Source organism: Amaranthus tricolor, chromosome 3 (assembly GCF_026212465.1).
Source record: "Amaranthus tricolor cultivar Red isolate AtriRed21 chromosome 3, ASM2621246v1, whole genome shotgun sequence".
NCBI lineage: Eukaryota > Viridiplantae > Streptophyta > Magnoliopsida > Caryophyllales > Amaranthaceae > Amaranthus > Amaranthus tricolor.
The window spans coordinates 85,041-229,219 of record NC_080049.1 but is presented as its reverse complement, the minus strand read 5'-3'; the positions used below and the strand labels follow the sequence as shown (position 1 = coordinate 229,219).

At 34.2% G+C, this 144,179-nt stretch overlaps 9 protein-coding genes across 13 annotated transcripts; 5 read left to right on the top strand and 4 right to left on the bottom strand.

Annotated features, from left to right (window-relative positions):
- Window positions 1–11,426: 11,426 nt before the first annotated feature.
- LOC130807414 (uncharacterized mitochondrial protein AtMg00810-like) lies at window positions 11,427–12,536 on the top strand. Its single transcript, XM_057672616.1, has 2 exons — window positions 11,427–11,797; window positions 11,900–12,536. Exons 1-2 carry the CDS (start codon window positions 11,427–11,429, stop codon window positions 12,534–12,536), a joined length of 1,008 nt encoding a protein of 335 aa, XP_057528599.1.
- Window positions 12,537–17,204: 4,668 nt separating this feature from the next.
- On the top strand, window positions 17,205–18,703 carry LOC130807994 (uncharacterized). The gene is made up of 2 exons (XM_057673427.1): window positions 17,205–17,867; window positions 17,941–18,703. The coding sequence occupies exons 1-2, from the start codon at window positions 17,848–17,850 to the stop codon at window positions 18,698–18,700; spliced, it is 780 nt and encodes a 259-aa protein (XP_057529410.1). The 5' UTR covers window positions 17,205–17,847; the 3' UTR covers window positions 18,701–18,703.
- A 2,755-nt stretch (window positions 18,704–21,458) lies between these two features.
- LOC130807972 (protein DNA-DAMAGE INDUCIBLE 1-like) lies at window positions 21,459–45,535 on the bottom strand. Of its 4 annotated transcripts, none has more exons than XM_057673392.1 (17): window positions 45,126–45,528; window positions 44,984–45,016; window positions 44,777–44,910; window positions 42,589–42,700; window positions 42,036–42,152; window positions 35,939–36,004; window positions 34,604–34,666; window positions 34,480–34,524; window positions 33,488–33,549; window positions 31,400–31,493; window positions 30,958–31,050; window positions 30,638–30,707; window positions 30,492–30,562; window positions 29,455–29,509; window positions 28,846–28,871; window positions 21,696–21,841; window positions 21,459–21,584 (listed from the first exon to the last, which is right to left on the bottom strand). In XM_057673392.1, the coding sequence occupies exons 1-16, from the start codon at window positions 45,189–45,191 to the stop codon at window positions 21,716–21,718; spliced, it is 1,233 nt and encodes a 410-aa protein (XP_057529375.1). In that variant the 5' UTR covers window positions 45,192–45,528; the 3' UTR covers window positions 21,459–21,584; window positions 21,696–21,715. The 4 variants fall into 4 exon arrangements, with proteins under 4 accessions (XP_057529375.1, XP_057529376.1, XP_057529377.1 ...); XM_057673393.1 differs by having other exon boundaries at window positions 21,459–21,841; window positions 45,126–45,191; window positions 45,275–45,528; XM_057673394.1 differs by having other exon boundaries at window positions 21,459–21,841; window positions 42,589–42,697; window positions 45,126–45,535.
- On the top strand, window positions 21,768–27,773 carry LOC130807951 (uncharacterized). The gene is made up of 2 exons (XM_057673360.1): window positions 21,768–22,111; window positions 23,642–27,773. The coding sequence occupies exon 2, from the start codon at window positions 25,178–25,180 to the stop codon at window positions 27,578–27,580; it is 2,403 nt and encodes an 800-aa protein (XP_057529343.1). The 5' UTR covers window positions 21,768–22,111; window positions 23,642–25,177; the 3' UTR covers window positions 27,581–27,773.
- Window positions 45,536–46,103: 568 nt separating the features above from the next.
- LOC130807413 (uncharacterized) lies at window positions 46,104–46,523 on the top strand. The gene has a single exon (XM_057672615.1). The coding sequence runs from the start codon at window positions 46,104–46,106 to the stop codon at window positions 46,521–46,523; it is 420 nt and encodes a 139-aa protein (XP_057528598.1).
- Window positions 46,524–70,168: 23,645 nt separating this feature from the next.
- LOC130807409 (uncharacterized) lies at window positions 70,169–74,465 on the bottom strand. Its single transcript, XM_057672610.1, has 5 exons — window positions 74,343–74,465; window positions 74,013–74,249; window positions 73,756–73,958; window positions 72,896–73,035; window positions 70,169–70,245 (listed from the first exon to the last, which is right to left on the bottom strand). Exons 1-5 carry the CDS (start codon window positions 74,463–74,465, stop codon window positions 70,169–70,171), a joined length of 780 nt encoding a protein of 259 aa, XP_057528593.1.
- A 694-nt stretch (window positions 74,466–75,159) lies between these two features.
- On the bottom strand, window positions 75,160–107,320 carry LOC130808738 (proteasome activator subunit 4-like). Of its 2 annotated transcripts, XM_057674214.1 has the most exons (36): window positions 106,939–107,304; window positions 106,457–106,559; window positions 106,260–106,372; window positions 100,246–100,324; window positions 99,591–99,730; window positions 99,341–99,442; window positions 99,080–99,245; window positions 97,581–97,697; window positions 97,400–97,467; window positions 97,197–97,298; window positions 96,896–97,112; window positions 96,509–96,742; window positions 96,279–96,406; window positions 94,553–94,670; window positions 94,275–94,481; window positions 94,030–94,185; window positions 93,821–93,897; window positions 93,491–93,708; window positions 91,985–92,201; window positions 91,748–91,827; window positions 88,592–88,709; window positions 88,338–88,508; window positions 87,145–87,313; window positions 87,005–87,048; window positions 86,879–86,921; window positions 86,639–86,784; window positions 86,433–86,527; window positions 84,063–84,955; window positions 81,102–81,380; window positions 80,806–80,901; window positions 80,117–80,295; window positions 79,947–80,028; window positions 78,711–78,832; window positions 77,848–77,934; window positions 75,425–75,578; window positions 75,160–75,324 (listed from the first exon to the last, which is right to left on the bottom strand). In XM_057674214.1, exons 1-36 carry the CDS (start codon window positions 107,097–107,099, stop codon window positions 75,283–75,285), a joined length of 5,523 nt encoding a protein of 1,840 aa, XP_057530197.1. In that variant the 5' UTR covers window positions 107,100–107,304; the 3' UTR covers window positions 75,160–75,282. The 2 variants fall into 2 exon arrangements, with proteins under 2 accessions (XP_057530197.1, XP_057530198.1); XM_057674215.1 differs by lacking the exon at window positions 100,246–100,324 and having other exon boundaries at window positions 99,591–99,713; window positions 106,939–107,320.
- Window positions 107,321–129,588: 22,268 nt separating this feature from the next.
- Window positions 129,589–132,712, bottom strand: LOC130807408 (uncharacterized). The gene is made up of 9 exons (XM_057672609.1): window positions 132,404–132,712; window positions 132,087–132,347; window positions 131,577–131,968; window positions 131,244–131,528; window positions 130,695–131,163; window positions 130,322–130,570; window positions 129,977–130,269; window positions 129,847–129,934; window positions 129,589–129,756 (listed from the first exon to the last, which is right to left on the bottom strand). The coding sequence occupies exons 1-9, from the start codon at window positions 132,710–132,712 to the stop codon at window positions 129,589–129,591; spliced, it is 2,514 nt and encodes an 837-aa protein (XP_057528592.1).
- Window positions 132,713–134,788: 2,076 nt separating this feature from the next.
- Window positions 134,789–143,708, top strand: LOC130807909 (WPP domain-interacting protein 3-like). Its single transcript, XM_057673307.1, has 2 exons — window positions 134,789–135,766; window positions 142,774–143,708. Exons 1-2 carry the CDS (start codon window positions 135,007–135,009, stop codon window positions 143,409–143,411), a joined length of 1,398 nt encoding a protein of 465 aa, XP_057529290.1. The 5' UTR covers window positions 134,789–135,006; the 3' UTR covers window positions 143,412–143,708.
- Window positions 143,709–144,179: the final 471 nt, after the last annotated feature.

Below are 144,179 nucleotides of genomic sequence, written 5' to 3'. Positions count from 1 at the left end.
TTGAAATAGACATTTTAATTGTAAATGGTCACATTTTCAAATTTGACTATTAAATAATTACTTTGATTTTACGGTGGAAGCTAAACAACTTAAGTTAGTATTTTAAACAACTAATGAGAGTGTTTTAACATTTAAAATGATGTTTTAAATATTGAAAAACTTAAAGTAAATAGTTTAAAGAATATTTTGACAACTACAACTTTTAAGTTCAGTCGAAGTTTTTTTTTTCGAACTACAACCTCCAAGTTACGAAAGTCGACATTGATACAACCAAGTAACGAGAATATAATATCTTGTGCTCAAAATATCCTTTTTGACCTAATCTTTTATCTTTGACCTTAACCAAAATTACTCAAACTAACCCACATTTCAAGCCATACCACTTCATAACCTTCTTACCCCTCTCTCTAGTCTCTATCACTACCATTAGCACCCCCCATCATAACTCCCCTTTCTCTCCATCATTTTCTCTCTTCTCCTTTCTCTTATTTAGTCTTTCCTTTCATAGAAGCCTTCAGTCACCATAAATATACATCTTTCATTTTCAATTGCCTTTTATCTTCTCTTCTTGTTTTTCTTCATATTTTTCTTTCTTTATTATTAGATTCGTTTCTTTTGGGTGTTCTTTTTATTTGAATCCACATGTTACCAACTTTAAAAACCTATTTTTTCAATAAAGTTTTAATATTTAGTTCATGAGTTGTAATTATTTTATTTATTCACTGTATTAATATCACATTTTGATTTTGGATTTCTCTAAATTTTGAGTCCCTCACCTAAACTTCATTTAGGTCTGTGAAAACTAAAATTTTAAGTTTATAATACCTGAATGAATTGAGTTTTCTAATTTTAGTACTTGTGTATGCTCAATCAATCTGGAAAATTTGTGGGTACCTAATTGAAATAGATTTTTTAGTTTTAAGACTTGTGTATATTCATTCAATTTGAGAAATCTATGGGTACCTATTTGAATTGAGTTTTCTAATTTTAGGACTATTTTATGCTTAACTTTTATCCTAATTTCCTATGATTATGGTTTGATTATGGGTAATATATGCATCTCAAAATTATATACTTGAATTGGGTTTTTAACATAGAAATTAATTAAATTATGTAACATAAATAAAATAACTAATAACTTAAAGTACAAGAATGCTCAAATATCAAACGCACATGCACCATTTTTTTTGGCCAAAACGATCTTAATTTCTTGCTCAGTTGTCCGAATAAAACATATAATTTATCGTTAGAAAGCTCTTATAATCTAATTTCCAACGCCACCAGTCTTGCCTCAATATATCTTCCTATAAAAAATTATGGTCAAAAGAGTGAACATATACCAAATTTCAACTCAAAACTTTTGAATTATGAACACTTAACTACTCTTTTGCTCAACTAAGTCAAAATCACCTTAGTACCTTAGTAAACTCTCCATCATCATTAAAACTATAATAATTATGCGTAAAAAATCAAAACCAGCCAAAATTAACATACATAGCAAAAATAAGTTAGATGGCATAAATCTTCCAAAATAAGCATGAAATTACTAACACCGATCATTATGAGGAGTATAAATCATTTGAATAAGTGCAAATGCTTAAACTTATCAGCCATACCCCATAGATTCTATTCGAGCCCCTTTTAACGTTGTTACTTTTGCAAAAGTGGTCATGGAAGTGGTTTTAACGCCTATAAAGCTAGATAGCAAAGACAAGCGTTTTAACCACCAAATTCACACTCGGCCTAACTTAGTATTAAGCAAGCTTAGAGCTAATAATTGTATTCAGTCCTTGACAGAAATAATTGTAATTAAATATCTATACTTATTGATATATAATATTTTATTTATTTAATTGTTTTTTAAATCTTGAGAACAAGAATATTTATTTTTAGTTGTAAATGCTTTTATAAAACAAGAGAATTTTAAATTAGTTTAATAGTTGTAGATTTTGACTTTCACCTTTGTGATAGAGATATAATATAAATCTCAATACCTACAAAAGGGATCAATTCATTCCCCGCATTTCACTAAAAGGGCATTACATATTTACGTTTTTAATCCTCAAAATTTACTAAATTATTTCATAGGAATGGTATTATTCTCCTCTTCATAATTCATTCCACTTTTTTACCAAACCCTTTTACTCCATTTTATTTGTAATTTCAAGCTACAATAATCATTATTTTTTAAAATAAACTTATCCTCATTTTCATTCTTTTTGATTCATCCCCATATCTTAAATGTGAAGAAATAAAATTAGTAAAAATGAGCTGATGATAAACTATCTATGGTAACTTTATGGTTTTGGTTGGAGATATTTATTCGAATTATCGAGTGGATTTCGGATCTGATTTTTTGAATTGTTGAAAATTGAATTTTATTTCATTGATTTTTAAATAATTGCAAATCCATTTTGAAGTCGATTCCAATCGAGTTCGATTACAATATCAAACCGTTGAGTCTTTTTTAAACACTTTTAGTTTTGGTTTATAAGTCATTTACCAAAAAACTTTTTCATTATTTAACCAACCAATAAGCTTAAGCTAAAAACCAACCAAAGAACACCCAAGCTTCCTTCTTTTTGTCTATTCATAAGAAAATCAAGCTTGTATTGAAATAAAACTACTCTTGTAAGAGATCGTCCCTCGGTGAGACGAGCTCAAAACAGAGAGCTCATCATACCTTATATCATATCATATAATATCATCATTATTATACAATCTAATAAAAAAAAAATAGTAATATTCCACATGTCATTCTCATAGTGATTTGTCATATGAATTATATATATTGGTCGAATTTAAATACATGACAAGAAATATTTTTTAATAATATATTATTGCAAAATATGTTCTAAATAACTACTACTAACATCAATATATTCCTTAATATATGAGTAGTATATCACAATAATATATCTTCTTTTGAATTTTTTTGAATATACTATTTTTCTATTTAAAAGCTACATAAGATTTCAAATTAAAGTTTCTTAGAATATACATTTGCTTCTTTATGTTGAAGTAGTTGCTAAATATAAAGTTTCTTCATCAATATTTTAATTTTTAAAATATTTCATCAATAAAAACATATACATGATAAAGAAAATTATTTTGACAATGACAAAAGAATCATTATGATAACGTTTAAAGATCACTCTGATTTGTCTTAAAAAGTATGAGAACTTTAGTTAATACTTATATTAACAATCTAATTTTTTTCATTAAAAGTATAATATATTCTCAAATTCTCTATTTATTTATAAGAAACTAGTATAGAAATTCGTGTAACGCACGGAGTTATTAGTATTGAAATATAGAAGTATATGATTTTTAAACAATAATATAATTTTATATATTGTTATCAAGTTGAAATTTTCACGTTAAAATTTTATAATCAATATAATTATATAATAATAATTTGATAATAGTCATAATTTTTCACTTTCTTTTAAATTATGTTACTCCATCCCTATACATTAGTGGTAAAGAGAAATTGAATGTTTTTTTAAATATGAATATTTGATAATAAATAAAGAGAAAATAAATTGTGTGGAAGAAATTAAAAAAGATTTAACATGTATAGATGAGACAAAAAGAAGTGGTGGTTCATTGTCAAAAAAATAGAAATAATACAAAAGGGGCAAGATAGAAAATGATTCTGAAATAGGTGGGATGAAGAGAGTTTTTTTTACTGTTTTTATTATGACACACGGAATACTTTATAATACACGATCAAAAAATTTTAAAAATAATATATAATAAAAAAAATACAAATATTAATACAACCAAAAACTTAAAAATTTAAAACTTAATGATGATGATGATGATAATAATAATAATAATAATAATAGTAAGACCTTTTTGCTTATGTTGGCCACATAAGTAGTTTTATTCTTTGTAAAGCCGTTTGTGGTGCTATTTGTTGAGATATCCCGGAGTCTCTTCTGCATAGGAAGAGTGAGGTAGGGAAACCCTTTCTGGGCTCCACTTCCACATTAATGCAACTCATGGAGAGAAATCTAAAAATCTGAATTTATACCTTGTGTGTAAATTATTTTGTTTTGTGTTTAATTGAAAACCGTTTGACAAAATAATAATAATATAGTAAGGTATATTCTATATGGTAGCAACATACTTTTATAAAATGCCAGTAATAGCAATTCTTAAAAAAAATCAACAGAATAGCATTGTGATGGGCTAAAAATGTTTAATTGACTATTAAGTTGTAAAATATCTTATTTGCCATTGTTTTCTTTCCTTAAAGCTGCAATAGATTTAATAGTTAAGATTTGCTACTACTGGCTTTTTATAAAAGTATGTTGCTACCATATAAAATATTCCTAAGATATTTCACTACTTAACAGTCAATTAAACGTTTTTATCCCATTAATGTTATTGTAGCTTTAAGTACAACATTACAATGTTATTCTGTGAATTTTTTTAAAAGTTTTGCTACCACTGGTGTTTCATAAAAGTATGTTACAACCATATAGAATATCCCTACTACTACTACTGCTGCTGCTACTGCTCCTACTCCTACTCCTACTACTCCTACTGCTACTACTCCTACTACTACTACTCCTGCTACTGCTACTGCTACTGCTACTGCTATAGAATATCCCTACTACTACTACTACTACTACTGTTGCTGCTGCTGCTGCTGCTCCTCCTACTCCTACTCCTACTGCTCCTACTGCTACTGCTGCTGCTGCTGCTGCTGCTGCTCCTCCTACTACTACTCCTACTGCTACTGCTACTGCTACTGCTACTAATAATAATAATAATAATAATAATAATAATAATAATAATAATAATAATAATAATAATAATAATAATAATAACATTTGCTGATTATAGTAACACTAAACCTGGCTACAATTGGTAGGAAAAGTGACTTCTAGAATTAGAGGATGGTAGGTGAAAAATCTCTCTTATGCTGCTAGGCTAAAATTGGTCAATGTGTTCTCATGAGTATAACAACTTATTGGTGTCTGATCTTTATACTACCTAAAATGGTGATTAAATAGGTTAATGTTGTATGTCGAGCCTACTTGTGGAATGCTGATCATAGTAATAACACTAAACCTGGTTTAGTGAATTGGGAACACATATGTAAACCTAAGAAGGAGGGAGGTTTGGGTATAAGGAACCTAGAAGCTTGGAATGTGGTAGCTATTGGGAAAATAGCTTGGCACATCAATAGATTGAGTGAATCTCTTTGGGTAAGGTGTATTCATGGTGTGTACACTAAAGATGGTGATTGGCGGCTGTTTAATCCTCCTCGAACAACTAGCTGGGCACTTAAGAAACTGTGTAAGGTAAAAGAACAGCTGCATTTGTTCCGTAACAAAGACAACTATGTGATAAAGGATGTGTATAAGGAATTTGTTGGTTCAGCTCAATTTGTTCGATGGTGCAGATTAGTCTGGTTGCGTGCTTCTATTCCTAAGCATAGGTACATATTTTCGCTAGCTATGCTTGATAAGCTGAAGACCCGAGATAAATTGAAGTTAACGGGTGTTATTGATGATGAGTCTTGTCCCATGTGATATGCTAGTAAAGAATCCATTGAGCACTTATTCTTTGAATGTAAGTTTAGCTCCTCTTGTTATTCTCTTCTTTCGATCTGGTTGGGAATCAGATTTCATATGAGGAAACTTTCTACCATTTCCCTTGGCACATGGAAAGTTTTTAAACTGATGAAGCAGCTAGCTATTGCTCTATTTGTAGTTTAATTTATCTGATTTGGAAGGCTAGGAATACTTGTGTTTGACAAATGCACATTACTACGCCTGTAGCTGTCATGAAAGATCTCAAGCTTAGTGTTAGCTCTCGTTTCAAAGGTCTCTACCCTGAGGCTACTAGATTATATCAAAACTTGTTAGAAGTAGTTTAATTTCTTCTTGAGGCTTTTCTTTGCCTTTTTCTATTTTGTATTGTCTTCGTTTGGAATTAATGAAAATTTTCTCCCATAAATAATAATAACAACGACAATGACAACAACAACAACAACAACAATAATAATAATAATAAATAAATAAATAAATAAATAAATTGCAACAATACTAAAATACCCTAACAAAAACTCTATGTTTCTCTCAATTTGTATTACTTTTATTTTAGTATGTCTCACTAATTTTACACCTAACAATTTAATTCATAAATTTATTTAATTAGTTGAATATAATTATATTGTTTTATTTCAATCAATCAATCAATACAGTAGAAATATAATATATAATGTCATATAATGGAATAAAATCAAACCTTAATTAGTTTAATAAATATAGTAATCAACCAATTTGATTATTTCATGTGGCAAATTTTTACGAGGATGCCACAAAAATTTTCCAATTTTTTAGTTAATTGTATGATTACACTGCTCTAGTTTTCTGTTAAAATTTTTTTCTTAGCAAATATTAGGGAGTTGCGGTTTATTTTTGACCTTATTTAGTTGAACAAAATTTTACTATTTTATTTCAATCAATCAACCAATGCAGTTTAAATATAATAAGATATGGTGTCATGTAATAGAATAAAATATATTTTACTTTATTTAGTTCAACAAATATAGTAATTAACCCATTTGATTATTCTATGTGGCAAATCATTGTGAGGATGACACATAGAATTTTCCAATCATTTTAGTTAATTGTATATTTATTTCAATTAATCAACCAATGCAGTAGAAATATAATAAAAACTAGTATAGAATTCGTGCAATGCACGAATTTATGAGTATGAAATATATGAACATATAACCTTAAAGAATAATGCGAGTATATACTATTATCGTGATTAAACTTATCGAATATAGGACTTTTTTAAAGCAAAAATTAAATAATGATTTAATTAAAATTATTTATCAAATACATTACTTTTTCATTCAATTAAATATATCAAATTCTAAGTTAAATATATAGAACTGTTTAAATAAATTATATATATACTCTATCTAATTTAGCTCTAATTTAAAAGATAATAAAATTTAATATTAAGTAGATATTGTCATGTAATCAACTATCATCCACTAAAATAATTCTAGGCTCCCTAAGGATGACATCTGTCATTTTTCAATATTTTTATTAGTATGTATGATATGATATCATGTCATGTAATAGAATAAAATCAATTTTACCTTATTTAGTTTAATAAATATAGCAATTAACCAATTTAATTATTCTATGTGACAACTAATTCTTTTATGCTATCTTTGGGAATGATGATTTCATTTTCAAATCTTGTATTGGATCAAATTTAGTATTTAGCAAATAGAAAAACTTTAAATCTGGATTTGAGTTAATTTTATGTTTGTTTTCAAAGTAGTTAAGGTTAAGAACTTGAGAATGACTTGCTAAACCTTGTTATTCTTAAATTCTTAATTTATGATTCCATAATTGACATTAAGATTTTAAAATGAAATACATGTTCTCAAACACAACCTTAGTTAATTGTATGATATTATAATTTTATAATGATAACATGTTATTGCATCTCTGTTTAAAATTTATATTTATATATACTTTTATACTTTACAACTTTGTGCATTGCACGAATTTCTACACTAGTATGCAAATATTTGTATTAGTGTAGCTATTTAACTCATGTATAAGATGTTTCTCTCGATGAGAACATCTCATACAAGAATTTGTGTTGAAATAAAGGTTTTTTGTCTTTATACAAGAGCAAATGTTTAGAACGATGTTGTAAGTGCATGTTAACCCAGTTCCGTGAAGAGAATTGGTTTGAAATTAAGTTTAATGAGCATGGATAGCAATAAGGTTGTTTAATTATGCTAAACGGCTACATCTAGCATTTGTGTCTTTGAGATGAGGTACGACTTGACGGTGGTCTGTCTTGGATAGACGGTATTGCTTTTATCGACATTTCTTAATGTAATTAGCCTTAACTTTTCCCTCAAAAAATTCAATTTTAATAAGTACAGATAAAGGTTAGATGAATTCACATCAACTCGGTAAGGAGTAAGAACTAAGAACACGTTCTCTTCAACTTATTTTTTGAACCTATTACTTATTCTTATAGAAATCAGATCAGATCAAATCAAAACTGTTCAGATCAGATCAGATCAGATTAAATAGTTTCAGACCAGATCAAATCATTATTACTATTATTAGGGATATTCTATGTGGTAGCAATGTAGTTTTAAGAAATGTCAGTGGTAGCAAATCTTAAAAAAAAGTCCACAACGTAACATTGTACTGTTAAACTTAAAGCTGCCGTAAATTACTAATCAATATTATACATTTTTCCATTAAGCTGTAAAATTACTTATTTGTCTTTTTCTTCTTTCTTTAAATCAACACTCATCATCTTCACAAGGAGACTTAGAAGAATCAATACTTGGTTTTCCAGATGGTTCTTGAGGAAAAAAGACATCAAAATATTTTTCTACATGAAGTCCCTCAATCCTTGAACAAATGATTTTTCTACTGTGCTTTGTATAGAGAGTAAATATGATACATTAATTATGCAAAACCTAAGGAAGAAGAATGAGAAATTAGATGGAATATGGGGTTTGATTGTGATTTATGATGAATAAAGTCATAAACTAATAGCACCATTTGTGTTTCTTGTGGAAATTTTGGCACAATTATTGTTATTTTTACGCTAGTGATCTATTCTTTGAAGTTAAAATGAGCTTCTACTCTTATGTTGCAGTTTTTTAATGTGTTGTTGGACTTTTATACTAGCATCCCAGTTGACATGTTATGTGAAAATTATTTTTTCATGTGATGTGTAACACTCAGTTTCTGAAAGTTGATTTGTGATGAAAAGGACTGTTGATTGCATGTTGATCATGTTACTTTCTACTCTGACAAGCAAATCTTAATCATTGTTGTATTTGCAAAGCTTGAGATATGGTCATGTTGCCATATTTAGGTCTTAAAAGACTTTCCAGTTCTTGCTACTTTCTCTATAAACTAAGAGAATAGAATATTGTGAATATTTTGTAAATCTTTATATTTTGGTAATTATTTTGTAATTAGCTAGATTCCTTACTCTCTAAGATTACTCTTGTAGCTAGTTTCCTTTTTCTCCAAGATTACTCTTGTATTATTCTCTCATTTTGAAATGAAATGACAACCAATCATTCTACCAATTCTATCATGGTATCAAGAGCTTAGGTTCTTTTTCCTCTCTTCAACCCTTTTTACTTTCTTCCTTACTCCCTAAGAAAACTGTTCCCCACCCTTACCGCCGCCCCCCCTCTCTTGCTTCTTCCATGGTTTCTCCTAAAATTCATCCCACCACCAACTCCTCTCCCGGTATCCTTGGGCCTTGTCCAGCCTATAATTTCTTTACTGGATCATCTTCCTCGCTGGACTACTTTTTGAAGAATATCAATCAAGCTATGCATACTCTCCCTTTGTCCTCTCCAGATGAACATTTCTACATGGATACCGGTGCTACTTCCCACATGACTCACTCTCAAGGTAATTTTCTTAAGTATTTTCCATCGAAGCATCATCATAATAATCACATAATTGTTGATGATGGTAATATGATTTCGATTCAAGGTCACGGTGATTACCCATTTCTCCCTCTAATCCTTCCCTTACTCTTAAAAATGTCTTACATGCCCCTAAACTCATTAAAAATCTTATCTCTGTTTGTAAGTTTACTCATGATAACAAAATTCTATTGAATTTGATCTTTTTGGTTTTTCTGTGAAACAATTGGGCACGTGGAATATCCTCTTACGGTCTAATAGCACTGGTAATCTTTATCCTTTCCATTCGACACATGAAGCTACCATCTCATCCTCTCCACATTCGGCCTTTTTATCTTCTAGTATTTGGCATTCCCATTTAGGCCACCCGGGAAATGACATTTTGCATTCCTTATATTCTTCTAATTCTATCCAATGTAATAAAACTCCATCTTTGGTGTGTCATTCTTGTCCTTTGGGTAAACATGATAGATTACCTTTTGTTAATTCTCAATTTGTGACTACTAAACCTTTTGATATTATTCATAGTGATGTATGGTCTTCTCCCGTTTCAAGCCCTTCGGGATACAAATACTATGTCCTATTTCTTGATCATTATACAAATTCTATATGGACTTTTCAGTTATTTCGCAAGTCTTAAATGTATGATATTTTTGTGCAATTTAACACCTTTGTCAATACTCAATTTGAGCTTAATATCAAATCTTTTCAATGTGATCATTGGGGTGAATTTGATAATAAAAATTTTCACCATTTTTGTGCTACTCGGGGTATCTCTCTACATTTCTCTTGCCCCCAAACTTCATCACAAAATGGAAAATCCAAAAGAAAAATTCGCACAATAAATAATATCATTCGTACATTATTGTGTCGTGCATCCCTTCCCTCTTATTTTTGGCCTCACGCCTTGAATACCGCTACTTATCTCCTAAACATTCTCCCCTCCAAGTTACTTGGTCGTTTAACTCCTAGTCACTTGCTTTACCATAAATCTGCCACCTATACGCATCTTTGGGTTTTTGAGTGTTTATATTTTCCTCTCATCTCTTTCAGAAAAATTCATAAATTAATTAAAACCTTGCTCATCTCCATGTGTCTTATTGGGATATCCATCTTTGCATCGTGGTTACAGGTGTTATGATCTCTCCCCTCATAAGATTATTCTCTCCTGCCATGTCCTTTTTTACGAAGCCTCCTTTCCTTTTTCTCGGTCCTCACAATCCTCTCCTAGAGAATATGATTTATTAGATAATCCAAATCCTTATTTTTTTGCTCCACCAATTCAGCCCAACAGCAGCAGCCCATCTCTTAACTCCCTCCCCTCATCTCCTAGGCCTCGTCTCCATAGTGGCCCAACAACAGCTTCCCAGAATACAAACCCTCCCCCACCAACTCAGAACACTGGGCCCAGCCCAGTTAGCCACCCTCCAGCTCCTATTTCCCTTCCTCTTGGGCCTGCCTCACGCAGCCCATCACACACCCCATCCTCTAGCCCACTTTCTTCCTTAAATCGCCCCTCATCTGTAACACCCCGGCCCCTCGGACCGCTGGTGACTACTCTTGGAGACTGTAGACTAGCCCCACAAACCAACACAAGTCTTTCCAGCGCACTTTGGCCTCACTCGTGCGCACCCGGGAAAACTTCCCAGGAGGTCACCCATTCTAAGATTGCTCCCCACCAAGCACGCTTAACTGTGGAGTTCTTAGCAAATGAGCTCCCATGAAAAGAAGATGCACCTTGTTGATATGAGTAGTTTATCAATCCTTTTTCAAGCTAAATCTGGGGTATTACATCATCACCAAATCTTCCTTTTCCACCCGGCATGACTACGAGTAGTAAGCATGGCATTTTCAAACCCAATCCTAAATACACTTCTCACGCCCTTTCCGTCTCCTTCTCTCCTATTCCCAAAATCCTATCCATGCTCTCCGTGACCCTAATTGGAAACAAGCTATGAAGGATGAATTTGATGCTTTAATTGAGAATAAAACTTTGGATCTTGTGTCGCGGCCTCCGAATGCTAAAGTTATTCGTTCCTTGTGGATTTTTCGAGTGAAAACTAAGTCTGATGGTTCTTTTGAGCGCTATAAGGCGCGTCTTGTTGGTGATGGCAAGTCTCAAAGAGAGGGCATTGACTGTGATGAGACTTTTAGCCTTGTGGTCAAACTTGCTTCTATTCGCATTGTTTTGAGTATTGCTCTGTCTAAATCTTGGTCCATTCATCAGTTGGATGTTAAAAATGCTTTCCTCCATGGTCACTTGGATGAAACAGTATGTGTACATGCATCAACCTTTGAATTTCCGATCCCACTCAACCTGATCATGTGTGTCTTCTTTGAAAGTCTCTTTATGGTCTAAAGCAGGCCCCTCGAGCTTGGTATCAACGGTTTGCTGATTTTGTGACTAAACTATTGGTTTCGTAATAGCAATTCTGATAACTCTTTGTTTGTTTATTGTCATGGGTCCAATATTGCTTATCTTCTTTTGTATGTGGATGATATTATACTCACTGCTTCTTCTACTCTTCTCCGTCAGTCTATTATGCCTAAATTAAGTTCGGAATTCGCTATGAAGAACTTGGGTCCTCTCAGTTACTTCTTTGGTATTGCTATTTCTCGTACTCCTGCAGGTCTATTTCTCTCTCAAACCAAATATGTTGCTGAAATTCTGGATAAAGTTGGCATGTCTCAATGCAAACCTGCCCATACTCCTATTACTACATCCAGCAAACTTTGTGCTGATGCTGGGTCTCCATATGATAATCCTACCTTGTATCACAACTTAGTTGGGGCCTTACAGTATCTTACTTTCACCCTTCTAGATATTTCTTATGCTGTTCAACAAGTGTGCTTATTTATGCATGATCCTCGAGTTGAACATATGGCTGCTCTTTATAGAATTCTTCGGTACATTCAAGGGACTCTTGACCATGGACTACAGCTATATAAGTCCCCTGTTTCTTCTCTCTTATCCTATACTGATACTGATTGGGGTAGTTGTCTTGACACCCGCCATTCCACTCCCGGTTACTGTGTTTTTCTAGGTGACAATTTGATCTCTTAGTCTGCTAAGGGCTAACCTACGGTCTCTATGTCTAGTGCTGAAGCTGAGTATCGTTGTGTTGCTAATGTTGTTTTTGAAACTTGTTGGATTCGTAACTTGCTTCTTGAGCTTCATTGTTCTATTCCTACGGCCACTCTTGTTTATTGTGACAATGTTAGTACTGTTTATTTGTCGGGCAATCCTATTCATCTTCAACGCTCTAAGCATATCAAAATGGACATTCATTTTGTTCGTGAAAAGGTTCAACGTGGTGATGTTCGGGTTGTTCATGTTCCATCTTGATATCAAATTGTCGATATCTTTACCAAGAGTCTGCCTCAAGTTCTTTTTGATGATTTTCGATCCAGTCTCAGCGTTCGCAAACCTCCCGATTCGACTGGGAGGATGTAATAGAATAGAATATTGTGCATATCTTGTAAATCTTTTTATTTTGGTAATTATGTTGTAATTAGCTAGTTTCCTTACTCTCTAAGATTACTCTTATATTTATTCTCTCATTTTGAAATGAAATCGCAACTAATCATTCTATCAATTTTATCATAAACATCATGACAAAGAAATTAAGTAATTTAAAGAAAGAAGATAAGGGCAAATAAGTAATTTCAAAGCTTAATGAAAAAACATATAATTTTGAGTATTAATATTACGGTAATTTTAAATACAACAATACAATGTTACGTTGTCAATTTTTTTTAAGATTTGCTACCACTAGAATTTTTATAAAACTATGTTGCTAAATAGAATATCCCTTATTATTATTATTATTATTATTATTATTATTATTATTATTATTATTATTATTATTATTATCAAAAACGACGACGACGACAACAACACCAACAACAAAAACAACAAGACCAATAAGAACAAGAACAAGAACAAGAACAAGAACAAGAACAAGAACAACAACAACAACAACAACAACAACAATAATAATAATAATAATAAGAGAAAATTCTAACAAACTACCTATTCTATACATGAATTTGCAAAAAACTACCTTTTCTAATTTTTTTTTGCAAAAAACTACCTTATGTAATGCTTTTGTTTGCAAAAGACTACCTCTTAACGGATATGAGAGTTTGACCGTTCAAATTAACGTTTAACTCTCACGTGTGACGCACGTGACCCATTAATATTTGAACCTTCTTCATTGCTGCTTTTCAATTCAGTACTGTTCTTCTTCCGATTTCATTCCTCTTCTTCGAAAAACCCTAATTTTCTCTCCTTCCTCTTCGAAAAACCCTAAATTAATCAGTAATGTCTTCTTCTTCTTCAACGCAAAACTCGATACCTGAAAGATGTGGGTGTGGAGTTCCCTTTGCAAGGAGGGTTTCATGGACCAAGAAAAATCCAGGAAGAAGGTTTAAGACTTGCGTTTTTTATGATCCTGATACAAATTGGAGGGGATGCAAAAAGTTTAAATGGGTTGATCATCCTGAAATGGCTGTTTGGCAAAGAGAAGTGACGAACAAGCTTGTGGAGGAGAAGCGACAATTGGCAACCGAAATCAAGATTTTGACATCAAAGGTTTGTTGCTTGGAACATGAAAAGGAACAAGCAATTTCAGAAATTAAAAAGATTAAGAAGAAATGGATGAATGAGAGGAAGCATGGAAATCAGTTTACAAGCTTTGTATTAGGGTTTTTCGTTTGTTTTTTGTTACTGTTTCTTGTATTAATCAAGGCTAGTATTTGAAGTTTAGGACCTATTTAAGATTAATTGTAACAGTGATTTGGGTATTGTAAATTGATCATGATGATTCAATGAATTAAGCTTTTATTTTTTCAATTTAATTTCTTTTGCAGGAACTGTAAATACACTTGTGTTTATGTAATGTGTATTGTGTTTTCTGTTTGCTATTTGTTGTTTTTGGCTATTTGGTGTGTTTGCTCTTTGCTGTGTTTGATAAGGCTAGTAGCTGTATGTTTGGTGTTTGCTGGGTTGTTTTTCTGTTTTCTGTGGTTGCTGTTTGTTTTGGTTTTGGAATGTTGTTTGTTTTGGAATGTTTGATAAGCTAATGAATGTTTGATAAGGCTAGTAGCTGCATCTAAGCATTCAGCAAGTTGCTGTCATACTCAACACAATGCACTTTGCACTTTGCACTTTGCTGTTTGTTCATGCTGAATGTTTTCATTCAACACTTTGCTTACATTGATACATGCTGGTTTTCATTACATGCTTACATTGATACAGCTGGTTTTCATTACATGCTTAACACAACCAGACTTCTTTAAACAAAATGATCTTAAACATACAGCAGCAACATTGATACAACTATTATACTTGATCAGACATACAGACATTCATCAACATACAGCATCAACATTGAGCATGAACAATGATGTTAAACAAAATGATCTTAATCATTTAGCAACTTAACCTTTTGTTGCTTTGATACAGACATACAGCACAACACATACAGCATGTAATGAGTCAACTATTATACAGCATATACTGATTCAACTCATTCATTAGCCATTTGAATCAACTCATTCTTACTGAATCAACTCTGATCTGAACATCCTTCTACAGCTATTTGAAGAATGATAGGCTACTTCTCAAAACACAGTGAAGTACATGCTTGTTGATCCATTTTGGAGATAGCTGGCATCAACACACCTCTAAAGTTACCCAACCCTTCTCTTTTGGCTGCACTCCTTTGCCATCCGCTGGGATTACCATCAACACATATAATAGGCCTACAGCCAGCAACAAAACCCTCCTTACATGCTGGCAAACATATGTACATCCTTTGAAACAAGGGTGGAGGTGTGTCTATTCCGATGCATTTCACGATTGCAGTGCTTCCAGGGTTAAACCTCCTTATTGCTTCCGCATAATCCCACACCCTGCTATACTCTTCACTAGCATCACCAACTAACATTTTCTTTGCAATTCTTTTAGCCATGTAACACTTAGAGTACTTCACTTCACAACCTAACTTCCTGTTTACCCGTTTCTTAAATGCCTTTAATTCCCAATTTGGATTTTCCCTCCAATCCTGAATGTATTTCTCAGCTAAATACAAAGCAGTTACTTTGTTATTTTGGTGTTGGTGACCACAAGTGTGCTCGGGAAAATAACTCCTTATTTGAAGTGTCTCCTCATCTTTCAACTTCACAGCATGAACCTTAAAACAACACTTCTTATCCTTCCCACCAACGCAGTTCACAATTCTAGCTTTCGATTTCACGCAATCGCATCTATTGTAGCAATACACAGTTATCCTATTTCTACCATTATGCAGGTAATAATAATTGTAACCACATTCAATAGCATGGTACCTTAACGCTTTTCTAAAGACATATGTAGAAGGAAACTTAAGGTCTAAAGACAAATTGATCTTACCCTTAAAATCAACCTCAGGATTGAATGTAGGATAGCTTGCTATACCTTCATCATCAACATTCAATGCACCCAAATCAACATCATCATACTCCAGTTCATCATCATTAACGTATATGTCTCTATTGTTTTCCTCATCAACCTCCTTATCTACTAACAATCTAATTTCATCATCACCTATAAACACATCATCGAGACCATAAACTACATTTTCTGCAAACAAATCAGAATCATGCTCATATTCATCCTCATGACCGCAACTGTAATCATCATCACTACTATCCTCAAAATCAGAAAGTTGTTGCTGTAGGGTTAAACCTCTCTCAATTGGTGTAAGGTTTAGGGTTGAAATAGCATCTGAGTTATTTGTTTTAGATCTAGGGTTAGCACTTAAACATTCTTTATAACCCGTATATGTGTTTGGTGGTCCCATTTCCCCAACATCAACAACTATATTTGCTCTTTCCAGGTCATCCACAACCTCATGTGCCACATCATTTCTTTCAAGCTCCACCTCATCTGTCCTAACATTGACCAACTCATTTGCCAACTCAGAATGCTGCATTTTCGAAGAACTTCCTTTTTTCCAGATTTTCAATTTCTTCATTTTACTGATTTATCTAATTTTAGGAACCATTATACATTATTCTCACACAACAATAATCAATTAACAAATTACAAGATAAAAAGAGGAAATTAAATCCGAAAATAACAGTAGCCAAAGGAAGAAGTGAGCGGAATTAAAGACAAAATAAAATACAACAATGAAGAACAAAAACTTAATTGAGTAGTACTACATACCTCTAAAGGTTAGATGCTTCAGCTGGAAGATGTTTCAAGGAAGAAGGGAGGGAATTCAAGAACTTTGAGAACCGGTTTTTTGGAAGAAGAAGAGGACATGTATGGATCTTTCGAAGAGCAGCAGCGAAGAACAACGAAGAACAGTACTGAATTGAAAAGCAGCAATGAAGAAGGTTCAAATATTAATGGGTCACGTGCGTCACACGTGAGAGTCAAACGTTAATTTGAACGGTCAAACTCTCATATCCGTTAAGAGGTAGTCTTTTGCAAACAAAAGCATTACATAAGGTAGTTTTTTGCAAAAAAAATTAGAAAAGGTAGTTTTTTGCAAATTCATGTATAGAATAGGTAGTTTGTTAGAATTTTCTCTAATAATAATAATAATAATAATAATAATAATAATAATAATAATAATAATAATAATAACATCAACAACAACAATAAGAATAAGAATAAGAATAAGAATAACGATAACGATAAGAATGATGACGACGACGACGAGAAGGAGGAGGAGGATGATGATGATGATGATGATGATAATAATAATAATAATAATAATAATAATAATAATAATAATAATAATAATAAATAACAGCAATAATAATAATAATAATAATAATAATAATAATAATAATAATAATAATGAGAAGAAGAAGAAGCTGAAGGGGAGGCTAACCCTTTCTGAGCGGTCTTCCTCGTGGACGGCCTCTACCTCGTGCCATGGCTGTACAACAAAGAATATTGCACGGCGAGAGAGAAGCTCATAGAGAGAGAAAGAAGAGAGAGAAAGGATTCCAAGACTAAACCTACTCAATCTCAGTCTAAGCCTTCCCAAGCTTCTTCTGAACAATCTGTTTCACCCATTTCTGAAAATGAGCCGTTAATCCCAAATCACTCAATCCTGGCCGATCAAGGGACTTCTCTCTATGCTGGTTGGGTGTCTATGATAATACTTTGTTTTGTGTATTTTTTCATTTCAATTTCGGTTTCATTAAGTAGAATTTTAGATTTAACTATATAACAATTAGAGAAATTACTTTTGTGTATGGTTCTAATGATAAAAATATTAGATTGGAGATGTTTGCGCAGCTCAAGAATGCAGCTAAGACAGTCAACATACTTTGGATTGTGTTAGGGGACTTTGATTGTTTAGCTAACGTTAATGAAAGAAAGGGGCAAGTGGTGCGTTTGTTTGAGATTTCTCCCCTTAGATCTTATATGCATTGCTGTAATATTAATGATATGAAATTCTCAGGGAGATTTTATATGTGGAAAACAAGCAAAGTGATGAAGCTTGGAAGGTGCATTACCCTGGAGTTGAAACTGTTTTCTTTCCTGAGGGAAATTTTGACCATTCTCCTATGATTGTTCAATTTTTCAAGCAAATTCTAAGAACAGCTCATTTCAAGTTCTGTAACTTCTGGGCTACTAAAAACACGTTCCTTAATGTTGTCAAGGGTGTCTGGGCTACTGATCTTACTGGATATAGAAGCTATCAAGTAAATGTTTGTTTATATCTGTTGAGGAAGGCATTGAAGGAAAACTTCCACAAGTTTCCTATCCAAGTTAGGCTTGAGGAGGCTGAAGGAAACTTACAATGGCTCAGAATTTCTTACAAGAGAACCCAAGAGACCCTGCTCTTACAGATGAAGTGCAGGGTGCTCTCACTCTCAAAACAGCAAAGAAGGATTATGCTTCTTATGTTCAGCAGATCTCTAGAATCAAATGGCTCAAGTTTGGAGATGAGAACACCAAAGTCTCAGACACACAACGCATTAGAAATTCAGCAAGCTTTTACTTCCTTTTATTCTGACTTGCTATGTCATCTTAAGAGTGACAGGAAGAAAATCAACATGAATATTATTCATGCTGGCCTTATTTTGTCTAATGCTACGCGATCTCAACTAGATTTATCATTTAGTAAGCAGGATATTAAGAGGGCTATGTGGAGTATACCTGATGACAAGGCCCCTGGCATGGATGGCTATAATAGTCGATTCTATAAAGCGGCTTGACCTGTTATTGGTGATGATGTAACCTCCATAGTTCAAGAATTCTTTGCTACTGGAAAATTGTTGCGCGCTTGGAATACAACTGCTATATCTCTTATTCCCAAAACCAAGTGCCTTACTGTTCCAGGTGACTTTCGGCCAATACCTTGTTGTCACACTATTTACAAATGCATTTTCAAACTCATTTGTTCTAAGCTTAGTCCTATATTGAAGTATGTGATAAGTCAAAATCAGGGGGCTTTTGTTGCAGGGAGAAGAATTATCCATAATATCTTTTTGTGTCAATATATAATCCGTCATTATTCAAGGAAGCATTATTCCCCCAGCTGTCTCATTAAAGTGGATTTGAGGAAGGCATATGATACGATGGATTGGTACTTCATAACGGATATGCTGTTTGCTTTCGGCTTTCCGGATCACTTTTTGAAGATTGTATTTACATGCATCTCCACCTCCACTTTCTCTTTGATTTTGAATGGCAAGCCTTTAGACTGCTTGAAAGCTAAGCATGGTTTACGACAAGAGGATCCAATGTTGCCTATCCTGTTTGTTATTGGCATGGAGTATTTGTCAAGAATGTTGAAGTGCGCTAGCTTTGATCCCTCTTTTAAATTTCACCCCGGATGTGCTTCTTTAAAGCTTATGCATCTAAGCTTTGCGGATGATCTTATGCTTTTCTCAGCAGGTGAAGCTTTTTAAGGTTCGGGAAAATATCAGCGATTGGTTGAGTACTAGAAACTATGTTATTAACATAGTTTATAAAGATTTGTTGGGTTCTAAACCTATTGTGTCGTGGTGTAAAGTAGTCTGGAATAGGTGTTCTATACCTAAAGCACGATTTTTCTTTTGGATGGTTATGCTCAATAGGCTTAAGACGAGGGATAGGCTGAAGGCTGTTGGCGTTCTTGTTGATGATATTTGTCCTATATGTGGTGAGGTCAGTGAATCCATTGATCATATATTTTTTTCGATGCCCATGGAGTTTTCAATGCGTTTGCCGCTTGAATTCATGGCTTCAGATGAATATCAGCTCACTCTCTTCTATGAAACCAAGCAAATGGAAAGTGTCCAAGTTTGAAAAGATGATTACTACTTCTTTATGCAGTCTCATTTATCAGATTTAGAAGGCTCATAATGTTTGTGTTTGGAATTTTTAGTTGGTTCTACCAAGTGTTTTGTTGAAGTCTGTGAAGAGCGATGTCAAGTATAAGATTTCTAGCCTGTATCCTCAACACTTGAATGGTGTTGACCTTTCATTTTGAGCATTTTTTTTGCTTTGTTTTTAGGCTTTGCCTGTTGGTGTTTGTAATTGCTTTGTTTTAAGCCTAAAAAGGAGGGGTGGGCTTGGAATTCAAAACTTGCAACTGTGAAACCTAGCAGCAGTAGGGAAAATAGCGTAGCACATCAGTACAATGCAGGACTCTTTATGGGTAAAATGGGTACGAGGTGTATGTGAAAGGTGGTAGATGAGACCTTTTCAACGCCCCCATCACAACGAGCTGGGTGATCAAAAAACTGTGTGGAGTTAAGGAGACTCTGAGGAACTGGATGAAAACCCCGAAGTACTCCATAGACATCGTCTACAAAGATCTAATGGGGACAACAAATAAAGTATGCTGGAAAATGCAGTCTGGAACCGAGCTAGTATCCCCTGAAGCCGCTTCGTAGTCTGGCTCGCCTACCATAAAAGACTAAAAACAAAGCACAGGCTCAAAAGCATGGGAGTGGTGGATAAAGATATGTGCCCCATTTGTGGAGCTCAAACCGAAACGACTAAGCACCTCTTCTTCAATTGCAACTTCAGCTGTCAATGTGTGGAAGCCCGTAAAAGCTGGTTAGGGATTAATTGGAATGTCAGGAACATGAAAGACATGCTCTGAAAATACCGTATGCCTAAAGTTAAATCGCGACTCATAGCTGCAATATTCAACAACCTTATATACGCTATCTGGAATGTTAGGAATGATGCGGTATGGCACAAGAGGGTATCAACAGTAGGGAGAGTAGTAGACACCATTAAAGTCGATTCCAAAATCAGATTCGCCTCCTTATCCCTAACTCGGCCTATTACACTTTGGCTGAGAAGTCTATAGTGAAGCCTTTTCTTGTTTTTGTACTTGCTGCTTGTTTCTCCATGTGGTGACTGATGCAGCAAGGTCTTCGTGGGACAGCTCGTGCTGGCTTTTTGTTTCTTAGCTTAGCTTTGCTTGTTTAATTTTATCCAGTTTGTTGTAGCTATGCATGCCAAGCTCTTTTACCGTTGTGTGTGACTTTTTTTTTTAAGATATCCCAGGATCTCTCGTGCACATGAAGAGTGAGGTGGGAAAACTTTTCATAGAAGGTGGGCCTCACTTACACACTGATACAACTAATAAGGAGAACCCTGGACATCTGGGTTTATACCTTGATTGTAATTATTTTACTTTGTGTTAATAGAAAATTGTTTGACAAAAAAAATAGTAATGTAGTAGCAATAATGATAATAATAATGATAATAATAATAATAATAATAATAATAATAATAATAATAATAATAATATCTTAACTATTATTATTTATTGTTAATAAAAATATTACAATAACATTAACTATATGAAACCAAATAAGATTAAATTAGACTAGCCAAATCAGATCAGACCGAACCAAATCAGAAAGATTCATATTAGATCAAATTAGACTAAATCAGACCCGATCAGAAAGTTTCATATCAGATCAGATTAGACTTAATTTGACCAAATTAAATCTCATATCAAATTTCAAATAAGACAAAGAGAACATGCCTTAAGATAAGTTCAACCAAAAAAAGAAAAAGAAAAAAATACAGCACCAATCCATTTGCCATTTAAACATGTACTTTTTCTTGGTCCCCATGACTTTTTCCATTTCACTGAATTCATAAAGTAAAATAGAGATTAAAAGTGAAAATAAGTATATTAAGTGCAAAATTTAAAGAAAGTTAAAAATGCAGATTTAAATTTTGAATGCAGAAAACCAATACAGAATAATGGCGATTTGCGGTCATCCAAAGAGAAACCCAGCAGCTTGATCTTCATTGCCATTGAAAAGCTTGAGGGCTTGTATGACATCGTTCCTTTCAAATCCTAGCTCAACAAGCCTTGCAACTTTGGCATCAAAATCAGAACCCTAAAGCGAGAGAACATCGAGTAAATATAGCGAAAATTAGTGCAGCATCCTGGGCCGTGCAAATGGCATATGATCATGGATGAAAGGATGTGTGATCTTTGAGGGTGATGCAAAAATGGTCATTGAAGCTCTCAAATATAAAGATTTCACAAACATGTCCTAGTGGAATTTTGCTTTCATTTTATTTCACAGAAAACAATGGCGTAGCTTATAAATTAGCCCGTTAATGAGGTGTGGTTAGATGGCGGACCTACTTGGATCGCATATATTGTAAGTCGGATTTGGTTTTTGAGCATCAATATATTTGTATATGCTTTACAATCAAAAGTCAAAACATTGAAAATCAATATTACTTGTTAAACTAAATTTCCTCTATGGTAAATTAGCTCAAATTACTAGCTAAACCAAATTCATTCTTTTACTCTTTTAAAAAGTGCATGTAAGTGATAAAAGGCTTATGCCTCAACCTCACATATTTGGAGTATGACTATTTATCTCACCCAATACTAATTTACTACCACCATTTCCTTGAAGTTGCAATTACACCACACTTCTCATTTGGGTAAAATGTCTTACTTCCTCTATATTCACTTTTAATACTTGTAATGATACATTTTTCGAAGCAAAATTTGCCCAGCTTGTCCTTGGAATGTAACATAGTAATTTAATGGGAAATTATCAATGGTAACCCTGTGTTATTGCAATTTATCTTTGGTACCCCTGTGTTTTTTCAATTATCAATGGTACCCCCAGTATATCATGCTAATTACATCCTTGATTCTTTTTAAGTTTTTTTCCGTTATCTTACTGTTAAATCTTTTAAAAAACCAACCATGGTTAGTTTCTTATTTATTTTCTTTGGCTCTTCCTTTTCCCTCCTCACTCATACTTGCTTACTCTGTCTTCATCATCAACTTCCTGGGTTGAGTATGCCATTTCTGAAGCTCCTACAAAGCGTTTTCTTCATCATTGCTGCTTTTCTTCCCATTGGAAAAGTTCCCTAATCCTTCTTCCGTTTTTGTCTGTACATGCAACTCGTTGTGTTGTTTGGGTTCTTGTCCTAAATTTCGTGATTAATGGTGCAATTTTTCTGATTTTTCGCCCTAAATTTTGCGATCATTAGGGTTTTGTTCGTGAATTATGTGTTTTTAAAGTGTTCTGAGTCCTAAATTCAGTCCTAAACCCTAATGATTGCAAAATTTAGGGCGAAAAATTAGAACACTTTAAAAACACATAATTCACGAACAAAACCCTAATGATTGCAAAATTTAGGGCAAACAACCAGAACAATTGCACCATTAATCACAAAATTTAGGGCAAGAACCCAAACAACACAACAAGTTGCAAGTACGGACAACAACGGAAGAAGGATTAGGAAACTTACCAATGGGAAGAAAAGCAGCAATGATGAAGAAAACGCTTTGTAAGAGCTTTAGCAATGGCGTACTCAACCTAGGAAGTTGATGATGAAGACAGAGTAAGCAAGTATGAGTGAGGAGGGAAAAGGAAGAGCCAAAGGAAATAAATAAGAAACTAACCATAGTTGTTTTTTTTAAAGATTTTACGGTAAGATAACTGAAAAAACTTAAAAAGTGTCACAGTCGTAATTAGCATGATATGTTGGGGGTACCATTGATAATCGAAAAAACGCAGGGGTATCAAAAATAAAGTGCAATATCACAAGGGTACCATTGATAATTTCCCTATTTTAATTGAAGCGCAGAGCATCTCACTTAACCACTTAGGATTTTTGACTAATTGAGGCCTAATTTTCACTTTCTTATTATGCATTACATTGAGCTACTCCTATGGTGCAACTATAAAATTTTGGGAGATTCCACGAAGTTATCATGAATTTTTGGAACAAATATACCTTTTGCATATGATCAGCACACTGGGAACAATGAAGACTTAAGCATTGAGGAACAGCATACTGAACCTAGACCAGCTCAAGTTAAGGAAGCTAATGTACAAAGAGCTGAGGATCAGTTACTCAATACTATGAACATACATAATCCAGCCTTGAAGAAAGTATACATAGTCCTGTATCAGAAGATAATGAACAGCTGGGTGTTCCCAAACGCTGACAGAAGATAAGGAACAGCTGGGTGTTCCTAAATCCTGACAGTAGAATTATCACGCTCTATTTTAAGACGTCTAATATGACCGTTAGAAGTTAGGCGCCTTATATTTGATTGTAAGCCGTTAAAGGATGAAAGCCAATTCTATAAATAAGGCTCTCCTCCACTTTGTAACAGACACATATTATTCAGTTTTAATTCATCTACGATTCTAGTAATCATTCAGAGAACAAGTTGTTCGTTTCTGTTTGCCATTTTCTGTTTGAGAGGTTGAGTGTATCAAGCCTTCACAGATTCATACTTCTCCAAGATCACGTTGATCATTGCGAGAATTGTGAGGATTAAGGCCTTGCATTCCTTAGGGGAATCAGTGTCTTCTTCCAGGATAAGTAATCATTAAAGATTACTTAGAATTCATCATAAAATCGGCCAGTTGACCGAGAAATCGGTCCGTCCTTGACTGTCTGGTTATTAAGTGATTGAACAAGTTAATCATAATCGATCTTCCGCTGCAAACTTGTTCCAACTTGGTATCAGAGCCGTGTTCTGAATAGGGACACGAAGTTAGGTTACAAAGGAAGCTAGGTAATTGGTAATTTCGCGTTTTCTGAAAAGGGAAATCGGAAAATCAGGTATTTGTTCGCATTTTGTTTCAATCGGTAATCACAGGTATAAATTCAATTCTTCCTTGATATTAAATTCTGTGTTAAAGATTGTAGAATTCGATTTAATCATCACACGCATTTGATTGAAGGAAAGATTTCTGAAATCTAATTTTATTATCATTGCTTGCATGTAAAATTGTTATCTGGTAATCGAATTTTTGAGTTTTCGCTTAAATTGATTCCTATAATTCCATTTTGACTGTTTGATTGTGGATACCGATAAGAATTTAACAAGCATTTTTTTGCAAATTTCTGAACATTACGTTTCTTTTGAAAATTTTGGTATATACAATCTGATTCTTGAATATCACTCTGTAAAATTAGGGTCGTGTATCTGTGCATTCATTGTTGTTACTGAAAATTTGTTGATTGGGAAAGTTTCTTGCAAAGATTGTGGCTGGTGATTATCTGAATTGTGCTTTTGTTTTGGTCTCTGGAGATATTGTTGTGGAAATCTTCTTGCAGGTTCTGAATATTAGTTGCCTTACCATTGTCTTGTTTGTGAAGAACTTGAAAAACATGGATGTGGATGAGAAAATAGAAACCCTTACCAATTTACTCCAACATTAGCTGTTACAGTAGCCAATAACATGGGGAACCAAGGGGATAGACCTCAACAGCACCCACAATACCATAGGAACAATGAGGATAAAACTTTGAAGATTGACTTACCTAGTTTTGATGGACACTCTCCAGACCCAGAGGTGTACCTGGAGTGGGAAGCCAATATGGAAAGATACTTTGACTTTAAGGACACCACACCTGAACAACAATTTAAGCTAGCTAAGATTAAACTGACCATGCTTGCTGCTACATGGTTAGAAGGAGTGCAGAAGCAAAGAAGGAGGGAGGATAGAGAAAGAATCAGTACATGGGAAAAACTGAGGAAACACTTAAGGAGGAAGTATGTCCCACGCAATTATAGACAGCAGCTATGCATACAATGGGGAACATTAAGACAAGAAAATAGAACTGTGTCTGAGTATATCCAAGAATGGGAACGGTTATCTGTTGTTTGTTACACTAATGAGACTGAGGAGAAGAAGATTGGGAAGTTTATAGGTGGCTTAAGGGAAGACTTGAGGAAAAAATTAGAGTTGACCCCAAACCTTACCTTCAGCCTAGCTTATAGCAATGCCCTCACTTTAGAGAAATATTCTAAGAAGAAACCCAGCACAGACCACCCAAGAAGTGTTACAGCACCAACACATATTGTCACTCAGACTACTGCACCAGATAAGATTCCACCCTTGATCAACACTACCAAAGATAGGGACCCTAGGGACTTGAAGGGGGTAGTTTGTTTCAAATGCCATGGACATGGTCACATAAAGAATCAGTGTCCCAATGCTAGAGCCTTCACTGTGCAGGAGTGGGCAGCAATTAGGGAAGTAGGCAAACCTAGGGCTATGTTAGTCAGTAGGAATTGGGAGGAAGAGGTAGTTTGGCCTTCCACATCTAAGGAGGATCCTGATGGTTCATATTTTGTGAATGATGAAGGAGTTTTAGAGACTTTTGAAGGAACTGAGAGCAGTGAGGAGGAAGAAAACAGAGAGGAAGTCTACCCTGAACCAGATATGCAAAATTTGTTAATTAGAAGGAACTTTCATGCTACACCAAGGATCAAATCCAATGATCAAAGAGAGAAAATCTTCCAAACCAAATGTAAAATTAAGAACAAAGTTTGTGACTTAATCATAGATGGGGGGAGTGAAACTAATTGTGTTAGCAAGGATTTAGTTCAGACCTTGGATTTAGAAACTAAGCCACACCCAAACCCTTATAAGCTGAAATGGTTGGATAGCAAGGCCAGTGGGTTTGTGAAGAAGAGATGCTTAATCCAGTTTGCTATAGGGTCTTTCAAAGATAAAGTGCTTTGTGATGTGTTAAATATGACTGCCTGTCATGTGCTCTTAGGTAGACCCTGGCAGCATGACAAAAGGACCTTACATAATGGCTACACTAATGTTTATACCTTGAGACATGAGGGGAAATTGAAGGCCCTTACGCCCCTGCCACCTCATAGAACTGTGCCTCCACAGAAGACAGCAGGTAGTAAGCCCACTTTGTCTTCACAAGAAGCAACAGGTAGTATGTCTTTGTTCAGCAAGAAGGTCAGACAGAAGAATAATCACTTAGATGTTGGGAATATTGAACAGTCTACTGACAATTCAGACCATGAGTCCATTAGACATACTTGGGAACAGAATAAACTTAATGCCAAACGTACTAAGTGGCTTGAGTTCATGCAAAGTTTTAATCTTGCTGCTAAGCATAAGAATGGTAAACCTAAAGTAGTGACAGACACATTAAGAAAGACAACACACTTACTAGCTCTACCAAATGCTAAGGCTTTGGGGAACAATATGATTGAGGGACAGTATCAAACTGACCCAAATTTCAGAACTGTATACACAGGGGTTGAAGGTGTATATGGAATAAATGCTATATTATCTGTATCACTAATTGCTTTTTCTTTGCATTACAGAACACATGGAGATGCTACACAACACACTGAACAAATGAGGAGCATCAATAAGAAAATGCAAAGGAACACTGAGAAGACTACCACTATATATCAACAGGAGGTCAACAAGCACCCCTCAGCTGCACCAGAGCTCCAGATTAGGGATAATACTTTCAAGACAAATTTGCTAGAGCAAAATGGAGTCCCTCCCATATTCAACATAAGGGATCTGCAACCATACTATGCTGATTCTGAATTGAGGACAATTCGAACTGAAGAAGGAGGGAATGGAACAAATATACCTTTTGCATATGATCAGAACACTGGAAACAATGAAGACTTAAGCATTGAGGAACAGCATACTGAACCTAGACCAGCTCAAGTTAAGGAAGCTAATGTACAAAGAGCTGAGGATCAGTTACTCAATACTATGAACATACATAATCCAGCCTTGAAGAAAGTATACATAGTCCTGTATCAGAAGATAATGAACAGCTGGGTGTTCCCAAACGCTGACAGAAGATAAGGAACAGCTGGGTGTTCCTAAATCCTGACAGTAGAATTATCACGCTCTATTTTAAGACGTCTAATATGACCGTTAGAAGTTAGGCGCCTTATTCTTGATTGTAAGCCGTTAAAGGATGAAAGCCAATTCTATAAATAAGGCTCTTCTCCACTTTGTAACAGACACATATTATTCAGTTTTAATTCATCTACGATTCTAGTAATCATTCAGAGAACAAGTTGTTCGTTTCTGTTTGCCATTTTCTGTTTGAGAGGTTGAGTGTATCAAGCCTTCACAGATTCATACTTCTCCAAGATCACGTTGATCATTGCGAGAATTGTGAGGATTAAGGCCTTGCATTCCTTAGGGGAATCAGTGTCTTCTTCCAGGATAAATAATCATTAAAGATTACTTAGAATTCATCATAAAATCGGCCAGTTGACCGAGAAATCGGTCCGTCCTTGACTGTCTGGTTATTAAGTGATTGAACAAGTTAATCATAATCGATCTTCCGCTGCAAACTTGTTCCAATTTTCGAATTTTTCACGTGGTAGACAAAGATTTTTATAATCCGCGTGGTGATCCTGAGTTTTACACGTTCAGTCCTCTACTACTAGTAGACAAACGTTAGATAACCCATTAAGGGATGAATTTACAGTATCACCCATACTTTAAAACTTGCAAAAACTCTCAACATTACAAGCATCCTCTTCATAAGACTCCAGTGTACCCTCTGCCTTCATTTCTATCATCCGTCATACCTTCCATTTTCTCCCAACTTTATGCTTTCAAAAAAAAAGTTGGTACTTTGAAGAATGAAACAAAATAATTGTGTTCTTACAAATCAAATTTTGAAAGAGGTTGCAGTTGTTTTACTTTTACTTGCTTTGCTATTGATTTTGGTGTTTTCTAATTCAGAATACTAGTTATTACTCCATACTTGTTTGGCACTGATTTTTGCGTTCGGGTGAAGAAGTTATGTCATGTTGGGTTTTTATAGGATGAGTAAGAGTTAGTTTTGGAAGGAGATTTAGAGCTCAACGGAGTTAAATGGGAAAATCTCAAGGAGGTTACGGAGGTCTAATAGTGTAAAACTACACTCAAGACACCACGCAGATTAAAAAAATATTGTCTATCACATTAAAAGTCAGTTAATGTACTTTAGGCGTCAATATAACACGCAATTCAAATAATTGCATAATAAATGATTTAATGCAAACACGGGTCCAATATTATCAAATTGTAAGGCGAAATAAAAAATACAAGAAAACTTCCAGAGCATATACCTGACCAGGGTTCCCGCCAGCACCTCCTGTGATGATATAAAAATCTAATTAGGGTCGTGAACGCATCCTTTTTGACAATAGCAACAGATGGAAACAGATAAGGAAGACAGTGAGAGACTAAAGTTAATGAGGGTGTCATTCAATAGATAGCACAATAGCACTGTCCAAATACAAAGTGACACAACTACAAGCAACCAGATAACTAGCCTAAGCCAGTAAGCCACCAAGAATAAAAAGCGCACAGTTTAACATTTAAGACTTGCTGTTAAGTTTTCAGAAAATCTCCAAGATTTTATAACAATTTAGATTTTAGAGGCCACTTGAATATAGTATGGCCCCTAGATCTAAAGAACGGTTTTCTAGCTCTGGGTAATTGCATTTTCCATCAAAAGGTTCCTCGTCTGGAATCCCCCTTGCAACTTAAAAGGCAATTCAAAGCATAAGAATATAAGATACGGTTAACAAGAATGAGAATCGGGTCTTGTCTCAGTTGGAGCAAGTGACACTTTCTCTGGCAAAGGTCCTAGGTTCGATTATTACTTGGTCCTTTTTCTTTCTCAACCTATCCTATAATTCAAAAAAAAAAAAATAGTAACAAGAGCAGCTCACCGGAAAAATGACTTCCGGTCGGGACATCTATACTGCCTTTGCTTCCAGAAGAAACCTGCAGGAATCCAAGTTAGTTGAAACTCACATAATTCACGAGGCAAATAGAACTCAACAACAACAACGATGTCAAAGACTTAGTAGTCAGCTACATGAACCATAAGGCAATGTGAGAGATCAGCAGTAACAACGAATATATTTATTTGGCCTTATCTAATACTTCCTCTGATTTTTCAATAGTTACTACATTTCTGTTTTTCACGTTATTGAATGCACAATTTATAATCTTTAATATCTTTAATTTCATACGCTAAAAAATTCTAAAAAGTTATATTATGAAAATATGCATTAAGACGAATCAAACAAGATCCCACTTGACTATATTTTACACTATACATAGAGAAGTATATGCCAATTAAGATCAGTTGATGAACAACAGTTGTTACGGTGACCATAGCAACAATTGAAAACCAAAGAAAGTACTAATCAACAACTAACAAAATAATTCCATGATCATCAAAATATTATCCTTCGTTCATATTTGTTTATAGTATATGCTCTAGCAAATTCCAATTTTTCATATCATTCTTCACTCATGTACGTCATCTTTAGCATATTTTAAGCTCTTCAAATTTCCAACTATCCACCTTTATAGCCAGTGGCGGATCTTAGGCTGTAAAGTTAGAGGGGGCCAAAGCTATTATCCAAACAGAAAACTAGGGGGGCCAATATTCGAACTCCCAACCTCTTGTTTAAACATTATATTCTTAACCACTAAATCACATATATTATTATAAATACTAGACAATATCTTGGTTATATAAAATGCCCCAAAAATTTTCAGGGAGACCGAGCCCCTTCGAGGCCATCAAAAGATTCGCTATTGTTTATAGCTAAGGTATTTTTCAGATGCACATGACCAAACCAAGGTAAGCAATTTACTATCACTTTGTCTTCAATATCTCCAATTTTTAAGACCCTTTCATATGTATTTATTACGAAGTCTATACGTTACATGAACTCATAAGGAGAATTATTACCTGAGCTCCTGAACCAGAAGCTTGCTTTGAATACCTCTCTTCATCCAGAAAACGAGAAGGGATGTCCTTTTCTGGAAACAATATATATGTTTTTATAAATAATTTTCGACTGAACTTTTAATTCGAAATGGACAAAGAACACTAACCAGACAAAAATGGCACGGAAACCTCTCCCCCACCAACTCTTAATACACTCTCCTTCAAATCAATTATGCACTGCAAAACGTGGTCAGTTTCCTTATAAGCTTAAAAAGGAACCATTAAAAGGAAAATGATTAATATCCACAAAGCAATGTATAAGGAGCTAAACATGAAAATATAAAGCGCTAATTTTATTGATCCACACGTGATTTGGTTATAAAGTCCCAAATTAAAGCTATATTAGTTAATATAATTAATGCCCTATATATAGCCCTTAGGGCTACATAAAACATAACCCCAATAAAAATACAACAAAGTGTAATACCTGATGTTTACGAAGCATATCCAAACCAAAGAGAAATTCCATGTTGTCTGAATCTAGGACTGTAAAGGAACAAGGGTAAAACACATTCCCAATCTTCCAAAGATCACAGGGAATGATAGTGAAAAATCAAATTAAATTAAGCGACCAGTATGAATATACATGATAAATACAGATTCAAAAGCATAAGTAACAGCAGTTCAAGTAAAATAGTGGACAGGTTTTGTTAGATTCCAATCAACTTTTTTCAACTTCAACGGAAATTGAAGGCAGCAACTTCCAAGAACATTTAGAAAGAGAAAATCCTACATTTCAATGTCTTTTTAAAGTAAAACCAATGCTGAATTCAGAGAAGCAGCAGGGGTTAATGCACAGACATGTTACATGTGTACAGATACATAAAAGAGAAAGGGAAATTTCAAATAAGAGATTTCTCTTTCACTACCTTGATAGGAGCTACATGTATCCGACCCAATATCTCCGTCTGACCAACTCCGTGAGCAATGCCTTTATATCGTTCATCTAACAGCCTCAGCAGTCTGAAGTCAGATAAAGGTACAGAGTGAGCATTAAGTCTTGACACTTGGAATTTTCAAAAATCGATGTAATTTGTAATCCTATGACATGATTGCATCACTCCTTGATAAAACACCAAGAATTATCACATTCTCAATCAAGTCGAATAAGCAGACATGATGATAGAATCTAAACAAGAATATTATGCAAAACCAAGACCTCTAGTCTGCTGCACAGAAATTCAATAGTTGAAAATAACCTAAATTTCTATCATAAGGCCAATATACCTGCCATCCATTCATATGCTGAATCCTTTTTCTGGCTCACAACAGCAACTTAACCTTAACACCACCATCCCCCAGCACCCCAACGCAGTGGCGGACACACAAAAAAGGAAAATACTCCCTAACTCTTACTTTGAAAAGAGAAAGGCGCATTGAAGTACAAAAGAGTCCTAGAGCCTAGGCGCAAGCAAGGCGAAAGTGCAAGCTTTTCGTAGGTGAGGTGCAATGTTTAGCTCAAAAAACATACTACCTCCTATTCATCTAAAATGTCCCATTTACTTTATGCACTCTATCCAATGCACTTATTCGATCCTTAATATATCAAGTTACGTATAATTAAAAATTATAAAAAGTTGATATTAACAATCTTTACATCAAAATGAATCAAATAAGATCTCAAATGGCTATGTTTTAAGAGTGATAGATGAATAGTGTTCCAAAAGTAAATGGGACATTTTAGATGAATAGGAGGTAGTATAAAACAATTCTAAAGCATATTTGATATTCAAACTATATAATATTCATATTACAATTGCATAAAATATCTAAATTGCGCTAAGCCACTAAAATAGCACAAGACTCACATATAAAGCATTATGTCTAATTGTTCTCATTCTAATTGTTCTATTTCTGATTGTTATCACATTGATATAAAAAAAAGTAAGAAGATGAAAAGATTGAGAACACATAAGAAAAAAGAAAAAGAAAAATAAAGAACCAAAAGAAAGAAGGCAAAAAATCAAAAAGGAAAACTAAAAGGAGAAAAATGAGGAAAAGTAAAAATAAAAAAATGGCAGAAAGTAGACATTTAACGAAGAAAAGGAAAGCTGAAAGCAAAAATACCAGAAGAAAGACGACATTATATTGAAGGACGACATTATATTGAAGGAGCTAGAAAAAGAGAAAGAAAAAGATGAAGAATCTAGAAGAAGAAAATAAAAAGACGAATAATTCATAAGAAAGAAGCGAAAAAAAAAATAAATACAAAAAAGGAAAGTACTTAGTGGTGTTTGAGACATTGTGTGAAAAGTCCTGCAATATTTTATGATAACAAACAAACTCTTAAATCCCTTTTCTCTTTTTCTTTTTGAAAACAAGAGTAAATCCGTTTTCCTTTTCTTTCTCTCTTCAAAGAAGACTTGACTCTTTCTATCCAATTATTCTATAACAATTTTTAATTAAGTTGTGTTTGGGAACAAGTAATTCATTTCAAATTATAGATTTTAATTATAAGATCATAAATGAAGAATTTGATAAGGACAAGGTTTGAGTAACCAATCTCAAATTCTCAACTTTAACTACATTTTATATAAAGGTGAATTGACTCAAATCTAAATTTAAAATTTTTGATTTGCCACACATTGAATTTTAGACAAATATAGATTTCTAAATGGAATCGTAGTTCCCAAACACAACATAAAAGTTTTTTCCCAAAAACAAACGCATGTAGCGCAAAAGGAGCATGGTGCACAAAATAGCACGCCTTTCATAATTAGATGAGTCAATACAAAGAAAAGTGATTTTCTAGAGCATACCTTGGAGACGCACCAAGGCACGTCCAAAGCACACTTTTAAAACTAAGTCTAACCCAACTAGCTTATAGTAGGTACTCGTTGTGGTTGGTGCTTGTAGATACATACTTCGGTATGCAGTCAGAGATCTATATATACATGAGTAGTGCAAGTGACACTAGAAGCATAGCAAATAAAGCAAATTTACACAAAGAAACTTACCCACACCGCTCAGCACAACTCTTAGATATAATTGTTGATTGGGCTCCACTATCAACAAATGCCTGATAAACAAAACCAAAAAGTACTTGTGACCATTTAGAAGTCACATGTTTAACTTGTCCAAATAGAAAGCCATAGAGCACAAACCGAGATCGAAGAGACACAGAGCAAGAATGTTGGTGAAAACGAAGGGAAGGAGGGACTAGACTTTAGATATTTTTTTAAAAAAAATAGGCGCTTTGACAACTATATACAAATTTTCCATATTCGCAATCCAAAGAAAACCCTCCTAAATATTCTATTGAAATATGTGTCAAATCACCATCAAATGTATGATACTTCATAAAACTTAAAGCTGAACACAGATTAAGAGAAAAATTTGGAACATAAGGGAATAATCAACCTGAAATATGCATATTAACTTCACATGCAACCATAAGAAATCCGCACTCCTAAATACTTCATTGGAGACTTTACATAACTTAACACATAATGCAGATCAAAAACAAAAAAATTTGGAACACAAGGGAGTTATAATCAAGCCCTAGAATCTCCTTTGTGTGTTTTGTAGTTGTGCCCATAGTGCAAAATGCGGAAACAGTCGCGATCGCGGTAACGACATGGTGATGTTGTGATGGGATAAATCCGGTTATAGTAACGCTGAATATCAACCGACAACATGAGATGCCCTTGACACGGCCCAAACGTAGTCTTTATACACCTTTACAATGCGGGAAATATCAATTCAATTTTTTAAAATCCTTTAGAATGTGGCCGATACGATGTAATGTGGCCTTGTTTTTGCACTATGTTGTGCCATAAGTTTGACTGAGAGCTGAGAAGAAAAAATTACTAATGAACCTCATCAAAAGACTTAATGAACTAAAGTATTTATTGGACATTGGACTTGCCACAACCAAACCAATGAACAAATTGAAGCTAAAGAATTTTAAAGGGAATGGAATCAAGAGGAAGATAGAAGTTGCATCTACCTTCAATGGAACACCATTTACTTCCATATCCACATACAACATAACCTGTGAATTAAATAAAAATATTAGATATTTGAGTATGTCAACATTTAAATAGAAGCATTAGAGAAATGAAAAGGTATACCACTCTAGCAAAAGCTTCAGGGTTATATTCAAGAGCAGTAGCCCAGTTCTCGTCAACTCCTTTCTATAGAAGATAAGTGAGGCAGCAAAGAGTCAAAATAAGAAACCGCCAAAAGGCTTTCATACATATATTATGCATAGCCAAATCTAGAGAAGTTGCAAAATAACACAAGAATAATAAAAATCATTACTAGCAGATTTATCACATGGATCTAATACCATGCACATCTATAGGGTTATCGAAATGACCATGAATATTTTTATGATACCTTTATCTTAAAAAAAAGGACAATCACTATGTTCAAAATCAATATATTCAAATAAATAATATTATCATGTTTCAAATAAACAAATGATATATTCTTAATGGAATTGTTTAAATTCACTTAGAAAACATCATATGATAAGTTTTAATATAAATATATACGTTCATTTAAAATATGGAGCCTGTTCATTTTGATATTATGAAAACCATGTAAACCCACATGAATGCAAGCCCAAGTAATAACTATATTCAGAAGTAGAAAAGTGAAGATAGGAGTCCTTCAGATTGACATACACATCAAGGGTCAAGCCCAAGCAATAACTACATTTAGAAGTAGAAAAGTGATGATAGGAGTCCTTCAAATTGATATACACATCAAGGATCGAAAATGGAGCACTAATATGCTATAGAATAAACAAGAGAACTTCCCAGAAAACTAGCCTAGTAGGTGAGAGAACCCATTCGGTCTATAAACCCACATTAGTTGGCCATACAACCAATGTGGAATAGAGTCCCATAACCTTGTAACGGTCTTAAATCCAGTCCATTATATTCGAACCCTTATAAGTTCCAACGTCCCTTGTTGGTCACGGGCTCAAGGCTGGATTAACCACTTTTGATTTGGATCCTCATTGGTCATGGGCCTCATGGCCACATTGGTCCAGCTAGCTTACCTAGGCTACCACTCTGAGTCGACTCTGATACCATTGTTATAAAATAAACAAGAAAATTCACCCAAAAGACTAGTCTAGTAGGTAAGAGAGTACATTTACTCTATAAGCCCACAATAGTTTCCCATACAACCAATGGGGGACAAAGTCTCATAACCTTATAATGGCCTCAAATCCATTACATTACATAATATTGCTCAACTGTAAAATATATTAGAGCCTAAAGGCAACCAATATACAGTGAAAACTATATTTATAAGATGAATAGTAGTTACTGCGAAAAAATTTCCACATTCATATGGGTAACACTAGTTACTACTTACTACACACACATTGAAATAATAAACAATTTAATGTGAAAAATCAGAGCATAAAGGAACCCTTATCAATAAAAGTCTACCTGACGAATGGCTGCTTCAATTTTCTTTTGTGCTTCAATGTCGAAAGGGTCCGCATAATGCAATGCCTATAAAAATAACAAAAGATCAATTTATCAACATCTTTACACAATAGCTTAACAAGATAAAACTGCAAATGACGGCAGATAATAACCTAGTACTTTAAATTTATTTAGCTCCAGCAATAAGAACATTCCTATGAGAATATCTATGTTTTTTTTTGTATAATTCATACATTAATACTCGGTAGACTATTATAGAGTGGAAACAATACAAAACAACAATATAAATTATCATGCAGTGAAGATTTACTCAATTCTATAGACTCATAACCCTTTACTAATAGCAAACTCCCCAAGCCAGTTGGTAAGTTACTATTAGTTTCCAAAGGTAATCGAAACAGAAATGTACTTAAAGAAATGTAATTGCATAAGCATAATATATTATCAGTCAAAACCTTAAATCATGAGCAATGGATCGAGAAGCACTTCCAAACATAGCTCTATCCAAACAAGTTGACTAACACATAGAGGAAAATAAGCAACCAAAATAAGACAAATTTTATGTGGTAGCAATGAGGTTCAGCAAAACGTGAGTGGTAGTAGGGGTGTTCAAAAATATCCGATTGGTAAACCTAACCCAAATTATCCGCTATCCGGTTTTAAAAACCGGATAATTTACCCGATTAACAAAATCCGGATAATCCGGACCGGGTATTTCGGTTTAAATATCGGGTATTCGAGTCGGATACGGATCTCTCTTTATGAAAATGCGAATACCCAATATCCGGTTTATAATTTTTTTTAATACTTTGGAAGCCCTATTGGGCCATTAATTTTTATCCAGCTATAATTGTAACTCTAATATCTGCGCAGTCGCTACTCGGTGAGTACTCACTCCCCTTCTTCTTCCTCAAGACTTTTGAAACCAGTCTCCAACTCTCCATTCCTCAAAACTTCTTCTTCCTTTAATATTTCACTCCCCTTCTTCTTCAACTGGGTAAGCTTGACAGTCCACGACTCCACGACCATCGACAATCAACAGTCCACGAATTCACGGCCAAAGGTCTTCAACTGGGTATTTTTTTTTTTTTTTCCTCCAAAGTTCACCATTTTTTGTTATTTTTTACAAAGAATTGCTGAAAGTATTTTGAAAATATTTGGATACTTCATTTATGCTCAGTACGATTATGATTGTCTAAAGAATTATTAGTAATACTAATTTTGTCTATCATCACGTGATTATTGTTATTATTGTCTTACTGGTAATCTGATGGAGTTTTGATCTGATATGAACAAATTTCCATTATTTTGTGTACACAAGTCTTGCAACCCTAAGTTTGAAATTAGTAAATTAAGATAAATTCCCATTCTAAATTCTTTCTACTACTTTCTTTCAACAAAATTAATTGATGTTTTTCTTGAATTGGATAACTTGTTCTCACAAACTGTGAACCTGCAAATAACAAATTCATTAGATGTAAACTTGCAAATTCTTTGATGTTTTTAATATATTGGTATGTTTTATTGTTTTGTATAGAAGATGAGGTCATCTTTTGATGATAATGGAATTTCACAATTGCATGAAGGAACTCAATATGAAGAGAGTGTTGATCTCTTGTTCGATGAAGATGAAAGTACAAGAACACCACATAAAAAACAGAAAAATCAACATCGTGCAACTACTAGTTCGAGGAGTAAAAGGAAAAAATGGTGGGATCATTACACAGTTAATGAATTAGATCCAACAATTGCTCATTGAAGTATTGCAAAACTTCTATTGGTTGTCATAGAAAAAATGGAACAACTTCTTCGGCTAATCATACTAAAAGATGCAAAAAATATCCTCCAAATTTGGATATCAAGCAAAAGAAAATTGAATTTGAAATTGCAAGAAGAGTTAATGAGGATGGTAGTGTTGATAGTGTTGGTGTTCCGAAATTGTGAGAATTTGATTATGATTTGTGTAGGAAAAAACTTGCTACAATGCTTATTGTGGATGAATTGCCTTTTGCTTATATTGAACGTGAAGGATTTCGGGAGTATAGTAGGGCTTTGAATCCTTTATTTAAGATTCCTTCTCGTAGCACTACCACTAGAGATTGTTATAATCTTTTCATTGAAAAAAGAAATGAGGTGAAATTGTTTTTTCAGAACTTCAAGTCACAAATTTGTCTAACCACTGACACTTGGACATCGGGGCAAAACTCTAGTTATATGTGTTTGACTTCACATTTTATTGATGGTAACTGGAATTTGCAAAAGAAAATCATAAACTTTTGTCCTATTGTCAGTCACAAGGGAATACTTAATGGCAGAGCTGTTGAAAAATACTTGATTGATTCGGGTTTGAAAAATATCATGGCATTGACCGTAGATAATACAAGTTCAAATGACATAGCGGCCAATTACCTTAAGAAAAGACTTAACATTTGGGATACTGGTTTGTTGGAGGGTCAATACCTACATATGAGATGTGCATCACATATTTTGAATTTGATTGTGAAAGCTGGTTTAAATGAAGTTGATTTGTCCGTTTTGAAACATCGAGCTATTGTGAAGTACGTAAGGTCTTCTCCTGCTAGGCTTAAAAAGTTTAAAGAATGCATAAAAAGGAGAAAAAGGAGAGCAAAAGTCTTGTTGTTTTGGATATTGAAACTAGATGGAATTCAACTTGTCTAATGCTTGAATCTGCTATCAGATTTAAAAAGTCATTTGCTTCTTTATGCATGAAAGATTCTGCTTTAGTTAAGTTACTTAGGAATTTGGTGGTGCTCTTACTGAAGAGGATTGGAAGAAAGTGTCTATATTCTTACCTTTCTTGAGTGTTTTTGGGACTAGATTGTTGCTTGATTACAACATAAGTGCCGACGATGAGGGTATGAGGAAATGGCTACCAATATGATGATGAAATATGACAAATATTATGGAAACACTGATAATATCAATATTTTAGTGTTTGTAGCTGTTCTCCTTAATCCTAGGCATAAGTGGAATTATGTTGATTGGATTGTGTGTGCTTCATATGATGCCACAAAAGCTACTCTCTTGTCACTAAAGATTAAAATGGTTTTTCAAAGTTTGTTTGATTCTTATGCTTCTTCTATTCCTCTCTTCCAAATACAAGTGGAGCTACTTCCTCCACTTCGACCTTTTCAACCTCGTTGATTTTTACTCAAAGTGGGACTCAAGGAATGGGAAAGGTGGACCGTATTGAACTAATGAATTCAAGATATCAAATTGAGACAAGTTGTTCATTAACTAATATAAACAAATGTGAGTTGGATAGGTATTTAGAAGATGCATGTGAACCTCATAATTCTAACTTTGAGATTTTACCATGGTGGAAAGATCAAATAAAAAGGTATCCCTTTCTTCAAAAGATGGCTAAAGATGTGCTTGCTATACCTATTTCTACCGTTGCTTCCGAATCTACTTTCAGTGCTGGTGGTGGTATTCTTGATGATTTCGAACTTCATTAACTCCAAAGATGGTCGACGCCCTTATTTGCACACAAGATTGGTTTTTTATTTCTAGGACTCTAGCAATAAAGGAGAGTTTGCTTGCACTTGAAGAAATGGAGGAAGGTTAGTATAAATTTTAATTATTATTCAATTGAATATTTAATATTTAAGTGTAAAAATATTGTTCCTTTAACCTTATACTGTTCATAACTTAGTTTAGGTAATGCATTGATTTTGGAGCATCCGAAGGTCATAATTGATGAAACCCTTGATGTTTGTTGAAAATGATTAAGGGAGCTTGAAGTTTCAACAATTAAATTTTAAACACTTGCTTTTAGTTTTTAATAGTTTGATGTGTAACTTTATGGTTGTATTTCAATTGACTTATGGTTGTATTTTAATTTCTAACTCTCCCTATCTCTTACCCCATGATTTGTCTTTTATAACTATTACGTTAAGTAATTCTAAAAGAAATAAGGAAAAAAAAATGCATGTTTTAACAAAACCAAATATCCGGTTTCCAACCCGGTTTAAACCGGGTCGAAACTGGGTCACATTTTTAGGTATCGGAAAAAGCGGGTACCCGGATTTCCAGATTCCGATCGACCCGGTATCCAGTTTTGTACACCCGTAAGTGGTAGCACTTTTTTTATGATTTTTCCACATGGTAGCAACATTGTTTAAAGTTTATTAAAACCGTAGCAAACTCCGTTTAAAACTTGAATATTCCATTATCTTTTATTTATTTTTCAGATTTTGCCTTTTTTTGTTTTTGTAATTAAAATTGTTTTTTTTTTAAAAAAAAATCTCCCAAACAACAACCTCACCCTAACTTCACCTACCCACCGACCACCACCACCACAACAACCCCAATCTACTCACTGGAATCCACCAACCCGTGCCCCTCCTTCAGCATCACCCTCACCCTAATTAATCACCACTGATATCATAAGTTGTCACCTCCTGATATTGACGTTTTTCTTGATGATGACTCTTGGGAACAGCGTTTGAAGCCTAATGTATTTCTCTGTGATGATAACAAGACAGATATGCCTTACATTGAAAATCCAAGAGAACAAACAACAGTGCTGCCCTTAAGAGAATGGGTGGGTGGGACAAACATCAAAGAATGAATCAGCATACAGAACAAATGTGTCTTTTAAAATCAGATAACAAATTACTTTGATAACCATATGTACAAGTCTATGGCTCTTACCATCCAATGTAAACGTTTATCATTGACGAACATATTCGTTAGCGCCTTCCAGTTCCAGATGACATCACCTGATTCTGGATCATACAGTTTTTTCGACAGGCCGTGGATTTCCAAAAAATCAGGCTTGAAATTAGCCAACTTGTAAAATGTTTCGTCCCATTGTATTGACATCAAAATTTAGTGAAGCATTTAGTTTTTTCTTAATGAAAGTTCAATGTTTTGCTTGATCTTATTTGATGTAAATACTGCAAAATTCTTTTGCCCTATTGTAACAAACTCAGTTATTATTGGTTTCCCAACTGCGAACTTGGGTTCCAGGAGATAATTTAATTTCAAATAAAAGTAAAAGTAAGGGTAAATATGTCTTTTCAAACAATTTTAACAAATATTTAACAACTTTTGCTACGGTTTTAATAAACTTAAAACCTTGTTGCTATTTTGTGGAAAAATCATGAAAAAGTGTTACCACTAGCGTTTCGCCAAACCTCTTTGCCACCATATAGAATTTCCCCCAAAATAACTCATGTTCGAATTGAATTTATTGGATTTCTAGTAACAGCATAAACTATTGTTAGTTTTTCTCTAATATTAATAAAAATAGAGATCCAATAACATACAAACTTCCAATGTAAAACTGAAGTTACAATTTTCATCCATATAGTCAAAGTAAAATAAGCAAACTGTTATGTGATTATAGGCAAACTAGTATAGCGAAAACATCCACATTAACAACAATTTCAAAGCCTTAATCGGTTAATCTCAATCATGTAAAAAATTGCGATCGTTGATGCCTGATGCGTTTGCAGAAACAGTCACGATGTCACAGAAAACGGCTATAACGGAGCAATAACGCTAATTGCGACCGATTCGGTGTGAATTTTTGAAAACAAATCACATAAGGAGTGAACTAATAATTGCATTTTTGTGATTGTACTATTATTATGCAATAATATACCCCAAGCTATATATGAGGTACTTTTAGTGAATAGTTAATTTACTTTTAGTTTTTTATAGTTAATTAACTTATTAGTCAATTATTTTGTTCAACGACTAAAAACTACGAGTAATCATAATTTTAATGATTTGAAAAAATTAAAGTTAATGAGAACTAATGGGATTTTAACGGGAGACTAATATGTTGTAACGTTGAAATATCGTTGTAACGGTAAAATAATATAACGGGCATTACACATTACTTAACGGACAACACAAAGTTTTGACCATGAAAACTCATGCACTGTTATATAACATGATTTAACATCGTATTCGTAGCAACTCTCAAAGTGGTTACATAACGGGCATTGTGTATGTAACGAAGGTGTTTTCATTCCATTATCCAAAAATGTAGGGAAAATACTATTGAACAGCCATAATGCAATGCAAAAAACCGGAGAAAGAACCATAAACAAAATATACATACCAGCTCCTCCTGTTCCCTTTGTCTCAACTCGGCTCTTTGACGATGGCGTTGCCGCAAAATATCCTGAAGTTTGTTCAGATCATTCCCAGATATTGCATGTGCCAATTCCGGATCACTCTGCAAATATTAAAAACAAATTGAGTTTCAATAAAAAAAAAAAAAAGTCCCACAAAATTCTGCATTATGTGACAATACAACGAGCAACTACAGAAAAATAAAATTCCCCTTAGATTGATGCTTCCTTGAAACTCCAACGCAACAAAAAAAGAAAGGATTAACTTCTTCTAAAGCTTAGATTTAAGCCAACTCCAAAGGGGGTTTCAAACAAAGAAAATGCTAAAAAGTGCCATCAATGCCTTAGATTATGAAACTAGTGTAGAATAATTTGCCAACTAAATGAAACTCGCAATTACACAGCTCGACAAATTGATAGAAGAATATTCAAAGCCACAATTTGACAAATCAATAGAAAAACAATCAAAAGCGTGACTTTTTCTGTCTTCGTGGAGGGATACTCATCAATTAAAGGCTCATGAACTATACAAAATAATACCTGATATAGCTGAGCCATCAGATTAGAATCACGCTGAATGTGCTGTTGAAAAGCAGTAGGGTTAACAGCAGATCCCTCTGGATTGAGGCCCAGGTCATTAGAAGATGGACTGCTGAACCAAACATATGCATTAGAATAAATGTATACAAATGTAATACATACTACGAGCTCTATTTGCACTTCAAAAATATAAAAAGAATATTGGAATTGTGATTAAGGCAGTATTACATATGCATGGTAAAATGACATTAGAGAATACCCAAAGAATTTTAGCCAAAATTAATTTCTCCTAAGAAGAACTTGTCTTTAAGGTAAATTGGTGAACCAAACAGTTATTAAGGAGTAATAATCTAATGCATAACATACATCCTACTAAAGAGGGAGAATCAAGAAAAACGCAAACAAAGTAGGGAGATTAACCGGAAATTCCTTGCTCTATCCTCCATGATTTCTTATATCATATGATTCTTTGTAGTAGGTTTATTAATGGATTTCCCTTGCATGCTAAGTTATTCGTATTCCAAGTCCATAATCTACCTAAAAACTAAGCTTTTATCATCCTCATTAAAAGACAAATAAAGTTATGCTACAATAGTTGACTAAGAAACATAAAATACATCTCATTTCTTTATGTGTCAAGTTATATATCCAACCGGTTGCAATTTAAGAATTTGAACCAATGGAGGCAGCAATAACGTTGATTGTCACGTAACACCCTATAAGGTATAATGACGATGGTATACATCTATGGTGGCAACAAAGAGGAGGATCTCATGCCTTTCACTTATAAAAAATGGCAAGGACCATCTTGACATTCTCTAACTAGAACCTTACCTCTAAAAAGTAAAACCTCGTGCTCCTACCACACTTTTCAATCAAGACATGAATTATCAATTTGCTAGTTACATTTATGTTTCCAATTCCAACAATAGTAATGTTTTCATTCGCAAGGTTCTAAGTTGTTGAAAAAATTTTTGCTATGGTAAAGAAGTGGCATTCCCTCAAAAAGATGGTCTTCCACCAAATTCAATCTGCTTAAGTTCCTCCTGCTTTTACTAACATTGATTGTGAGGACATAATTAAAACAAACACTAGCAAAATGAGTCCTCAAGGCACAATGCACAATTAATTTCGCAACACAATGCATTGGTAGCATAAATGACATTGTCCTTCACCTACTAGAAAAGAACTGGATATGTACTTCGGTTGGAAAAGAAGAAAAAAGTTGCACAATTTCCTAAGTCAAAAATAGATGATATACTTCCATGGCAGTTAGATTCGAAACTGATCCTAATCCTACTCGACTCGCAAAAATAATCCGATTCGAATCGAAGAAAAGAAATCTGACTCCGAATCGAAGTTGGATTGGAGGTGGATCTAAAAAAAAAATCCGACAATCCGACTTGAATCCAACCCTAACCCTACTCTCATTCCGACTTTATCCCAATATTTAGGTGTATAATTTACTTTATACAGATTTTTATATTTTAAAGATTAATAGAGACATATTAATGTGCATATATGTTTTACAAATATTTATATTCCAATATTGTACCAATTCGAATCAATAAATAATAAGTCAGACTTGTAGTTGATCAAGTTCGATCCATCAAGTATCACAAAAATTGATCAATAACAAAGTTAGACTAATCAAGTAAAGCAATTTTAACTAAAGATTGAAAAAATTAACAGCCCAATAACAAAGTAAAGCCTAACTTATCTAGCTCATAAATAATGTTTTGATTGATGACTATTTAAACATTATATTATGTACAATCACATTGACGGGATATTCAGATAACACGTAACTCATAATTGACCTAATCCAAAATATCGTACTCAAAACTCATTCGAACATCTGAAATCCCAAATGCACAAATCTATGTATTTGAGTTATAGTAATCAATTACAAAAGCTAGAATTCACAAATAGCTACTTATTTGAAAGTCGTTGAGTGTTAAAAAATATTTAAAAAATGTCATAATCAGACTCCGCTGGGGGTAAGTGTATAAATTATAAAACGTCATATAGAACCGATCCTGACACTAGTAGTCGGTTTTATCATGCTTTTTTAGCTTCAGTAAAAAAAGTATGTTGGAAAATATGAATTTTAGTTTGGGAGAAATTCTAATACAATTGTGAATATCTAAATTCGAAAAAAGAAATTCCAAAAGGAAAGATTATTGACCTGGAAAGCGAATTGGCATTAGAAAGCATCATAATCAAATCTCCATCGGAAACACCGAGTGCACTCAACTTTTCATGATTCCTCATCTCCTTGCCATTGTACAGCAATTGTTGCTGCTGCAGAGTCACCCCACTCTGTCATCCAAATTAATAAATTAATTCCAAATCAAATTATATAACAAAAAATAAAAAGAGTTTCGTAAATCACCTCGACTTCAAGCAAAGCTTTGACATTTTCGATCTACATAATTGAATATTGAATTGAAGAAGTGAAAATCAGAAGCGCAGCAATTGCAAATGAAAATGTAAAAAATCAAAAGAAAATGAAATTAGGGTTAAAAAAAGATTACAGCTTCATCAGGGTCGACGTCTAAAGTGATGATCTGCTCACCAGAAGTCATAACAGTAATCTTCATCTTTGATATAGTATTACAGAACTTCAGTTTAATCAAAGTACAAATCAAAGAAAATCAAAACAATGATAATGGTGTTAGGTTACTTGTACAAAGGAAAAGCTTCCGCCTTTCACCTCTCCTATCCTTTTCTTTTCTTTTCTTTTCTTTTCTTGTTGGAAGTTTGGAACAACTAACAAGATTAGCTTTGCTTTGGCCTCTCTCCAACTTCAACTCTGCTTCACTGCCTTTTAGGAGTAATAATTTTTTAATTAAAACGGATGCAAAGTAACGGGAGTACTTGTTTCAGTTTCTGCAAACTAATGGGAGTAATCTTCATCTCCTTGCCGTATGTTTGTATTTGGCCTCTTACTTAATTTAATAATTTTTTTGGTATACCACGACTTTGTCAAACGTCATTGTTAACATATTATTATGTGTCAATTAATTAAATAATTAATTGTCTAAATTAATATTTTTTTAAGCGGGTTTAAAAAAGGTTAGTATTTTTAAAGATCTTATGACAATAAAATATTGTACTTATATAATAAATTCTAAAAAATAATGAGAAAATTACATAAAACTACCTTTTCTATACACTCATTTGCAAAAAACTACCTTTTATAATTTTTTTTTCAAAAAACTACCTTTTCTAATACTTTCATTTGCAAAAGACTACCACTTAACGTTTTTTAGGGCATTGACCGTTTATTAAAACGGTTGACCATCACGTGACTTGCACGTGATGATCTAAGCCTTATGAAACCCTTCTTTTTCACTGTATCAATTGAAACCCTAAGTCCTGAAATGCCGTTTTGTTCTTCGAAATCCCATAATCGCTGTTCTTCATCCTCGCTTCTCCCTTCTTTCATTTCTCCTTGATGTTGAATAATTAATTCAGTAAAGCACGCCAATTTATTTTGAAATTAATTTGGAATGTCTTCTTCTTCTTCTAGCCATAATTCGAAATCTGAGAATTGTCGATGTGGAGTTCCATTTGCAAGAAGGGTTTCTTGGACCAAGGAAAATCCAGGAAGAAGGTTTAAGAGTTGCGTTTTCTATGATCCTGATACAAATTGGAGGGGATGCAAAAAGTTTGAATGGGTTGATCAACCTGAAATGGCTGTTTGGCAAAGAGAAGTGACGAACAAGCTTTTGGAGGAGAAGCGACAATTGGCAATGGAAATCAAGATCTTGACTTCAAGGGTTTGTTGCTTGGAACATGAAAAGGATCTAGTGATTTCAGATATATCAAGGATGAAGAAGAAATCGACGAATCAGTGTGCAAGCTTTGCGTTAGGGTTTTTTGTTTCTTTTTTGTTAGTGTTTGTTGTACTTATGAAGATTAGTATTTGAATTTTAGGACCTTAATCACAACAATTGTAACAATGTTTTAGGTATTTGTAACTTGAGAATGTTGAATCAATGAATCAAGGTTGTTTCTTTTCCACTTCTTTTCTTTGCAGGTACTGTGTGTGATTTGTTTGGTGTGTATGAGCTGGTATGTTAGCTGTTAATGTTGTGTATGAATTAGTGTGTGATTTGTTTGCTGGTTTTGTGTTCAAGATTGATTCATTGTATGCTGAAGTGCTTTGGTTTGGTGGTATATTAGCTGGTATCATGTTTGGATTTGCAGGTTTTGATGCACTAAAACACATAAACACTTGATTTGCTGCACTTGAATATTGAATATTGATGTACAATTCAATATGTGCACATGAATACTGATTTGCTGCACTTGAATAGAAACAAAACAAATGATAATAGCAATTGCTGCACATTGTTGATGCACTAAAACACATAAACACTTGATTTGCTGCACTTGAATATTGAATATTGATGTACAATTCAATATGTGCACATGAATACTGATTTGCTGCACTTGAATAGAAACAAAACAAATGATAATAGCAATTGCTGCACATTGTTGATGCACTAAAACACAAAGCTTGATTTGCTGCACTTGAATATTGAATATTGATGTGCAATTCAGTATGTGCACTTGAATACTGATTTGCTGCACTTGAATAGAAACAATAAAAGGAACAATTCAGTATGTGCACATGAATACTGATTTGCTGCACTTGAATAGAAACAAAACAAATGATAATAGCAATTGCTGCACATTGTTGATGCACTAAAACACAAAGCTTGATTTGCTGCACTTGAATATTGAATATTGATGTGCAATTCAGTATGTGCACTCGAATACTGATTTGCTGCACTTGAATAGAAACAATAAAAGGAACAATTCAGTATGTGCACATGAATACTGATTTGCTGCACTTGAATAGAAACAAAACAAATGATAATAGCAATTGCTGCACATTGTTGATGCACTAAAACACAAAGCTTGATTTGCTGCACTTGAATATTGAATATTGATGTGCAATTCAGTATGTGCACATGAATACTGATTTGCTGCACTTGAATAGAAACAAAACAAATGATAATAGCAATTGCTGCACATTGTTGATGCACTAAAACACAAAGCTTGATTTGCTGCACTTGAATATTGAATATTGATGTACAATTCAATATGTGCACATGAATACTGATTTGCTGCACTTGAATAGAAACAAAACAAATGATACAGAATACAGTAGCAACTAGCAAGATCAATCCACTCTTGAATTCATTAAAGATTTCAGTATGTGCATTGTTAATTAATACATTTCTTACACTACATCGACAAATACATTTCTATACTTGACTTTGTTCATCCATTACATATGTAGTACTGGAGCAAGGCATGTCACTTGGTGTGGACAGTTGAGTACTACAAGATCCCAATTTAGGCCTTCCACCCTTTGACCTCATCTTTGTTGGTTGTGCTTTTGTTGGATTCTTGCATTTGTTTTTGTAGTGACCTAACTCACCGCAATTACCACATCTCCGTTGCTTATATTCTCGAGCAGCAGTTGCAGGCTTCTTACCTTCTTTACCTTCATCAGTTTCCCTTTTCCTTTTCCTTAGTTTAGGCCTTCCAGGCATCTTTCGAAATGGTGGAGGAAGAGGTTGGGCTAATGTAGTTGTCGGCCACATTTCGCGTCCAGGCATGCCAAAAAACTTAGGAGCATACGTCTTGGCATACGTTTCTACACGATACGCCTCATGGACAAATTCACTTGCATCCAATTTTCTAATAAGAATACAAGCCATGGCATGTTTGCAAGGGATCCCAATAAGATTCCAACTTCCACAAAGGCATGTCCTATTGGTCAAGTTTACCACGTAACTTTTATCGTCATCATCCACCTCAAATTCAAATACATCTACTGGAATTACCCTCAAACCATATATTTCTTTTGAATTTTTTTCAATCATTTTGGTTATCGCTGGCATCAACACACCTTTAAATTTACCCAACCCCTCTCGTTTGGCTGCACTCCTTTGCATCACGTATCTCCTGATCCACTCCATAAGAGAAATAATCGGCTTCCCCCTAGCTTCTACTAACACGTTGTTGAAGGACTCACAAATATTATTTAACAACATTCCAGACTTACTCCTACTACAAAACGCATGCCTAGACCAATGTTTAGCAGGAATTGCAGCTAGATATGTATGTGCCTCAACAGAAATATTCTTTATTGCATTCATTTCCTGATCAAAATGAAACTGTACACGAAGATTTTACACATATTAGTACAACATTACAGTGAAATATTTGATTTCAAAAAAGAGTCCGTACCTTGTTGTAAGCTCTTGCTGCTCTCCAAAAGTGTTGTTTGTATAACTCTCCATGAAACTTGATCTTGAAGTTAGCCCAAATATGCCTACAACAGAACCTAATTTCAGCTTCAGGAACAACTGAATTCAAAGCTTCAATCAAACCCTGCAATGCCCATGTAGTAACAACATTAATAAAAGTTTTTCAAAGATATTCACATATGAAACAAGATATCTTTTAACAATTAATTACGTTCATACCTTTTGCCTATCGCTCATGAAGGTGAAATCTTCACATCCAACTCGTGCACAACTACTCGATGGACTAACCGACATCAGGTCTTCTACGAGGAGATTTAGAAACCAAGTCCAGGTTTCAACATTTTCGGTTTCAACCACCGCCCATGCAATAGGGAAGATGTTATTGTTCCCATCTTTACCTACTGCAGTCATCAAAATCCCAGGGAATTCTCCCTTCAAATGTGCCCCATCCACACCTAAAATAGGCCGACAACCAGCAACAAAACCCTCCTTACATGCTGGCAAACATATATACATCCTTTGAAACAAGGGTGGAGGTGTGTCTATTCCAATGCATTTCACGATTGCAGTGCTTCCTGGGTTAAACCTCCTTATTGCTTCAGCATAATCCCACACCCTACTATACTCTTCACTAGCATCACCAACAATCATTTTCTTAGCAATTCTTTTAGCCATGTAACACTTAGAATACTTCACTTCACAACCTAACTCTCTGTTAACCCGTTTCTTAAATGCCCTTAAATCCCAATTTGGATTTTCCCTCCAATCCTCTACGTATTTCTCAGCTAAATACAACGCAGTGACTTTGTTATTAATGTGTTGGTGACCACAAGTGTGCTCGGGAATATAACTCCTTATTTGAAATGTCTCCTCATCTTTCAACTTCTTAGCATGAACCTTAAAATAACACCTCTTATCCTTCCCACAAACACAATTCACAATTCTAGCTTTCGATTTCAAACAATCACATCTATTGTAGCAATACACGGTTATCCTACTTCTACCATTATGCAAGTAATAATAATTGTAACCACATTCAATAGCATGGTACCTTAATGCTTTTCTAAACACATATATCGAAGGAAACTTAAGACCTAACGACAAATTGATCTTACCCTTAAAATCAACCTCGGGATTAAATGTGCCACAGCTTACTATACCTTCCTCATCCACATTCAAAGCAGCCAAATCATCATCGGACTCCAGTTCATCATCATTAATGTATATGTCTCTGTTGTTTTCTTCATCAATTTCCTTATCTACTATCAACCCAATTTCATCCTCACCAATAAAAACATCATCGAGACCATATACTACATTTTCTGCAAACAAATCAGAATCATTCGCATATTCATCCTCATCACTACCATTGTAATCATCATCACTGTTATCCTCAACCTCAATATCAGAAATTTGTTGCTCTATTTGGCCTATCTCATTTGGTGTAAGGTTTAGGGCAGAAAGAGAAGCTAAGGTAGTTGTTTCAGATCTAGGGTTAGCACTTACACATTCTTTATATCCCGTATATGTGTTTGGTGGTCCCATTTCCCCAACAACAGCATCTACATATGGTGTTTCCAACTCATCCACTAACTCATGTGCCACATCAGATGTATTGACCTCCAACTCAGCTACCCTAACATTACCCAAATCATTTGCCAACTCAGAATCCATCTTTTTTGAAGAACTTGGTTTTTTCCAGATTTTCAATTTCTTCATGTTAGGTATTTATCAAATATATAGAACCCTAATCAATTAATCATAGACAACAACAATCAATTTACAAATTAAACAATAATTTACACGAAATTCAACATTAAAAAACGCAGTGACCAAAACGCAAATTTGAAGAAAAAATTTATATTTTATCGAAAAAAAAAAACTGAAATATACAACCATTAATGAAGAAGACATACCTTTAAATGATGAAATCTTCAAGAGGAAAATGGAGCAAGGAAATGAGAAGGGAATAGAAGAAAATTGCAGGCAGAGTATCCAGTTCCTCCTGTTCTTCGTGTTTTGGAAAGAAATCAGTGAAGAAGATGGTTTCATAAGGCTTAGATCATCACGTGCAAGTCACGTGATGGTCAACCGTTTCAATAAACGGTCAATGCCCTAAAAAACGTTAAGTGGTAGTCTTTTGCAAATGAAAGTATTAGAAAAGGTAGTTTTTTGAAAAAAAAATTATAAAAGGTAGTTTTTTGCAAATGAGTGTATAGAAAAGGTAGTTTTATGTAATTTTCTCAAAAATAATTGTCAATTTAACATGCATCAATGCTCTAAAAATAGTATGTTAGTTATCAATTAATGCTAATAAGAAGACACAAAGTAACTACTTGGATATTTTTGATTGTATATTTTATTATACTATATACTAAATTATAGCATTAGATCAATATACAAAGTCTTCAGAAGTAAACTAGTAAAATAAGCATTTATGAGGGAACGACAAAGACAACAAGATCTATTAAAAATAATTTATACGTAATTTAATAGAGAATCAATAAATTAATTATATTTAATTTACAAGACAATTTTCATTTTGAGAACTTACAAGACAATTTTATTTTTCATATTTAAGATCATCTATAAACTATTCAAATTTGTTATACAAATAAACAATGTCATATCACCGTATCTTAACTAGTATTATTTTATCTTTAGTTACCATATAGTTCACTGTTTTTGAGCTTTGAACAAAAAATTGCTGAAATTACTCCCATGTATAGAGCACATATAAGTCTGCATTATTTTTTGTTTAATTCTCATAGTAGGAACTTAATAGAAGTATATAGAAGTCTGCATTTGATGAATTTTTTTCGTAATGATAATAATAATTGATTTTGATCTCCAATAGTTCTTTTGTTGTAATTATGTGCAAAAAATCTTTACAGTTTTTGTAATTGGCAGTAGGTGTTAGGTGTGCATTTGCAAATTGCAAGACAGTGTTATTAATACACAATACAAATATATAATACCTTACGGCCCATGACCCGACCCGACCTGATTAAGGCTGCTCGGATACCCAACCCATAACTTGCAATTTTTTTAACTTAATGACACACCATTTAAGATATGAGTCGACGGGTCAACGGATCGAGTCTTGCAGGTCGGGTTTATTTAGCGGGCCTAGTGTTCACTATTATTCATTTTTCTCTGTGTATGTATGAACAGTAATGAGCAGTACGCTGCTTGCCTGCTTATTACCTCCTCAAGTTGGGTTGTAGGGTCACTAATACCCAACTTGCATAGAACCTCTTCAAAGAACTGAGTTCCAACTGCCTTTGTAAGAATGTCTTCTAGCTAATCCTTTGACTTAACATGTGGAAGCTTGATTACTTGGGCTTCTAATTTCTCCTTTATGTAATGTATGTCGACTTCTTCATGTTTTGTGCGATCATGTTGAACTGAATTTTCTGAAATGTTGATAGCCGCTTGATTATCACAGTATAGCTCACAACTCCTTTTAGGAGTGAATCCCAGTTCAGTTAGTAACTTTCTCAGCCATAGAACTTCTGTGATTCCCTTTGCTACACCCCTGAATTCAGCTTCTGCACTGGACATAGCAACCACCTTTTGTTTCTTGCTCCTTCATGTGACTAGATTTCCTCCCACCAGAGTAAAGTAGCCTGAAGTTAACTTCCTGTCATCTCTACCACCTGCCCAGTCTGCATCTGTATATGCCACAAGATTATGATGACCATTCTTCTGATATGAAACTCCCTTTCCAGGGCATCCTTTGAGGTACCTGAGAATCCGATGAACTGCGTCCATATGTTGAACCTGTGGTCTGTGCATGAATCGGCTGACTACTCCTACTGCATATGCAATATCCGGCCTTGTGTGAGCTACGTAGATTAATTTCCCTACCATGCGTTGATATTGCATCCGATCAACTAATTTCCCTCCTTCAATCATCTGTAGTCCATGGTTCATCATCATTGGTGTCTCGATAGGCTTGCAGTCCAACACCCCTATTTCAGTTAACAGGTCTAATACATACTTCCTCTGGCATATGAAAATTCCTTTGGTTGATCTAAGAACTTCAATCCCTAGAAAGTACTTCAGTCTACCCAGGTCTTTCATCTCAAATTCTTGGAATAGTTTTTCCTTCAGATTTGTAATTTCTTCTCTATCATCCTCGGTAATGATCATGTCATCGACATAAATTGTTCAGACATGCTATTCTCCCTCCTCTTCGTTTAAGAAACAAGGTGTGATCCGAATTACTTTCCCTGTAACCAAATCTCTTCATTGCAGAGGTAAATCTTCCGAACCATGCTCTAGGAGACTGTTTCAACCCATACAAAGCCTTCCTCAATCTGCACCCCTCATTTTCTGAGAACCCTGATTTAAACCCTGGTGGAGCTACCATGTAAACTTCCTCCTGTAGCTCTCCATGAATAAAGGCATTGTTTACGTCAAATTGGTGAAGGGGCCAATCTAAGTTTGCTGCAATACTGAACAAAACTCGAATTGTATCAAGTTTAGCAATTGGGGAGAAGGTTTCTGAGTAGTCAACTCCATACGTCTGAGTGTATCCTTTTGCCACGAGTCGAGCTTTGTATCTTTCAATCGTGCCATCTGATTTGTACTTGATCGTGAACACCCATTTACATCCGACGACTTTCTTTTTATTCGGTAAGATACATTTTTCCCATGTACCATTCTTCTTGAGAGCATTAATCTCTTCCTTCATAGCTTTTCTCCAATGTGCGGACGTTAGGGCTTCTTCGACTATGGTTGGGCTTTTGGTTGTATCTAAGGTTGCCTTAAATGCCAAGGCACTCTGTGACAAAGTCCCTGATCCAGACGACTTCTCAATGGGATATCTCGAACGTTTTGCTTCATACTCAGGATCATACCTTCTTGGAGGAACTCCTCGAGTGGAGCGAGGTGGTAACATATATGATGCATCATGACCCCTTGTTTCAATTGTATCTGTGACAACTTCGTATCAACAATCGCATTATCATTGTTAGTGTTGCCTTCTGAAGCGACAATTTCCTCAGTCAAAGTATCAACAATCACATTATCATTGTTAGTGCCTTCTGAAACAACATTATCAAGATTGTATGACTCACCTGATGGTCAGACAGGATTGGTAGCAGTAGAGGAGTGGACAAAACATCTTGGTAAGGTGACTCTGTAGCATTGTCAACTTGATCTTTTGGGTCAAGGTTGGGCAACCACGGACTAACTAGCCAGTTGAGATCGTCATGATACTTCTCCCCCCTGACGGCGAAGGTGGTGATAGTAGTACTCATTCTCGATGAACTCGCAATCCATGGTGGTGTAGACTTTTCTAGTGAAGGGATCATAGCACCAATAACCCTTCTGATTTCTACCGTATCCAATAAAAACACATTTCACTGCTCTCGGTTCAAATTTTTTTCGTACCCTTGCTGGACAATGAACAAATACTGTGCACCCAAATATACGAGGAGGTAGAGTATGCGAAGAGGGTATAGAAAAGTGGGTTTGGAGGGTGGCTAAGGGTGTATGGTATTGGAGGCTCTAAGTGGGTTTGGAGGGTGGCTAAGGGTGTGTGGTATTGGAGGCTCTTTGTGGTAAGTCTATTGGTAAGGTAATTGGCAGTAGCGATGGCTTCCGGCCAAAGATAAGTGGGAACACGATAGTCAAGCATAATAGCACGGGTCATCTCAAGAAGTGTGCGATTTTTCCGTTCTACCACTCCGTTTTGTTGAGGTGTATTAGGACAAGATGTTTGATGTATAAGGCCTTTTTGTTTAAGGAATTGTTCCATGTTAGAATTAATGTATTCTCTACCATTATCAGTTCGGAGCATGCGTGGTTGGGTTTGAAATTAGGTACAGATCATATTATAGAACTCAACAAACACATGAAACACTTCAGATTTCTGTATAAGGAAGTAAATCCAACTCATGCGGGTACAATCATCAATAAATATAGCAAAGTAAAAAAACCGTGTAGTCCTATGACGGGAGTAGGACCCCACACATCAGAATGAATCAGCATAAAGGGCATATCAACTTTATTCAAACTATTAGAATACGAGTGTTTGTGACTCTTCGCAAAAATACATGTTTCACACTTAAACTCAGTTTTTAGCCCTACAAAATTAGGAAAAAGTTTTTCTAGATACCCTACAGATGGATGTTCCAAACGTCGATGTCAAGTCCATAGTTGTCTTTCCTCTGACCTGCGAACAAGTGTCGTTTTTCCTTTTTGAGTCTCCTCTTCCAAGTAGTATAGTCCACCTCTCTCAATACCACGCCTAATAATTTTCCCTGTTTAAGCATCCTACACAATACAACACCCGGGTTTCATGAGAACCGTACAATCAAGATCTCTAGTAAGTTGACTCACTGACAATAATTTATGTGACAGGCCAGGTACAAATAAACAATTTTTTAAAGTGAGATTTTTTGTGAAAAAAATAGTTCCAGCTCCGCTCACTTTAATCCCTTCCCCATTAGTTGTTTTAATGATGTCTTTCCTAGGTTTGTCATGAGTCAAAAATCATTCGGGTCATATGACATTGTATCTGTGGCACCACAATCAAAAATCCAATTCCCTTCGAGATAAGATAAAGCACTAAAAAAAGACGAAAGTTGATTAAAAGGGTATGTGGTATCACGTGAGGCACGTGACCCTCCTCCCTTTATAAGGGACTTGGGCCACTGATCCACACTCCACACTCCCCTTAACCCTACACCTTGTGCGCCGTTTCCATTTCTTCTCTGCTTGTGCTGTTTCCATTTCCTTCTCTAATACTTGTGATTTGCATGGCTACTCCTTGGTTCTCCCCTTCCTCCATGGATGGGGGTTCTTCTGTACTCCATCCTACTGCTGCTTTGCCGGTCCAGTTCTGATCCGAAAATCGTGCCGGTTTTCTTTCCCCTTTTTTCTTTGTGCCTGGCCACCACTCTGGGTACCCTATTAGTTTAAAGCACTTGTTTCTTGTATGCCTTGTACCTCCACAGTGGGTACATTTTAGGTGAGCTTTATCATCTTCCCGCCGGTAAGTCCTTCCTTTAGCCGTACAAACTCCACCGGTGCCTGGTGATTCCAGATCTGATGAGGGCTCCGTCTTCATGATTCCACGCCTCATTATTTCTCTCCTTAGACTCGCATAGGCCTCCTCCACTGTAGGGATTGGGTCTAAGAGTAAGAGGTCTCTTCTATCTTTGTCAAACGTTTGATTGATTCCTGCTAAGAACTGGTACAATCGATTTTGTTGGATTAATTGATTATAGATGATGATATCGCCTGGATCTTTCATAGGGTTTGGTTGCCTCTTGTCAATTTCTTTCCATAGCATGAATAACTTGTTGTAATATGTTTCAATTGTGTCTGTTCCTTGTTGGTTTTGACTATTCGATCGAATATTTGCAGGCCGCCCCTCCCACTATTGTAAAGTGTCTCAATCCCTTGCCACAATGTTTTGGCTGTTGGGAAATCAAGGTACTGGTTCACTAGATCAGAATCTATATTCTCCAAAATTGAGATAATAATCAAGTTACGTCTGGTCCATTGGTTGTACGCTGGGTCGTTTGTGGATGGTGGGTCGTCGATGATGTGACTGAGACGATCTCGTCCACTAATGGCTAAGTGCATCAGCCTTGACCATTTTGTGTAATTCTGGTTTGTTAATTTCTTTGATATTGAGAGAATTTGGGTGCTAGTCGTGTTTTTTGTAGGCAGTGTGTTGGTGTTTAACTGTTTGAACAGTTGCAACAACTGTCCCATTGTGACTGGTTGATCTGGTACTACGACAGTCCTTGATTCATCTTTCATTTTTGGGTTTTTTTTCATTTTAAAGGTAGGTTGATCGATATGTGATGAGGCTGCAAAAACGATTTAGAATCGTTGCCGCTCTGATACCATGTTTTCTAGTTTAACCCTTATTTTGGGTTAATAATTCTGTGTTATCTCATTCAACTGTAATGTTGATTATTTATACAGGAGTTCGGAAAAAAACTACTTGAAAAACTGTTTCTACTAACGCTATAAACTGCTTCTAATAACTGCTATAATAGTTACTATGCTAAATAACTGCCATACATATAATCGCTATATATAAAACTGCTATACATAATCTAACAATAATAATAATAATAATAATAATAATAATAATAATAATAATAATAATAAATAACAGCAATAATAATAATAATAATAATAATAATAATAATAATGTCGTCTTTGAAAATTATAACTAAATGAAATGGATATGGAAATTAGAATGTAAGAAGATAGACATACGAAAAGAATGGTCAAAGTAGGTTCGTTTTCTGATTTCATTGTTCAACAATTTACTCCAATAAATTACATCCATTTCTTCTCTCTAATTAACAAAGCATGGAGTTAGATTATTGTATTTTTAGTAATCATAATCATAATGTAGAAGGAAAAACAATTAGTTAGTTTTGGGAAGAAAAAGGATGGTAGGACGGTTCAATTAAGTGAATGCTAGGAAGTTTCAGTTCGATAAGGTAGTTTTACATTTTAATTGTTAATTGGGGTGTATATTTCTTCTTTCATTGTGTGTTTAATTTGCTGATTATAATTGTGATTATTATGATAATAACTGGGTGCTTTTCAGTATGAAGATAGGATTTGTTAGAAAAAATTGTATAAAATAGTTTTCAGTTACTGTTTTAATATGTTGGTTAATTATATCAATGTCTTAATGTGTAGTTGTTTATTTGTTTGTCCAAGTCTTTTATGCTATTTTAGTGGTAAAGTTTTGAGCTTGATGTTGACTTGTTATACTAGGATTTTTCTATGCTAATTAGTAGTTTTTAACCATTTGAACTTTGGTTGTAATAATTTAAATTTTGCTAATTAGCTAATTGCATCTCAGGTTGATAGTAATTAGGTGGATGAGTATCATTTTGTTGTTAGAAGTTTTAGTGTGAATTCATTTCGTTTGGAGCAGGAAGACAAGTTTGTCTTGGAATGACATTTGGTTTAGATGATGCAGAGCTCATGCTAGCAATTTTTGTGCATCACTTTGATTGGAAGTTACCAGAAGGCGAGGATTTTAATGTTATTGAAAGTTTAGGTATCACTATCCGTAAACGGTATCCTCTTTTTGCTACACCAATTCCTTATAACTTGCAAGGATTCTTTTACGACATGTTCATTAGCTGAGCTCTTTCAATTTGAGAATCCCATATATGGATTATTTTGAATAAAACTTATTCGCACATTGGAACATTAACCCTTAAACGTGACCCGACATTTGACTCTTTGGTCATTTTTTCAACAGTTCTTTTCTTTCAGCCAGGCACATAAAATCGCATAAAACGCACAACTCTTTGCCATCTGGGAAAAGTAATTGGAATTTGTGAAATGTACATATTTGAGCTTCTGGAACCATTTTAGTAACAAATTATTGTAACAAAACAATTGAGAAGAACTTGAATATACATCTATCTAATAAATCCTTGTCTGATCATAAACATGTTAAAGTGAAACTAAATCATGTTCTAAACTAATAGGCCCACCTCTTTCTTGTTAAATTGTTAAGTGTTTGTCTTTGGTGTTTTGCACCATAAACAAATTATGAACCAACACACTTGTTCATCTAAGTACTCTTTGGTTGATTATCATAGTAAATAAGTGCGCATTAGTTATATGCAAATATGTGCTGTGTGTGTATAGATTATGCATCCCTCTCTATCTTGTATTAAATTGGATTTTCTTAATTATACGTCTCTACCTTGTATTAAAGGTGATGTAGAAACTAATTACTCTGTGGGTTCCCAATAATGTAGAAACTACAATGACTCAAAAACCTTCAACAATTGAACTAATTATAAGAGAATTGACCACTTTTGTCTACTCCAATTTACTTGGGTTAGATGTTCTCTTGAAGAATTGAAGCCACTCTTTGTTTTTCAGTTATCTTCACTTTATTTTTGTAGTGTTGGATGTTGGACTTGTAGCGTTGAATGTTAGCTCATAAGAATAGCGGTTTATGTTACGATTGTTTTAACAACTCCACCTTACTCTATTGTATCTCAGGAGAAGTTTCGAATATATCGGGAACTATGAAATCTACAAGTTCATGAAACCTAGGTAATTTATGTACTTGGATCTAGGTATTGCCATAATTTTTAGTGGGAGTCATCATTTTAAGGTTTTTACTTTTGAACTTCAATCAATTACTTGAAGTGTTACATGTAAACTATTTCACTCTAAATTATATTTTAAGGTAAAATAAAATTTCTTGGGGGAACACGTGTTCGCACAGGCTCCACCAACTAGTTACATCTAAAAAAACGGCTAACCTGACACTGTTCATTACTATTCCTTTTGCTCTCTATTTATGAACAGTAATGAACAACAGTGATTCTTTCTTTTGCTCACCTTCTGCCGCGTGTAATTCAGATGCATCTGTTCCTTTTCTTCCTTTCAGTTTCAATAATCTACTATCTTACCCGCATTTCTTCCTCACCTTGTTCTTCAATCTCATTTCTACCTCAGATTTCTACAACTGAAAATGGATCTTGTTCTTGAATCTCCTTTCGGTTATCTTAAAAATTTATCTTCTAAAATTAGTCAAAATTGAAGAATCTCATTTCTACCTCAGTTTTCTACAATTGAAAATGGATCTTGTTCTTCAATCTCTTTTCGGTTATCTTAAATCTATCTAAAATCAAAGTTGAAGAGTTTAATGTAATTTTTTTTTTTCATTCAGGATCAATCAATTCGATTTGAGATGAAGAGTTGTGCAGCCGGTTGAAGATGTGAACTTTTAGGTACGTTTTAAAATTTTTTTTTTCCTGTTTTCTTTTTTTTTTGTTTTTGGGTTCATGGGTTCTGAATTGAAGATTCGGTTTTTAAAATTTTCCGTTCATCAGTTGAATATCTTAGAAAAGTCCATGGGTTCTTGCTTGAAATGATCTTTTTCCAATTGAAGATCTGGTTTTTTTTTTCCCAATTTTTTGGGTTTTCGTTTGCTTTTCATTTTAGTTTTGATTCTCATCAGATTTTCATTATAGTTTTGCTTTTTCATTTGACTAATTTTCAATTTCTGTTCAATTTTGTGGTTCATATGAAATCCAGTAGGTTGCTATGTCATGTGTGTAAACTGCATCTTTTTGATTTTCGTTTGGCTTCTTGTTCATCTTCAAATTGGTTTCAAGTCGTAATAGTCATAATCATAACAATTATACTCTACATCTCAATCAAAACATCAAATTTATTTTAATGGCTTGATTTGCCGTCCGATATGTTTTTGCCATTAGTAGCTGCTCACTTCTTTCCTTCTTCTCTGGCTGAATTCTTTATCCAACAATTTGACAGAAACTTTCAGTTGATCATTGAAATCAAAATTAGACAGAAACTGTGGAACAATGCCATTTAATTGAAATCAAAATTTGAAATATGAAACCTCAAAAAACCTATCTCCTTAAGAAAAATCATGGCTTGAGCACAAGAGAAAAATAACAATATAACTTTTATTCCAAGTATATGAAGGAATATGTCCGTAGACATTTCCGACAATTACTAAATATAAATATATAGGATATTTATGAAGATAATAAAGTTAATTATTATTAGTAATTATATTTGCTTGCTAGAGAATAAATATAATTGGTGGGTCAATAATAATTGGACCACAACTAATATAATTAATCCTATAAGGTCTTACAAAAGAATCAATTGAACGGTAAATGACTCGGGCCCATTAGGAGTATGGGCTTGCGATCCAATTAGGTTAACAAAAGAATCGGTTTCTTTTTGACCTAGGTTACTAGTATTATATAAGGATATAATGCTAGTAGTGGAGAAGTGGGGATAATGGGACGATGGATGTGAGTATTATAAATATGTTTATTTAAAACTCTCACCATACACAATTCTCATATACAGTTATTGAAAAACCAGAAAAAGCAAGAGAAACAATCTCTTCCGTTCTAGCAAACGTTGGTGTTCAATTGATTCCGGTAGACCGAATAGAGGAGCAACGTTTGAGGCTCTCCATATTATCTTATCGCGTTATTTTCGTGGATTTCACGCTACAAAGGTAATATAGACTAATCCTTTTATATGATTCATATGTTTGATTATGTTTATGATCCTGAGATAGATGTTAGGGAAGTGTTTCCTGAAATTCCGCTTTAAGCATCCATCGTATACCAACAGTGGTATCAGTTAAGCCTAATTCATAATATTCATATGATCTATTTTTCTCTGGAACAATATACAATCGGTTTTGTTTTTTTTTTGCATAAAAATCAGTTTTTTTTATGTTAACTGTATGGAAGTTATTCATAATATTCAATTTCAATTAGATTGAAAAACAAATGCAAAAAAAAAAACTTGTTTTTCCTGATATTGCCATTCATGCCAAATATTGTATATCAATTCGAATTTGTTCGAATTCATCACAAAAAAAAAAAAAAAAAAAAAAAAAAAAAAATCAGTTTTTTTATGATAATTCGATATTTTGTGTTAATTGTCTTGGGGCTTTGATTATTCACGAAATCCAAACAATGAAATGAAACACAAAATTTGTTCATTGTTATTGTGTTTCTCGTAATGGTATTAAAGTGTTTTGGATCGAAAATGCTTATACCCTAATTTTTCCCCAATTCAATTTTAATTGTTAAAACACAAAATTTGTACAATTGGATTGAGATTTAAATGCGAAAAACTTGTTTTTCCTGACATTTAAAGCAATTCATGCACAAAAATGGTATATCAATTCGAATTTGTTCGAATACATCATCAAAAAAAAAAAAAAAAAAAAAAAAAAAAAAAAAAAAAAGAACAATAACCAGAGATGAAGCGTAGACCACGGGCTGTCTAGGTGGCTATAATGGCCGGGTTGCTGGCGGCTGCTGGCGGCTGCGTGGCTCCTTTCTGGGCTCTGTATTATTTCTTCCATTAACATGAAGGTTGAAGGTGACCTTTTTTTTTGAAATGATGAAGATGGTTCCAGAAAATATGGGTTGGTCTTATTAATTGTATGCAGCTTCCGAAATTTTTTTTTTTTGGAATTTTTTTTGTTTTTTTTTTATGTGCATATAACTTTTAATAGAGTCTTAATTTTTTTTTCCCTTAAACTAGTTTTACTTAAATTAGTTAAGTTTGACTAAAATTAAAGGATATTTTTTTTTTGCTCTTAAATTGTCTCACTTAAATTAGTTAAGTTTGACTAAACATAAAGGGTATTTTATATGCTAATTGTTATGACCATTTAGTTTGATATATTACATTGTTGTCATTTATAATATTTGATATTATTTTGACATGCTATGACTAGTATGGCCCAAAACAAAATTTATATATAAAATTAGGATAGTATATACGATCTGCGAATCGTTTGTTTTGAATGTAAGTATATACGATCTGCGAATCGTTTGTTTTGAATGTAATGAAATACGATCTGCGCATCGTTATTTTTTTTATTCAAAGTATGTAATCACAAATGAAAGGAGTTTCAAGGAAGGTGATCAATGGAGATTCATGGAAGCTTCATGAATTTTTTTTTAGGGGGCCATACTAGATCATCTTTTATTCATGATTTTATTTGCTTTGAGCGTTTATTTTGGTCTTTTCATGCATAAGTTAATGTATTGGTTAAATATGCTATGTGTTCACTTAATATTAACCATGCTAATTAACTTGAATCCCCATAAATAATATTGAGTTTTATTGTTTTTCCAAACAACACCTATAAGCCTTTGATAATGAATAATACATTCTGCCAAAGCGAGGTATTGCTCATAAATCTTAGGATATGGGGTAAATTTTTTTTTGAAAATTTACAGGTTCATGTTTGGTTTCACTCAACAAAATCATCAAAAACAAAGTTTTGGGTTTTGAAACTAAGAGATAGGATTGAACAAGAATTATCAATCTATCTACTAAGAATTATAATTAGTTATAATTAGTAAAACGTTTACTTACCTTAACTACTATAGTTAAAGGCAGGGCCAAAGTCCGTTTAACTGTAGTGGGAGAGGATCTTAGTTGTTATTTATTCAAAAGGGGATTTTAAAATTTTGAATAAATTATTAAATTGTTTAATTACTGCTTATTGATAGACTATTAATTTTACTTTATTACATTGTTGTAGAAATCATGTCTGGTTCAACTAACAACAACACTCCTGCTTTTAACTTGCGCTGTGTCTTGAAAAAAGACAAATTGAATGCAAACAACTTCCTTGAATGGGAAATGGCTGTGAGAATTGTTCTCAGAGCTGAAGGAAGGGAAAGTGTTCTTGACACTCCACTCCCTGAACCCCTGCCAGAAACTGCAACAGTTGCAGAGAAAAGAGCTAGGCAAAATCTCGAGGCCAATTCTGTGCAAGTAACATGTCTGATGCTTGCTTGCATGGAACATGATTTTCAAAAACGTTTTAACAATCTTGATGCCTACACAATAATCCAGCAACTTAGAACAATGTTCGAAAAGAATGCTCGATTAGAGAGATTTGAAGCTAATTGTAAACTTTTGGAATGCAAACTGGGCAAGGGAAAACCCGTCGGACCCCATGTGTTCGCCTTAATAGGGCATTTTCAAGTCATGGAAAAGTTGGGTTTTCCTTATCCCAAAGAGCTGGCCACTGATATTGTGATCAGATCCTTGCCAGAAACTTTTGATGCTTTCAGATTAAATTTTTACATGCAAGGAGGGGAAGCAACCTTGCCAGAATTGCATGGTATGCTTATTCAGGCTGAAAGGAGCTTACCTTCTGAACCCGCACTGAAAGATGTGCTTATGGTCAGAAAGAATAAAAAGTTCAAGAAGAAAGGGGTTCCTAAATGGAATGGCAATGGTAAGGTAGTTACCACTAATGCCTCTCCCAGACCAAAGGCTACTCCAAAGGCTAAAGTAGCAGCACTACATGAGTGCTACCACTGCCACAAGATTGGCCATTGGAAGAGGAACTGCCCCGTCTATCTAGAAGAAAAGAAGTCTGGTGCTTCATCTTCAGGTATATATGTTATTGAAATTAATTTAGCGACTTCGGCTTCTTGGGTATTTGATACTGCTTGTGGGTCTCACATTACTAGTAATGTGCAGGGTCTAAAAAGAAGTAGAAGCTTGAGCAAAGGTGAGGTGGATCTCCGAGTCGGAAATGGAGCAAGAGTTGCTGCTTTAGCTGTTGGAGTTTATATTTTAACATTACCCTCTGGTTTAATTTTAGAACTAAATAATTGTTATTATGTTCCTGCCATCACCAAGAACATTATTTCAATTCCGGTTTTGGACACGGAAGGTTTTTCATTTACTATTAAGAATAATTGTTGTTCTGCATATTTAAATGATATGTTCTATGTTTCAGCTAAATTATTAAATGGGTTGTATGTGCTAGACTTAGAAACTCACATCTATAACATAGACAGCAAGAAACGTAAAACAAATGATTCAAACCCCACTTACCTATGGCATTGTCGATTAGGCCACATAAGTTCAAAACGAATAGAGAAACTTCATAAAGATGGAATTCTAAAATCATTTGATTTTGAATCATTTGGTATTTGCGAGTTTTGTTTGATGGGAAAAATGACAAAGTCACCTTTCACAGGTACAAGTGAAAGGGCCAATGACCTCTTAGCTCTCATACATACTGATGTATGTGGACCTATGAGTACCGTGGCTCGGGGTGGTTACAGCTACTTTATAACCTTTACTGATGATGTAAGCAGATATGGATATGTTTACCTCATGAGACATAAGTCGGAGTCCTTTGAAAAGTTCAAGGAATTTCAAAATGAAGTAGAGAACCAACTTGGGAAGAAAATAAAAGCATTACGATCCGATCGTGGTGGGGAATACTTGTCTCACGAGTTTGATGATCATTTGAAAAATCGAGGCATACTCTCACAATTGACTCCACCAGGAACACCACAATTAAATGGCGTCTCTGAGAGGAGGAATCGAACTCTATTAGATATGGTTCGATCAGTGATGAGTCTTGCTGATCTTCCTATTTCATTTTGGGGATTTGCATTGGATACAGCTGCATTCACACTTAATAGAGCACCTACCAAAGCAGTGGAAAAGACACCATATGAGATGTGGACGGGAAAAGTTCCGAAGTTGTCTTTTCTAAGGATTTGGGGTTGCGAAGCTTATGTAAAACGTTTAATATCTGATAAACTAGCACCTAAATCTGACAAATGTCTTTTTGTGGGTTACCCAAAAAGGACAAAGGGATACTACTTCTACGACCAAAGCGAAAACAAAGTATTTGTTGCTCGCAATGGTGTTTTTCTAGAACAGGAATTTATTTCTAGAAAAACAAGTGGGAGTAATGTATATCTCGAAGAAGTTCGAGATGAGCAACAAATGAATAAGGTTAACACCTCATCAGAGGCGCCCCAGCATGATAATGCCCAGGAGGAAATGCATTCAACGCACTTACCTCCTACCGCCCCAAGTGGAGAAAATCCACACGAAGTCACTCTACCTAATGAGGCAGAAACTTCTCTTGTTGTTCCCCTACGTAAGTCTAGTAGGACAATAATTCCGTCAAGAAGATATATTGATTTCCTTTTGACAGAAAACTCTGAAATAACCATGTTAGAATCAGAAGAGCCTACTAGTTACAAAGATGCTTTGGAGAGTCCTGACTCCGAAAAATGGCTTGAAGCCATGAAATCTGAAATGGATTCCATGTCTGAAAACCAAGTTTGGGACTTGGTTGATTTGCCTGATGGGGTAAAACCCATTGGATGCAAATGGATTTTCAAACTGAAAACAGACAAGGATGGAAACATTAGTGTTTTCAAAGCAAGGTTGGTAGCAAAAGGTTTCAAACAAATTCATGGTATAGACTATGATGAAACTTTTTCTCCAGTAGCCATGCTAAAATCCATTAGGATAATCCTTGCAATAGCTGCCTTTCATGACTTTGAAATATGGCAAATGGACGTCAAAACTGCCTTTTTGAATGGGTTCTTAAAGGAGGATGTGTACATGACACAACCACAAGGTTTTGAAGATCCGAAAAATCCAAGGAAAGTATGCAAGCTTAAGAGATCCATTTATGGATTGAAGCAAGCATCAAGGAGTTGGAACCTCAGATTTGATGAGGCAGTCAAAGAGTTTGGTTTTCTTAGAAATGAAGAGGAATCTTGTGTATACAAGAAGTTAAGTGGGAATAATATCACCTTTCTGGTCTTGTATGTAGATGACATACTCCTCATTGGGAATGACAAAAATATGCTTGAGTCGGTCAAGCAATGGCTTAAAAGTCATTTCTCTATGAAAGACCTGGGAGAGGCTGAGTACATACTGGGAATAAAGATCTATAGGGATAGATCGAGGAGACTTATTGGACTAAATCAAGAGACTTACATAGATAAGATTCTCACAAAGTTCAAAATGGAAAGCTCCAAAAGAGGGTTTATTCCTATGCAACATGGCATTAAACTTTGCAAGACTATGTGCCCATCGAGTTCAGAAGAGTTCAAGCGTATGAATAATGTTCCTTATGCTTCTGCAATAGGATCAATCATGTATGCTATGATATGTACTCGACCAGATGTTGCATTTGCTTTGAGTATGTGCAGCAGATACCAGTCCAATCCAGGAGATGCACACTGGATAGCAGCGAAAAATATCCTCAAGTACTTAAGAAGGACAAAGGATAAATTTCTGGTATATGGCGGAGCTAATGAGTTGTTTGTCACTGGATACACTGATGCAAGCTTCCAAACTGACAAAGATGACTTCCGATCCCAATCTGGTTTCATATTTTGTCTGAATGGAGGAGCTGTGAGCTGGAAGAGCTCCAAGCAGAGTTCAGTTGCAGATTCTACAACAGAGGCTGAGTACATAGCAGCAGCTGAAGCAGCAAAAGAGGCTGTTTGGATTAAAAAGTTCGTTAGTGAACTGGGTGTAGTTCCTAGCATTGAGAATGGCATCAAGTTGTATTGTGACAATGAAGGTGCTATTGCTCAATCCAAGGAACCTAGATCTCACCAAAAATCTAAACATGTTGAAAGAAAATTCCATCTTATTCGAGATATTGTTGGAAGACAGGATGTAATAATAAGTAGAGTTGATACCACGGATAACATAGCAGATCCGTTGACTAAACCACTCCCTCAGCCGAAGCATGAGAGTCATACTAGGTCTATGGGGCTTAAGCATATAGGAGAATGTCTTTAGGTTGTTTACTTCATGTTTACAATTATAAAGAATTTTGTTTACCATATGTTTGGAATGTTTATCAATAATATAAATGGTTTGTTTCTTATTTAATTGCTTGGTTTAGTATTAAATAAAATGTTCATATAATTTGTGTTTTCAATAGGACTATTGGAAACGTTTCGATAATGGAACCCTATAAGTGAACTGAAATCACAATTTATATAATGTCCCTAATCTAAATCACTAAATTGGACATAAGTGGTTTATTAAAGATTAGCATGTAATTAATTGATAGCTCGGTTCCATGGGCTATGGAAACATAGAGATGTTTAATCGATTACATGGATGCATACCTGATGCATTGAGACTTGACCTAATCTGATTCGAAAGGGCAGAATCGAATCCTTATATTTAGTGGATTCCTTAGACATGAGTATGTCTTAATCACTACGAAATAATTAGTTTAACCTTGACGCTGTTAAACGTCGTGCTGTAAAAGGAGGCTATAAAGGCAGTGATCAGGTGGGCTAAGAATTGAGTGGGAGTTATGGTCATACAAGAATGAATAAGTCCTCCTATGTGATAGGATTGGTGTGTAGGCCTCTTGATGAGCGAGAATTGAAAATTGCATGGCCATGCGGAATAAGATTAAATGGTTAATCCTTAGTTGAACAATTCGAACTCAGAGATCAAGAAACATAATTTGAGAAATAACACTGTGTTGTCAAATTTCACATTAAGTGGCTTAAGGAATTTATAATTGTGCAATTGTCTTCGGACAAGTGGGAGATTGAAGGAATATGTCCGTAGACATTTCCGACAATTACTAAATATAAATATATAGGATATTTATGAAGATAATAAAGTTAATTATTATTAGTAATTATATTTGCTTGCTAGAGAATAAATATAATTGGTGGGTCAATAATAATTGGACCACAACTAATATAATTAATCCTATAAGGTCTTACAAAAGAATCAATTGAACGGTAAATGACTCGGGCCCATTAGGAGTATGGGCTTGCGATCCAATTAGGTTAACAAAAGAATCGGTTTCTTTTTGACCTAGGTTACTAGTATTATATGAGGATATAATGCTAGTAGTGGAGAAGTGGGGATAATGGGACGATGGATGTGAGTATTATAAATATGTTTATTTAAAACTCTCACCATACACAATTCTCATATACAGTTATTGAAAAACCAGAAAAAGCAAGAGAAACAATCTCTTCCGTTCTAGCAAACGTTGGTGTTCAATTGATTCCGGTAGACCGAATAGAGGAGCAACGTTTGAGGCTCTCCATATTATCTTATCGCGTTATTTTCGTGGATTTCACGCTACAAAGGTAATATAGACTAATCCTTTTATATGATTCATATGTTTGATTATGTTTATGATCCTGAGATAGATGTTAGGGAAGTGTTTCCTGAAATTCCGCTTTAAGCATCCATCGTATACCAACAGTATATATGATATAATAAATCTAACATTAATAAGTATTTTATTTGTTCTATAGAGACTTGTTATAATTTATTGGTTTTTCTTTGAAAACTGAAAATAATGCTCTATAATTGTTTGAAGTCATTGAGGTATAATTTCATTAAAATCTTGGATAAAATTATTTTTGATGTTGTAATTTACTTTGCCGGACTTAAGGCTGTGGGTGAAACTGTTGTTCATCCATTTCGTTATTTTGATAATAATTTGATAGGATTAATCAATTTGTACCAAACAATGGCCAAATATAATTGTAAAAAGGTCAGATTTCTGGTCAATGTTACGCACAATTGTCTAATTTATTATTACTTTTTACAATTGTCTTCGACCATGAACTTAAGTTTAAAAGCCCACGTATGAAAAAAGTCGCGAATTCGAATCTCACTTAAATATTAAACAACAGGTATAAAGAGGGTCTACATACCCATTTCTTGCCCCAAATCTTGTAAAAGGTCTTAGAGTCTTGAAGACTCTTTTGAGTTTCAACCATGAGTTTTTCCTTCGACATTTTATACATGAAGTATTTGTCATCCAATTTGTGGTTTTCCGCTGTCACTTTGTTGATTGAATTACTGGTTCAAATTTTTAATTTGGAAATTTGATGTTGGGCTATTTAATTTTCTTATTGATTATTGACCAAGTTCAATTGCTTTATTTATTTTTTATCAAAAGAATATATTGATGAATATTTCTCTTGGACTTGATAGATGATTTATTTGATTATTAGCTTCAGGAAATCAAGTAAATCTACATCTTGAAAGAGGATTTTAAATCGGTGTAACATAATTCGCCAGTTAATTTGCTTTATGAATTTAAAATATTACCCTAAAATATTCTAAAACCAACCATAATTCCTTTTTTGGATTTGCGACTCACAAGATTAGTGTATCATGTGACATTGTTCTGAACAATAATTAGATTTTGAAGATTATATGATGCAATCATCCAAATTGTGAAGATTATAATTGTTAATAAACTCATGATTTTTAATTCTATGAAGCTGTACGATTAGCTTCTGTCAAGATTTTAGTTGTATGTCCAATTTTCTTTTGACATTATTTGAGCTTTGATTTGCATAATCTAATTTTTTGAATCTTTTTGGTGGAAAATTAGTTTATTGTCTCCTTTTGTTTTAGAAATATTCTAATGAAATTTATTCATTTTTGTTGATGCAAATCCACTATCAGAAACAAATGCTGCTTTTGTGGATCATTAATTGGTGCACTTTCTGTTTTTTGAACACTTCTGTGTATATTGATTTGCCTAATGCTTCTGGTTAATGTTTGTTTTCCAGATTATGCATTAGTTTCTTCTATGTAATATAATTACACATGAGAATGTAAATTTGATTAAAACCAAATTCTTGGCGTTGATTTGTTCATCAGTGGTGTTTTAAAGGAAATCGGAAATGGTGCACTTTCTGTTTTTGGAACACTTCTGTGTATATTTTAAATGTTTTTTTTTTCTTTCCCATTACTCCTCCCTCCATTGATAAATCTTAAAATCCAAAAAAATTAAATTGAATATTGACAATTTTGCTTTTTCTTTCAAATTCAAAAGTATCTTTCCCATTCTTCCAAATTCTGAAAATATTTCTCAAAATAATCTTCTAAATCAAACCAAGAAATCAGGTATGGATCAATTGATATGGTACAACCTTGACCATCAATATAATTTAATCTAAGTCATTGTTTGTCCATTTGAATTTATCCTCAAACCAAAACTTAGCAGTAAACTTATTAAGACACCATCCTAAACAAAAAAAACGAAAAAACAACATACAAAAACCGATCAAAAACAACAGATTTAACAAAAAAAAAATTAACCTCATTGCAAACAGATTAAGAAAGGGAAAACGAATATGCCATTGAACGACCTCAATCCAACACTGCGGTTGTTCTTATGTGCTTCGATTGATTTTAGGGTTAGAAATTTGATTTGGGGATTAGATTTGGGCTATGGAGGGAATTAGGTGTCATATTATGGAGGGAATTAATGGGGAAAGTGGTTGTATACACAATTAATGGGGATGTAGGAATTAAAGACTATAACAATCCTAAAAAAGAAAAAGAAATTAAAATCATTGTAACCAGTAATGAGGTAAAGGGGTATGCTATGAACAAACTATGATAATAGTTGGAATTATTAAAAAATAAGTGATAGTTGAAATTATTTCTAGCCAATATATAATAATTGAGATTATTTTAAGCAAATTTTCAATGATTATTTGAATTGTAATGAGCTATTTATACTTAAAGGATTGTAAAGTATTAACTATATTGTATCATGCGTATAAGAAATTTGTTATAGTGTAAGGTGTTTGAAATGAATTCAGTATAAGAGAAATGTAATGGATTAAGGGAAGTCCAGAGATGTGTGACTCCATATGTATAATATCTTAAAATAAGAAAAACCATATTGATGGAATGGGGAGGGATCGAATAATAAGGGTGTTTAAAATAAGAAGAATAAGAAGTATTTTACACTCTTGGTTTCAATAGAATAAAAAAATCTAAGATCACGATTGAGCCAAAAAGACATAATTGCAAAAGTCACTATGTTACACAGAAAATATACTATGACATAAATTTAAAGAATGTTCTAAATTTATAACATAGTATCATTTTTTGTATATATAGTGACTAAATAAAAATTCTTCTTATTTTAAGATCCTTCTTATTTAATCATTTTTTTATAACATAGTGACTTTTACATATTTTTTTTTAGTTTTGTATTGACTTTAGTTTTTTTAGTAATATTTATTTTTGGGTTTTATTTAAGTGATGTCAATCAACATCACTGAACCATCATTGAATATAAGAGTTTTCTTGATATCCTTATTTACTCTATATTTTGTCAAGGTTATTGAGATCCTATTTGAAATGAACATAAGGGTAGGATCGAATTGTATATACGATCATATAATCCTACAAAATAACTAAAAAATTGTGATATAAAATTATTCTGACTTCATTTTTGAAAAACAAAACATAGAAAATCATTCAATAATTAATTTAAATCAAAATTATGAAATATTTTCAAACATAGGTGTGTGTGAAAAAATTAGTATCATTTTTATTAAGATTGTTTAATTGAACTGTAAGACGTTGAACCATGTTGTGATTTTATCATTCAAAATATAACTTGTCATAATTGTTCATTTTAACAGTTTAAAACATTGATATAAAGTTTTCCAACTTCATTTCTAAAAATAATATAGAAAATTATTCAACACTTAGTTTAAAACATCATATCAACAAAATAATTTTAATTTTTAAATCAAAATTATGAAATATTTTTAAACATAAGTGCGTATGTAAGAAAAAATAGTAAAAAATGCGCATATCATTAATATTAAGTTTGCTTAATTGAACTGTAGGATTATAGAATCGTATTATAATCTTTATACTCAAATAAAACTAGTCATGATTATTATTTTAAAAGTTCTAAATTGTGATATAAAGATTTTTGATTTCATTTTTGAAAAATGATATAAAAAGTCATTCAATAATTAGTTTAAACCCCATATCAAAAAAAAAAAGGAAAAAAAAAAAGATTTTAAAACCAAAGCTACTAAATATTTTCAAACATAAGTGCATATGTGAAACAAATTAGTGAAACATGGTGCATATCATTGACATTCATCATCATCATCCTACCAGTATATCCCGCTCTTAGAAAACTAAGGCCAGGGTCTGGGGAGGGAAAGAGGTAGCAGCTCATACCCATAAAAGAGAGCGCGGGCAAAGGAGTCCCCCGGCTCGAGGAAGATAAAGAGTCATGAAAAACACGTGCAAGACAACTTAAGGCCTATAAAAAGAGGAACACTACCAAAGAAAACAAAGAACTAAAAAGAAAACAAACGATAATGACAAGGGGTTAAGGGCACTAAAAGGTCAACTAGACGGACATCAGTAATCTAAGACGTGTATATGGTGTCTCCAACTGCTTCTATCCCTAGTCAGGTCCGCAGAGAGGTTCAACTCATGCAAGTCAACTCTTATTTGCTCATCCCAAGTTCTCCTTGGTCTACCTCGACTCCTCTTACCCTCTACTATAATGCTTTTTACCCTCCTCACAGGGGCGTCGAAAGTCTTCCTTTGCACATGACCAAACCACCTCAATCTATTCTCTCGCATTTTACCAAATATAGGAGCTACCCCGTGTTTGTTCCTAAATTCTTGGTTCCTAATTCTATCCATCAATGTGTGTTCACACATCCACCTCAACATACGCATTTCTGTGACTTCCATTTTATGTTCGAAAACCTTCTTTATCGACCAACATTCGGTTCCATATAGCAAAGCAAGTCTGATTGACGTCCGGTAGAATTTTCCTTTTAACTTGCTTGGGAATTTTCTATCATATAACACTGCGGTGGCTACTCGCCACTTAAGCCAACCCGCCTGTATACGATGCTTTATATCTCCGTCAATCTCCCCATCCCTTTGAATGATTGATCCCAAATATTTGTACTTGGTTGTGCTCTTAACAACTGTGTCGTCGATGAACACCTCTGATTCACCTACCAGTGATGTCCCACTAAAGTCACAGCGCAAATACTCGGTCTTCGTACGGCTAATGCGCAAACCTTTACCTTTTAAAGCTTCCCTCCACTCATCCAATTTGTTACTAACCTCTTCTCTAGTTTCTGCTACCAGCACTATGTTGTCCGCGGAAATCATGCACCACGGTACCGTCTCCCAAATAGATTTATAAATCTCTTCCATTATGACAGTAATAATGAAAGGGCTTAGAGCCGATCCCTGATGTAGTCCCCCTTTAACTGGAAACGACTCTGTTATCCCGACCAGTGTTTGAATGCTAGTCGAAACGCTGTCATACATATCCCGTATGGCCTCTATGTACACTGAAGGGATACCTCTAGCCTTGAGGCCATCCCAGATGACACGTCGTGGTATGCTATCATACGCTTTCTCCAAGTCAATGAACAACATATGTAGATCTTTCTTTCGCTCCCTATATTTCTCCATCAGTCTCCTCAAAATATGAATTGTCTCAGTGGTTGACCTTCCTGGCATAAAACCGAATTGGTGCTCTCTAATCATCGTTTCCTGTCTAAGTCTCCCCTCTATCACTCTTTCCCACAATTTCATTGTGTGGCTTAGAAGTTTGATGCCTCTATAGTTGCCGCATACTTGCGCATCGCCTTTGTTCTTGAATAGAGGTACTAGTGTGCTATTCCTCCATTCTTCTGACATCTTATGTGTCCTCAAAATAACATTAAAAAGGTTTGTCAACCAACGAATGCCCTCTTCTTCTAAACCCTTCCACACCTCAATTGGGATGTTATCTGGCCCTACTGCCTTTGTTCTACCCATCTTTTTGTTAGTTTCTCCTACTTCTCCTGTGGTAATATTCCTCGCTGGCTCGTATTCCCGTGGTCTTTGGGCATCCAAAATCTGATTATCCGCGTCCTTTGGTCCCCTTGACTCATTGAGCAACTGGAAAAAGTACTAGAGCCATCTAGTTTTGATCCCCTCTTAACTCAGGAGCACTCGTCCCTCCTCATCCTTGATGTATTTCACTGCCTCTAAGTCTTGCCGCTGTTTGGCCCTAGTCCTTACTAACTTGAAAATCTGTTTCTCTCCCTCTTTGGTATCAAGCTTCCGGTACAAGTCCTCATAACCACGGTTTTTTGCCTTCGTTACAGCTTTTTTGGCCGCCCGCTTTGCTTCTTTATAGCTCACTCTCTTTTCAATCCTATCCTCCTCTTCCGTGCATACCATAAGTTCCTTAAATATTTTGTTTTTATCTTTTATCTTCTTTTCCACCTCATCGTTCCACCACCAAGACTATTTGAACACTTTTGGTTTACCCAACGCTACCCCCAAGGTCTCTTCTGCCACTTTTCTTATGGTTTTCGCCATGTTCACCCACATCTCATTCGCATCCTCTGACTGGCTTGGGAAGCCCAAAAAACTTATCTCGTTTGCCAGGGTTGTGACCATATCTCCTCTGAGTTTCCCTCACATGATCTTACCCTTGGACTTGACCTTCTTTTCTTTGATTTTCTAGAAGCCTATGTTGTGTAGGCATCTCTATACCCAAAACCACCTTAAAATCCAAGCATGAGGCCCGATCTCCCTTGCACACTAAAAAAATAATCAACTTGAGTTGCATGGCCACCGCTCTTATAAGGTTGCTAATTGAATTGTAAGATTGTAGGATCTTGTTATGATTTTACCACTCAATATAATTTCACTTACAATTGTAGGGTCCTTCGAACTCCACAATCTTATCTACAACCCGAATTACTCATTTGCTTTATATCATAGAATCATAGATCAAAATCGAAAATTAATAGTAACAAACTCTACATCACATTTTTAGCGATGATCTTCATTGTAGTATTCGTTTCAAAATACAATTCATTGGAGTGTTTCCAAATGAAGTAACTTATCGTAGTCCAAAAAACACAATTAACCTTCGCCCTCCTCATTTTTTACCCGATCAAAACCTTTGAAAACTCAAATCTTTCATCCAAAAGTTCATTTAGAGGTAGAGTTAGGCAATAGGTGCTCAATCTATTTCTGAGTTTTATGAGTTGTGTTTAGCACGTTTGCAAGTGGCGTGGGAAAGACTTAAAAAGGGTGCTTAAAACTTATAATGGCTGGCCTTTCACTTTGCACCAACACACACACATACACAACTTTTATCCTCAATAAAAACATTAACACAAAACTTCTTAAGCTTCATTTAAATTGTCATCTTTCTCCTAACACAAGTAGTAATTACCATCTATAGCCTCTTCCTAACTGTGAAATTTCAAGCGAAATACGAGGATGAAGATGAAGTATCAGCAAGAACCTGCAACGCGGTAAGCAGTTAATGAAATATCAACCAGCATCTGTTGTATGGTTTATGCAATACAAATTTTTATATCTTTAAAATCAGATTACTCAGATACCTCCAACTGCTCTTCAGTAAATTGTTCTCTCTGGAAATTCCAAGTGTCTGCATGAGTTCGTCGAAACTCCGCAACAGCTTTAGTAACAGTTGATCTCACAGGTGACGGCTCACCAACAAAGCGAGCCAATAAGGTAACATGCTCTGGCAGCCAACTGAAGCAAAATATTCACTCCAGTCAAAAGACCAAACAAAAGCAACAAGTATCAAATGAATATAATGCTATACGAATACGGAATGAGCAATAAGTTATGTACATATGCTCGTGGCTCACTATAGATTTCTTCTCTCTTCTCGAACTCTAGCAGAGTCGTGAAGCCGGCTGATGAAATGGCTTCAACCCATGATGTTTAAAGTTTTTATTGCCATTGTAGCAGACTTGAGGTGCTATGCTAGTACTATGAAAATACAAGTTAATACTAAGTTTGTACCCAAGGATCTTTCACTATCCCTCTTTTTAGCCGTCTCCAAAAGATCTTCTGTTTCTCTTTTTCCTTTTTTTTACTTCAAAAAACCATATAATTGTGATACTAGGATCCAATTTGTAGTAGTTTCTCTTAAAATTTTCTACTCTATGAACGTGCAACTATTATAATCCCATTCATCCATTTTTCTTAATCTCCATGCCAAATTTAAACAGAAAGATCAAAAGAGTTCCCCAAAACTTGTAAGACGACATTCAAAATCATCAAACATTTTTAAAAAAATGTTCAGGTTGCTACTGCTTTACCCAGAATCAACCAAATTATTGAAAAAGATCATCAAAGTTGGAGCATATTGTATCACTGCAAAATATATACTACAACATTTATAAAAAGAATTTCAAAAAAGAAAGATAAATGATATACTACTTTATTCGGTTTAGGGTTTTTTGGCTCAAAGTAAAATTAATGCTTATGACATCACTATTAATTTAGTGGATAACTTTGAAACATACAACTAATTGAACATTTTGTATAATTAATCAACTATTACTGCAATGTTCCTTAGTCCTTACCATAACTGGATATAACCAAATAATTAAACACTAATTATAAGAAATGAGATAGTCAAGTGAAATTTTGCTTGATGCGCTAAATGCATACTTATTGGTGTGTGCTGAGTGCTGATCATTACCAGGTGTTTTGCGGGTGAGCTACTGGCCTCTGCTCTCACATGCTCTCCATGGCATAGAATCCTTTAACCAATTCATGCACCTTTCTTAATGTCAGATTATAGTATGAGCCCACTCTAACTTACGGCCAAGATCTGCCACTAACTTACGGATTCCCCCTCCCCCCTCTTGAGTCAGCTCTTGAATAAGCTCTTTCTGTAACATCTCTGCTATCCTATGAATTAATACAAATCTTCTACGCACGTGAGCTGGAAAATATGGTATTCCCAATTCCCCATTCATCCACTTTTCTAAATCTCCCTGCTAACTGCAAAGAGCAAGCAGAAAGACTTTTTACGAATAGTAGGATTAGTAAATACTAATCCTGCCTATTTATATAGGTTTGGATTTCTGGTTTAAAATGAATTATAGTTTAGTCAAATGCTTATTCTATATTTCGAGCGTTGACATTGTTATTAATCATTTGAATACGATGTAAATTATTACTCAAAAAGATTTTTCTGTAAAGCAAAGGAATGTTTCCAAACTGCATGAAATTGCATTATATTGTGAATCATCTTGCTTCTTGTTTAAAGTTCAGATTGGCCTCCTCATGTAGCCCTAAAATTCAGGAACACATTAACATTGTTCTGAATAGAGGTGTTCAACGTGCCGAGTCGGAGAAAAATCTAAATGGGCCGGGTTATGTCAAATTTAAACAGCCGGGGCGGGTCCAATCCCATTTAAACCCGACCCACTTTGACCCCTTTTTTCTAAGTTCATATAATAGTTTTTTTTATTCTACTTTCTGGCCCGTTCGGTCGACCCACCTATGTATATAATAATATCATATAAAAATATAAAAAAAAAGTGGTAAAATTTTTTTTCCTACCGATTCCTATAATAATCCGACCCGGTTCGACCCTTTAAACCACGGCCCGTAATGGCACGACCCATTATTGACCCGACCTGCTAATGACCCGTCAAAATGTGACCCGATCCTTGACCCGTTGGATCGACCCGCCCCGTTAAGCACCTCTAGTTCTGAACGTAATTGACCAGCTATCAGCAAATATCCCCCCTCCTTAAATAATCAACTTTTACCATCACAAAAATATTTATGGTTTTATGATTTATCAATGCACTGTATCGCACAAAACATGATCTAGTAAGACCAAAGGATAAAAAAGAAGCATTCCAATGCAGGGTAAGAAAACAACATATCCCAGAAACAAGATATCTCCGGTTTACCAAATATAGAGAAGTGGATAATAATGTCTGGTAGGTAGTAGCAATAATCAAGAGATAAAATTAGGAACTTCCACATTTACCTTGGCATATCATATGGAACAGACAGGACGCAAGCTGTCAGCGCAAGCACAGCACCATGAACAAAAGCAACAGAATATGCTGTTTTTCTGCCATTTCACATAGAAAAATAAAATGGCTGAGAGAATTCACATAACCCATCCAACAAACAAAGACACTGAACCCTAAAGTGCTCAGAGCATCGGTGCAAAATAGGCAATCCAAAATTAATTGTGTTAAAGGTACAGGATAAAATAGCAACGCCGTAATGTCATGACTATTTTTATGCAGTAGCAGTATATTAGAGGAGACGGGGAGCATGAGTTTGTGAAAACAATATATCAAATGCTCGAATCCCTATAGAAGAAGAAAGAAGCATGAATCTTTTTTCTTTTCTATCCAGCCGGTTCTACTTAAGACATCATACCAAAAATGGGACGTGTACAAAGAGATGATGGCCATCATCAGGACACAGCAGACTTGGAACTTCGATGGCTCTCAAAAATGTATTCAGAATTCAGATACTACAACATATTTAGAGCTAGAAACAGATGGATTGAAAACGGCCATGAGCTTCAAGGCTCTTCAAGCAATCATAGCAGGCAAGGGAAAACTGAGCCAAGGCCCATTCACGCTGCAGATCAAGTCAGGCTAGCAGACTATATCATAGGTTCTATTCTCTTAAAATTTATATTTAATTAAAAATGAAGGACCCCATGATCCTAGTGGGGTTTATGCTTGAAATTGCTAGTGGTCATGCGCTGCCTAACTTCCATATTTTGTGCTGTGCAAAGCTAGAGTGTGCGGCCTCATATTCGGTCAGACTCAGGCCCACAGCATACCACACTATCACTAAAAAGAAAAGGCAGCTTTTCAAAGATCTCACCTTTGTTTTTTCTTAAGAATAAGAGTTGCCTCCCTAAATGCCCTTCCACGGAAGTCTTCAGCAAGAATTTCATCCCCACCTTTCATCAAGCCAGCTAAAACAGCTGCTGCATGTTCTCGTACCTATAAACATTAGCAGAACCAAAAAAGGATATTTAATTCAAGCTACAAAAAGTACTATATAAAAATTAATTTTTAAACTAGATCCGTGAGCACAAATTTGGATTATTTTTCTATGTAAAGACTGATTGCTCAAAGCATAAATAGAAATGCCACTTAAACAAAAGGCATATATTTCAAGGTCACTAATCGCTACCATTGCCTTGACGTATGATCCCTCCGTCACATAGTGTTCTTCCCACTTTCAGTTTCAGACATACAATAAAGTTCTTCCACTCTTAAATTCCCTTCTGGTATTTCTAAACATTTTTTCTCCCCCACTAAAAGTACAAAAACACATTTACTTTTTTCCTTGTCCCCACTCACAACTATACTAAGTGGGATGAACATGATGGGTTGACATTGGTTAACAGATTAAAAACTGAGTAGTAGAGATATGAAGAATGAAATGGGGTTATAGATCATTAGAAGTTAAAGCATTAGATCATAAATCAAAGAAAATATAGAAGTCAAATTGCATCAGCTTAAGCTTAGGTTATTATTTGGTATGTTATCAAGGCCTTGTGAACCACTGACTTATGTATCGAGAAAAGTTTGCTATCTCTTGTACAAGATGCATATATAGCACAACAGTTTGTACATATATCTCGGAAACAGGTCTTCTAAAAAGTATGGATGAAACAAATCCATGTTCCCATACCACACCTTGAAGTTGAAACATATACTAGTTGTTTACCGCCCTCCTTGTGTGTTTCATGTCTCCTTCTTTGCGTAGTCTTATCCACATAGGTTCACTAACCAGCACATTTCAGAGAGTGATTGTCACAAACAACCACCACTAAGATCAAACATTTAAGAACCTAAATACAAAAGAATCCAAACAACCATTTTGTAAAGAATTTTCCATGTTTTTTTAATAAAAAGTAGAGAAGCATACTAATCAACCCTTGTTTGAGCATCTTAATGCATAGAAAACTAAAAACAAATCTGTAATAAAACACATCAGATTGCTGAAACTATTCAAAAGTTTATCGCAGGAAATGAATACATGCATCAACTTCGATCTACCATACAAAATTACATATTGCAATTCATGGGTACATGGAAGGAAACTTACCTCTACTTGGCCATCTATGAGTAACTTTTCAACAATAGTCCAAATTTGTAGTTTTTCAGCATGTGGAAGGACAAAATTGTGCCTGTTATGAACAAAAGAGCAAAGATGAAATCAACAAAAAAAAAATATAGATCAGAAAATAAAAAAGCATGAGATTGCTAAAACATTACCTAAACATAAATGAACGGAGATATGTCAATGTAGCAGATCTGGTCCGCCAATTAGAATCATTAGCTGACTTATGGATAACAGCAACAGCATTTTTACGATGTGGTTCTTCAAAGATAGTCCATTTTAACAATTCAAAAGCAGCTTTTGCCAATGTTGATAAATCTTTATTTGATATATCCTTCAAAAGCCAAAACAGGTTTTCATTTAACAAGTTTACATGCTCTGCTTTTATACACAACTCTAGTTCAGACTTCACCCAATGTCTTCTTAATGCTTACAAAAAAATAAAAAACGGAATAGTGACATTTTATTATGGTCTTTCTACCTCCCACTCTTTTCTTATACATATTTAGGAAATAAGATTCTTCCTGTCTCTTTATTTTTTTTTTTTGATAAATGTCCGATAAAGGTCCCTTTACTTTTCACTCCTCTCTAAAGATGAGAAGATTTTAAAGAGAAAAGAAAAGACAGGAGATAAAGAGTCAGAAGTACAGGACAGACAAAAACTATTTTCAATGTAAGCTGATGTTTGACAACCTGTCATTATTTACAACAGAACCAACGTCTTGATGAAAGAGTTATCTATGATGCAAACTGAAAAAAGGGAATTAAAATTATTCAATAAATGAGGACACTAGACAACCATACAAGACAGGAAGCAACGAGAACAAGAAATCACTTAGCACACCTGCAAAGAAATCACAGGGTAAAGAATGCCGACAATTGTCTCCATCAAAAACAAGGCTCTGCCTGACTTCAGCAACGCAATGACAAAATGGAACAACTGCACATTGTAAAAACAATAAATTAGACTATACTCAGTTTTGAATCTGCAATAAATCATGTGATCGCACAATTAGATAAATCCAAGCCAGTGACTTCCACGTCAGAGGTTGTAATGTTTGATTTCCCCCAACCACGACACAACTTTATCCATAGAGTTACAGCAAGCTGATACTTATTCTCGAAGAAGAAATGATATACCGTTTCCATCCTCTTTACATCTTCTACAGAATCATTTGGGATCCTATTTTCCTGGAATACATCTGCATCTGCATCAATATGGTCGGAGTGAGTTGTTTTCTGAATTCTAATGGCACATTCAGTAGCTTGATCCAACAGAAGCTGACTCCAACTACCCTCAGCTATCTCTTCACCCACACTACGGCTTCCACTTAGGTCAGGATAAGAACGGGCATATAATCTATGGAGCTGAACATTTGAGCATAATACACAAAGGATAACACCCACAGCTTCCCTTACCTGTCCGACAAAAGTTTGCACTTTGATAGTCAGAACTTCTAGGCAGAGACAATGCTACGAAAAGATGCAAAGACAAATGATTCTTCCAACTATGAGTCAAATATTTACAGCATGTAAAAGTAATAAACTTGAACAAACACGAAACCTTGACTCAGTTTTACAAGGCGCAAACCACATCAAAGCACAAAAGGGTCCCAGAACATAGATGCAAGGAACAAGGCGAAAGCAGAGTTTTGGTGAGGCACACTTTTTTTGCACCAAATCTCATAAAACAATTCTTAAGCGTATTTGATACATAAAACAACATCAAATACACATTATAATTGCATATAAGATCGAAAACATAATTATATTTGCTCTAAGCCACTAATATAGTGCATAATAGCACAAGAGGGTACTTTAACCCACATTCTAAAACATTATGTCTTATTATTATCACATTGTTCAATAAGAAAAAAGAAAAAGAAGACAGAAAAATCAAAGACAAAAATTCAAAGAAGAATGTTAATGTAAGTGCCAAAATTCATGACTTTGAATATTTAATCGAACATGCCTTAGCTTGTACTTTGGAGAGGAACGATGAGGATGTGTCGAGTATAAGTGAATTGAAGTGTGGAACGGTTCATGAGGTGTTTAACATGGAGCATTAGAGGTTCCATTGAGGTGAGGAACCATGCCTTGTACAAGTCAAGGCATGGGATGAATGGTTGCCCGATCGAGGCAACGTGAGAAGAAATGAACAGAAGGCAGCAGTAAGGCTGCTCGTTTGAGCGACTGTTATGCTCATTTGAGCAGCACTTCAGTGGGCAAGCAGTAGCATTCTGGTTTGAGTGCTCGTTGAGCATGATGTGGGCTCGTTCAAGCACTCCACCTAGGATGCTTTCTGATCAGTTTCAGCTATGTGGGTGGTATTGAAGGGTGATTTATTTTCTGTTTATTGCCATGTTCATTGTCATACTTAATTATTATGTTTATTGTGGGTGTAAATTGTGTGGTGTAATGGTGATTAATGTGTGGTTCTAGAATGATGTACTCCTTGCCTATAAAAGGATACATCATTTATAAAACAAAAAGCACCACAAACACACGAACTTGCGAGAGGGCTATTTCATTGTAAGAAACTTGAGTGTTCTTCATAGAATTAGTATTGTGATCTTGAGAAAATTGTTCTCAAGATAGGGGAGGGTTATTTATATATTGTATTGTTCAATCTAATTATAAATAAACTTTATTTGAGGGGGAGGTATCCAAGATACCTCATAAACAATTGAGTTCATCTTTTCTTGTAATTCTCATCTTGTTTTTCCATTGTTGAACCACTTAATACTTTCATTTCAAAGAATAAAGAGGAAAAATTAAAGAAAAACTAGCAGAAAGAAGTAGATGAAAAAGCCTAAAGAGATGCAACAGTGAAAAAAAAGGAAGCTCCCCAAGTGAAAAAAGCCTGAAGAGATGCAAGAGTGAAATTTAAGGCCTCCAAGCAAGTCCTTTTTTTTTTTTTCCCTTTTCTCTCTCTTCGAAAACCTCGAAATCTCTTTTCTTTTTCTTCGTCTCTCTTTGAATAAGACAAATTATTTAGTCTCATTTTTCAAAATTTTAAAATTTTTATCCCCCAAAAGCGAAAACATAAAAGTGGATGTCCTTAGAGACGCATTTTAAAACTAAAATTTTGCTCGATCTACAACATGAAAAATAAGAAAGAGTAAGGAATACAACAAAAATTGTTCACTTCACCACTACGAATGACGTAAAAGCATGTTATCAAGAAAATCCACATATATATGATTTGGTCACATCTTAGGGCTGCAAAGTTATGACTTATAACACAAGACGAGCAATACAAGTATCACTGCAAGAAAAATTGTTAACCAAATTGAAAACTGAAGACAACTACTGAACTACCATGATGAAATTAAAAAATTAAAAAGAGAAGAACTGTAGTAAATGAATATGAAGACAAAATCAAATAAGCTATGCAAACAACGATGAAGTGGCGGAGGCTAAGGATTCGGAAGACAGTAGCTTTTAGGTTGATGGTAAGCATACTTTAAAGCTGACTTAGATTTTCAAGACAAGGGAGACCTAGAAGAAATTTGCAAGCTATGCAATCTACAACGAATGAATTCAGAAGACAATAGCTTTCAGGTTGATACTAAGCATACTTAAAAGTCAATTTAGATTTTCAAGACAAGTGATGTCCATAAGAGATTTGCATCGAAGAGAATGGTAACAGCATCCTCTAACAATTTTGAAAGTTTGGGCATTTGTACAAGTACTATGTCGAGATTTTAAAGATTGTTCAAATAAAGTTACCACTTCCCAATAATAAGTTATTAGATTTGTTTTGCGCTCAACAACTTTATCTTCTGCATTAGCCACTATCACAGTGACAACTCGTAATATAGTAAATACTCCATAAATTATCAAAAAGACCCTTCCTTATGAGATGGATAATTTCCAACGTAAATATTACATCATTTACAAAGATGTATATTAAGAAACATAGAAATGCAGTCCATAATAATTAAACAAGGTATAGAGAATCCTAGCACAGATGAACTAATTTAACCTTAGCACCTCGCAAAGCTCATAATAGAAACACCTCTTTCTGTCGTCTACAGTATATGCAAGTGATAGCACAAAGAGACAAATCTAACATGTAAAAAGAAGATAAAGACTTACTTGTGCAGATGAATGACTCATATTAAGCAACAACTCATTTAGTAGTCTCTGGTGCTGCAGTAGTTCAGCTTCTGGCATATTAGGAGGCGACACTTCTATAAATACAGCTGCCAAAAAAGCATAACGTTTGGCAATAACAGTAGTATTTGCAGTCTGAGGCAAAGGTTTAAGCAGACAATCCATTATTTTCTGTCGTAGTAGTGGAACTCGTGTTCCATGCTTTCCTTTACCGGTCACAGCATATCGTATGCAAGATACCCACTCAGGTATAGATTCCACTGATGGTGCCATGATAATATCCTGCAGTTTAGACATTACCCAATCATCCCATTCCTCAAGAAGACCATTCACATCAGAATGCAAAATACCAGAAAATGCTTCTGCAGCGACACATTGCTTTGATCTATCCTGAGAACTTGCAAAATGATCCAGAGGGCTCTTTAGAGCTTGTAAAACAGAAATTCCACACTCTTGAATCAATCGCTTGAAAAATCGAGCAAAGTCTGAATAGAAAGTACCACTTCCAAACAAAGAAATCCAACTAGGAGTTCGTGGCCAAGAAGCTGTGAAGTCAAAGTAAAAAAAGGTAATTGATTTGTCTGCTACGCTCTGAAAGGAAGCATTTCCATAATTCCCCCTAGAAGATGTAGTATCACCATCACTAATTGTGTGAACATGGGAAAGGCTATTAAAGGTCTCATTAAAGAATCCCTCTTCTTGAAAAATTTCAACTAAAGCTCCTTCAATGGAAGATTGAATGACACCTTCAACATTTTCTGGGGATGACTCAGCTAACATTTTATGAGACGATTCTTTTAATAATGTATTGAGAGCTGAAATTGCAAGAAATCTCGTTTGAGGAAGTTGACTTCTTAAGTTCTTTAAGAAATGTCCTGCAAAGAAACAAGATGTGGTTAGCAACTTAGCATGTGCCAGAATTTCACATAACATAGAACAATAATGATTCAAAAAAATGCGACCAACATTTACAAAGACTACACATGAATACCCAACCCCATTCGCACCCTCTCTCCCACTAAATTAACAAAACACATGAGACCACTCATATAATAAGGGTGAACTAATTACCGCATACATCAGTAAAATAATATCAATTAGCCATTGACAGATTGCAAATACTAATATATCATATACTGGCATACTGCTCTAATTAAATAAAGTAAAAGTGATCGTATTTATTTATTTTAGAAAGCAAAATTTTCATTGGATATCTATGATTAATAATCAACCAAAAAGATCACAAACTCACGTAGTTAGTAAGTCACATTTGAATGCAAAAGTAAACAAGGTCACATTTTAACTAAAACACAAGTCTTATTATTAATTTAAAATTTAAATGATTATAATAGTGAAAAAAGTTTTTAAAAAAGAAGAAAAAAGGTCTATGGATATTCCTAAAAATTTAATACAAAATCAAAACCTAGATCCGCAGTTTTATCAAAGGATACCGATGCGACCTAGATAAGTTGGGGTCAAAAAATTGAGATCGAGACCCTATGAAACGGATATGAATCCATGAATCTAGGTTGGGTCCATCCCTATTTGCCAACATCATCATTTTTCATATCCTAGGTGTTATAAAGTTAAATATAATCGGGCCCTTTCCAAGTGAATGTTTGAAGTACCTTGTTTCAATGAAATATTGATCAATGTTAAACATAAGATTCAGTGTTCATAATTCTTTTTGAGAACTACAATCAAAAAATTATGTGATCAAGGTGGGTCGCCAAGGTTAAAGGGTAAGTTCTTTATCAATAAACCAACAAAATTATATGCAATGGGCTTTCAATAGATATCATTGTAGAAAGACAAAGGTAGTTGTAATGTGTATGATAAGATAGTTGAGTGGACATATCCTAAAGGATAAATTCAAAATGAAGACAGAAAAAAGGGTCTAAAACTTGTTAATAATAAAGAAAAAAAAATGAGAGAAGACTATCTATATTGGTTGGTTTGCTCAAGTGCAAAGACAAAAAAGCAAAAGTCAAAAGAGTGGAACATTGGAACATTGAGGAGCTAAGTAAAGAAAGAGACAAGCCAAAGATAACCTGGATAACTAAGTAAAGAATGACTTATTGACTTGGAAGTCCCAAACTACAAGAGCATGACAACAAATAGGAATGAAGAGGAGAATAGATGTAGATGATAATTAAAATTGATGTAAAAGTTGTATATTAGTATTAGATAATTAAATTAATACTCAAAACAGTTGAATAATCTTTGTTAGCTGATTTGTTTTGTTTCATGCAACCACCTCATATTGTAAGGTTCAAGGCACTGACATTGTTGTTGTTGTTGTTTCTATCCATTCATATACAACGGGAAACAAATTAACTAAAGCTCACTCACCAACAGTTTCGCTTAAAATTTGTGTAGAGAAGCGTGGATTATTCCTAGACGCCATCACCACTAACAAGAAGACTCTATTGGCCATTAGATTGTACCTGTAGGTATAGTAACAACAAAGCTGAAGTGAGTTTGTAGGATCATAATGATAATGAAGCTCTCATAAATTCAGCAATATATCTTTGACAATCAAGATAAATGCATTGTACCTCCAATGCAAGCTATTTGTATCGAAACTCATGGACCCTATCTGAGAAATCAAATCAACAAAAAGTTGCCCATCTGACTGGCTATTTGATGCCTTGAAGAGGTTTTTGGGTACTCCAGAAAAAAGAATGTTGAATTTCACAAAGAGCTATGGTCAATCAGAAATTTGATTCAGTAACGAAAGGCATTACTTAGAGAAAAGCAGATGAGAAAATCCAAGAATTTAATGTGCACGAGATTACCTCGGTGATTGCTTTTTGAGCTTTCAAGGATTCGTGATGTGCACTAAACAGGTGAACACAAAAATAAGATAAAACCCAAATACTGAACTTGAAAGCACATGGATGAACCTACATATACCATAATACCTTTTCAGAATACCAATGGTGAAGGAAGTGAAAGCCTTTGAATCCTGAAAAATTACCAGAAGAATATTTTAGAAAATAAACTTTTGAAAGTTTTTTTTTTTTTTTTTTTTTTTTTTATAGCAAAGTAAACAGTTAACTACCATGGTCAAATGCTTAAGAAGCGTTCGATCGGAAAGAATGGTGCAAGATCCAAGAACAGCATATTCAGGTGAGCTAGGGTTTGTTAATTTCTCGGTCAGGACAACCATGCACTTTGAGACCATAGACGGCCATCTCTTTAACATCTTCAGGAGGCTCCTTGCAGCAAGCCTGATTTCCATATTATTTTAGAAAAAAAAGAATATGCACAGTAGAGAAAAACTGGTACATATAATAATGGACAAGATTCTCTTCCCTAACATTTATAAATTTATGAGAGCTAGTTGACTAACAAACAAAAGAAGACTCAAATTTTATGAACACTTCCACATTTAGACACTTTACCATAAACTTAAACATATACCCAACAATAAAGATCAGTAGGCCAATGATCCCTCAAAGTCAACTACATCAAAATTAATGTAACAGACTCCAAGATATTAAACCTAATACACGGAAAAACTTTCCAACATCAAGCCAAAGTTATGCCGATCTGACACAATTTTTGAAAAATATTACCCTTCAAATTGCCAAACATAATCTCTAATAAACTAAATTCGCTAGAAGTCACTACTGAGAACCCTTCAGTATTAGTCCCACTTCTCTTTTTGGCTAAGTCACCCTAAATATGTCATAACTATTTTGGGTTAGATTTTTTTATTTTTTTACCTTTAAATGTCTCGGTTCCTATTGTTGGGTTAGGGGTAAGATATTTTTGGCTAAATCTCCCTAAATGTCTCATTTCTCTCTCCTTCCTTAAGTGGTCACAACCACTTTCTTAATATTTCTGCAAAATGAAAAGGGACTAATAAGGAGTATAATATTCATGTGAAACTCCAACCAAAAGTCGTTAACTCCTTACCGATGTCGATTCTACAGTCATTGCATATTCATGAAGCCTCAAAAGAAAAATAAACAAAACCTCTTTGAAAAAGAATCACATTATATGGTTCATAAAGACACAAACTGAATATGTCTCCAAACAAAAAAATATATAGCATATCTCAGCACTTTCAAGCAACCAAGAATACAACACCCTTTTTTTGCAGGAATTCATCCACAGTTTCTCAATCCAAACAAATATTTGAGAAGTACCAAATGAAGAGTTAAGTGTCAAGAATTGTACTATTGTGAATTTTCTAGCTAAAGAATTATTAATGTGACTATTGGGAACAACAAGGCCAAAGGAACTCACGAGCGAACAGTTTCATATCTATATAAAGCAAGGTCTAGAAGATCATCCATCAGAAGTATTGCATGACTTGATGGAGAGACGTTTCCACTGGTACGATACAAATGAAAAGAGGACTGTGAAGCTCTCCATGTGTTGTGCATATATGCCTTGTCAGCAAGTGCCCAGAGTGGCCTGAATTCAAACATTAAACAAAATTTGAGTGAAGAAAACTGAGACCATATGGCATTTAAAAGAGCATTCAGAAAAAGATAAACCTTCTTTTCCCATTTGAATGAGAGGATGTCACAAAATTAACAGAAGGTTCTACAATGGCAGCAGATTCCAATTTCCATGCTTGTCTATGATTTGACCATTCATCAAATTCAAGACTTCCTGCATCAACAAAATAAAGAAAAGAACCTAAGATAGTAAACAACATTTCATTGACCAATGCTATAGAGTTGCTCCCACCTAGAGACCTAGACTCCCACTTAGATGAAGTATGGGGGTAGGATATGCACAATCTTACCCTTGTGATAACAAAGAGGTTGTTTCCAATTAAACTTTAATTGTAAATGCAATTCCACATAACTAATAAGTGATAAAATGAGTCATATTACAAAATCCATTATAATATGAAAAAGAACTATAAGAGTCTTCAAGCCCCCATCTAGATTGGATAAAGAGGTTATGATTGTAAAAATAAAGCAAAGTTAGTTTAACTTTGTTAAGGAAAATTAATTTTATTCAGCAAAGTTTAGTATAATTAACATATAAAAACACATTGAAAATTCGCATTCCCTCATTGTGGCATAGGATGAGAATGATATATGGGGCAAGTCTAGACTCAAATCTTCCCTTAAAAGGGTTATTTAGAAATACGCAAATTTTCTAAACGTATGTCACAATACTCTGAACAGTAAAGTAACAAAAAATTTTAAAAACTTTGTCAACAAGCACCTTATGCATATCAAGTTTTGTGACCAACCACCATATTTTCAACAACCCCCTTATAAGTTAAATTTAAATATTTGAAATTATAAATTTGTAACTGAACATTAGTCATTTTTCTGGCCAAATATCCAACATGTAAGCCCTACTAATTAGTGCAATCAGGTTTTCTACTTCTCTTCTATTGACCTCCTTTTTCTCAGTTAAACATAATTATAAATTCTCCCTAACTTAATTCAAGCCACAATATTATAGGTGCTTGTTGACACTATTTCTCAAAAGTTGTTATATTGTTTATAATGTGGTGATAACGTTACACCAACTTGAAAGGTTGAGGTTACTAGCATGTGTCTAATTGATGGTTTTCAAGTCAACAATTCAGCGCCAATCATAGAACTTGGCATTAGACCTTTTGGGATCTTAGCAATTTGATGCACAAACAATATAACTTTAGATTTTTCGGTCATCAAGAGTCTTTTCATCCAAAAAAATTACAACCATAGAGAGATTAGGTTGGTGGAGTAAAAAAAAAATTTATCCCCTTGATCATTTACATTCTTAATGGGTTTGGATAATTTTAGTTCTGTTGGTTTTGAGATATAGAATGGAATGAAAAAAATCTGGTTAATATGTGTTGCATAGCACCGAGCAACCTTAAGCGCTCTGTTCTGAACTCTTTATAGGGTAGAATCACTTAGATATGTTACACTAGAATGTGGATGAAGGAGCTGGTATTTCAATGTAGAGGAACTCATCCTTCTGTAGATCACTTAATGATTGGAAAGAAGTAGCACTCTATGCTCTGAATAGTTAGGTCTAACAGCATTATTAAGCCCACAGGAGCAACAGAGAAGATCTGACAGCATATCTCCAAGATAGAGGTCTTTAGTTTGGGAAAAGACCAACAATATACAACTCGTAACTATCCTACCCGAGGCTTCTTCTTAAGTACATTTCTTTCTCTAGGCAACTCTTAGAAAATACGAGTTCAAATGGAGAGTCAGCCTTACAAGTAGATGGGATGTTTGCCAACATGATAAAAAGTTAGCGACCTAAGCACATATTCCAACTTTCCCGTATAGTGTTTTCTTAGGTGCAGTGACTACTAAGAGCTTTGTCTGGAATTTGCTGTGTGATTCAGGTTTAGCTAGAAAAGAAAAATAAATATAGCTTGGACAATCTATAAAAAGTAAAATTGCAGATTTATTGAAGCAAGATTACTCAGAGTGTGTTGTAGCATAGGAGTTAAGCAGTTTTGACATGAACAGTGGTTGTTCTGTAACTTTGCAAATACAAACCTTCATGTTCTTCCAGTATGGTGTCGAGTTGTTGAAACCCTTGTTACTTTCCCTCTTCATACAACTAGGTTTGTGCCTCATTTATAACTTAATTCATTTATTATCAGTTTAATTTGTAGGTTAACTTAAATATGTTTTTAGCGCTAACCCCTTTCAATATTAGATAGAATTATGACTAATTTACTTTGGCATTTATTGGTGATTGGGCCTTATAGTTATAGTTATAGTTATGCTTTTTATTGGTAATTATGTATTAATATTCAGGTATTGTTGATTTATTGATGTTAATTACTTGTGGTGAGGGCTAGGTGACAATGACAATGAGTACGCCACAATATTTTGTTTAATTAAGCTTTGTATATAAAAGACTACATTTAGTACAAATTAGGATATTTGTTGAGTTATATCTAAAGGGAACACCAAACATTTAAAGAATGTGATTTACTTGGGGATACTTTCCTATATTAATTATTATTTTACAAGTGTTTGCAACCAATTTTTCAACCATGATGGTCTTTTGATGATTTACGACTTTGGCATTGTTGTTGTTATTTATAGTAGGTTTTAAAACTATGCAATGTCATGTAATTGGTTATTCGAAATTAATTTTACGACTTATATCAATCAAATTTATGTTTATAGCTAAGGACTTTCACAAGCCGTTAACACTTGACTTTGCAGTTGAGTATGACGGTAATACTCTTTATTTAAGTATTAGCTTCCACCACTATAATTAAGGGTTGTACTTTTTTTTTTCCTATTTTCTTTATTCTTTATTTTTTATTCTTTATTTTTTTTCTAAGTAAATCAGAGGTGCTACAGGCCCCCCCCCCCGTAATCACTTTGTAGGCAAACTCATGGGTGAACCTATTTCAATACCATTTTGGTCATTTCTTTTAAAATTAATTCCCTCTTGATTAGGAATAGTTGCCTCCTGATTCCCCAAGAACAAAAGAAACAAAAGGAATGCAATCATAAATAAGATACTAGATATTTAAGAGAAACCCACAAATCACAAATTACTTCGCGAATCAAATCTCTCACAGAATCATTATTAAATCCAATTTAGCTCATAGAAATTCATTTTAGCTCATTGAAATGCAGTTTAGCCATCAAAAGGTCAGTAAACAAAAGACTAATAATAACATCATATACCCTCCTTCAACATATCTAAACACTTACCATAATTGATTAGAGCATCCATAACACGGATAATGAGAATTAGTAATATGCTATCATCCGGTTTTTTCTCCAACAAGTATCTGAGCAACACCATCAATTAGGTTTAGCACAATAACTCAATGACTTATGCAAGTTTCCTTTTTGGGTTTATTTATAGTTATCCATTTTCCTTTTCTTAACCATTATGAAAGGAAGAAGTAATCTCATAAAGTATACGAAAATGTTTTAGGACACTACCGGCAGGTTGCATGTATAACTTGTGCTGCCCTCACTCGCATCTCCGTGCTGCCAACTCTAGCTCCAGCAGCGCCTGCGAGCAAGAATAGATCTTGCACTGTGTCTTCAACATTATCGGTAACAAGAGAGGGATTGAAATCCGGCAAGCAAGACAATACACCTTGCAATGAGGAATCAATCCGCAAAAGAGTCACCTTGAGGTAGTCTTTTTCATTTCCTGCGCAACGCCACTTACTAGTCAGATATTCTCTCATAAATGAATGAGCCTCTAAATCTGTTTTCTAAGAAAATCAATTAAACATTCGTGATTTACAACTAAAGGAATCAAAACAAAAATAAAACTTTGGTCATACCAAAGACAACAACTGTCGATCTAATTCAAAACCTATAATTTTGAAAAGGACAAAGCTAGCCTTCAACTAAATGCGGCAATTGAATCATCATAGCAATAACATTTGGAATACTTATATTCAAAAGGTGGAAGAATCAAATGGTGGAACCTAAAAAATGGGGAATGTTGATTGTTGATATAGTCTTTGAAGAAATTAATTGAAAAAGCAAGGAGGATGAAAATTCAACTTGGATAATGGTGATGAATTGTATCATTCATACAGCTAAGTAGAAGGTTGTAATGAAGAAAAAGACTAAAAATGTGGGAGTGAGTAAAATATTGCAAAAATACAAGGAAGTCAGAATTTAAACAAAACATGGGATACGTGAGGCAAAGTTCAAAGTGTACCGGTAAACGACAAGTTGAACTTGAGAGAAGAGGAGACAAATCATTAAAAGATGACCAAATGGAGACAAGCGCTTAGAAAGAATCTTAGTACAGTGAAGTATGTTAATCAACATCACAATCCAAGATGAAGAGATCATAAATAGATTGAAAGAGTACTTTGATGAAACACGGGTGACAAAAGACATTGACTTAATATTAGACGAATAAACAAGGCAAACAAAGTAGAGGTGAATATAGTTTTGGAAAAAATGAGACATAAATGTGTGTCAAGCTGACATTGTCATTGATTTGTTTTGGTTCGAGTAGCTCAGTAGAGATTAATGCTTAGCCATTGTCATTGTTATTCTGTTTAAGTCAAGACTATTAGATTTAGATAGATAAATCTTAAAATAAAATTAAAATTCATAGAAAACAATTTTAAGGTAAAAATTACAAATAATTAGAATAGATATGAACAGACTAACAAAATATGAAACCAATAAAAAATTGGTATGCTTTTTAGTAGTTAAAGCATATTTTAATGGTATAGTTTGCGTAATTTTGGGTTCGGTTGACTTCGGGCGTGTTTGATTTGAGTCAAGTTCCTGATGGGCCAGTTTGGGTCTTGAGTCAACTTCATCTGAAGAAGAGTCCATTTTTTCAATGGCTACACCTATCTTTAAAAATTCTAGAAAAACTGAAGTAGAAATCAATGATATTTAAAAATCTTTATCAAGAACAAGCCTTTAGAAATTAAGTGAAATTATCAAGGAAAGAAAAGTCATCACCTGCACTAATATGAATTTTATCTGGGCATATTCTCACTAGTGAATCTAGTGCATCAAGCGCAGATTGAAAATGGAGGGATAGAAGCTCGTTTGCATATGAAATTTCCTCCAACACTGGGACATGCCATTTTGGGCCGATTAGTGGTTTGTCACTTGAAAAATCTTTTGTGCTCATCCATTTCTCCATGAGAGGGACATCGGGATGTTGCAAAGCACACCTATGAACCCAATTTGTGTCAAGTGAACTACCTTAATAATAGGCGGCAGGAATCAGCAAATTCATAAGTGTGTGCATTTGTATGTGAATGTCCAAGGCCAAAAAGGAAACACCTGTACTGGTCGATAGGATAATAAAGCACCAAACTACCAAGGAGAGAACGGAGTAAATGGTCACCAGCTCCATTAATCTGTCCCGCAAACAAAAACAAACCCACATAATTTGAGAACAAGAGAAAAACACTTTTGACCAGCATGGTTGTGAATAAGCTACTCAACGTAAAACTAATACACCCAATACAAAGCATGAAGCCAAAAGAAACCTTCCAAGATGGTGATTCGAATGCTAGGTTGATAGCTTCTTTGAACTGATCCTTGCATCGCAACAGATGAGGACCCCCATAACTGATGCAAACTGACAGTACTTTCAACTGATAATCAATCGCAACTTCAAGAGCTGGAGAAATTGAAGGTATTTCCTAAAGTATCAAAATCACATTAGCCAACAAAGATCCAATTATAAATTAGATTTTTTTTTTTGAGAAAATAGAGTAAAAGCCTTGCTTACAAAAGAGGAAGCAAAAGTCCCACTGACAAAGCCTGTTCGAGGCATCCCGTTCATAGATGATATAACTGATGAGAGCATTGGTTCAACAAGATGGACAACAGCCTCTTCTCGATTTGAGTGCACACATGCACAGCAAAGAAGACCAACCTCTGCAACAGCCCCAGGAAGTATATTCGTTTGCACAAACTTGGAAATTTTCTTCAACGCCTGCAAACATGGAATAATTGGAGTAATATGTCCTTTTTAGGGTACAACATTGAAGGATACAAAGCCAAGACCTGAGTAAAAAGTGATTCTGACAGTTTTCCGAACAAGATTTCCAACATGCAGAAGTAATATGGACCATCTTCAACAAGAAAAGTACCGGAGGTAGCGACAGAATTAAGTCCTTCATTCCTAGTACCGTAAACGATTTATTTGTTCCCAATTAGTGTACATTCTCACGCAAAAGAATTTCACAAAAGAAACAACAGGTCATGAGCTGACTCATAACTTAATTATATTTAAAGCTGTTTTGAATCTCGTGCAATGCATAAACAAAGCTATGGTGCTCATTTTTATACGGATCGAAAATACTTAAAGATCATATTCTAAGAACGGAAAGAAAATGTAGCAACACATGAGAAGTAGATTATATAATTTTTCAAAAACGAATCATGGACATATGAAATTGATATTTTTTTAAATATATACAAACTCCTTATAATGCTCTTACACATTTATTTTGAAATATCACTTTAAAGCAAATTCAACACTCAAAAATAAGATCAAAATTTGTGGAATTTCACCCTTCACGTGGATTAAACTAGATATGGTTAGAGATAACAACAAAGAACATTATGATTACTTAGTTTTATAACAAAGTAACTATCTGCTCTAATGAACAAGCTATACTATATTTTTGCAGTGTAATGCATAGCTTTGATGATGATCATCATTCATGCACGTGGCCGATGTATTAAACATTTGGAGGGGATGATTGTAATCAAATTCGTCACAATCAGATGATAACGACGATAACAGCAATTTTACATAGTAATGGAATGATGGTCATTCTTGGGCTATATGTTGTTTGAGTTCATTTTCTAATATAATGTTTAGTTTTAGTTTCGTAATGACATAAATTATTTTAGTATAAAATTTGCTATAAATAAAACAAATATATCACCGAATAAAATTAATTTATAACAAAAGTTAAAATTAAAAACCGTATGGTATGAGAGTCTATCTAGCGTCTTCTAAAAATAGAACTAACTTTGGATATTTCTGTTATGGGCTCAACTTTGTCAATTCCTTGTATTCTTGGCGTTTTTAAGATCGGGCAGTGCCCGTGGATAGGGGAAGGGATTGTCTCACAGGTGGGGGAAGGCTAATTTAATTGGTGGCTAGAGCGGTTGGTTGTGGGCTGCCAGCGGCTGGGGTAAGCAATGGAATGGTGGGCTAGGATGCAAGATTGGAGTAGATGTGGTTTGCAGTTTTTCTTTATTAAAATTTTAAATTGTTTTTGAGAAAAAATGCCATCATTGACCATATAAAAGATCCCTTTTTAAAATTAAAAAAAATCAGTAAAATTAAGGTTTTTTCAATAAGAATCTTTTATTCAATTTCCGTTGCAAATATTATTCAATATGCAAGTCTCATCTTTATCAAAAGAAGTCATTTTCAACATCAAAAATCACATGCAACTCGCAAGCAAGTGTGACTAGCTACTACCGGTAATCATTATGTAAACTCCCATTCCAAGAACGAAAAGGCAAAGTTGAACCCAAGGATGTGAATAGCTAAAGTTGTTCACATCTTGATAAGATATGGCAATGATGCTCCTATTACGATTTTTTCCGTTTTTAAGCAACAAGGTATGCACATTTTTTTTCACGAAAATATAGAGAGCTGGCATGCTTTAGTGCGGTGTTATATTCTCACATATAACTGCAAGATCCAATATGAAATATCTGGATCGGATGTTACAAATGAGAATAAATAATACGACAAAAGCATTCTTACGTGACAGAATTTGGTTCCAAGTGTAAGAGTAATGAGAACAGGCGACAGAGAAATTCATCAAGCCACTCCGAGAAGCGGATAGCTGAGATCGGCGTCCTATTATCAATACTATCTTCGATGACAGCCATCTGAAAAGATTTAACATGGATGTAAAACTATCAGTTACAATAAAAATAAAAATAAAAAAAATTAAAAAAAAAACAGTGAATTTTATTGAAAATTGCACTTACATTGGAAAAGATGGAACCAATCAATTGCATGGTTGCTAAAGTCTTTGGAGGATCATTGGCATCCATTCCCAGCAATGCATTTGATAATGAGATGACTAATAGATCAATTATTGAGTTTGGATAATCAGAATCATCAGGTCTTTCTGCTGTAGATGAAAGAGATGTGAAGAACAAAGACCGGCCTGTATAAGCTACAGATGTAACCGCTGTCTTCAACTGGTGGGTGGCTGTCATCTGGAAAAAAAGATAAAGGAATAAAAGAACGCCATATCACTATCTCATTGCCCTTTTCTAAGAAAGAGAATTATATTTATTATTCCATGTAAAATATGCAAAGGGAAGTATCATATCCCATGCTGATGGAAGATTTCTAGCAAGTCTACTAACCGTCTCCAAAGCCATATGAAATCGAGAAGCTACGAAGGGAAGGACAATAGAGGGCTCTACAAAAGACAAAATTGAAGTTGCTGTAGCAACCGTTTCAGATAAATGATCATTTTTGCTGTATTGGCCACGATCAATCAGCTTTAACACAGTACTAACAAAAGAAACCCTCTCCAATTTTCCCAAATATAGCTCTGGCCTTCTGGAATCATTAAGAATCCTGCATGAAGCATTTTAGAGAAATAAGAGCTAACAGAACCTTTCTATTGACATAAATGATATAAATGAAGGGTGGATTTCTTACTTCTGCTCATACTGTAAGCGCTTCTGAAACATAATAACCAGATACAACAAAAAACGCTCCATAGAGTAGGTCCAGCGACCACCATTAGAGGGATGATAATATCTGAAACACCAACAAAAGTGACTCTCGAATAAGCACTCTGTTCAATGTAACTAATAGAGTCTGGACTCTGGACACTATGAGGAAAGCATGAGAGTACTCACTGTTCCAAAAGATTGATCAATTTGTCAAAATGCTCTTGAGCTGAACTCCCAGGTCTGAGTAGATACACCTGTATCAAACAAAACATTAAAGCATAGCCAAGTATGATCAATATGAAACATACTAGGCTCTTTATATAGTATGAAGAATGAGAATACTTTAAAATGAGTGACAAGATCTTACAATAGATTTTGCAATGGCCTTTGATGGAGTGGACGTCTTGTTAGAAAACAAGAACCTAGTATTTCTTGGAACACTAACAGAGTATGGGTACGAACTAGCCCCATTTGCCACAGGAACCTGGAAATATCAAAGAGCTAGCATGTGAATCTTTTCAAGAATGATAATGAAAAGGAAATATTCCTCTTTTGTTAAAAAAAAGCCCCTGAAATTCAAGCTACAAGCCTCAAAACATCTTGTACTCATGTATATGCCATCTTCAAATGTCTACCTTCATCACGAAACCATTTGCATGTGTAGGAATTCTAATTAGGAGCCCCAAAATTTAGAGGGCCACGGTTGTCCAATATATAGTGCAAAATATCGCTTACATCATCGTATTGAACAGGTTTTGGAGTTTATATGCCTGAAATATAGACCAAAACCACAAAACCCTATTTCTATTTGCTTAACCACGAAATTCATTTGCAACTATTACCGCGACTGAGATTTTACACTACGGTCCAGCAGGTACCCAAGTTCAGAAAAGAAGACACATGTTTAGAGAATTGGATGGTATAAAACTATGATTAAAGGGTGAGTGAGGAATGTGATAAAGGTCAAAGAAGTCTCATAAATGAAGCTTATAACTAAAGGTTGAGGGTCTTGCAATAGGTAAACTAGATTTGCGTTTTAGAAACAAAGCTTGAGTCTTTAGCCAGGTTGGTGTTTGAATTTTGATTACATGAACCAAGGAACTATTGTTTGAGTCTTTGGATGTCTAGGGTTTCAAGTGAATTTGAACTCTCTTTGGTTCATTCTTTGTGTCTATCCTAATTATGACATTAGGAGGGACCCAATATGCTCCACCGTCCAAAGTCGTGAGTTATCGCCACCCAAGCTCTAGTCGTTCATTGCTTACAAAAGACTTTGAGAGCATCACGGTATTACACGGATAGAAGAACAAGTCATAGAGCCGATAGGCTCAACTACATATTCAAGAGTAAACCTACCAAGGTTCCAAATCTAAAACACATGTGCCAGGGAATTCATGAAAGATAATATAGTGATTGGGAAAAATTCAAGCATTTAGGACTCCATGCCTTTGTGGAAGTGTTAAAAGTCCAACAAGTGTACTTGAGGTAAAAAAAAAAGAGGCATGTAACATGGTTGAGGCCTGCGATGGATTAATGGTGAACTAAATGTAACTGTATACAAACATCAGATGAAAGATGTTCCACAAGCACTTGATTTTAACTTTATTCATAAGAACAACTTTAGCAAATATCCCTTGTGACAATTCCCTCATCAACTATTGATAATGGAATGTGACATTCTCAATGATCTTTTCTTTCCTAAGACCAAGTGAGTAGAAAACTTCCATATTTCATCAAAAAGTTTTTTTCCATGATCTTATAAATAGTTTTTTCTTCTAAGCTGCATAACTACCATCCCTTTACTAAAGAAACTATGAATCATTCTAAGAAAAAGTAGAATGCCAATTAGAAATACAATAGCCTCACCTCAAACATATTCAAATACTTAGCAAAAAGGATAGGCAACAAAGGCTCCCAGGTGATAGTGTCATAGTTCTTTGTAACACGAGCAAGAATAGCAGCCCACTGACTATTCCAAAAATGGCAATTTGGAATAGAACTCCATACTTCTAAGCATTTCTCGATCCAAGCCCTGCCATCCAAACAAGAGTAAATTACTCCTCCAGAAAGAAGACTTAAATTAGCATACACAAACACAAGACCGTTCCCAAGCATCAAATTACTTACTGAGAGAAAAAACCCTGGTTGTCCAAATTAGTAGGAAGAAAAAGTTTGATAAATCCAGAACCTTCGAAGGACGAATTATGCCATGGGTTTTCTAAAAGGGGGCTACAGTTGTAAACAATAAAAATGTTTGAATTAGATAAGACTACGAAAGATGAAAAGATACATAGCTCTAAAAGATCATTCACAACAGAGTTTGACTGTTCAAACCCATATATCATATCAACAACAAAACTAGGTTACCAATAATTACCTGAACTCAGACCATATCTCCAAAGCAGAATTCTTTGGAAAGAATCTCCTACAAGCTCGAACAAGAGCAGTGATGGTCTCAAAATGTCTCTGTTTAACTCTCCACCCTTCTGGGCCAATACTTCTATAGAATAGACATTTCTAAATGACATCATCAATCTCTCAAATATAGAATACAACAAAGCAAGGTAAACAGAAGGTAAAGAATCAAAGAAATCGAACACAGCGAACACGAAGTATAAAATTAATGAACAAAAGTTTTGTTTAACAAAAATTTCTTTATTCCTAAGATAAAGACGACATTCTAGTTTTTTGCACTTGCCAGTGTCTTATTTCTACTTATTCACCAGAAACAGAAGGGAATATCTATTAGGATCTTCACCTATGTGTAAGAATTAAAAGCACTTTACATTTATGTTTCACTTGCAATTTCTTACTCTTGGGCCCTTAGCTAAATTTCATTAAGTGACACTTTTAATGGCATACAACATCTTATGTGCCTATGTTGGAGGCATAAACAGAAATTCTAGTTCAAATTTAATTTCTTAAGCGTATGGGATTCAATTGGTCATCAATTATTTCTCCTCTATAACCTATGACTTCTTAGCACATGAGGCATCCTAACACACTGATAGACTTAAACTAGCATAACATACCTCAAGATAGTTCCAAATCGCTAAAAGAAGCTTGTCCGTTGGAGCCAATTCATAATCAAGCCGACTCATGTCGCCTTTTCTAATAAAAGATTCATTGAATATGTTATAAACAAAGAAATTTTTTTGAAAAGAACCCTATGGACAAACTAGTCCTCAACAAGAATGTTTGCTTTATATGTGAACGCAACATAAATAACTAGTTCTTCAATTGGATAAAGGACTCGAATGAAAATTGGACCACAAAAAATGGGGTTCCTTGCTATACAAAGTTGCATGCCAGGATTGAGCTTATATACCTACTAAACATCTTTAGTTTTTCGACATTAACACTAGTTCTTTCCCTTAATTTCAAAGTGCTCTTCAGCTATATGAAAAGCTGAAAAATTCATCTTTTATAACATTGAACCAACTGGTTAATCCTTTAGTGGAAGTACCAATAAGACTGGAAGGTCTTAAGAAATGTTTCGGGAACGCTTCTCGCTATAAACTATTTAGACTGCTTGCATAATTTCTTGAGCGAACTTTAAAGGAATACCTTCACTATGGGCTAGGGAGGATAAGAGACACAATAATGTGAAGTAGAACAAGGTTTGACCACAAGAAAAATATCGGTGTCCAGGAACACTATGTAGATGGGTATGAAGTCAATAACCACCCTTTAGCACTGAGATATAGGAAATCTGTAATTGTGTTTAGAGTTCATATGGATTGGGTGCTCACGTGGGTACACACACCGCAGAAATTTATCTCACACACTCCATTTTTTTCAGGCAGAGGACTATGACTATTTTATAAAGAATTCTAGTTATCGAAAATCGTTTCTTTATTTCTTTCTCTCATCTTTATCACATGTGTTACTGTAAGATGACCGAATTATTTCTTAGGCAATAAAAATCCAAGATTTACGAGACTAGTCTGTTTAGAACACTCTATTACATTCATTAATTGACTAACTAATAAAAAAGGTGTATTTTTGTGCAGCTCCATTCATATATAAAAAACCAACATCCCCAGATATGACATCATAATCTATTTATTTTTTTCAAGGAATCAAGCAAGATCACAAAGATAAAAGTTGAAAGTTAAGGTATTAAAAAGAGGAAGAGAAGACTTATGATGACCTAGAAGAACATGAGTGAAAAAGGGTATGAAAAATCTAGCCTATGGGTTGAGATGTAGATAATCAGAAGAAATGGAGAAAGAGAATTGATATGGACGAGCACCACTGATTTATTCATGTAGTCGATCCTACTTTTCGAGGATTAAGGATTTGGCATTATTGTAATCATGCAAGGTAAGAGCTTTGACTAATAGACTTTTGACTATATGCCACTTCTAACCTCCCTCATTTATGCCTGAATGAGATATAAGTTGTAATCAAAGAAATCTTAGTTGACAACATAATGTAAAAATGCGGTAACAAACGCGATCGCAGTAACAAATCAAAGATGTAGGAGTGATGTGATTATTGTAACCCCTAAATGTCGGTCAAAACCATAAGATATCTCTTGTAGAGATGTTTAAAACAAACCCGACAACCCGAAATTCACCCAACCTTGTAACAAAACTCGACTTGACCCGACTTCAAAATGAATTTAAAATTATATAAAAATCAATGTGACCACAAGACCTGATTTTAAACCAACCCGAAATCAACCCGATGACTCGAATGAACACCTTTAATCCCTTGATACGGCTCAAAATGCGATTTTTTACACCTTTACAACGCGGGATATATCAGGTTTTTTCAAAACCTAGACAATGTGACTGACACGATGCTATGCGGTCTTATTTATAAACTATGGTTGACAAGAATGAAGTTGGCATTTTTGGGGACCAAATGTTACATTGATAATAAGCAAAAAAAGGAAACGAAGGGTTGGTGTCCAAATATATGCATCATGCATCTTGGTAACCTAAAGCCGTGCAAGTATCATGTTTTCACACAATGGAAAATAATCAATTTGGCATGTTCACATCCTCATGAAGCACGTTAAATTCTAACTCAATTCGTACACACAACTCGCCTACCTACAATCTGCAAACTTGACCCTAAAAATTGCTCCAGTATTGAAGCCTAGCTTATAGAAGGCTATTCTTGGGTCGTGAAACAATGAGTCATGTGACCATGTCAAGTTTAGCATGTAATCCCTATTGATTTGTATAAACTACTTTAGCAAACATTTCACAACCAATAAGCTATAATTAAATAAAATAATGCAATAAGTCAAATTAAATAAAAATAAACATAAACATAAAAATAAATTTTTGAGTGAATATGTAAAGTTAACAATATAATACAATATATAATATAATAAAATTCACAAATACATAAAACTCAATACTTCAATTAAGTCGATAAATTATTATAAGTCTCAAGAATCATTTTGCCCACTACCAAAAGCGCTTGTGGCTCAATGGATAGTGCAAATGCGAAGGTTTCGGGTTCGACCCCTACCGAGCGTAGGTATCAGCTAGGGGGTTTCTTGACTGCGCACATCCTCTTTACTCTCTCCTTGAACGAAACAAGTATGGTTTGTCTGCATCTTTCAGGAAAAAAAAACCCCACCCAGATCCTGCCTTTTGTGGGAAACTGAGAGTGTACTTTACCTTTACCTTTTTTAATCATTTTAGCCACTGAAGTTAAATCAAGATTTAATCTATCAACTAGAAATCGAGATTTTAGAAAATAATAATGATATTAAAATAAAAAGTGAAGTGAAGACTTGAGATTGGAATGTAAATCTCTTAATCAAGATTTTGGAGCGCACCTTTGGCAAGGCCTTGACTAAAAATATGTCCATTTTGACATATGCTTAAGTCAAACAAAAGATAAAAAATAAATCAAATAAAAAAACAACCATAATAATAAATAGAAAAAATGGAAACTATTAATCCAACTTATTGTCCATTAGCTGAAAATAAGCACACCTTTCAATTACTTTAAAAATAATCCCACCTATTGTACATGTGCACTGAAAATGTACCCCATCTAGATAATTCATCTTATATTTACATCTTATTTTAGTCATTAAAACACCTTAAAATTTCATTTCTTTTTAATCTTCATACTTCTTCAAACAAGATTCTAAGCTATTAAAACACCAATTTGGTTTTAAGTGTGTACACTTTTAACAACACACGCTAGGTGACATTAATCAGAAAATAATCAAAATGTGGATTTATTTTCAACTAATGGATAATAGGTTGGATAATTAATGTCACTTTTTCCTAATAAATGACAAATATATAACATATTATGTATAACGTGAACCTTAATCCTTGTCTTACTAGAATAATATTTCTATCGACTTGGAATTTGAGGAGGACCCATATTTGAGGTAGTAGATAATGGATATACTTATCTCCTTCATTAAATAATACATAGTGAATCGAATGAATGCATATTTGTAATTTAAGTGAAAAAGACTTTACATGTTTGTGAGATTTACTTTGAGCTATTATTAGGTACACATATATCATAATATGATATTTATGAAGTATTTTTCTTACTCCTTGATTAAGCGACTATGTGGCTCCCGTAATCAAGTGATCTTATGGGCATGTGATCAAATTATCAACTAGGGAACCGCATGATCATGAGTCATATTTACATGAGTATTTTGAGAGCGAATGTGAATCACATGTTCATATTATTGTAATCGCTTAAATAAAACATCTAGATTATTAATCCATTAGTCTATTGAACAAGTATATTTTTGTCGGAAATCTTTTAAAATTTAACTATCTTATTATTTAGGCATTAGATTATTTGTTAGAACTTCATATTGAATAAATTTTGTGATTATTTATAAATATGACACCTTAAAGCATTGTTTTAATTCTTTTCTTTTTTAACAGTAGATGATTAATTGTCAAAAAACCATAAAAACCAAAGTGTCACAATGATGAAAAGATACATCTGCATGCAACTCTTCTATGTATAAGTGCAATAATCTAATAAGTACTCATATGTTTCAAACAATAAACTTAAAATTTTGTTTGAAAATTATACAACAATAATGTGGGACTGTTCAATGCACTGATTCACACCACAACGAATACAAAATGCATACAAGATATTACCCTTATGACAGAAGTACAAGGCGTTCACTACAAGTAAAGAATTAGTTTTGTTCTAAAGGACACCAGGAATCATTTTAATTTAAAAAATTTAGAACAAGCATATAAGGGTATGATAAATGTCCTAGTCCATTGGCTATCAACAAGGATGCTAACCTCAAAGCGTCCAAGAAACTATTTTAAACCAAATCAGTGACAAGGAGGAACTACTCTTCTCTAAAACTTAATCTATTGTTGAAGTCATCTAAGAAGCAAGCCCACATGGCTATCTATTGAAAAGAAAAGCATGAATCCTCTTCTAGAAGCATTAAATTAGTAGTCGTTCTACAAATAAGGAAGAATAAGTCAATTTGATCAAGTTTTCCCTCTAAATGTGGAAACCCACATTTAATCTATCTATTTATTTTCTTTTTTTATTTTAGCAAAATGATTTCTAATTTGTTTACAAATTAGAGCAGAAACTACTAGGGCCTTTACAAGCTTTTTTATTCCTGTTGTTTGCCTTCATAAATAGGAGCATGTATAAATGAAAATTCGGACGTTTATGCAATTCAAAACTTTCTAGAGAATTAAAATCTATCAGTCTTTTTCAAACCCGACTCTTTTGGGACTGATATAAGATAATTTGTCCTTCGCTTGTTAATTGTGCAATTGGAAACCTTCAATTGAAACTGTGGTGATTTATTTGTATCAATGAAGAGCAAAGTGCTTAATATATCCTTTTATTTCAGCCTAAATTTATCCCTCCTAAAACTACCATTAAATCACCTTCCAAACACCCATAATCCATAAAGATTCATTCACAAATCATCACACAATTCCACCATCCTTATTCCTCTTTGCGTCAAAATCAAAACATCTCAAAAGTTCGATCTTTAATCAAACTTTTCCATCCACTTATGGATAAATTTTTAAATCCCATCCTCTATTAATCAACACAAAAGGCATCGATCTTCCCTTCCAACCCCCGTAATTTGCGTCAAATTGTAGCTCCTCAAAAAATCATCCCAAAAAAAATTCGATCTTCATATAATACCAAAAATAACAATCATTTTCCCAAGAACTTGCGTCAAAGACAAAACAAATAAAAAGTCTCAATCCTTGAATCTATTTCTTCAACAAACCATAAATCCTCACCCTTATAACCTTACCATATGATCCTACCTTAAAAGATCCACTCTTTACCTACAAAACACAATTTTCAAAACTCCCAATAACCCTACCTAGCGTTAACCCCCATTAAAACAAAAGACTTAAACTTTATCATACATAACCCATTGCTGATATGGCTATATTAGGGTAATCAAAGAAACGAGAGAAATTGAGGAAAAATATGTCTAAAGAACTAATACTACTTGTCTCGCTCAATGGAAACAATCACAAGATGGTCAATAAACAGAATGTCACAATTTTACATATCATGGGTTGTGGGAGGTTTTAGCAAATTTAGAAAATAGAAGACAAGTATGTGGTTAAAAGGAACATATCCAATCTGAATTATTGACATCATAAATTGGCGTCCCATGTATCTACCAAGACTTACTTTATGAAATATATATATAGGCAAGTGGCAAGGTTGTAAGACATCATGGAGAAGAAGCCAAGAATTCCATATTCTATATGGCATCATAAACCAAATGACCTTATAGTCAAAAATGAATATCTTGTTCAAGCAATAGACTAATATGGTCCCATATTGCATTCATATTCTTAATTAAAGAGCAGAAGTCATAAAATTACTGGAGATGCAAAAAACAAGCAGCAAAAGCAGAAGCCATAGCTGAAAACTGAAATAACTAGACAAACCTATGGCTACATTAATATAAAAGAATAACAGATAACAAGAATTTGTAAAAGTCCAGGAAGTCACTCTAACACTAGTCCAAATATGGCTAAGTAACATTTTCTGGGAGGATATTAAAAACTTTTACCTATTGAAATGTGTGCGGACCAAGGTATCATACAGAGGGCGCCACTGAATGGTGAGAGATAACTTCTTTCTGTACTTGTTTATAAATTTTAGAAGTAAATTTCCCCATCTACCCTAATCATGCCAAAGAAAGAAGTATCAGCCACAACTGAAGCAGTGCAAGCAAACAGGGATACTCATTAAAAAAGACAAGAATACCTGGGCGTAGAGTTTGTGACAAGATGCATGAAAAATGTCCAGTCCTAGTTTAACAAGAAGCTCTACATCCTCAAGGGACAACTCACTTTTGGCCTTTAGGAAACTGCAACATAATTTTCACATGTTTCAGATAATAATGGACAACAAAGTGCACTTGTTATTTAAGAAAGTTGTGGATGATGTTTGGTACCAACTACCAAGAGTGAATCGAAAACAACATCTTCTTTGTTATCAGTGACAAAGGTATCCTACCCCAAACCACACCTTAGGTGATGGCATTGGGGTAATGCAACAACGTTAGTTTGTCGGTTGGAAAAGTCAGATTATTTTTTCCCACAAGTAGCAGCTAATGCTAACATGGCATAAATATCGGAAAAGGTCAAGTCTGAAGAAATAATTTAGACGGTTATCACAAAATGATTGAAAATGTAATCCGAATTGGTTTCCACAAAATGAAAGAAGTAATTGTATTATAGACATACAGGTGAATTACAGAAATCCATTTGAGAGTAGCATAGACGGAATCAGGATCTCCAGGATGATATGAATTGTTAAGAGAAAGGACGACTCTTGAAAAGGCTTCCTTCTCTCGTATGGTTTCTTGGACGATTGGAGGTGGAAGCCATGAATTGTAGAGATGCATTTCTTAGTTCCGACTTTGTGATTCTCAGATTTGGAGATTTTGAGATTTGAAAAATGAGGAGTTTAATGGAGTAAAGTAATAAGGTTTATACTTGTATATAATAAAGAGAAGAGATGAGTTATGACTTGTTTTCTTCTTCCCATTCACAATTCCCATCTACCCACTTGGTCTTGCAGTCTTTTCTCTTGTTTTCTTCTTTGCCAAGAAATTCTAGTAGTAGTACTACTTTTCTACGTCTATTAAAGCCAATGAAAAACGTCATATATTATCAGGATTCAGGACGTCACTGGATCTCTTATGAACATAATAAAACTTTATAAGATTTTTAAGATAGACTTTAAAGATAAAAAAGTCACATTTTTTATTTGGCATATGAGGAACTTGAAAGAAGAAGATAAATATAAAAGTCTCAATGAAAATACTCATTTTTATCTAAGATATTTTTTTGGGGATTTTAATCATTTTTAATTTTATTTTCTATTTCTATTTCCTTTACATAAATAAAGACTTAGATATTTTTTAAAGATAAAGTTTGATTTCCTTCTTCAAATTCCACGTACAAACACTTCCCAAGTCACTGGTACTTATGAGTACTGAAAAAGCTACTACTATGATCAAAGATTCCTCGCAAAAGACTTACTCCAATTTCACCATTCTCTTCAACAATTTCACCAAATCAAAATGTAATTTTTATAAACCAAACTTTCTTACATCATATATGAAATACTGAAATTTTAATTTTAATAGAAAAAACTACATTTTTTCATTTAATCAAAATATAAATTAGATAAAATAACTTTTAATTAAGGATAAATTTAAACATCAATATCATTTAATCAAGGTATGTACTACGAACTATTATTTCAATAAACAATGTTTCTATATTTTAACTTATATTGGTATTCGATTGTTCAAATTATCAATTGATTATGATATGCTTTAGATGAAGGTTTTATTATTGACAATGTGATGCAAGAGTTTAATAATCAATAAATTGTGCTTCATTAGGATATTTTACATTAGGATATTTTACAAGTTGATGAAGTTCTTATAAACTTGAGCTTCAAATTTAATAATGTGCATTTATCCACAAAATCTTTTTGTTTATTCCTAATAATTTTTCTATATTTTAACTGATATCGATATTTGATTGATCAAATTATCAGTTGATTATGATTATGTTTGGAATTAAGTTTTTGTAATTGACAATGTGAGGCGAGAGAGATTAATGATCAACAAATTTTGCTACATGAGGATAATTTACAAGTTGATGGAGGTATTGTAAACCTTAGCTTCAATCGTAATAAATGTCGTTAAATATGCTAATTATTTTAATGCTAATTGTTGATATTTTTCTCGATTTGACGGACAATCCAACTCCATGACTTTAAGCACCATTTCTATAATTTAAACTGCCAATCTTATGGCTTATATTACCTATTCCATAGCATAAGTTTACTCTTGCAAACCCATATATTTGATGATGAGAGTTTATTACCATAAAAAAATGACATATTTGAATTAATATTAAATTTTATTTAAATTACAAATATTTAAGATAAAGCATCAATCGTGATCTTTAGAAGCTGATGATCAAATCCATAAAGTTGCAATGAAGCAGCTATTTTTATTTACATTGCAAAATCAAGAACAGACAACAATGTATTTTCTTTCTTACAGCTCATTCTACAATGATCAACCAGAATATGTTTAATGAGAGCTCAAAAGTTGTGCACGTGATTATCTTAAAATGCAACCATATTGCAAAGTGAGTCTATGATCCAGCACTAGCAGCATCAACTTCAAACTTCACATAACTTTACTTGTAACAAGTAACAAATAACAATTACTAAGAGTATGACCAGCTTAAAAACACATAAAATCGCAACTTACCAAGTAATATTAAGAATATGACTAAGATTTACGATTCCAACCACTTCAACACAATTATTGTAACAGACTCAAAATTCTTAATATTAATCTTCCTATTAATTATTCTGAATTTTCAAATCAAATCTCTAACCCTTTGATTATCCATTTCAAACCATCTTTAATTCCTAAATCTTTTCCGATTTTGTAATTTCTTTCAAATATTAAACTTTAAAATAGTATTTTGTTTAAAATCTTTTTATAAGCACTAAAATATTATTTTATTATTTTATAGTACGAAAAGTAAGTTTTTATTATTATATTCACGATTTTGTAAAATGTTACTTTTTAACTTTCTTCCTTAAATTAACATTACTACTTATTATTTAACCTTATAATTTTGATATAATTATTTTATACATAAAAATGAGTCATATTTTTATTATTAACATTAAGTATAGTTTAAGCAAAATTTTAAATAAACTACATATTTTCATGATCAAATTTACCCATTATTTTAAAGTATATTCACTTGTACATATTAGAACAAAATTTTGATGAACCAAAATCCTTTCTATGGTAACCCATGATGATGTTCATTACTTACACAAGCTATCACCATTTCCTTACACAAGCTAACCTTCTTCTACACTCCAAACTCTTACACATTCACTTACACACTCCAACTCTTACACATTCACTTACACACTCCAACTCTTACACATTCACTTACACACTCTAAATCACTTACACAAGTTAACCTTCTTCTATACTCCTAACACTCTTTTTCATACAATCTAATAAACTACAAAGTTGCCCAAACCCATTATAAATACCCCCCTAGCCATGAGATCACTTACACCACCATCATCAAATCTTTTTAACATTCTTTCTTATATTTTCACTTCATTAAAATCTTACTACATTAATACCTTTATTAATTGAAGAAATTAAAGAACATGGAGCTTAGAACACTCTTTACTTAGCTTAAATCATCATCATTATTTTGGGAGTTGGTATTAATTATCTTTGGAGCATTATTATCTATCTTGGAGGATCTTATTTCTTATTATTTTCTAATTAGTAATTAGTACTAATCCTTGGTGTTAGTATGGTATAACTTCTTACCCTACTCTTTTTGTAGAATTTTACATTATATTTACTTTATAATATGCAAAGTATGAAATATGTTGATATATTTTAGTGGAAGTTAGTTTAATGAAATTATGATCAAGATTATATTAAGTATGTGTATGCTAAAAGTATATTTAATATGTTAATCTAATAGTCTTTGAACAAGTTTAGGAAGTTGAGTGCAAAATTATATTCTAGTGATATTAAGCATGATTCATGTTATAAACTAGTACTAGTATATTTATGAGTTATGTGTTACATTAGAAATGTTATTATATTTAAGAATGTATTTTATGTTAGAATTTTGTATTAATATGTTTATGTTAGCCTTCAAACTAGTTTATAAGGTAGTAAGTTATTTTATGAACGTATTTTACTAAGTATGATTATATTAAGAATATTGTTATTATACTTTATTATGAGATTTAAGTTTATCCTTAAAGTTATAGTAAATTTCTAAGTTATTGTGTAAAGTTTTTATTTTTTATTTGTTTTTTTTAGTGGTTATGTTAATTATTTAAATCTTGAATTTACTATAATAAATTAAATGAAGTTGTTTTATTAGTGAAAAAAAGGCCCCGAAATACTCATAGGCCATTCGACCATTATCATATTAAAAGAAAAAGAGTTTGATTTATTCTTTTTTATATTATTATAAGCTATTTTGTGATAATATTAAAATAAAATCTTAAAAGTCATTTTTGAGAAAGCTTTATAAGTTATTAAATATTGAAGTGATTTTCTTGAATATATGAGATTTCATAATTAAAAAAAAATAATAATAATAACTTTTGTGACATTTAATTATTTAGTACAAAATAATATTTTATCTGCTAACTATTTGACCAAAATTTATATAAAAAGATGTAAAAGTATTTTTAGTAAACTTGTTTTTAACTATGTGTGAAATATTGATTTTTTGTGAAATTATAAGTTTTATTTGTTTTATAACTAGAATGTTGATTTTCGCGAATCTAATAAGTTTACTTGTTTTTCCAAACTTGAAATAATTATTTTTTGGTAAACTTGTTGAATTTTGAAAACTTATCCAAAGGTTGCAGTTTAACTTGAATTTTAATTAGAATGTTTGATTTTGTGAGGAGAATAAAGTTTTATTTATTTTAAAGTTGGAAATTTTGATTTTGGGAACTTATTTCAAGAGAAATAGATTTTAGTAGCTACTTGTGGAAAATACTAATTTGGAGACTATTATTAAAATATTAAGTTATTAGTGTGAATTTAGTGAACTATTAAAATAAAGTTATAAATAAAATTTAATGTGTAAAAATTAAGTAATGAACATATAAAGACGTAAAGGTGAATTAAACGTTATGATTAAGAATTATATTAAATAAATGAAGTTACCACTTAGGTTGGTCAAATTCAAATTCAAAGTCAACTTGGAGTAATAAAAATGTGATGTACTTGTGTGAAATGTATTGATTGAATGACCCTGATAGTAAGGTATGTCGAACCATGGACCGGCATGTAAAATCCCGGCGTCCGTGTTGGCCGGCACGTAAAATGCGGTGTAAGACAGGGGGTTCGCTACCTATCCTGTAGAGCTCGAGCATAAATATTGTATTGGAGGGGTGACGACTCCCACCACAGTTAGGGTTTAGGACTACGGTTCTCACCTAACCAGACCCTTACATATATCAGGTGTCATATTGATGTGCTTGTTGATCAGTGATAAACTTGATTAGTGTTGATGCTATGATGCATGGTACGGTTATGAGTATTAACCAAATGAACTTACTCAAGTGTTAAGATTACCGAATTGTATAAGTGGCAGTAACGTACTTCTGTCAGAATCGAGAATGGTATCTTAATGACTTAAAAGTATGTAACAGAAAACGAACATGGTAAAAAGTATACGATGGTGTCAATTAAGTATAAGTTCGTACTTAAATTTTTATTTTGTAAATGTAGCGTATAGTTTCCGTATTTTGAGTTGGATAGGAAGTTATGCTCGGCGTTAAGCGCTGACCGATTCAATCGGCTGTCATCCGTATCATGGATGGTAGCATTTTGCAGGAATTAGTTCAGGTTCCGATTCAGGCCGCAGCAATTACTATTTATCGAGAACTTAGCTGCTTTTTGTATCTTTATTGATGACTTGATGATGATGTATTTTTTTTTAGCAAACAATATTTCTTATCAGAGGTAATAATATTTTACTTTTGTTTTAAACAGTTTTAGTTTTATGATTTAAAGTTTTTAACAATTCGGCATTTTGAGACTTCCGCAATATTTTTTTTGTATTAAACATTATTACTAAATGCTAATTATGTATCGAGATTGGCGCACTTGTTACAATTATATATACCAAATAGTGTTTTGTGCCAAGTTTCGTGCAAAACAAACCAAATTTGAGCTACTTTATGCGCGAAAGTGCCATAATAGCTTAAAAACCCATAAAATCGCAGCTTACCAAGTAATATTAAGAATATGACTATGATTTACAATTCTAACCAGTTCAACACAATAATATATACCAAATAGTGTTGTGTGCCAAGTTTCATGCAAAACAAACCAAGTTTTGAGCTACTTTATGCGCGAAAGTGTCAAAATAGCTTAAAAACCAATAAAATCGCAACTTACCAAGTAATATTAAGAATATAACTACTACTTACAATTCTAACCACTTGAACACAATAATATATGCCAAATAGTGTTGTGTGCTAATTTTTGTGCAAAACAAACGAAGTTTGAGCTACTTTATGCGCGAAAGTGCCAAAATAGCTTAAAAACCCATAAAATCGCAACTTACCAAGTAATATTAAGAATATTACTAGGATTTACAATTCTAACTAGTTCAACACAATAATATACACCAAATAATGTTGTGTGCCAAGTTTCGTGCAAAACAAACCAAGTTTTGAGCTACTTTATGCGCGAAAATGCAAAAATAGCTTAAAAACCAATAAAATCGCAACTTACCAAGTAATATTAAGAATATGAATATGATTTACAATTCTAACTAGTTCAACACAATAATATATACCAAATAATGTTGTGTACCATGTTTCGTGCAAAACAAACCAAGCTTGAGCTACTTTATTCGCGAAAGTGCCAAAATAGCTTAATAACCCATAAAATTGAAACTTACCAAGTAATATTAAGAATATGACTAAGATTTACAATTCTAACCACTTCAACACAATAATATATTCCAAATAGTGTTGTGTGCCAAGTTTTGTGCAAAACAAACCAAGTTCGAGTTACTTTATGCGCGAAAGTTCCAAAATAGCTTAAAACCCCATAAAATCACAACTTACCAAGTGATATTAAGAATATGACTATGATGTACAATTCTCACCACCTCAACACAATAATATATACCAAATAGTGTTGTGTGCCAAGTTTCGTGCAAAACAAACTAAGTTTGAGATACTTTATGCGCGAAAGTGCCAAAAAAGATTAAGAACCCATAAAATCGCAACTTAACACGTAATTTCTAGCATATGACTATAACTTACAATTCTAACCACTTTAACACAATAATATATACCAAGTAGTGTTGTGTGCCAAGTTTCTTGCTAAACAAACCAAGTTTTAGCTACTTTATGCGCGAAAGTGCCAAAAAAAACACTTTAAAACCCATAAAATCGCAACTTACCAAGTAATATTAAGAATATGATTATGGTTTACAATTCTAAACACTTAAAATTCCATAAAATCGAATAGTGTTGTGTACCTTTACTGCTGCCCATTTCGGAAATGTGGCTCTGGATATAGATCCTATTTCTCCACGCAATTTCTTTGTTGTGCTGAAACGAATGGGAAAAGTATAACTATTTATATATCAATGCATGTAATAATATTAATGTAATATTATATATATATATATATATATATATATATATATATATATATATATATATATATATATATATATATATATATATATATATATATATATATATATATATATATATATATATATATATATATATATATATATATATATATATATATAACACTTAAAGAAAATTGGTAAAATTTATAAAATTACGTATGCATTAAACAAGGCTTTGAATTTTGTGTTGCGAGGCGGGCTTTGAGGTTTTTGTAATGAGTCGAAGACGTGCACAGTGTTCGTTAAAGGACATATGACCAAAAGTATCCAATGCAAACTACAAACGCAAATTTAAAATCAATAAATTAGAGATTATGTGAACTGAAAAATCAAAAGATAAGTTGAATTTCAAAAATAAAACTTACTCTTCAACATATGGAGCTAGAATGAACGTGTGTTTAGATGTAAGGGAATTATTCAAAGCAGTCTCAATGTATGCTTTGACGTCATCTGGATCATTTACGCTTTTAGTACCCGAAATCGACTCAGGACAAAACCATCCAATTTTATTGGAGGTTCGCGAGAATTTAGCTCCTCGTAAGCCGCATTAAACTCACGAATAAGAAAACTTTGTCAGTAATTCGATTATTAAAACAATTAAACAATAATGCCTAAATTGTAAGATAATGAACATCACCTCATGTAGACATGGATAAGAGCTACATTCAACATTTCTCCTCTCAAAAATTGCCCAATTTCACTAGGACTAATAATTACAAATGGGCTCTCAACAAAGCAGAATTATTCTTCTGCAGGGTTAGAACGATTGGGTCCTCCTCACTTATTAATCAATAGAATTCAAATGTCATATATTAGTTTAACGATTGAATCAAAAGAAGTAAATTCAAATCAAAAGTTATAATACAATATGGAATACTTACAACTTCAATGGGAGTTGTTCTTTTGGCAACAAAAGCCTCCCATTCCTTCTTTGATATGTGACCTCATATTTCGTAGGGCATACGAAGGTGCTTGCTCTCCACCTTCGTTTCCCGTTTTGACCTTTTTGGTTGTACGGGCATATTTCTTCGTGATCCAGCCAGTTACTAGCTTAGATTTGAAATCTCTGAATCTTTCAGCAACGGCTAAAAGAAAAACATTCTTCTTCTCCTCATCACTCTCGATGTGTGCCAAAAAAGCTTAAAAAACCTTAAAATCGCAACTTACCAAGTAACTTTAAGAATATGACTATGATTTACAATTCTAACCACTTCAACACAATAATATATACCAAAATAGTGATGTGTGCCAAGTTTCATGTAAAACAAACCAAGTTTAAGCTACTTTATGCGCGAAAGTGCCAAAAAAGCTTAATAAAACCTTAAAATCGCAACTTACCAAGTAACATTAAGAATATGACTATGATTTACAATTCTAACCACTTCAACACAATAATATATACCAAATCGTGTTGTGTGCCAAGTTTCATGCAAAACAAACCAAGTTTGAGCTACTTTATGCGAGAAAGTGCCAAAAAAGCTTAAAAAGCCTTAAAATTCATACCTTGTGAATCACTTAATTCAAATGTATTCATTTCCATGTGATCTACACGCATATAACCAACATCTACATCATCTTGATCCACTGATTTTGGATTGATAAAGGGCGGGGAGTCTTTAAAAGCTTCATATTCTTCCTCATCCTCAACATCACCTATACCAAGGATACTTCTTTTTCCCGGTACAACAATAGACCATTTTTTATCAGACGAGTCTACAATGTAGAATACTTGCTTGGTGTGTGTGGCTAGTATGAATGGCTCTTCACTATCACGCAAACGAGCTAAGTCTACAAGAATGAATCCACAAGGGTCGTCATTTTTTATGCATCGTCGATTATTATCTACCCACTTACATTTGAAAAGACCAATAGTGAAAGTAGAGTAGTCAAGCTCCTATATTTCATGTAGCCGCCCGTACTATACCAATTTAGCATCAACCGACGCTTGATCTTTGGCACTCGCGTAAAATGTAGATGACGCCAAAATAGAAACCCCACTATTCTGTAAATAAGATGACTTCTTATCTTGACCCTCAGTTCAAAATGTGAAGCCATTGACATCGTAACCCTCATATTTGTTGACATCATCACGAGGATCAAAAGCTAACCACTTAATAATTTCAGATACACCCTTGAGTTCTTCACTTATTACTCGATTATGAAACCAATCAATAAACGTCTTGTTATGCAACTGCATCAATCCCCTATCCCCTTTACGAGAATATTTTGCGCGCAATATATCTAAATGCTCACTCAAAAAAGGATGGACTTCAGGAATATGATGCAACACATACAAGTGTGCTTGTAGAAGGCTGTCTTGAGAAGGTGTGACCGATTTGGAACCAATTGTTCCTTTTCCCTCAAGCCTTCCTTAATTTCGAGAGGTGGGAAGTCCAATAGGCTTTGCCATGGCCAAATACTCGGCTATAAAGTTACTAATCTCATCGCTCACAGTGCCTTGAATCATACTCCCCTCGGGTTGTGCTGGATTCCTCACCTTGTTTTGTAAAACACCCATGTGTATTTCAAAAGATAACACCACCTTAAAAAACCTTGACCCAAAAGCTTGATCTCACGAATGAGATGGAAAATAAGATGAACCATTATGTCAAAGAAAGAATGTGGAAAATACATCTCAAACTTGCATAAAGTTACAATCATGTTGACTTGAAGAGCATCAAGTTTAAAGGGATCAAGAACTTTACTACAAATTGTGTTGAAGAACGAACATAGCTCGGTAATAGCATATCTCACATGTTTTGGTAGTATTCCACGGATTGCGATTGGTAAGAACAGTTGCATCATTACATGGCAATCGTGAGATTTCATGCTTCCCAACTTCAACTCACCATTTAGGGTCACAAATATCTTCATGTTGGATGAGTACCCAGACAAAACCTTAATGCCATACAAAGACTCACAAAATGCCCGCTTCTCTGCTTTGGACAATGTGTAGCAAGCTGGAGGCAAATAAACTTTGTCATTACTCATCTTCTTCTTACCGCCCTTTCCCTTGTTACTGCCACCAACTTCATCAGCTCTATTTCTTTTCTTACTCACCTTAACATGTGCCCACAACTCCAGACGAAGACCTTTACATTCAAACCAATCTCGCACGACCTTAACATCCTTTGTCTTACCCGGAATGTTCATGAGAGTCCCGAGTATGGCATCGCATACATTTTTCCCTATATGCATAACGTCAAGACAATGCCTAACCTGTAAATCTCTCCAATATGGAAGCTTCCAAAAGATTGATTCTTTTTTCCATAATCGGTCCTTACCCCCTTGCACTTGCTCTGCTTTACCAAATACAGTCTCAACTCCCTTAACCTGTTCATAAACCTCATAACCGGTCAACGGTCGATGAGCTACATGGTCCTCAACATCCCCGTTGAACATCTTCTTCTTCTTACGATATTGGTGATCTCGTGGGAGGAACTTTTGATGGTGCATGAATACGTGTTTGCACTTAGGAATCCACGTGGATTCCATGTCATCGATACATATTGGGCATGCTTTCTTCCCTTTGTTCTTATACCCCGATAAGTTGTCATATGCCGGAAAATCATTAATAGTGCATAAAAGCATTGCACGCAAGGTGAACTCCTCATTAGCATATGCATCAAACACGGAAATGCCTTCATCCCACATCTTTCTCAAATCCTCAACGAGAGGTGCAAGATATACATCTATTTCATTGCCAGGTTGTTTAGGACCCGAGATAAGAAGCGAAAGCATAATGTACTTACGCTTCATACACAACCAAGGTGGCAAATTATAGATCACTAACAGTACCGGCCAAGTACTATGTTGAGAAGTAAGATTGCTGAATGGGTTCATTCCATCCGTACACATTCCGAGCCTTAAATTATGAACCGCATCCCCAAAAGTCTTATGCAACCTATCAATACTCTTCCACTCCGGAGAATCAGATGGATGTGTGAGCAAGTGACCTTTCTTCACCATATCTACACGCCACCTCAAATTTAACGCATCTTTCTTTATAGAAAACAAGCGCTTGAATCTAGGTATTATTGGAAGATACCATAATACCTTAGCCGGGGGCCCTTTAGCATCCCGAGCCCCTTTACGCTTGTAGTAAGATAACCCACACCTAGGACACTCTTCTAAGTTCTCGTTTTCATTCCGATACAATACACAATCATGCGGACATGCATGAATCTTCTGGTACTCTAAACCGAAAGGACACATGAGCTTTTTGGCATAATGTGTCGACTTTGGAAGTTCATTTTTCTTCAGGAAGCATCTCACCTAACGCTTCTAATAACATTGTGAAACTAGCATCACTCCAATTAAACTTTGACTTAATGTTGAAAATTGTCAACACGGTTGTTAGTTTGGTGAACTTTGTACATCCAAGGTAGAAAGGCTTTTGAGAAGCCTCTGTGAACAAGTCAAAAACACGAGGACGTTTTCCTAACTCATCCTCAACTCCTTCCATCATCTCATCAACACGATCCACATCCCCATCGACATTTTCTTCATCTGTCTCATACCCATCAACATGATCTGCTACATCCTCATTGACATCGGCCACATTATTGACGTCCTCAATAAAACTCCCTCCTTACCATGCCAAACCCAAACATGATATTGAGGCCTAAACCCACGTCAAAGTATGTGCTCCCTAAGGATCTCAACACTATCTACCTTTGATACATCGCCACAAGTGACACATGGGCAATAAAAACCAACTCCCCCCATCCTAACTTGCTGTTCAACCGCAATACTACAAAATTCTAATACGCCATCAATAAATTCTGACGATTCAATGCTTCCATACATGCACGAACGATCTTTTGTCATCCTAATTAGTGTGATTAATTAATTCAAAACAAAATTAATACACAACTTTTAGCATATATAATTAACCCAAATTAACCCTATTTAACCCTATATAACCAAAAACATATTTTAATGACAAAACATATATAACCAAAAAAAAAGCCATTTTCTTTAATCAAATACATATAAATCAAAATAATAAGAAACTAATAATATACAACTACAAACATAAGTAAATTATTCACATTCAAATATAAAATACATACCTTAGTAATGAGATATGATAATTTTGTTTCTACAATAAGATTATGTAACCTACAATGAAAAAAAAATCAAAATTAGTATAAAAAGACGAAATCCTTATTAAAAAACAATGAAGCTATTCTTGAAGAACATAAACAAAGATTGAAAAATTTATACCTTGAAGAAGAACAAGACTAGCCCTAATTTCGTGGCTTTTGAAGGAAAAGCAACAATGGTGGGTTGAAGAACTTAAACAAAGATGGAGAAGGAAATTTGTGCAATGGGTGGTTATTGAAGCAACAAATTTCAACAACACAGTAACAATAGAGCCGTGGGATCGGAAGATGATGAACGAAATGAAGAGAAAACACAGTAGAGTCGTGGGTTTTTGAAGAACTTGAAGAGATTTTTCGTGGGTTTTTGAAGAAATTTTCTGAAATTGAAGAGCTTGAAGAAGAAGACAGTCGTCGTCGTGGGTTTAAGGAATACAACAGTTACTTGAGTATTTTAAGCAATTGACCGTTGAAACGCGGGTTTTAAATTTTTTGGACTGACTATTTGCTGCGGGCTAGCAAAAACCGCAGCATATAAGGGCTTATATGCTTCGGGCTTATTAAAACCGCAGCATATAAGTGCTTATGTGCTGCGGGCAACAGGTGAACCGCAGCATTTGTATTATATATTTTTTTTTCTATTTAATGCTTCTTCTAAGGAAAACCGCAGCAAGTGACACGCAGCAGATACGTTTTTTTCCACTAGTGGGTGACCTCTGAAAATTTTTCCTAGGTGCGCACGAGTGAGGCCAAAGTGCACTTGGAAGACTTATGTTGGTTTATGGGGTCAGTCTACAGTCTCTAGCGGTTCGAGGGGTCGGGGTGTTACAGTAGGATGTCAAAGTGTAGGCAGGAGGTCTACTGTTCCTAAGTTGATAGTCTGACAGTTCGTGTTGATGAGTAGAGACAATGCATTGTTCCTAGGATTCAAGTCTGGAAGTTCAGCGTCAACAGAAATATTCTGAATAAAGTAATTTTTGGTTTTTCTAGTTGATTGTATGGGTAAGATTAATTAGTAGCATAATTATGTTAAAAAGTTAATTGGCAAAAGGATTTTAATTATATTTAAGTAACCGTCACACTATCTAAATTTCTCCACTTAATAAGACATGATTTATTAGGTTTTTGTGTTGAAAAATTCAAATTGCCTTATTTAGAACAAGGAAACCGTAGCTTTTAGTTATGAAAAAATATTTACCCATTCCTCATTTATTTTAGGATCTAGAAGTGAAGTGCGTAGTTATTTTTTTGAAAAAGCTATGTGACTTATTCCTTTATAAAAGGATTTGCTTTAACCGTTTATTAATTTTGTGTATCAAAATTTTCATAGCTCCTTATTGCCAATTAACTTAGAAATATTTCTTGTGCAACTCAATTAATTTTTATCCTTAAGTTTTGGCCTTTATAAAAGGGTTTTTGAGAGAATTCTTGTAACTAGACTTTGGGAAGTCTAGGGGTGATAGAGAGCTTCATAGAGGAAGCTTGAGCTTCGTAGGAAAGCGTGAAAGAATTGAGTTTAGAGAGAACCTCAAGGTGGCCTAGTTGTGATTGTTTTATGTAATTGTAACTAATTGTCTAAAATATAGTGAAATGTTTTGAAATCTCGGGAGCTCGTGGTTTTTCCTTCTATTTAGTCCTAGAAGGTTTCCATGTAAAAATTTGTTTGTCTCTTTGAAAGTTTGCGTTTAATTCTGTAAAACATGGCAAAAACGCTTAAAAATTAATCAAACAACAACTCTAATAATGAAATTATTCCAAAACTTATAACCGAATATGAAAAAGAAAATTTTCAAAAAATGAAAATGAACGCTCTTTCCATTAAGTGGTCTTAGACCAAATGAACATAACCGAGTCATGGGTTGCAAAGATTTAGGATCTGCTAAAATTTACCCATGAGGGTATTAGTGAAGTAAAATATTCAAAGATAGATTTACTAATGTCTAAATATGAACGATTTGTTATGAAACCTAGAGAAAGCATCCAAGAGATGTTTACTAGGTTCACCAATATTACTAATGAACTTGTCTATCTTGGAAAAAATATTCTTACTGATGAACAAGTTAGGAAAATACTACGTAGTCTCCCTCAAGATGAACGCTGAAGAGCCAAAGTCATAGCCATCCAAAAATCAAAAGATTTCACAAAATTCAATTTGGAAGAGCTGGTTGGTTCCCTTATGACTCACGAACTACATCTGGGAACAATGGACAGTTCCAGGAACAAAGGATTGCTCTGGCAATGAATGAACATGAAGAGTCAGAATATGATGAAGAGGAGGCTGCTATGTTCGGTGCGAAGGTTTAAGAAATTCTTCAGGAATAGCAAATATGCAAATCAAAGAAACGATAGAGAAAAGAAACCATCAAACACCAAGTCCGACTATGGATGCCATTGGTGTGAAAGTACTGACCACTTCATCAAAGATTGTCCAACATGGAAAATTGAGAAAGGCAAGGGAAAGGAAAGGGAAATAGGAAGACAACCCTATGAAAGGAACTCCTAGAAAAACTGACTTTCGCAAAGCTATGATTGCTGCGTGGGGAGAATCCGAAAGTGAAGAAGAGACAGAGAACCCCGTAGAAGAAACTGGTAATTTGTGTCTCATGGCTTCACACGATAACAAGACTATGAAGTGTAAAGGAAAAGAGGTAATGTCTTCTAGTTCATATCCTAAACACTTAAGAGTCTAGATAAAAATAAATTAATTAAGTTACTGGTGGAGACACAGGAAAAATTAGAAGAAAATATTACTAAGTTTTCCAAATTGAGAAAGACCTTAAAATTAGTAAAGACCATGTTTCTTATCTAAATTCTTTTAGATCCGATAAAAATAAATTCTTTAATCTGTTAGATCTAAACATCACTTTAAAGGAAACATTGGAAAGGGTAAAGCAAGAGAATATTATTCTTAATGTTGAGTTAACTCAATATAAATTACTAGGCTTAAACAAGGATTTAAATGATATATCTATTCATGATTTCAGTACTAATTTTCATAAGTTAAAAGTTGATTTAGAATCCAGTAAAGCCCAAAATGAAAAACTGAAACTTGAATTAAATTCAAGCGGAAAAGGGAAAATCAATGAAGTACCTAAATGGATTCTAGATGCTAGAACAAAAAGTACTGAAGGCCTAGGTTACAAAAAGAATAAAGAGAAGAATAAGGTCTATGTCGATTTACCCAGTAGTAAAGTTTGTACCTTTTGTCGAAACATTAGAAACTTAAAATATCAATGTGCCAAAAGGGAACGACATGTTAATTCCAACAAAAATTATGTTGAGCGCATCTAAATTAAGAAATTTGATTCATGTGTGATCGAAAAGGAACCCAAGGAAGGCTGGGTTCGTGATTCTAACAACTAATATATTTTGCATGTTTTAGTGAGGGGGAACAACTCATGGTATCTCAACAGTGGGTGTTCCCAGCACATGACAGGTGATAAATCAAAATTTCTTTCACAAGAAACCTATGATGGAGGAACCATGACTTTCGGTGACAACATGAAAGACGAAATCATAGCCAAAGTAAAAGCCGGAAGGTCAAGTTCTCATAAATTGTTAATGTATTTTTGGTTGAGAATTTAAAGCATAATTTACTAAGTATTTCACAGTTCTGTGACAAAGGTAACTCTAACTCATAAGGGGAACACTTATATAGTGGACATCAACATTGTTCCCAAATCAAATCTGACTTGTCTCAGTGTCATAGAAGAAGACCCTCTTCTTTGGCACAAATGTCTTGGTCATGCATGCTTTTCATTGATTAATACTTTATGATCAAAAGACTTAGTGAGAGGTTTGTCGTCCCTTAAATATCAAAAAGAAGAAATTTGTGATCCTTGTGCCAAAGGAAAACATGTGAGCTCGTCCTTTAGACCTAAGAATGTAGTGTGTAACATCCCGAAAAAACTCGGATCGATTCGAAAGAGAATTTGATCCTTTTTAATAAAATTGGTGTAACACCCCTGAATTTCCGACCCCTTAAACGAAACCAGAAATCGTGAAGGAAGGGAGGTAATTCGGGTGTTACATAAAAGAAAAGGGAGAATAATTATGATAATGCTAAAGATTAATTAAAAAGGTGAGTAAGTGGAAATTTCGGCAGCATCTTTGCTGAAAACTGAGGATGTAACAAGGATATATAAATGGATAACATAACTAAAATAATCTAAGGCCTTTAATGCCTTCAAGAATACGTCACGACAGAAAGAATCATCGTCGGCTTCTCAAATCATCAACTCTAACGAGGATCGTGGTTCCAGTGTTAACGCATCAATCTAACGGATACTAAAGGAGTATTCTCACTACTGTACATCCAAAAACTACGCAGCGGAACTATGGATCATACAAGGAGTCACATGGTTCCATACAAAAGATATTATACAATCCCAAAAGAAAAATGTACAAGTAATATAGAAGCTACAAGCATTAGACAATTTGTACACAATTGTAATGACCGTACTCCGCTCTTTCCCCCAATGCAAAGCAAAAGAAGCTCCTACACCTGTCATGTCAAGCTATGATCCTCTTGCTGCTCAACATAATGACCATAGTCAGATGTGTCATAGCAGAAACATCATAGAGAGTCATGAGCAAACAACAACAAACACATACACGTCAGTAATTAATGAACTTGTAACAATTGAAGTCATTGAACAAAACTAAAGAAAACGATATAGTATGGCAATAACGAGTCTACTCATCTATCTAAACACCTCTATTTACTCATAATTTCTCTTTCAAACTAATATTCTCTCGAGTATATTCAAAGGTAGTGGATCCTTTCTCTATTCATGGCATAGTGACACGGCCAAGGGTATTATCGGCCATCCGGCGCCCATGGCAAAGTATGAGCTCATGCCCCTTCCAGCTGACCCTCTCGGGTCCTACCTTCGGGAAAAACTAACACACTGGGGTACTAAACCAGTGAATAGGCCACCATATTAGGGTTTGCAAGGCCCACATGGTAACACCTCGGTCAAGGGGCGGTATCGGCCATCCGGCGCCCAGTGACCCAAGCATGCTCATACCCCCTTACGGTGGTCCCGTCGGACCTCATATAGGGGACTACTAAATCAACCAGACATAATCTAGTTGTGTCACGCCAACTAATCATAAATCAAGGCTCAATAAGTAGGAAATCACTTCAATACCACACACAACCATGGTGCGTTCTCTACTATTTAGAAATCTGTTCTCATAGTCTCCTAAGGCTTTTATTCTACTTGCCTATATCACTATTATGACTATTCACTAGCATGGTTTACTTTCTGGCAATTTATAAATCTAATGCAATGCATATAATCATTTAATATTGATAATACTTTGAAACGATGAATATAAAAATTAATTACTGCGTGTACGTACCTGCAAGCGTCACTGCACAATCACAAGTTACAAAAATCACCCAACTAAGGGTCTACTTTCCTCTTATAAACTGGGAACCTATTCAAGTTAGGAATAGAACTTATAAGTTCTCTTAACTACTTTGTCATACAACCTAAATGCCCAAGTAAACACTATCATCCGCTTGAGCTAAGTTTCCAATTTCTTTAACACACACATCTCATTCAACGCCCATCATAATCATTGACTCAACAACAACATAAGTCTTTCCATCAATTTAAGAATAAAAGGATTATGTAAATCGTTTCTTTACATCAACCATATTTGAGTAATATTGATTCACGTTACCAAAAAAAATAACAAATCACACTTGAATCTTACGATGTTAATATAGTGCTAATATGATGATAATGACAAATCTTAAAGTTATCACATCGCAATATCATTTATTACATTCTCAAAGGTTAGAAAGAACTATAATCAAACATCGTAACAAGTAACTTTAGCAACCATCAATGATAAGTTGACACTATACTCATGATGTAGCTATAATAACAACGTAACAAAATTACTTGTGATTAACAACAATCAAACAACACTAATTAACAACTATTACTCCCAATTATGAACCAAGACCACTTCCATAGTCAACTACAAGCATACCATTACCAACTATCACTTATCACAACAATAGATAACCAAACTAAGCCTTAAAAATATTTTTAAAATTTTCCAATCAACCATCTCACTACCAAATGTAGCAAACACACACACCATAAGTAATTTCATCTCCAAATCGAGCCCTAGACATGATAAAGATGACATTTTTAACCAATACTCATTTCAACTATTCAAAGTAGTAATTCAATAATCAAATAAACATCAATTTATCAAAGAAATACTTAGAAATCAAAGAACAAATGGCTCAGAATTATAGAGTTAGAGAAGGGGAGCGAAAGCAAGGGACTTGTGATGGTGGTTTATATGGCTGGGGTGTGTACAGAGGCGGCACAACCCTTGTGGTGGTGCTGCTGGCGTGTGCGGGTAGGAGAAGTTCAGGGCTGCTGCTCGTGGGAGGGGAAACGGGTTGGTGCTGCCGGCTGTGGCTCGTGGAGGGAGGCGCGCCTGTTGTTGCTGCTCATGGAGGCTGCTGCTCACAGGGAGGGAGGAGGGAGTGAGAGAAAGAGAGAAGAGAAGAGAGGGGATGGGAGTGACGGCTTCTTAAGCATTTAGGGTTTTCACGGGTTTTTATACTTGTTATTATTATTATTATTATTATTATTATTATTATTATTATTATTATTATTATTATTATTATGTTTATTATTATTATTATTATTATTATTATTATTATTATTATTATTATTATTATTATTATTATGTTTATTTATTATTTGGTTTATTTATTTATTTATTTTTATCTCGATTCATTTTCTTGCGAGACCCAACTAAGAGACTCACCTTCGTGGGCTCACACATTTTAATAAAATAATCATTTTGGTTCGAACCTCTTTATTTAAGAAATCGTAACTATATTTTTAATATATATATATATATATATATATATATATATATATATATATATATATATATATATATATATATATATATATATATATATATATATATATATATATATATATATATATATATATATATATATATATATATATATATATATATATATATATATATAAGTTAACATTTAAATTCATGTATGCAAGAAATTTATTAAATTAATTCAGAAATAATTAAATATAATTGTAAAATCTTTAAAAACTATTAAAATATTAAATAATTACGTCATGAAAATCTCGGGGTGTTACAATATTGGGTAGTACCTGAGTTAAACCAAGATGTCATAAAGGCATGATAAAACGGATTTTTAAAATAAAACTTGCGGATCGAGTTCTACTAGAGTTATTATAAACTACTTAGTGATATGAAAGTCTAATTATTACATCTCGAGAGCGAAGTCACCTCTTAAACATAAATCCATTCTTAAAGTTAAATAAAAGTTCATATTAAAATTCTCCATACTATATCTGTTTCATTCTTCCAAGTGAAAATCCTCATTTCCCAACCTACAACTTAACTCACTGCTAGTTATTAACTTCGAAAAGGGAAACAATATCATCACAAGATCGTTAAGATATATTAAAGGTACACGTCAGCAAAACATCTCTTGTAACACTAACATCAAATCACAAAACAAAATAATATCCTACCATACGTCGGTTGCAATTTCTGATTTTCTTTTAATAAATTTCTTTTAATAGATTAGGTTAACACTGTCAAACTGAAATTCCGACTTCACTGTTGCGTCTGGAAGGCGTCAAAACCCCCATGTACTAATTTTCATTATTTATAATGTACTCTAAGTATTTTTTTAACCTATTTTCAGTCAAAAGTGCCCCCAAAAAACCTTTTTTTCACCATCTTTCTAATCCTACGGGATTTGTTAAATTTCATCTAAAAAATAAATTTCAATGCTTTATTTATTAATAAATTTAAATGACCAAAATTTACATAATTCTCATGACCATCCTTGAAATTAAATTCATCATTCAACAAGAATTCTTTTTACACAAATATATTTGTTTTTTTCTTTCAAATTTCTCTAGCAAAATTTATAATTCTTTATATTAGCCAATAAAAGAAATTTCTTTTCCCACCAAACACAACACACCACATAAACATTTTTTTTTATGTATATATAAACTTAACAATCATCCATCACACAACAAACCCTACTCTTCACATATATGCATATCTAAAAACCCTAAAACATTCTACATCAATTTAGATAAAAAAAAATACATCACAAATTCATACATAAATTTTCAAACCATAAACTAATCATAAATTATAAGATCAAACATATAATAATCAAAGAATTTTAAATTAAAACTTAAGAATGAAAAAAATAGATCGAGAATTAAACTCACAATTTGGAAAAGAACGAAACACCAAGTGATGGAGGATGATGAGATTAGGCGTGTGTCTAGGAGGAATTTTTTTTTTAGAGAATTTTCTTGGAACTTTTGAAATGAAAGAATGCAAAGTAAGAAGTGACTAAGAAATTATGAGAGATTAATTATATGAGATAATTGCCTTGATCTTTCTATTACTCTAATGGGAGTTACAAACACCACCAAAAGACCCCATAGGGCCGGCCAACACCTTGCAATTTCCCCTTTTTTATTTTTTTTAATTTGAAAATAAAGATGGGTTAGAGAAAAAAAAGGTTTGGACCCAAAATAGTTTTAATTGCCTAAAAGAATTGAAATCTCATGGTCAAGCCCAATAATAAATAAAAAAAAAATATATTTACATAAAAAAAAATATTACTAGTAAATTATTAAATTTATCGGGGAAAAAATATCGAGAAAAAAAAATATCAGGGTGTTACAGACTACCCCCTTAAAAAGGTTTTGACCCCAAAACCACAACTTATCATAACTTTATCATAACACGAAATAAATTCACACATAACTACAAAACAAGTAAAATGAAATTAATCACCATACACACATACACAAAATAACCCAAAAACATAAATCGCGCGAAAATCCTATCGCCTTCTACCCCCTTTAAAAAAGTTACGTCCCTGTAACTTACTAACCTGAGAGAAAAGGTGAGGATACTTCTCTCGCATGAAATCTTCTGTCTCCCAGGTTGCCTCTTGTGAGCGATGATTGGACCATAATACTTTAACCATAGTGATATCCTTCCAACAAGTACTACAGACTTTTTTTATCCAATATTCGAACAGGCTGTTCCTCATAGGTTAGACTCTCATCAAGTTCTAACGTCTCTGGATCTAATACATGAGAAGAGGCGGCGACGTAACGCTTCAACTGAAAAATGTGAAAAACGTCGTGCACTTTACCTAGAGCATTTGGCAATGCTAACTGATAGGCTGACTTCCCTACTTTCTCCACAATGTCATAAGGACCTATGAAACGTGGGCTTAACTTTCCACGAGCACCAAAACGAACTAATCCTTTCATTGGAGACACACGAAGTAAAACCTTGTCGCCCACTTCAAATTCATCAGGCCGACGTCGGAGATCGGCGTACGATTTTTGTCTATCCTGGGCCGCCTTCATTTTCTCCCGAACTAACTTTAGTTGCTCAGACATTTGAACAAGCATGTCAGGTCCTAAGGTGACAGATTCAGTAAAATCTTCCCAACACATAGGGCTACGACATTTACGACCGTAAAGTGCTTCAAACGGAGCCATTTGAATCGTAGCTTGATAATTGTTATTATAAGAGAACTCTACCAGATCCAACTGTTCATCCCATGAACCTTGCCATTCCATGGCTATCGCTCGCAACATGTCCTTCAGTATCTGGTTGACGCGTTCTGTTTGACCATTGGTCATTGGGTGAAAAGACGTACTATGAAGGAGGGTGGTTCCTAATACCTGTTGTAGTGATTTTCAGAAATGTGACAAATATCGAGTGTCCCGATCGGAAACAATAGTTCGAGGTACCCCGTGATAAGGGATCACGTACTTAATATAAGCACGAGCAAGCTATCCATATCCCACTCATAATTCATTGGAATAAACCTTGCCTACTTAGTAAGTCTATCCACGATAACCCAAAGAGTATCATTACCAGCTCTTGTTCGTGGTAATCCCAACACGAAATCCATGGAAATGTCGTCCCACTTCCACACCCGAATTTCTAGAGGTTGTAGTAACCCAGCTGGCCTCCTATGCTCACTCTTAACCTTTTGACACGTTAAGCACTTGGCAACAAATTATGCAATATTCTTTTTCATACCCGACCACCAAAACATGCATTTCAAATCTTGATACATCTTGTCTTTATCAGGATGAACTGAGTATCTAGAATTATGAGCTTCGTTCAATAATTTCTCCTTCAAAGAGTCACACCCATCTGGTACACACCATCGTCCCTTAAAACGGAGACTACCATCCTCATGAATTGTAAAACCTTCAGCCTTACCTTCACTGACCTGTTCCCAAAGCTTAATGAACTTGGGATCTTCCAGTTGCTTAGCCACAATCTCTTCGAAGAATGTGGGTTGAATGGACAATGCACTCAACCTGGCTTCCAACTCCCCTTCTTGGATTATCTCTAAGTTCATTTTCTCAAACTCCTTACTCAACTCCTCAGAAGTTATCAACGCTGAAACTTAGTGTCTCGATTTCCTGCTTAAAGCATCAGCGACTACATTTGCACGACCCTCATGATAATCAATCTCCAAGTCATAATCACTGATCAATTCCAACCAACGCCGTTGGCGCAAATTTAATTCGGATTGAGTAAACAAAAATTGCAAGCTCTTATGGTTCGTGAAGATCTTGCATTTTACACCACAGAGATAATGACGCCAGATTTTCAACGCAAAATCCACAACCGCTAATTACAAGTCATGCGTCGGATAATTCACCTCATGAGTCTTCAACTGGCGCGAAGCATATGCCACTACTTTATTATCTTGCATCAAAACACAACCTAACCCATGCTTGGAAGCATCACTGTAAACAGATTATTCCAAAGATGGATTAGGTAGGGTCAACACTGGAGCAGTAGTTAGCTTCTCCTTCAACAATTGAAATGCCTTTTCACACTCCTCGGTCCATACGAACTTCTTCTCCTTCTTCATCAGGGATATCAGCGGATGAGCAATACGAGAAAAATCTTTCACAAAATGACGATAACATCCTGCTAAACCCAAGAAAATCCGAATATCCGTAACATTCCGGGGTGTAGACCAGACTCGGACGGCTTCTACCTTTGCCGGATCGACGGAAATCCCTTCTTTAGAAATAAGATGACCCAGAAAAGCCACTTGTTCTAACCAAAACTTGCACTTCGAGAACTTAGCATACAATTCATTTTTCTCGAAGAATTTGCAAGACTACCCTTAAATGCTCTTGATGCTCTTCACGGCTCTTAGAATATACCAAGATATCATCAATAAACACCACTACACACTTATCAAGATACGCATTAAAAAATCTATTCATCAACCCTATAAATGCGTCGAGAGCCTTGGTTAATCCAAAAGGCATCACAGTGAACTCAAAGTGTCCATATTTGGTTCGAAAAGCTGATTTACTAATATCTTTCTCGAGGATATCCCGATCGTAGATCAATCTTCGAAAAGACTCCTACCCCTTGCAACTGATCAAAAAGATCATCAATCCATGGTAACGGGTATTTATTCTTAACAATGACTTTATTGAGTTCTCTGTAATCAATGCAGAAACGCATCGTTCCGTCCTTTTTCCTCACAAACAACACCGGGGCTCCCCAGAGAGAGACAATGGGTCTTATATAACCCTTTCCCAACAACTCTTCTAATTGCACCTTCAATTCTTCCATTTCCTTTGGAGCCATCCGATAAGGGACTTTTGAAATTGGCCCTGTCCCAGGAACCAAATCAATTGAAAAGTCCACGTCCCTTTTCGGTGGCATGCCTGGAAGTTCATCTGGAAATACATCCTTGAAATCACACACTACAGGAATATCATCAATTCGAACCTCCCGCACCGCCACCTTACATACACTACACAAAAACCACGGTTGTCCCTGCTTGATTAGTTTCCTTGCTTCTAAGGACGACACAATTTTTTCCTTAGGTCCCTTTGGAAGCTTCCTATATTTAACTTTCTCTCCTCGGGGTCCGCTTAGTGTTACGGTTTGCTCCTCACAATCTATCACTGCCTTATATCTACCCAACAATCCATCCCAAGGATTACGTCTAGATCATCAATTTCCAAAGAAAATAAATCACTTGGAAATTTTTTCTTTCCTATTTTGACTGGCACCTCACAAAATAACATATTAAAATGAAAGGTCTTTCTGGAAGGAATAGCGACTGAGAAAGATGTTTTCTCTGGATTTTCCAATCCTGAGTCTCTAATTCTAGACTTAGAAATGAAAGAGTACGATGCACCAAAATCATCAAGAACCTTAATAGACTTTGAATTGATGCAAAACGTACCCGTGACCACATTAGACATCTGTGTTGCTTCCCTAACGTTAACTGCTGAAAGTCTGCCTTTATTTTGAGTGCCAGTGGTAGCACCTCCTTGATTACCTCGTTTTTTAGAAAAATTCTTATTCCTAGCATTCCGTTGAGGTTGCTAAATTCCGGAATAATTTATCTGAAACCTAGGGTTTGTGGCACCCCCAGGGTTTCTACCAAAACCACCACCATTATGATTTCCACTTCCAGTGTCATTGCCACTCCGACCATTGCCGAAGCGTTGCTGTTGATAACCTCTGTGATTTCTCCCTTGAGGCTCTTGTTGTCCCAATCGAGTATAGCACTCATACATTCTATGACCCGATTTACCGCAATATGAACAGTCCACTAATGCACCCCGACAATCTCTTCCTGGATGATTTTTCTGGCGTCTCCTACAGTTATAAATTCTTTCCTTCCCATTGCGGTCATACAGTGGTTTTTGTATCCTGTCTTTAGATGTCGAACTTCCCCTACTTTTACTTGTTTGTCCTGAATGATACCCTTTTTCTTGAAAGCCCCCAAAGGTTTTGTGTTTCTTAAAGTGGTTTTGAGCATGATTACTCCCCACTCATTGCAGTTTGGAGCATGGGCTCTTTTCTCTTGTCCCCACTATGACCCATTTTCTCTTGCTCTTTCCTAATAACATTTCCTACCTGAGCTGCTCTCTTATATAACTGGTCTAAAGTATCGTACCTATCGGTCTCAATGTGTTTTTGAATCTCGTACGATAAACCCAGTTCAAAGCGTTGTATTTTCTTTGCTTTTTTTGGAACATCCTCAAGGCGAAACTTCAGGTATTCCATAAACTTCTGGTAGTACTCATCCACCGATAAACTCCCTATTTCAAACCTAGCAAACTCGTTTGACTTGTCTTTCCTCACATGAGGCGAGTAAAATTGATCCCTTAATGCTCCCTTAAAACATTCCTAGCTTAACTCACCATCGTTTTCCTCTATCAGCCTCGTCTTACTATGTGTCCACCAGTAGTCAGCGTCTTCGACCAAAAAAACGCAGCCTGGTCGCCCATGAACTCCGCGGGGCATCTAACCACACTAAAGAGTTTGTCGAATTCCCGAAGCCAGTTTTCCAGCATAGAAGGTTCTCCTTTCCCACTGTAGGTCGAGGGTTTACTCTGGGCTATCCTCTTACTAATCGATGAGGCCCTCTCTTTCAGGGATTTCTGTCTGGGATTCCTTGCGCCTGCTAGGGCCTTCACTAGGTTTTGAAGCACACGGTCAGAGTCTCCTCTAGTTCCGGGCCTTTTCAAGAATGGAGGCATGATGGCAGATATACTGCATTTTATTAAACAAGGTATATACATAAATACTTTACAACCGTTATCGAGGTTAACAAAACTCAGGCTAATATAACCTCTTAGAAATAAAGAGGTTTGTCCTAATAGTTGGTAGAATTACAAAATTGAGTTTGTCAATCGACCCCTAAGCTTCCATCAAATTTTTAAATAATTATACTAATGCGCAATATTCACAAAATTTTTAATATCATAACATATCAAATTTTGCGATTTCAGCCAATGATAAGAAATTATCAATAATAATAAAAACAAAAAAAATCTCTTATAACACTATGGATCTTGTAACTACTTCAAAACTGCTTGAATTAATCCATATGGATCTTTGTGAACCTATGAGAATCTAAAGCTGTAGTGGTAAGAGATATGTGTTTTTTATTGTTGATGATTACAGTAGATTTACTTGGACAATATTTTTAGTAAGCAAAGATGAGGCTTTCGGTGAATTTATTTCGTTTGCTAATAAAATTCAAAAATCTAGTAATAATTAACTTATTCACATTAGGTCAAATCATGGTAAAGAATTTGAAAAATTCAAGTTTTATGGATTATTACAATGAACATGGCATAAGTCATAATTTTTCCACACCATGAACACCATAACAAAATGGTGTGGTAGAAAGAAAAAATAGAACGTTAGAGGAAATAGATAGAACCATGTTAATTGCTAGTGGTCTTTCTAAGGATTTTTGGGCTGAGGCTGTTAATACTAAATGTTACATTTTAAATCGTGTATTAATTAGACCTCTCACTTCCAAGACACCTTATGAATTGTTTAAAGTTGTAAAACCAAATATTTTCTATTTTCGAGTATTTGGATGTAGGTGCTTTGTTCATGTTAATGAAAAAAGAAACATATGAAGGTTTGATGAAAGAAGTGATGAAGCAATATTTCTAGGTTATTCATCTCATAGTAAAGCGTGTTAAGAGTATAGTTTCACATTAAGGTTTTAAAGAAGGGGGAGCATATCATTAGCTAACTTTGCACATCAAAGAAACACAAATTTGACATGGAACATATGTACTTATTCTTATGCCTCATTTATGCAGTCATGCTCCTGATAGCATTTAAAAGCTACCTCTAAGAAAATTGAAAGACAAAACATCAAAGTGGTTTTTGATGTATATCAATTGAGCATATATTACCAGGACAATATTGAAAACAACAACCAATTGTTAAACAAAGCTTGCAGATGACAGGCTCCTCAACAACCAATAGTTGAACAATAGTGATTATTAGACCTTAATATTGTGTTTGTTTTCTTAAATGAGTTTTAGGTTAAGGCAATCAGGGGAGTTTAAACTTTGAACCTCAAGTTCAAAGTGCTAATCTCATCACCAAGCTAAGGAACATATATATCAAAAAATTATACTTCCAAGTACTTAAAAAAAATCTGAATGCAAAATTAGGGTTTCAAAAATTAAATTGGGGGAGAGAATAGAAAGAGAATTCTGACAAACTCGAATTCAACAAAGAGATGGAAATAAAAACAACACTTAGAAGAACTAATCCAGATGGGAAAAATAACTTAAGAAAATCAATCAGAATAAAAAAAAATCAAGAAAATCAGATGAAGATTAAAACTAAAATGAAAAGTAAAAATTCATTCCAAAAATCAGATGAAAACGAAGATCAAACCTGAAATGAAAGCTGAAATGAAAACGAAAGGAAAGAGGAAAGAAGAGGAAAGAGTTCAAGCCATCAAAAGTGTTATGAAAAAACGTGAAGAAGCATACTCCCTTCGTCCCATTAAATTTGCATCATTTTTCGTTTTGGTCCGTCCCAATTAATCTGCATTATTTCTACTTTTGGATAATGGCCCACCACTTTCTTTTAATCTCATCCATACATTTTAATTCTCTTTTAGTTTTATCCACACAATTCATTCTCTCTTTTTATTTATTATTACTTTCTTAAAAATACACCAATTTCAAAAAGAACAAACTAGTATTGCAAAACAAAGTGTAAACAACGGTTTTACCGTTCATTATGAACAATATTCTTTCCTCACCCTCTTTTTATAATTAGAGGATAGAGGATAAGAAATTAAAAAAGGAAAATGGTTTAGAAGGGGTGACTTGGTAATGTGAGGATATGATGATTGAGCTCTGCAGATCAGGTGCACGTTCTCGCCCTTTTCCCTTTTCCCTTTTCCCTTACGGTCGACTCATCTATCTTTCCCCAATTATTACAATTTCCACAGTTGAGGTTAAGAGACTCCCTTCATAGACTTGATATTCATTTACACTTTGTTTGATTCATGGATTCAATGAATTTAAGTGAGAAAGTGGATGAGAATTCAATTTCAAATGGTAAGGAGGAAGATGAAGGTGGGAATTCGAGCCATCAAGGAGAAGTGGAGACAACGAAGCCCTCTACCTCGTCCTCTACGAAGGGTTTTGGATTGAAGAAATGGCGAAGGATCAAAAGACGAGATCATCATGTCCCTGACTCGCCCGTGAAGGACAAGGACAAGGATTCTGATTCCGATTCCAATTCCACAGGTAGAATGTTGAAGAGAGGATCTGCGAACATTTTGAATGAAAATAAGGATACTTCTTCTGCAGTCCCTATTCCGATCTCAATCCCAATCCCAATCCCAATCCCAATCCCAATTTCCATTCCCGGCACTTTTAACGCCGGTGCAGATTCTGATAACAGTGACGATACCCATACCCATCGGAGTAGCAGCAAGTCTTCTACGAAAGCTCAACTATTCCGTGACAAGACTAGGACCAAGATCCTTACAAAGAACACTGCTAAATCTCCAGACCCAAGTAAGAAAGCCAGAGGTAATGTTAATAATCACAAAGAATTCTCCTCCATTTCAAGCTTTGAATCTGATTCCATAAGTTGTAATTCTGTTAATAATCAAATACCAATTCCTCCTCTTCAACTCGACTCTTCTCCAAAGCCTACTCATTCTTCAGATCAACTCTCATCCAATGCTAATAAGGATCGCGATCCTCTTGCTGATTCTATCATCATGCTCCAAGCTGCTCAACTTGCTCTACAAACAGGTATCAATTCTATTCAAACTACTTGTGTATACTTAAACTTCCAATTTAGTTTTGATTTTATTATCCTTGACATGTTGCTCGACCGTATGGATGGATGCCAACACTTTATATCAGATTTCAAAGAATAAAATTGTTTATTGATCCGTGCTTCTAAAATTCCGTACACATAGATCCGATGGAACTATTATTTCAAACTCCTAAATTGAGGTTTTGCATTTACAGAATGTGATCAGATACTGAATGCATGTGTAACATTAATTAAGATGAGTGAAAACTGAAAAGTACTAACACTCTATAAGGTTCATCACATTCTGGATGATTGTACTGCTAATATGCCCATTTGTGAGCACATATCACATATAATTTTCTTCTTGGAATGTGCAATTTTTTCTCTCAAACTATATTCTCAAGATGATTGGACTGCCATTTCACAATTGAGATGTCGGGTAAGTATTTTATTTTCCTCTTATTGGAGTCCTCTGACACGGTTTACGGTTTACATAAAGCAAATTAAGATTCGAAGTAACTTAGGTGGGGTAATTGCGTCTTGGTGGGTTGAAATGCTAGGGATTTTTTACAGTTTCTTACTTATTCAGAGGAGGGCTTTTGTTCATCTGTTTTCTCTGATAACTGGTTGCTATGGATTAAACTCACATGAGGTTTACCTAGATGAAAACCAGTGGATATTGTATTCCATTCACTCATCAAACATCTTGAAAGACGGGCTGTTGCAGATGACAAAGGGATTTCTTTGGATCAAAATTTCAGATTCCAGACCCACAAAGTTACAGGTTTTAGGTTAGCTTGCTCATTGTCAGGGGGTCAGACACTGGAGAAGAAGATTGGGTGTCAGATTTTGAATTTGCCTTTTCGTATGCCTTGCCATGACACTAGTGAAAGTAGCCAAAGGTAATTATCATGCACCGAGGGAGTTCCTTAGAGAAAGAAGGGAAAAGATAGTGAGTGTAGTTAAGATTAATTTTGTGATAGAACATGTCTTTTTCTTCTCAATTTTCCATTTCTTTGATTTTCTTTTTGATACTCTTTTCTTTTACTTATCATCTTCTTTCAATTTTTTCTTCTTCAATTTGAAATCTTGTATCTTCTGCATACTTCATTTTGTTTTCTTCTTTTGTGTTCTCCTTTACCTTTTTCTCTTCTCTTTTTTGATAATAACGTGACAACAATGTAGCAAAAGCAATTAGGAAAAATGATTTAGAATGTGGGTTTAGTACTTTCTTTTGCCATTTGGCTTAGCGTAATGTTAATGAATGTTTGAAAATTATTTCACAAATTATAATATGAATATCATAATGTTTGAAGCAATGTTTCCCCAAACGAATTTCGTATCGATACGAGATATGAAGCTAAAACAAAACCAAAAACAAAAGATATATATGTCCCATAATGAATAAAAAAACTAGTTAAATTTATTGAAAAAATGATGATTTTGAAAATTAACAACTAAAAAGTGAAAATCACTTTTCTAGTTTTCTATTTTTGGGTTAGTTTTTTTTTTTTTTTTTTTAAAAAAAACTAAAATCTTGTCCTTGTCCAATGCAAATACCTTGTGCCATAAGCGTCCATGTAGGCTGAACCATGCTTCACTTTGAGCCTAGGACTTCGATTCATAGTGTAAAAATAAGACTACATCACATCGCGTCAGCCTCGTTATAAATGTTTAAAAAAAGAATCGTTTAACCTGCGTTGTAAAGGTTTAAAAACAGCGTTTTGGGCTGTATGAAGGAATATTTTATGGTTTCAAACAATATTTAGGTGTTATGATATCGTATCACTCTCGTTATAACATCACAGTTCCATTATAGGCTAGCGTTCGCAACCGTTACTCCATTTTAAAACTATGCTTCAATTGATGAGACCCTTCTCGGATCGTACCCGTGTAACGATGAGTAGCCTTCCTGGGTCGAGATTGCTTTGTAGTATGTATTGTACCACAAATTTTCTATGGTTTGGGGCCGGTGTTGGTATTAGCAAGGTGTCCCATGGCTTCTTCGTTTGGGCTTAGGAAATCTAGTGCTAATTGTTCCATTATAAGTTATAAGTGAATGTTGCCCACTTCCAAGATCCAAGTATCCTTGAATCTAACAAAGCAAGTTTTCTATCCTTTGAGAAATTGGTGTGGTCTCGTGGGCACCTTTGGAAGGATGAACTGTGGAGTATTTATAAGTTTTTTAAGTGCTCATGGCTCGTTTCGATTCTCAAAGGAGCTACAAAACAGAGGTTAACTACCTTAAGGATGTTTTTCGAAAAACCTTGAAAGCCAACTAGCCAAGTGAGATGCTAGTAGTTCACTCTCAGTCATTCCTTTGTGAGGTGCCATAAGTAGTATATATATGGGGACGATCTTCCCGAGGTAATCTCATGAGGTCCTCATGGACCTTTCATTCATTCTCAAACTTGGATGCTGGGCCTAACCTAAAACCCCCTTGAGGTCATCTTGCTAATTCCATTCAATTACTTCTTCGAGTCAAAGGCCGAAACCTGAAACCTTTATTATTCTAGCCAAGTATACAAATGCATAGATAATGGTAATGGAGTTGGTGATACGGGCTCATACCCATACCAAATCAAAACAATCGTATATCTTCAAGTACTATTGTTTTTTCAAAATAAAGATAAAGACAGAATAGAAGCTTGTAGCTAGAAGATAGTGTTTTGGTTGTTTGACAATTTTAAAATTTCCTGGTTTGTTTTCCATAATTTTTGTTTTGCTCTCTAGATTCGGTAAACATTAGAAGATATTTTCTAGTGTGTTGATAGTTTTGTTCTTTTTTCATAACTTTCTTGTGGTTGCTAAAATTTGTAAACAAGATCTTTTTCTGTTCATCTTCAATAGTATGAAAATATTTACAAGATTATAGGAGAGGAAGAGGAAGTGGTTGGTTTAATCCTAGTTCAAAGTTACCTTATTGAAATCCTTTTCTCTCCTTACTTTTAGTACTCCATGATGGACGAGGGAAGTGGACATTAATTTTTTTAATACCGTTTTGCAAGAATTATGGTTTAAAAAATATCAATAGTTTTTAGGAGAGGAAGAGATATTTGGCGATTTGGTGTTGTTAATAGATGGTTTAGGGTTTAAAGTTTATGGATTAGTTTTTAGGTTCAATGACAATCATGGGGCGCCTAAAGTTATGTGTCTTTCACATTATACAAGAATCGTTATCAAATTGAAAAAAGATTTTTATTTAGAATATAGAGGGAATTAAAAGTGTTAGTATTAATGGAAGTACTTAATGAGCTATGGTAAAGAAAGGTAAGGCACATAAGTTTATTAATTTAGTATAAGATATGACACATTTAGAGAAATGTTAAAGATTTCTGAAATGCACACACCTAATCCTTGTCCAATGCAACAACACAGAATACAGAAAGAACTAATTAAGAGAAGAAGAAGAAGAGAAAAAAGAATTTTGAGAGATAGAATGGTTGTATATTATGTAAACTAGGCAGGGTACCTAGCTCAACTCTTCGAGCGGTTGAGTAACTCCTTAGTGATAGAAACTAAGGGTTTGGTTCCAATTAGAGAAATGTAAGACCACGGCATGATGTTTAATGAAATTGATTTCTTGAGTGTTGATTGTTCCCATAGAACGATAGAAATAAAGAACTCAAGAGGAGTAGAAGACCACGCAAGGGCTTTTAGTTTCAGATGGTTTCTTCTTTTATGGGGTTTTTTATATATGTCTTTTGGAAGATAATTGGTTTAGTAGGGATGATTAATCGATAACATGTGGTTTATCTTTTTTGGTCTACGCATGACAAAGAAACCAAAGGATTTTATAGTAGAACTATAGTTTTGTTTCAACTTTCAAGTAACATGCAGTTCCCATTTTAATTGTAATGTCAATAGGTTAATAGCCTAAAGTGATCAACAAGTTATCAACTCTAGAATGGTACATGTACCTTTTTTTTAAAAAAAATTAATATTTGAACTATTTAGTTATTGAAGATTTTGACATTGAAATTAGTGATAACTTCACATCCCTTTATAGATTTATTTGATATAATTAATTCATATATATATATCTGCCAAAATTTTTTTTATATTTAACATATTTACTTAAATTCAATTAAAAAGTTAAATTAAAAAGTTTAAGTTTACTAGAAAAAAATTTTAAAGACTTGTTTAGTATACATTTTTATATTAAGAGAAAATTATAAAAAATTACCTATTCTATACCACCTTTTGCAAAAAACTACCTATTCTAATTTTTTTTTGCGAAAAACTACCTCATATGACCCAAACGAATGCAAAACACTTACAGGTGACAAAATCCTTTGTTGACCGTTAAATTCTTTTTGACCAAACACGCTTTTGCATGTGATGTTACTAAATGTACCTTTCCCTCTATATTTGTTCTATTTTTCCCTCCAATTTTTTGTTCTTCCCCTTTTTCCCTTCCCTTATTAATTGAGCCCATTTTCCATGTTTTGAAGCAGATTTCAGCCCCTGTTATTACCTAACTCTTCCATCTTCTTGTGTGCTGCATTTGCACCACCATGCCTTCATCTTCTTCAACAGAAAATTCCAAGGTTGATAATGGTATTAATGATAATGGTATTAATGAAGTTTGAGCCAATTGCATAACTTGAATACTAATTAACGTTTTATAATGCAAATAAGTTCTTACAAATACCATAAACAAAAGCAACCACTTAAATACTAATTAAAGTTGACTACAATGAAAATATTAACTACATAAACATAAGAGAATTTGAGAACAAACTTAAACTTGACTACTTTGATTTATTACATTATGTGATTCACTTGTTGAGTTTTGGCTTAAAATGACCGTTGGTGCATTTGGCTCCACGCTTTTTGGTCTCTGTTGGACAAGATTTCGTCCTACCCCTTTTTGATGGTGTGACCTGAGATGGGCGGAGTGGTTGATAGATTGTCGAGGTTGTTGGAGTTGTAGTGGTTGGTGTAGGGATTGCTTGAGTTGCATTTGTTGCTGTAGAGATTGCTGGAGTTGTAGTGGTAGGTGTAGCTTGATGGAGCTGAATGTTTGCTGCATTTGGAGTTGCTGATGAAGATGAAACTCCATCCACCTCATCCAATTCATCTACCACCTCTACATCATTCTTTTTCCTTTCAGATTTGTTCTGAGTTTTCTGTTTCGGTTCTTTACCTCTATCATCCCCCCATGAATTACATATAGATGGTAGCAACCATCCTTTTCTGTACTTTCTAAGAAATCAGGGATGTTCTTATCATTCTTGATTTCTGCCTCCCAGCAAACAAGGTAAACCCATACCTCTTGTACCATATTCTACCAACCTCATCAAATCCTAATTCTTCCCTAATCCAATCTGCTATTTCAGAATAACAAACCTCTTCGTTGTTAGAATGCAAACTAAGACCTAATTTTTTATACTCTTTTTGTAATTCTAAGTCACAAAAAACCCCCCAAAATACAATCTAATGTTGATTGGCTTCATTGTCTCATGGGTTGAATAATAGTAACCAAAGTTTCTACAATTAAACACACAAAAGAAGCAAAAATAAAAAAATAAAGATTAAAGACAAGGTCCATCCGCTAAACCCTAAAAACCAATCAGGAAATGCAAGGAAAAATAATACCCTTGTTTAGTTACTCATTTGAAATCAACTGTAATTCTTTTCACCACTCTTCTCTTTTTAGCCAATATTAACAAATTGAAGAAATTGTGCTGAAGATTACTTGGTTATGTGATTAGATTGATAAAATCTAGAGAATTTCGAGGAGTAAGAAAATGTGAGAAGCAGATTATTATGCAAATACATGCAGCAAAGAGAAGAAGAAATTATAGGTTGTTGGTTTATTGCAATCAATGAAGAACCATTAACTTAGTGGTATATTGTTAGAGGAGTAAATGCTATATCTTCACCTTGAATGAATTGTTGCAGGCATAGGTTAACTCCATGAACAGTGAGAAGCAAAGAGAATGGAAGGAATAAGCTATAGAGAGCAGATCGATCGTCATTTAAGTGCAATTAGTAATATCACGTGCAAAAAACGTGTTTGGTCAAACCAAAATTTGCATACGTTTGCATCATATAAGGTAGTTTTCGCAAAAAAAGTTGGAATATGTAGTTTTTTTGCAAAAAGGAGTATAAAATAGGTTTTTTTTTTTTTTTTTTTTTTTTTTTTTTTGTTATTTTCCCTTATTTAAATATATAACATTGGCCTAGGTGATAAATCATTTCTAGACTCTTCCCTGTTCGGCATTGTTTTCTTGTTATGGCACACTTTGCACGTATTTTGCAGTATTGGTGTTATTCTTCAACTATAGATTAACATTTGTTTTCTTGAATTTCTCCTATATGCTACTTGAATATGGGAGAATTACTGCTGTATGATTTTGAGAATGTTTGTGAGAAGATTGGTGTTGAAACTGGAAGTGTAGTTTATACCTGAAACATCACCTATGACTTGCCTATGTACTATTTGGTAGTATTTGGTTGATTGTAGATTCTAGATTATCAGAATAGATTGGGTTCAACTGACCTATTTTCACATGCTAATTGGAGGGGCTATCTAAAGAATCGATTCACTTTACAATTAAAGTTTATCACCCCTTAAAATATCTTTTATTTTTAATTTTCAATTTTAATACAAATGCTCAAATTACCTCATTATTCAATTGCACTTAAAAAATGCATACATAATTAGCATGTTCTTGCTCTTTAAATCTGCAATGTGCTGTTCAACTCTGTTTGTTTTTATTAAGGTAATGTGGAGGCCTACTCTGGTTTCCTTTCACAGGAATTGATGTGGGGAACATAATTGGCTAGGCTAAACTTGTGACCTTCAAGTCACGAGCTCAAGCCTCACCGAATTACACCAAAATATTACTTGGTAGTTGCCACAAAGAATAAGTATTTTGTTGGATTTGCAAATTGTCATTATCATAGATCACCAAATTGTTTTGTGGAAAATGTAGTGACATGACATTAATATGAATCATCCCTGAAAAGTAATGGCATGTGTTTCTTGCAGAGCTACAAATGTTTGGGGAGATAGGCAAGGGAATTTGTTCGTTATATGATGACATGGACAGGACTAGTGGTGTGGCTGTCCGTTCTCTGCCTGCTGATCCTGATCCCCTGGTTTATATGAATCATGCTTCTTCTATGTGTGATGGTTGGAATGAGTTAAATCATAGCTACTCGAGTAAGATTATCCAAACACTGGAAAGACAGCTGAATGAAGCTGAAGATAATCTGAAGAAAAAGGAACTGAGAATTGCTGAACTTGAAACAACTATGAGTGTGGAGTCACCTCAAGATCGTGCAATGGAGAAGAAAAGATGCATGGAGATGGAAGCTGAGCTGCAGGAACTCTTCAAACAGAAACTTGAAGCTGAAGTTCAGTCTGTTGTGATAACAAGATCTACAAAGGACTCGAGTAATCTGGACCGGGTGGATAATAAAAAGTTTATCTCGGAGGAAGCGCTGTGCCTTTCAGAAATAGAAAACAAGGCTGGGCAATGTGAGGAGTCAGAGATTCTGCAAATGCAGAGAAGGGTAATTAAGTTTACAAAATGCCTTGCAATGCAATTGGTTTTGCTGGTCTTAGTGTTTGTGCTGTTTGTGTTACAGTTAGTACCCAAATCAGATGTGGTTATACCCACCTAGTTGGCTGGCACTTAAACTACAGCCTTTCACATTTGTATTTCTGGGTAGTTTCAATTAGGCATTAGCTAGCTCTTTGTTAAAGTGTATTGTCCACTGAATTTATACACAATATTTTTGGAACCTCAAGTTACAAAATGGAACAGAAGAAACGAGGGAAAGACAAGGTAACAGTTCACTTTATCAAACACTTAAACCACCATTTATGTTGGATTGGGGTTTTGCTATTACAAAATACATATGTAATATTAATTTAGATATCAACGAGTGAAAAGTACTAATACTCTTTAATAAGCTTCATCACATTCTGGATGATTGGAATGTTAAAATTATTCCCTTTTGTGAGCACATATCACATGATGTTTTCCTCTACACTTTTTTTTCTCTCAAATAATGTTCTCAGGATGATTGGCTAATTTGTAAACTAATTTAGCTATTCTGAGGAGGGATTTTGTTTGTCTGCTCTGCACACACTGATAACTGGTTGCTATCGACTAATTTTATTCATATAAAAAACTGTTCTTTTCACAGGAAATTATTAATCGATATAATATCATTGAGGTATGGAGATGCTTAGGACGATTGAAGTAACTTGGATAATTGATCTATTCAACAAGATTTGGAGGACAAATAAGATGCCCAATGACGGGAGAAGTACTCTAGTACCTATTTATAAGAACAAAAGAGATTCAAGATCACTCCAACTATCGAGGAATAAAATTTTTGAGTCAAAACTATGAAGTTATGGGAAAGAGTAATAACAATATGAAT

Coding starts and splice junctions, on each gene's coding strand:
- LOC130807414 (XM_057672616.1), top strand. CDS start 11,427: ATGAAGGATGAATTTGATGCTTTAATTGAGAATAAAACTTTGGATCTT. Junction 11,798..11,899: donor ATCCCACTCAACCTGATCAT/GTGTGTCTTCTT, acceptor GTTTCGTAATAG/CAATTCTGATAACTCTTTGT.
- LOC130807994 (XM_057673427.1), top strand. CDS start 17,848: ATGAAAGAAAGGGGCAAGTG. Junction 17,868..17,940: donor ATGAAAGAAAGGGGCAAGTG/GTGCGTTTGTTT, acceptor TGAAATTCTCAG/GGAGATTTTATATGTGGAAA.
- LOC130807951 (XM_057673360.1), top strand. CDS start 25,178: ATGGGGAACCAAGGGGATAGACCTCAACAGCACCCACAATACCATAGG.
- LOC130807972 (XM_057673391.1), bottom strand. CDS start 45,191: ATGAAGATTACTGTTATGACTTCTGGTGAGCAGATCATCACTTTAGAC. Junction 33,550..34,479: donor TAAATGGTGTTCCATTGAAG/GTAGATGCAACT, acceptor TTTGTTTATCAG/GCATTTGTTGATAGTGGAGC. Junction 31,494..33,487: donor AGTTGTGCTGAGCGGTGTGG/GTAAGTTTCTTT, acceptor ATCTGACTTCAG/ACTGCTGAGGCTGTTAGATG.
- LOC130807413 (XM_057672615.1), top strand. CDS start 46,104: ATGTCTTCTTCTTCTTCTAGCCATAATTCGAAATCTGAGAATTGTCGA.
- LOC130807409 (XM_057672610.1), bottom strand. CDS start 74,465: ATGGTCACAACCCTGGCAAACGAGATAAGTTTTTTGGGCTTCCCAAGC. Junction 74,250..74,342: donor TGGCAGAAGAGACCTTGGGG/GTAGCGTTGGGT, acceptor AAAATATTTAAG/GAACTTATGGTATGCACGGA. Junction 70,246..72,895: donor AAAGCATCGTATACAGGCGG/GTTGGCTTAAGT, acceptor TTTTTTGTTTAG/GATGGTGTCTTAATAAGTTT.
- LOC130808738 (XM_057674214.1), bottom strand. CDS start 107,099: ATGCATCTCTACAATTCATGGCTTCCACCTCCAATCGTCCAAGAAACC. Junction 94,482..94,552: donor CAGAATCACTTTTTACTCAG/GTCTTGGCTTTG, acceptor CCATGTTTGCAG/GCGTTGAAGAAAATTTCCAA. Junction 75,325..75,424: donor TTACTGAAGAGCAGTTGGAG/GTATCTGAGTAA, acceptor ACCGCGTTGCAG/GTTCTTGCTGATACTTCATC.
- LOC130807408 (XM_057672609.1), bottom strand. CDS start 132,712: ATGCCTCCATTCTTGAAAAGGCCCGGAACTAGAGGAGACTCTGACCGT. Junction 131,529..131,576: donor GGGGGTGCCACAAACCCTAG/GTTTCAGATAAA, acceptor ACGGAATGCTAG/GAATAAGAATTTTTCTAAAA. Junction 131,164..131,243: donor AAGACCTTTCATTTTAATAT/GTTATTTTGTGA, acceptor TTGATGATCTAG/ACGTAATCCTTGGGATGGAT.
- LOC130807909 (XM_057673307.1), top strand. CDS start 135,007: ATGGATTCAATGAATTTAAGTGAGAAAGTGGATGAGAATTCAATTTCA. Junction 135,767..142,773: donor TCAACTTGCTCTACAAACAG/GTATCAATTCTA, acceptor TGTTTCTTGCAG/AGCTACAAATGTTTGGGGAG.